Source organism: Tachysurus fulvidraco, chromosome 21 (genome assembly GCF_022655615.1).
Source record: "Tachysurus fulvidraco isolate hzauxx_2018 chromosome 21, HZAU_PFXX_2.0, whole genome shotgun sequence".
NCBI classification, from domain to species: domain Eukaryota; kingdom Metazoa; phylum Chordata; class Actinopteri; order Siluriformes; family Bagridae; genus Tachysurus; species Tachysurus fulvidraco.
Window position 1 is genome coordinate 10,389,347 of NC_062538.1, and position 128,546 is coordinate 10,517,892.

General features: G+C 38.4%; 5 protein-coding genes and 1 non-coding gene across 24 annotated transcripts; 3 read left to right on the forward strand and 3 right to left on the reverse strand.

The window, feature by feature from the left end:
- Positions 1 to 6,074: 6,074 nt before the first annotated feature.
- On the reverse strand, positions 6,075 to 75,687 carry rimbp2a (RIMS binding protein 2a). 14 transcript variants are annotated; one of them, XM_047805833.1, is made up of 24 exons: positions 75,471 to 75,686; positions 73,040 to 73,171; positions 58,244 to 58,372; positions 45,591 to 45,674; positions 37,507 to 37,596; positions 32,937 to 33,059; positions 30,876 to 30,980; positions 29,336 to 29,386; positions 28,195 to 28,378; positions 27,090 to 27,226; positions 26,704 to 26,783; positions 20,410 to 20,519; positions 18,035 to 18,835; positions 16,119 to 16,270; positions 14,718 to 15,527; positions 14,445 to 14,573; positions 13,264 to 13,410; positions 12,801 to 12,909; positions 11,231 to 11,277; positions 10,960 to 11,128; positions 10,245 to 10,345; positions 9,392 to 9,463; positions 7,893 to 8,036; positions 6,075 to 6,518 (listed from the first exon to the last, which is right to left on the reverse strand). In XM_047805833.1, the coding sequence occupies exons 2-24, from the start codon at positions 73,163 to 73,165 to the stop codon at positions 6,336 to 6,338; spliced, it is 4,083 nt and encodes a 1,360-aa protein (XP_047661789.1). In that variant the 5' UTR covers positions 73,166 to 73,171; positions 75,471 to 75,686; the 3' UTR covers positions 6,075 to 6,335. The 14 variants fall into 14 exon arrangements, with proteins under 14 accessions (XP_047661789.1, XP_047661786.1, XP_026995880.1 ...); XM_047805830.1 differs by having other exon boundaries at positions 11,231 to 11,400; positions 73,040 to 73,168; positions 75,471 to 75,685; XM_027140079.2 differs by having other exon boundaries at positions 11,231 to 11,400; positions 75,471 to 75,685.
- Positions 48,171 to 48,326, forward strand: LOC113638698. The gene has a single exon (XR_003439650.1). It is a non-coding gene; the product is annotated as a U1 spliceosomal RNA (small nuclear RNA).
- Positions 75,688 to 78,564: 2,877 nt separating the features above from the next.
- Positions 78,565 to 89,779, forward strand: odf2a (outer dense fiber of sperm tails 2a). Of its 2 annotated transcripts, XM_027140088.2 has the most exons (19): positions 78,565 to 78,695; positions 79,233 to 79,352; positions 79,467 to 79,571; positions 80,795 to 80,968; positions 81,289 to 81,476; positions 81,776 to 81,908; positions 82,047 to 82,175; positions 82,258 to 82,332; positions 82,481 to 82,552; positions 82,629 to 82,745; positions 83,079 to 83,264; positions 83,734 to 83,843; positions 83,940 to 84,075; positions 84,750 to 84,860; positions 84,974 to 85,237; positions 86,152 to 86,252; positions 86,630 to 86,792; positions 87,314 to 87,439; positions 88,235 to 89,779. In XM_027140088.2, exons 1-19 carry the CDS (start codon positions 78,693 to 78,695, stop codon positions 88,406 to 88,408), a joined length of 2,487 nt encoding a protein of 828 aa, XP_026995889.1. In that variant the 5' UTR covers positions 78,565 to 78,692; the 3' UTR covers positions 88,409 to 89,779. The 2 variants fall into 2 exon arrangements, with proteins under 2 accessions (XP_026995889.1, XP_026995888.1); XM_027140087.2 differs by lacking the exon at positions 78,565 to 78,695 and having other exon boundaries at positions 79,227 to 79,352.
- Positions 89,780 to 89,834: 55 nt separating this feature from the next.
- si:dkey-228b2.6 (uncharacterized protein LOC563918 homolog) lies at positions 89,835 to 91,111 on the reverse strand. Its single transcript, XM_047805896.1, has 3 exons — positions 90,986 to 91,111; positions 90,728 to 90,899; positions 89,835 to 90,122 (listed from the first exon to the last, which is right to left on the reverse strand). The coding sequence occupies exons 1-3, from the start codon at positions 91,039 to 91,041 to the stop codon at positions 89,835 to 89,837; spliced, it is 516 nt and encodes a 171-aa protein (XP_047661852.1). The 5' UTR covers positions 91,042 to 91,111.
- A 4,137-nt stretch (positions 91,112 to 95,248) lies between these two features.
- LOC113638547 (polyadenylate-binding protein 1-like) lies at positions 95,249 to 107,012 on the reverse strand. Of its 3 annotated transcripts, XM_027139835.2 has the most exons (18): positions 106,793 to 107,012; positions 106,064 to 106,252; positions 105,578 to 105,771; positions 105,338 to 105,453; positions 104,927 to 105,053; positions 104,659 to 104,754; positions 104,170 to 104,499; positions 103,889 to 103,976; positions 98,325 to 98,513; positions 97,840 to 98,033; positions 97,600 to 97,715; positions 97,188 to 97,314; positions 96,862 to 96,957; positions 96,373 to 96,702; positions 96,137 to 96,224; positions 95,724 to 95,857; positions 95,535 to 95,574; positions 95,250 to 95,359 (listed from the first exon to the last, which is right to left on the reverse strand). In XM_027139835.2, exons 2-18 carry the CDS (start codon positions 106,245 to 106,247, stop codon positions 95,337 to 95,339), a joined length of 2,472 nt encoding a protein of 823 aa, XP_026995636.2. In that variant the 5' UTR covers positions 106,248 to 106,252; positions 106,793 to 107,012; the 3' UTR covers positions 95,250 to 95,336. The 3 variants fall into 3 exon arrangements, with proteins under 3 accessions (XP_026995638.2, XP_026995636.2, XP_026995637.2); XM_027139837.2 differs by lacking the exon at positions 104,659 to 104,754 and having other exon boundaries at positions 95,249 to 95,359; XM_027139836.2 differs by lacking the exon at positions 96,862 to 96,957.
- An 8,647-nt stretch (positions 107,013 to 115,659) lies between these two features.
- LOC113638661 (T-box-containing protein TBX6L-like) lies at positions 115,660 to 119,477 on the forward strand. 3 transcript variants are annotated; one of them, XM_047805742.1, is made up of 9 exons: positions 115,660 to 116,252; positions 116,366 to 116,522; positions 116,660 to 116,762; positions 117,294 to 117,458; positions 117,571 to 117,717; positions 117,835 to 117,905; positions 118,008 to 118,099; positions 118,307 to 118,508; positions 118,727 to 119,477. In XM_047805742.1, the coding sequence occupies exons 1-9, from the start codon at positions 116,237 to 116,239 to the stop codon at positions 119,130 to 119,132; spliced, it is 1,359 nt and encodes a 452-aa protein (XP_047661698.1). In that variant the 5' UTR covers positions 115,660 to 116,236; the 3' UTR covers positions 119,133 to 119,477. The 3 variants fall into 3 exon arrangements, with proteins under 3 accessions (XP_047661698.1, XP_047661699.1, XP_026995847.2); XM_047805743.1 differs by having other exon boundaries at positions 115,661 to 116,252; positions 118,014 to 118,099; positions 118,724 to 119,477; XM_027140046.2 differs by having other exon boundaries at positions 115,663 to 116,252; positions 118,724 to 119,477.
- The last annotated feature ends 9,069 nt before the right edge of the window (positions 119,478 to 128,546 follow it).

Genomic DNA, 128,546 nt, shown 5'->3' on the forward strand with positions numbered 1-128,546 from the left:
GCAGTCAAACTTTTCACAATAATAATAATAATAATAATAATAATAATAATAATAATAATAATAATAATAATAATAATAGAAAGAAGAAGAAGAAAAAAATAAATAAAATATATAAATAATAAATAAATTATAAAAAGACATCCTTGATTTGATATAAATACACATATTCACACATAATATAATATAATATAATATAATATAATATAATATAATATAATATAATATAATATAATATAATATAATATAAACCCTGGATTAAACCAAGCACAAGTGCAATCTAAACCACACTTTTAATTTGCATTTAAATTTTTAATAAACACACACACACACACAAACACACACACACACACACACACACACACACACACACACACACACACACACACACACAATGTCCCTTTCACCCCAACTGTAGTAAATCAGCCAAAACATGTTTGACATAAAAAATGTGCGATTTTATCTTTGAGCTGGAGCTTCTGAAGCATAACTAATTAGATCATAACTAATTGAGAATTATGGCCACATCCACATCATGCACAATGAGACATTGTTTTCATACGAATAAAATCAATCTAGAGCTATTTTCTAATCCCAAACGCTTCTATCATGTAGCCCCGCCTTCAAACTTTAAGCCACACCCCCATCTGAGACAGAAAGTGATCTTTGGATTTCCTGTAATGTTACAATCAAGACTATTTATTGGCAATCTATCTGGTGTCTTAATTGTGATATTTTGATATTAAGCAGGGCGCACTGTATATTTTTATTTTATCCTAACAGAATATTTTAAACACCTTTTTTTTTACTTTCTTGAGTAGTAAATTAATTTGTTTTGGATTGTTAATGATTTTAATGAAAGAAAATACAATTCTTTAAAAACAAAAAGTCCTCATGGAAATGATGGAATGAGAAGGAAAAGTATTATAGCAAATGAATTTACTGTATGTAATACAATCTAGTTATTTATGGAGATTTGGTCTATGACACTTAACTGGTGAACTTCACACACTGAACAGGTCTCAACTGATGGACTACGGTTTTGTTGTGGTAAAGGGACATTGTGGTTGAAGGCATCATTTTTTTCTTCAACACTGTTTTATCAGCTGATTGTGTATAATTTTTTAGTGAATTTAAACACTTTAAAATAATATAAAACACACCACAACATTTCAGATTAAAGTCTTTTTTTGTAGACACACAGAGCTTCCAAAAGCCCAACAAAAAACCCAAACACTGTATAGTATAGCAGCACAGCTCTTAATCACATGACTACAATTTTTTTCAACAGAGATGAAGAGACACAGAATGAGACTTTGTGTGTGTGTGTGTGTGTGTGTGTGTGTGTGTGTGTGTGTGTGTGTGTGTGTGTGTGTGTGTGTGTGTGTGTGTGTGTGTGTGTGTGTGTGTGTGTGTGTGTGTGTGAGAGAGAGAGAGAGAGAGAGAGAGAGAGAGAGAGAGAGAGAGAGATGTTGTTATTGATATTATAGATATTGATGTTATTATTTTATACATAACCCTGTGAAAACATAAAAACTGCAAGACCATTTTTTTTCTTCTTTTCAGCAAGACCATTTTTTCTTCATTTTTTCTTCTTCTTGTTCAATAGGGATAAATACAAACACATTTATATATAATTCATATTAATCTTGAATTTTTGTATTATATTAATCTTTGTATAATATAAAACATTTTGTATTATGTTTCTTATGTTATGTCCACTGTTAAAAGCACTATACAAAATACATTTGAATTGAATTGAACATCTAGATGTAAAAAAATCAGGATTAGAAAGCTAAAATTCAAATCGACTATCTCATATTCATCTTTTGACCTTATATCCAAATGTCTTTGGTGCTTAGCAAAAAAAAAAAAAAATGGCCTTGCTGTTTCAATACTTTTGGAGGGGATTGTATCTATTCCTGTTGGTTATGCTCTAATACCCGATCTTTTTCATGACATCATACAAGAACCACTAAGTTTTAATAGGTTTTCTTTGTGTGGAAAGCCTTAAAAGTTCTATGTAGAACACTACAAGAAGGTTGCTCTTTTGGGTGTTTGAATGTAAAGTGTTGGATGTAAATTAAAATGCTTTAAAGAACCATAAGTGCGTACCAATAGCAGGAGTAGAAAGCGTTAAGTATAAAATACTGTGTAATAATTTGGCATATTAATCACACTTTTACCACCAATTTAATACATATAGTCTTTGGGGAAGGTTTCTTGTATGGTTTGTTGGGTCATGTCTGAAAATGTACAATATACCTACAGTACAGTAAACCTATTTAATACACTCTTCAGAAGGGTTTTTATCTTGTTGGGTATATTCATCAAAAAGGGTTTTACATAGGCCTACAGTACATTACTTAATACACAAAAAGGTTTCACAAGAGTAATTTGAACCATTCTGGTAGGAAAATTAGTTGTTGTTAAGCTCTACATAAAACACTTAATGATTCTCTTTATTTAGGATTTAAGTGTACAGTATACAGCATGTATAGTATGGTATAGTACATGCTTACACTAAATGTTTATTTAATACACTCAGAAAAGGGATCTGGGTGGATTTCTTGCCATTTTTAGATTATTAAAAGAGACATTTACTTTAAAAACAGGAAAGTCTTTGTTGTTGTATTAAGAAAGGGGATGTTTAAAGGTGTATTGGATAATTATGGTTTCTAAAGGAAACAGTTGTACAGTTCTAAACAGGAATTCAGCATTCCTTACATTTTTTTTAAAGAGCTCAGCTTTTAATTTGGCTTTAAATGTTTTGAATTTAATAACAGGTTAATAAAGGTGTGTGTGTGTGTGTGTGTGTGTGTGTGTGTGTGTGTGTGTGTGTGTGTGTGTGTGTGTGTGTGTGTGTGTGTGTGTGTGTGTGTGTGTGAGTGTGTGTGTGTGTGTGTGTGTGTGTGTGTGTGTGTGTGTGTGTGTGTGTGTGTGTGTGTGTGTGTGTGTGTGTGTGTGTGTGCTTAAATGAAATGAATATAGAATTAATAATGACTGAACATGTTTAACATTTCTAGATTCTATGTCACAGAAGGTTGGACTTCACTTATTAAGTTGCCAGTTTATTGTATCCACCACACTGGTCACTTTCACTTTTAGAGTGTATATTTTTAGACTGTAACCCTGTTGCTGTAAATATGCACAGTGTTAATACTCCTTTATGCCATGCACAACCATCACTGAGGTGATATTACTTAGATGGTGGTTTTATTTTCTGTGTGTGTGTGTTGCAGGTATAAGTGCTATATTTTTAAAAATCTATTATTTTACATTCTTAAAAATAAAGGTGCTAAAAAAGGCTGACTTGCAATGTGGGAACTTGAAGGAAAATCAGTGATTTGTTGTTGTTGTTTTGTAACATTGCAAATCACAACCCATTATCAAAATTAGTATTTTTAATTTTTTTTTGTTTTATAGTTGGTCTAAAAGTTAGCATGTCTTTATGTGATGACAAATTGACTCAAATGATAATTTCTGATGATGAAAATTTCCAAAATAAAATGTTCTGTAGTTCAAATAACATTTAAACAATAATGAGCTGAATTTTCAGATTGTTCAATGCTGTAGTGTTAAGCAATTAGTCTAGTTGTATTTGTTCTTGTTACTACAATAGAACAATATATTTTTCACCCTGCTGGTTTATAAAATTTGCTCAGATACAATGAAATTAGTTTTAATTCTTTGGGTCAATATTTAAAAATTCATTAATCAAAAAGGTCCTTTAGATGTGCTTTCACACACATTGGCCTGTCTGAATCAGAGTTTGATTGAAAACTGATTTGGTTTTGTTTCACACTGCATAGAATTACATGAAAGGAAAGCTAAAAAAATCTGATATGTGTGGAAGGCTGAAAAATTCATTAATGTCTCTTTCATTTATTGATCAGATCAATATAGCGATGGAAAAAAGGTACTCAAACTCTTTCTTGTGTGTAGAAATCACAGCTTGAAGATGGTGATATATAATAATACAAATAACTAGAAGTAGCAAAAATGAGATTGTATGCAGTGCTTTAAGTTTGCATCTCCAAAAAAATGCTTCAACCAAATATATAGCAGATGACTAGGCTTTTTAAGAAAAGTCAATCAATCAGTTGGTCAATTCAGGGATTTGCTTTCTCCCTGCACGAATTTAATAGGAAGCAGACACAAATCACCTCTTTCACATGCTCTCAGATCCGAATGTGATTACTGTGTCTTACCTGCTTAAAACACTCAGAGTGGCACAATACACTAGGGTTCTGTTTAAACACTGAATATGTGAGCACACCCAAGTGACCTGTGTGCAAGGTGTACCTGATAAACTGGCAGCTTTAATATGCAATACCGGCCAGTGGAAGCAAACAACTGATTTTTTTTTTATTTATAGCTAGCTGAAACAAAGCTGCTTTTATGTAAAAGACATATACTGTATCTCACAAATGTAAGTACACCCCTCACATTTTTGTAAATATTTTATTTTATCATTTAATGTGACCCTAACACTGAAGAAATCACACTTTGCTACAAGAAAATAGTAAGTGTACAGCATGTATAACAGTGTAAATTTGCTGTCCCCTCAAAATAACTCATACACAGCCATTAATGTACACAACAGTGAGTACACTCCTAAGTGAAAATGTCCAAATTGGGCCCAATTAGCCATTTTCTCTCTCCGGTGTCATGTGACTCATTAGTGTTACAAGGTCTCAGGTGTGAATGGGGAGCAGGTGCTAAATTTGGTGTTATCGCTCTCACTCTTTCATACTGGTCACTGAAAGTTCAACATGACAACTCTCTGAGGATCTGAAAAAAGAATTGTTGCTCTACATAAAGATGACATAGGCTATAAGAAGATTGCCCTGACCTGCAGCACGGTGGCCAAGACCGGACAGGTTCCACTCAGAACAGGTCTCGCCATGGTTGTGTTTAGGAAATAGACTGCTGCCGCACTGCCGCACGTGACGGAGGAAATTGCGCTCTTCGCCGTGCAGCACCATGCACAGCGCCGCTGACGCGCGGAGGAAAGCGCGCAGCACCAAGGTCAGTGCCGCTGACCTTGGGGGGGGGGCATTCCCGCTAAAAAAACAGTGGCCAATCAGGAGCGCCGCTGTGGCACTAACACTCCGGCGAGAGCTAGGTTCAACAGCTTGTATTCGGCTAATTTTAACGTTCTGTCTCTAGCCGAATATGCTATTTTTTGGAGATTCTCCATAGTTCATTCTGGATGCTGTATTGATACAGAGGTTGAAGGGCTGGGGGTAGCCTTTCAGTGCTCAGACCATACGCCGCACACTGCATCAAATTGGTCTGCATGGCTGTCGTCCCAGAAGGAAGAAACTTCTAATGATGATGCACAAGAAAGCCCACAAACAGTTTACTAAAGACAAGCAGACTAAGGACATGGATTAATGAAACCAAAGACAAATGTGTCTTGCCTACAGTCAAGCATGGTGGTGGGAGTGTCATGGTCTGGGGCCGCATGGGTGCTACCGGCACTGGGGAGCTACAGTTCATTGAAGGAACCATGAATGCCAACATGTACTGAAGCAGAGCATGATCTCCTCAATTCAGAGACTGGGCTGCTGGGCAATGTTCCAACACGACCCCAAACACACCTCTAAGATGAACACTGCCTTGCTAAAGAAGCTGAGGTTAAAGGTGATGGACTGGCCAAGCATTTCTCCAGACCTAAACCCTATTGAGCATCTGTGGGGCATCCTCAAATGGAAGGTGGAGGAGCACAAGGTCTCTAACATCCACCATCTCCGTGATGTCATTATGGAGGAGTGGAGGAGGACTCCAGTGGCAATCTGTGACACTCTGGTGAGCTCCATGCCCAAGAGGGTTAAGGCAGTGCTGGAAAATAATGGTGGCCACACAAAATATTGACAAAATATTGCCAATTTTGACATTTTCACTTAGGGATGTACTCATGTTTGTGGCCAGTGATTTGGACATTAATGGCTGTTATTTTGAGGGGACAGTAAATTTACACGATTATACAAGCTGTACACTTACTACTTTACATCGTAGCAAAGTGTGATTTCTTCAGTGTCACATTAAATGATATAATAAAATATTTACAAAAATCTCAGGGTTGTACTTACTTCTGTGAGATACTATACATTCCTACATGAAATGTATTCCACATTTGAATGTAACATCAAATAAATAATCTTTGAATGGGTCGTACTTTTATTCAGACTTTTTGTTTGGATGGCCACATGGAAAGTTGTTTCCTTATTTCTGGCCTGTATTACATGTTTTGGCACATAAATATGAAACATGGCTGTAGACTTGAAAACATGAACATGTTGCCCTTTTTTGATTGCGTATGACATCGGTTTTTACTTTGAGAACTTCTGGAGCAGTTTCTTCCCCTTGGATAGCAGTCCTTTCTTCTTTTTCAGGTCTCGTGGTCCCCTGGCAGGACTAAGGGGATGGGCAGAGCCCAGGGGGAGCACAGGACGCACAATCGGGGATGCCGGTCTTCCCAGGATGGGTGCTGGAACTGTGTTTTCCACTGGAACCTAATGAGAGAGCCATCAGGAGTGGGGGACAGGGAAGGGAATTAAACGTCATCTATCTTCACCAGTCAAGAGCCCACTTGAAAAAGTAACTGGTGCATTTCTGCGAGATGTACCATAATAAATATGTCTTAATGCCTCAGAATTAGCACTGATAAATTCTTCAATCTCATCGGAAGGAGTTCATTTTTTCTATAAAAGCAGCTGTTAGTGTAGTTGAGCTGCAATATTCATATTATTTATATTATTTCACTTGTTCTAATTCTGTATTGTTTCTATAGTAACAGCTCATTCACAGAGTCTTTTTTAAATCTGCATAATCTTTGGTAGCTTTGATTTCCTGTAGAGATATTTATTAAACCTTCTTGTCAGATTCTCCAATATCAGCACATCATAACCCTTTAAACCCTTGTGCTTCTTTGAAGAGTGACAAAAAAAGAGGAGTAATGACTGTTTATACCTGCTGTGGTTTAAGGGGAATAAAACATGAAGTAGGACATAGGAATTTAGGAATATTCATTTCAACTGCATTTGGAGTAAATGTGCTCCATTGTACTGTGGCTCAAATGATCATTTTGGTTCATCTAACACATACCAGAAACAAGAAACCTGTTTAGATCTCAAATGAGATTACTCTGCTGCTTTGTTAGCCAAGCAGGTGAGAAAAGGAAGTAGAATACAGCGACATTATTTCAGTAACATTTATGTCAATTAAAAAGATAAAAGGTTTCTTATGGAAAAAAAAAGGCACAACACAGAAATGAACAGACATCCACCGATACGGCATCAAGAGATTTTGCTTCAGCGTTGTGTTTATTTCTGTTGATTATGACATTACAGTAATGTAATGTGTAATGTGTTTTTTTTATATGTGCATGTTCTCAGAGCAGAGTTTGGATGAAGGTGTGATACACAAAAAAGAAACAAAGCCTCTTTAATGGAACACAACACAACACAACACAACACACGGGCCAATGTGTACTGCTCATATATAAAAAAGGTAATAAAGTTCATTTTTAAAAAGGCATGCTCATCTAATGTCCTGATCATTTTTAACAGGTTTCAAAGCACAAACCCAGATTTAGAGTCTTATTCTCTTTTTTCCCACTGCAGGAATGAGATTCAGTCTTTCATCATATCGTTGCCAATATCCCCCAGTGTATGCTCTAGCTGTGCTGTCTGTCTCAGTTCACGGTGGGCTTTGCTTCTTCCATTCCAAAAAAAGCAAGACCGGAAGCCACGACTGCACGTTCACCACCACACAAAACAAACAAGCACGAGAAGTTAAAAGAAAAAACACAGAGACGGCGAGTAGACAAAACTCAAACGGAGGATGGATGGACACAGGGCCTAGCGCTGAGAGCGGCGATGGTGTACCCGTTTAGGCTCCGGGCGTGGTGCTGGCACTGGCTCTTCCTGCTCATGGTGGGACGGAGTCTCTGTGAGATAGACCTCCACATCATCAGGCACTTCTTCTAGAAAGTTGGAGGGAACCAGGCCACGATGTCCATTAATCTCACCCTGTGAAAGCAAACAGAGCTGTGAGAACAACACAAGGCAAGACTGCATGCACCATTTAACTTATTATAGTGGTGATATTAGCTGTGAGCACTAAACTCCAATATCCATCAATAATTCAATAGACAAGCTATTAGTGTTGAACAACACATCATTTTACAAGGTTTCACCGATTGTTTAATTAAAACGAAGTGGGGCAAAACTAATGCAAGCCAGATGTAGCTGGGTTCATGATTTCTAAACGATTTTAAGAGTTTTAAATTTGAGTAAATTTATCTATTGGTTTCATGCCATCTTTTCTCTCAATACTAGACATGGTTATAAGGAAAGATTTAATCCTTTCATTCAAACCAGGGCCTGTATTCATAAAGATTCTAAAAATGATCTCAGAGAGCTCCTAATTTAGAATCTTAGCTTAAGAGTGATTCAGGACTCAGAGCAACTCTGACCCTAATGCTTGGTATAACACATTCTTTTGAAAAAAGGAATGCTTTTAAAACATGGTCTATTATAAGCCTTCACTTTATGTGTATCAGGCTATATCTTATATCTAAGAATTGTGTTCATGAACGATCATATTAGAGATGCGCTAACAATGTAATAACAAATGTAATATAAATGTAAATCTTCGACACAGCGCAGGAATGTCATAATGCCAAATTATATCATTTCTGCCACTACGACATTTCTGTGCTGTGTCGGAGATGTTATCTCTAATATGTTTAGTCACAAAAACAATCATCTACACAATCTTATCTGTGGCATTTTATTAACTCACTACCATTATTAAATATTGTACGCAATACTTATCTTCTCCCTCTTCACCTCTTCGCCAATTGCCATGCAAATACTTTTCACATTTCATCTGATAACCCTTTGGATTGGTTCATAAATATAAGCATAAACATGCTGCTTTGAATCTATATGAATTTATTGACCACTTTTAATTAAGTGTTAAAGAAATGTTTGATTTTCCCCCTGAAATAACCCTTAAAGATTCTATAACCTCTACACCAGTAGATGTCACATTCTACCACAAACATGAATTTCCTTTTCACAACCTCATTACCTTATATTATACTGATGTTTTTAGTAATTAATCACAAAGGCTTGCAAGTTCTCTAGTTCTTTATTGTGTCCAGATCCCCTGCTTGTTCACTGGACTACTCTTACTGTATCATCTGATCACCCTTTATCCTCTGGTTCTCTCCTCTTTGTTTGATGGCTGCTTTTTGTATATTGGTTCTGAAATTTCTTTACTCCAGAGTCCAGTATGTCAAATTTACAACATTTTACCACCCCAATCACTCTTAAAATCCCTTAGAAGGTTTCTTTCTTTCTGAGAGTCAATTACTTACATAGTAGAAACCGTCTTCATCTATCTCCCCAAATACTGCGATGATGTCACCAGCACAAAACGTTAGTTCTGCCTGTATCAGAGAGCATCAACAGTGTTAGCCAGTGAAAGATTGAGAATGCATTTGATTTGTGTGTTTGAGTGTGTGTATATGAGCTATACGAGCATGTGTGTGTTTGAGTGTGTGTATATGAGCTATATGAGCATGTGTGGGTTTGAGTGTGTGTATATGAGCTATACGAGCATGTGTGTGTTTGAGTGTGTGTATATGAGCTATATGAGCATGTGTGGGTTTGAGTGTGTGTATATGAGCTATACGAGCATGTGTGTGTTTGAGTGTGTGTATATGAGCTATATGAGCATGTGTGGGTTTGAGTGTGTGTATATGAGCTATACGAGCATGTGTGTGTTTGAGTGTGTGTATATGAGCTATATGAGCATGTGTGTGTTTGAGTGTGTGTATATGAGCTATATGAGCATGTGTGGGTTTGAGTGCGTGTATATGAGCTATATGAGCATGTGTGTGTTTGAGTGCGTGTATATGAGCTATATGAGCATGTGTGGGTTTGAGTGTGTGTATATGAGCTATATGAGCATGTGTGTGTTTGAGTGCGTGTATATGAGCTATATGAGCATGTGTGGGTTTGAGTGTGTGTATATGAGCTATATGAGCATGTGTGTGTTTGAGTGCGTGTATATGAGCTATATGAGCATGTGTGGGTTTGAGTGTGTGTATATGAGCTATATGAGCATGTGTGGGTTTGAGTGCGTGTATATGAGCTATATGAGCATGTGTGGGTTTGAGTGTGTGTATATGAGTATGCATGTGCTTTTGTGTGTGTTTGAGTCTACACCTCAACATCCGCATTTGGTGAACTCTCCCTGGGGTCATAGTCATAAAGCGCAACCATTCTTCTAGTAGCCACAGGATGCCGGCCACGTTTTCGACCGTCCTCTGCAGTAAAAAAGAAATGAGAGTATCTCTTATTCATGAAAATCATGTATATTAACAGGCCAATGTATATATTAATTCAGAACCATGTTGAGTTTGACTGGGAACTACTGGGCACAGCGTAGGTGTACAGTATACCTATTCTAGTTGGTCTAGAGGAACCAAATGAAACCATATAAACATGAAAGAACATGCAAAATACAGGAAGTAAGCAGAGTTCAGGAATTAACTCTTGACTCTGGAGCTGTGAGGCCCTAAACATCTTGCAAAGAGTAAAAATATATAAAATAAGAGAGGCATGAATACAACTGTTTTTACTGTAATCAATTTTAACAAAGAGAAGAAAAGCCTTCTGTTTCACAGTCTAGACTTTTAGTCCACATGCAATTCGCTCTGGGCAGTTAAAGGTGCTTGATTTTTTAGTGGCATGCCCCAGAAGTGGGCAATAATTTGAGATTACTGTCTGTGACTGTTACACAGAGATTACTGTCTGTGACTGTTGCATGAGTTTCCCATGTTGGTGTGGGTACTACTCATGAATTTACAGAAAATAAATGAGTGAACAGAAATTTATGCAAGAAAAAGAGTAAAACTACTGATGCCTGAAGATGCAGTACCTATTCTATCCACCGGGGTATTGAGGGGTAAAAAGCCCTGCTTCATGAGCTGATCCATAGTCTCGTCATCCTCGGCTTGTATCTCTGACACCATATTACAGGGAATGAGGCCAGACCGGCCACGGATCTCTCCCCGATAAAACCCATCAGTGTCTTTGTCCCCATACACCTGTTAGAGAGGTTGGAGAAGAACGGCAATACATATCTTGATTACAATGGCTGGATGATCAAATATCATCATCAGCTGTAGTTCTCTGCCTTGAAGACTCACCTTGATGATCTGTCCTTCTTTAAAAGGAAGCTCTTCATCAGCGGCATCTGGGTTTGGGGACATGGAGAGAGGGTCATATTCGAACAATGCTACAAAGATACGGAAGGGGTCTTCAGGCTCGGACTCATCATAGTACGGAGGAGACCGCCGTCCTCGGTCCCTGTAACCTCCTGAGAAATGATGCATAGAAGACTGAAAAATGTTGGCGAGGTCATATTTTCTTAATTCCATAATTCCTGTTTTAAGTCTACGTGCATATTAATCTACCTTCAGCAAATCAAATCAAACATGCATACATACATTCAGCCAGTTTAATAACTTTTGAATATGAGGTCAATATAGGTCATTTATATTTGTTCAATGACCACTGACCATGGATTTAGTGTCAACATCATCTTCATTTGCAATTCATTCAGTATTACTAAATCTTTGAGTGGGGTAATAGACAAACATGGCAATGCAATGAAATGGAAGAATACACACAGATGGCAACATATCACACAAGCTGCAAGCCAAATGTATTTCACTTGGAGTTTAAGAAATGCAAAAATAGAGAGAAAGAAAAGCACTTTAACCATGCAGTATACAGGACCTGAAGAAGACCTGTCTTAGTCCTGGATAACATTACACATTGAGATGTACACCATACATCTTGTACAACTTACAGGGCTGTGCCAAACAGAAACTGGCAAATGTGCCCTATGTGCATTACAGAAAGCTGATGTTATGCCATATGGAATGTAAGTTTTTTTTATCACCTACTGTATAAAACATACCATGATTGTATTTCCTTGTGTTACAATTTGGTGTAAGGCACTACCCTTAACTTTCTCCCTAATATCATGCACAGCCAAAGTAAAAGCCTGAAGTTGAGAAGGAAAAGGAAGGGTTTAGCAGGCAGCTCATGGCACGGTGGTGCATTCTCTGAGGGAAAAGCAAATGCTGTACTTGTAGTTAGGCCAACCATCTTATACCTAGTATGCATCCCTTAATGCAAGTCTTAATGCAAGCCTCCACCTTGGCAGTCCAGCGTTTCAACCTCATGCGTTTCAGAAACTTGCTCATGGCACTTTCTTGCTCTTCTGTCTCTCTGTGCTCGGTTAGAACACGGAGCTGCAACACATACCATAAGGAGGCCTGTGGCCACCATGCCTCTGTGAACACCATGTCCTGTGCCGCGCTACACGGCCATAGTAAACATCCTCCATGACTGGAGAACGGTTCCCCTCACTGTTACTCTCAGTGGTTATCTCTGAGGGAAACACCAACCAAAGAGCTGTTACCATGAACAGACCACACCATTTTGCATGGTCTTGCCTAGTAAGTCCAGCCAGATAAGCAAATAAGGCAAAGAGGACTTCACAAGTGATGTCAATATCCCTAAAAAAATTAGAAAACTTTAATTACTTGAGACTTTTTTGTCTTTCAAATGCCCTGTCAGATAGCAATGATGTAATCTAAGAGATTTGACCTTGGAATGTGAGCAAGGGTTGGAATTAGCTGAACATCTATGATAAAATGTTGAGCAGGATTGAAATGAGTTACGTGACAAACTTGGGGGTTCACTGACCAATAGAGGGGACCATGAGGGGTCTCTGCTGGGGTTGAGGACCTCTATGAGCTGGCCTCCGATTTGAGTCCCGATCCAGCCTTCCTGACGATGAAATGTTGCCTCCACCCTTGTAGCAAAAGACAGATATAAAAGACTCAACATTCAAACTTCAAAATGCTGGCTTCATCTTTGGCTTGATTTTTAGTTCATGCATTAATCAAATACACAATACAATTAATGGACAATGCCCACTACAAACAAACAATTATTTGTGCTTTAGCAGTTGCAAGAATGATTTACCTGTAACCGGGAGCTATGCACTTTTTATTGGATATTTAGTAGTCTTTCCACCCTAATCACTTTTACACCACCATCACTTTCACTTGACCATGATGGAAACAAATTTCTTTGTGTCAAATTTGTTTTTAAATTGAAAATGCAGCTGGTCCACTCCTATTGTCTCCATCGTATCAGGCCCCACCTTAAGTGCACTGTGTGAGCTGCGCCTTCGTCCATCCTCCAGTTGCATTTCAGAGTACAGCTCCTCCTCATCCTCCTCCATAATGTCAGATAGGTCTGAACCTCGGCTGCTTTCTGTCTGGTACTCTTCACTATGACTGTACTGGGACTGTGGCAATAAAACATCCATTCAGAGGACAGCACAAATACAGCTGAACTCTACCTAAAGATTTGGATATTCAGTTTTGACGAAGTCTCCATTTAAACGACAGCTGCTCTACTAGTGCGGAGCTCAGCAGCTGTTCATAGATTGAAAGATTGGGAACATTACATAAACACTTATTTAATGTCCAATGAAGCATGTTGTTGCTAGAAAATTGACCCTTCGCCATTGACACCCTCCCCCCACCTCACCCCAAACTTAAAACGTCAATTATTGACCAATTTAATTTCAGCAACTGGAGCTAAGCACAATATATTGTAGTATATTTGCATGGTATACTTGTGAATCACATATCTCAACATTTTAAAGAGGGGGCAATGGATGAAATGGTTTATACATTTGAAGGACAACACCACCAAGCTCTAAAAAATAATGATAGCAAGCAAGCAATTTTGAGCCTTTCTATGCTAGAGTTGATGCATTTATATAAACAGCATGTTTAGTCTAAACAATTTGCTAATTACTGTGAAATGGAAAATGGCAACAGCCTAATTACTATTTGCTAGCTAAAAACGGAAATATACTGTAGAACAAGATCAATTTGCACTTAATATATACAAATAAACCTTCCTAAATTTTCCTAAACCTTTCCTCTTCTTACTGTTTTTGGAATGTATTGTTTCAATCTTCTGCACTGAAAAAAGCCCTTCTGTCTGGCAGTAAAATGGCTACAGGGTTTGTCTCTGAAATGTGGAAAATGTTTCAGGTAGAACCATTTCAAATCATAGAGAAACCCTCTATTCCTATTCTAAAAGTGAACCCTTGTCATTGAAACCTCCATAGTCGCCTTAAAACTTTAAAAGGTTAAAAATGGAGGCAGAACCTAGCAAAGGGTCAACAAGGTATAATCAATGGCTAATCGTTTTTTATAAATCTTTTAAGCAAAACAATATGAACACACTAAATATATAATTAGACAAAATTGGCAATTACTGCTTTTTGCCTTAGAGCAACATCACATGATATTTGGGCTCCCGTACCTGCCTGCCCAGTTCTGAGCCCCTGAGGAAGTCATCCACAGATGCTCCTCTTCTGCGAGACTGATAGCTTTCCTCATCCTCTTCCTCATCTGAGTTCTGAGAGTGAAAGCCCTGACTTCGCCTCTCCATCTATATACAGCAAAATACTTTCAGAAACCTCAGTAACCATGTCTGATGCATTCCAACAGATTCTGTAGTGTGTCATGAATCCTAATGAGGCCCCAGTACAAATATTCCTAAGTAAAGAATTTTATTGTATCAGTCAGGACTCACCCGTCCACTTTCTACTGCCACTCTTTGGGCAGCTTCACGGGCGATGGCTTTGGCCATTGTATCCGGTATGAGCGTGCCTCTGGGCTGGGGGAGGATTCTCTGAGGAGAAGGTGAGCGGCGGTTAGGGCATGGCGGTGCCTCGAGAGTGTGTCCATGTGGCAGAGCTGGGGGAAGGCCAGATGGAGAACACACAGACTCCCATGGCTGTGCAGGACCCCCAGCAGGATGAAGCATGCCTGGTACCTGCTCTTTGGTTTCCAGTTCTCTGGCACTTGGTGGTCTCTGTGGCTGTGGAAGGGACAGCTGGGGAATGTGTGGTTGAGGCATTGGGATGGTGGGTTGAGGTATAGGGATTGTGGGCTGAGGTATTGGGATGTTTGGCTGGGGTTGGGAAAAGGGGTGAGCAGGTAGAGCCTGGAGATGAGGAGGAGATGGCTGAGTAGAATGGGGTACAGGATGGGGCTGAAGATGAGAAACTGGCTGATTTGGACAAATGGGAAGTGTTTGAAGATGGGAAATTGTATCATGGCCAGCATGAGGGGGCAACGGCTGCATTGGAGGCGGGAGGGCAGGGCGAGGAGTCAGGGGCTGGGGCACTTGGTGTGGTAGAGAAGACTGCATGTGGTGAGGTGGCAGGTGGGTTTGGGGTGGAGGCACGAGCAGGTTACTAGGAATGGCGGCGACATGCGAATCCTGACTTTCGCCTTGTGCTGATAAAGTCCTGACCACAACCTCACGGGCTTCCAAACACTGAATACAATTCAGATCCACTGTTGCAAAGTCAGCCAGTGGGTACAATACTTCAGCAACCTGAAACCAATAATAAGAACAAGTTATTGCACCTGGAGTCCCATTTTTTGAAGTATACTCTCAAATTTTAACAATGACAAATTGTTTGATTTCAGTCAGTCCTCATCTTTACTAGTATAATGGTAATAATCCAGAGGTTCACAAATATAATTTTCCCATGCTACTTCCAATTTAAGTTATCCATCTCATAAAGTTTATTTGTCTTTAGCTGGTGAGCTAGAGCAAGTGTGCTTAAAATACAAACCATTCTGCAGTGTGCATTGTTGTGAATACCCAGAACAAAGATTAAAATTCCATGATAAGTAATTCCTTATTTTCTCCAACAGATGGCACAAGAATGACCTAAAACAGCATTTCCCAGCGCTGAGCTGAGAGTCAGGCTAACTCTATTCAAACCAGTCAGAGTTTTGAGAAGCCAAAGAGTTAAAGTTTTGAGAGTTAAAGCTCTAAGCTCCAAGAAAATAGATCTCCAGGAGCCACCGGCCTAAATCGTGATTGAATCATTTTCTGAACTTCTCACTGATGGTTTGCAGTCTGGTTGAATTACATAAGCACAGCTCATGATGAATGTCCAGTAAATCATGCACTCACCCTCTGGCCCTTGGTGCACACTGCATAGCCAATGACGTTGGCACCATTAGAAGTCCCCATAGGCGTCAACAATGGAGGCTTCCAGTGGACCTGTAGAATCCCTGGAGCCTGTCCACACTGAACATGCACGTCCCTGGGTGGCAGAGGAGGGCCTGCAGGGGACAGATAATTAAATCCAGCTGGATTAGTGCAGTTTGGAACAGATTGTCCTCTTGGTTCAGGGCTCTTCCCACCCACAAGTTAATTGTTGGCATTTAATAATTGCTTGTAAACAAAATACATCTATATACAGTTTTTTTTTCATTAGTTAGTCCGCACACAATGTCTTGTAGTGATGCTTCCTCCTTTTTTGTGATCTATTGTTTGATTCTATGCTGAACAGATTTCTGTTAAATGCAAATGAAATTTAACAGCCTGTAAGTATATTAAGTGCTTTTGGGAGTGCTGTCTTGTCACATAAATATGGGAACCTCACAATCTACAATGCTATGTGATTGTTATTTAGAATAGATGGATTTGAGATTAATACAAATCTTTCAGCTTTGGTTATTGACATCCATTTAATTAGAACCTTTTAAATTGCCTGTAGTATGTTTTGATACTATTCAACAACCACTACTCAAAAGTCAAGAAAGGGGTTTTTCTATCTAACCCAGAACTCCAGCCCAAGTTCTCAGAGTGCACATTTTACAGTTTCACAACTCTTTAAGTCAGACAGTTGACGGCATGAGGGCCGCCTTCTGCATTTTCAACCTTTGTTTGGTCTGTATTGTGTGATGTCCCCAATTCATCAACATTTGTTTTTTCTACAATGTGGAAAATGTAAAGTTGGACAGGACAGACTCTACACATCTACACAAAGATGTCCCAACAATTTCAATATTTTAAAACAAATTAAAAACTTCAATAACTGATGGAACTGAATAACTAATCATCAAGATTCATTGAACAAGCTTGGTCTTCTAAGAGTGCTTTCACACCTATAGTTCGGTTCATTTGGTCCAGACCAAAAGCAAAAAATGATACACTGTAGCTTTTTAGCAGTTTTGGTTCCTTTTCACAACACACTGATCGTTCTGTTTCGCACCAGTTGAAACGAACCAAAATGCAGTCATGTGATAACATCCACATCACTCATTGGCCACATGTCTTTGAGCGTATTTCCTAAACTGCTCACCAAATTGGTCAGAATAAACGTGCGGGAAATTTCAACGAAACTCCGGAAGTAAACAAAAGAGGAAAATACAGGAAAATACAGCATACAGTAAACCATGGAGAGACGACTGCGTGCTGCAATTATGTTCGTGGTTGTAATCTACTACATCGCTTGTATTCAGCATTCTATGCTAAGTCTTCATTTTCAGAATGAAGCGCGGATGCGGCTTGAAAATATCATTTTAATGCACTGCAAACGGTGAAGACGCATCGCAAGACACTTCAGGAGGCAGCAACATTACTTTTGCGAAACTGTGACATGCTTAACTTCCGAAAATATTGCCAACGACCCACTACGGCAGCTGGTTTAGTCCAAAATGCGCAATACTTTTTGCAGTTAGGTCTATTCGATCTCGGACCGTGTTCTCACCACAAACGAACCGTACCAGAGTTCGTTTGAAAGCGTACCGAGACCACCTCTTCAAGGAGGTCTCGGTATGCTTGTTTGGTCCGCTTTTGGTGCGCACCAGAGTTCGATTGCTGCATTCTCACCTGCCCAAACGAACCGAACCAAACGGGCAATCGAACTCTGGTCGATTCAACCGAACTAAACAAGGCAGGTGTGAAAGCACCCTAAGCTACAAGTCACATGAAGTGATATATTCCAATAGTTGCTCATTTCTGTTGTACACTATATTTTTCACACCAGACTTTCAGTACCAAACAATACTATTAGGTAAATGTCAATGTTTGCATCTGACCTGCAGCCTGTGTGCAGAACTCGACCCCGGCCTCCTTTTTCTCTCGTTGTTCCAGTGGCATGTGCCAGGGCACCTGGTGTGGTTTGGCTGCCACCCTCACCTTGTACACGGTGGTGGCTTTCAGGTTGCTAAACCGCAGTCTATAACAGCATGGCTTTACTATGGCATACTCAACTCCATCCAAAAACACAGTATGTGAGTAGTTGCTGTTGCTGGGGAGCCAGGAGAGCTCTGCTGAGTCACGCATGATGTCATCCAAGCGCAGGCCTGTCGGGGCCACCGTGACGTTCCGTCCCACAAGCATGGTGCAGCGGAGCTCATCTGACAAGCCTCGGTCCGTCACGCTCTGCACTGACACACGGTATGTGCAGGCAGCCAGATCCATCTTCTCCACCAGAAGTTTGGTCCTGCCACTGAATGGCACAGTGCCACGCACCTCCCCATCCACTAAAACATTGTAGCCATTAATGTTGCCCCAACCAAGGGGCACTAGAGGTTGCTCCCAAGCAACGATTACACTCCTTGCCAGCTGTTTAATTAAATTGATTTTTCTCGGGTAAGGCACAATGTCATCAGCGATCTCATCAGCATCCAGAGTGCCAGTCCCATTGCTGCAGGGCCCGAGAGAGTTGATGCTTAAACTGTCCAGGGATATGCCTCCGTCTATTGCTGTCAGGCTTAAAGAGCCATGCTCCAGCTGACCCAGATCCTCTGCTCCATCTAACGATGGCTTTTCCTTGTCCTGGACAAACTCCACAAAGTTAGAAGGAACCAGGCCTCGCTGGCCATCCAGCAGCTCTCCTATAAGAATCATGAAAGATGAGGGCTGACTCAGGCTTTACACTTCACAACAGCAATATACAGTATGAATCATGCAAGACAACCACAGATTATGTAATATAAATGCTCTACTCCTGGCATATTGAGAGCAAAACTGTAAGTTTATATACTCAATGTACTAAGACCCCTGCATCAATAAGGGGGGTCCACCATCCAACAAGGTATATATACACAATATATCTTAAAGATAACATTAAATAACTCCTAAGTAGTTGATTTTGGTGAAAAATTCATGTTCCAGTCCTATTGTGTACTCTAAGGCCGTGATGTACTCAAGTTTTGAATTTGTAAAAACACATGAAAGCATTCAAAAAGCCCTAGCTGATTGACCAACAAGCAGGTTAACTTAGCTGTGTAATTTATTGCAGGCTGAAAGTCAAAAGTCTGTGAATGTTGATTAAGTATTAAATTGGGGTAACCAGTTTCTGCCATGTGGACATAAAATGATACCACTTAAAGGGTAAGTCAAAATATCTATAATATTTCTTAAAATGGTGAACAGTTCTAAATGAAGGTTAGTATACATATGTTATATTCTCTGCAAGTTCACACCTTTTTGCAAACAAATTTAATTTAAGCAGATATAATACTATATAGACCATGTTTACTACATAGATGTGGTATCTGTGACAATTTTATATTTCCAGTGAGTCTCTTTGAGATCTGATACCAGTACAGCCCAAATAATTACACATCAGGACCAAACTGATTCAGAAATGTATATTGTTTCCACCACTGACTTTGCTATGTGATGTCATTTAAACAATTATTCACTGAAAATCACCTACAACACACACACTGCATGCACAATTTTTTTGATTACACATTACAAATGGCCTCAGATCAAGTCATAAAGGATTTTAGCACTAGATGCATCTTTAAAAAAAAATGCACCACATGGGAAGCCCTCTGATAAATAAAACTGTCAATCAAAAACAGCTATAAACTCACAAAATGACAATAAGGTGACATTAGAGTGAGTTTCAGTGAGTTACAGTACTAACAAAAACAATGAAATACAAAAAAGTAAGAGATTTCTTTCCACTGATGGATAGAGTGACATTATTTTCAGCAACACATGGAGTTTAGTCAGTAGTTTTACAATATGCACTTGTAAAGTAAAAGGTGTACAATAACCCGTGGTCCACAGTTCAGATTGAATTCAGCGTTGTAAACCATAATCTAAAGATAGAACATTTAATTAGTGCAAAAAGGAAGCCATGATAAAAATCGAAGTAAATGACTCGGTGAAAAGACGCTTTGGGAGTGTTTTTTTTTCACCCGGCCATGTAGCTGCAGGGTGCTTGACAAATTAGCGGCCCTGCCAATTTGCAGTTTAATCTGCCAGGCCTTCAAGAAGCATTTATTAAATGCCTGCTGAAGAATGACATTAAACTCAACCCAAATTACTTATTTAATTATACGCATCCTTGGGAGTCTTAGATATTTATAGCTACAGCATACCTAAAATATGCCAAGGTACCAATGCACTGATTTGTTCAAAACAACCTGAAAGTTTAGAGAATGTGGTTCACCTTCATAAAATCCATCATCGTCCATGTCCCCATACACATAGAGATATTTCCCAGCAACAAGAGGCAGCTCAGCCTCAGGATGCTCATTTGGTCCATCGTAAGGATTGTAACTGTATAAAATGTAAGTGGAAGATGAAGAATTGAAAATGTTTTAAAGAAACAAACAACATAAACAAAAACACCTTGTGCAAAAAGCAGTAGTATATATTAATATTATTATATAATAATATTATTAATAATATTAAAATTTTCCCAAAGGACAGAAACTGATATTTTTAGTTCCCTTCTAAATTTAGAATTAAACTTCATAATTTAGAAAATTCCCTAACATTGTTTAAGTATTCATCCAATTCCTATCATTTGAACAGAGTGTGGCTTGAAAGTTTGTGAACCCTTTAGAAATATCTGCATAAATATGACACAAACCATCATCAGATTCTAAAAGTTAACAAAGGAAACAATTGAGCCAACAATATTATACTTCTTCATTTAATGATTGAGAAAAATTATCCAGCATTACATATCTATGACTTGCAAAAGTATGTGACCCTTTGCTTTCAGTATCTGTTGTAAGCAATAACTGTAAGTAAAGTTTCCAGTAACTTTTGATCAGTTCTGCACAACTGCTTAAAACAAATGTATCCCATTCTTCAGTACAGAAGAGCTTTAACACTGGGATTTAAGTACGTGTCATCACATGAACTGCTTGCTTCAGGTCCTTCCACAATTTTTCTTTTGGATTAAAGTCAGGACATTGACTTGGAAATTCAAAAACATTATCTTTGTTCCTCTTTAATCATACTTTGGGAGACAGACTTCAGTGCTTGTGTTTGCTCTCTTGGTGTATGACTCATTTTCTCCTTTGATTCAGTTCATGGACAGATGTCTTTCCATTTTCATTTAGAGATCACTGGCATGGGAGACTTCCGGTTGGGCCTCGAAGGGATGTAGACGTGTCTAACTGAGCTCTCCCACATGAACCTTAAAATTCGTCAACAAGACACTTTTTTCGTTGTTTGAAGCCATACAGACACTGTGTGCATGGGTAAAATGTGATCATTTTTGTTTTTTTTTATTTTGTTAATCGAGTTGAGCCGCTTATAAAGATGCCGGACCTGAGGAAAGCTAGTAAAGCTAACGAACCAGTGGAAAGCACGAGTTCAGGGCAGTCAGCTATATTGCAAGCAATAAGCTCATTAAGAAATGAACTGCTGGCGAAAATGGATGAGAAAGCAGAGATGCAAAATGAAGAAATACGCAAACAAATCAGCGGTTTGAGAGATGAACTGAAGGGTGCAATCTATCAGGCTAACATCAAAGCTAATGCGCTAGAGGAGCGCACCGCAGGCTTGGAAACTGCAGCTAACGCTCACTCCGATGCTATCACTAATCTGGAGCAACAGGTGACTGAACTGAAAAAAGAGGTGGTGAGTCTGGCAGCTAAGGCTGAGGATTTGGAAGCGAGATCACGGAGATGTAATTTACGCATCTTTGGGGTTAAAGAAGGACGCGAGGCAGGCGTTTCAGTGAGCACCTTCGTTGCAAACCTTTTACAAAAAGTGATGGGCCTGGACGAGCCGCCCGTTATTGATAGGGCTTACCGTACCTTGCAGCAAGCCCCGGGAAGTGGGCAGCCACCGAGAGCTTTTGTCGTCAAGCGCCACTACTATCAAGAGCAGGAAAGCATTCTACGAAAGGCTGTTACATCTCCAAAACTTGTATCTGAAAATGGCGGCATTATCAGAGTGTTCCCCCGATTACACGCAGAATGTGGCGTGACAGAGAGTGGCGTTCGGACAGGTGAGACAGTTATTACGGCAATGCGAGGGAATAAAATACGGGCTGTTGTATCCTGCAAAACTGAGGATTACGACTCGAGACGGCCAGCAGAAAAGCTTTACTGACCCAGAGAAGGCGGCTACCTTCATCAGGGGACTTATGAGTGATTAATATGGGAGTTTGTTTGGCTACATACCATGGTAATGTTATATTTGGTGGAAGTTTTGGCTTGAACCAACTGTTGTTGGGATCAATATTGCTGCAGTGTAATGCCATGGGACATTGGATCAGCTCAGTGACATGGGACAGTGGGTGTACTGATGGCTAGTTGCGATGTAATAACAATATACGGGGTATCACCAGGGTCGGCCTGGTTCATAAAGTGTCCTTGTATGCCGATGATTTGCTGATGTTTATATCAGATCCGGAGACTTCAATCCCAGAGTGCCTAGACACCATTTATCAATTTGGTAAAATCCTCTGGGTATAAGATCAACCTCACCAAAAGTGTTTTGTTCCCAATTAATGTTCTGGCTCGGAATCGATCCTTTGACCCATACCCATTCAGAACTACAGAGGGCCACATGACATACCTGGGAGTATGTGTCACAAGTAGATCTATTCCAAAATAACTTCAAATCAGCCTTAGGACAGATCAAGGAGAACCTTAATCGTTGGTCTACTCTGCCTCTGTCCCTGGCTGGATGTATTAATTCAATAAAGATGGTAACGTTACCTAAGATCTTGTATTTTTTCCAAACAGTCCCAATTTTCATACCCAAATCATTCTTTAAGGAACTTGATAGGCACATCAGTACATTTATATGGAACAAGACTATACCTTGCGTACGGAAAACAGTTCTCGAGAGACGTAAGGAGAATGCTGGACTAGCTCTACCAAATTTTTTATACTATTATTGGGCTGCAAACATTCACAAATTAGTAACATGGTATGGAGCTTCTATTGGTGGGAGTAATCCGAGTTGGGGTCTAATGGAACAACATTCATGCTCGTCCGTCTCTTTGGCCTCAATGCTATGTGCTCCACTGCCGGTGGCAGTGGGTGCACATACGGACAATCCTATTGTAAGAGGCAGTTTGCATATATGGACCCAATTTCGCAAACATTTTGGTCACACACAAGCTTTGGTGTCTGTGCCTCTGTCCTCAAACTTTCTTTTTAAGCCATCGCTTATAGATGCAGACTTTCTCACCTGGGCTAGAAAAGGCATAAACAGTGTGGGAGATCTTTTTGTAGATGGCACGTTCATTTCTTTTGACTACTTGGTTAATGAATTAAGTTTACCAGAAACACATTTCTTCAGGTATCTTAAGGTCCGTGATTTTGTGCGTTCCCAGTTTCGTTCATTCCCCTCAAAACCAAATATAGGCCCTCTTGATCATTGTCTGACAGTCAAGCCTCATCTCTCGGGTGGTGTCTCCCAGCTGTATATTGCTATTCAGGCCATGAAATGCCCATCTCTTCTGTCTCTTAAGGTTCAGTGGGAGGAAGATCTAAATACAGAATTGACGGATGAAATTTGGCAAGGAGCTATACATAAAATATACACATTGTCTATCTGTATTAGGCACAGATTGATACAATTCAAAGTATTTAATCGCCTGCACCTTTCTAGGACCAAATTGGCCAAAATATATCCTAATGTGGATCCCAACTGTACTCGTTGTCACCGAGCCCCTGCTTCTTTGGCTCACATGTTCTGGTCATGCCCAAGCATAGGCATATTCTGGTCTGAGATATTTAATACATTCACCTACATTTGTAAAAAGAATATCGATCCAGATCCTATCATTGCAATATTTGGGGTGGTACACACTAAAGTTGGGGTCTCAAGAGGCCAATCTCAATTAATAGCATTTTCTACACTGTTAGCCCGTCGATTAATTCTTACAAATTGGAAATCTCCCTCACCTCCAAAACACTCACGTTGCGTGTGCGAAATTATGTCCTTCCTCCAGCTTGAAAAGTTAAGAACTACAGTCCAAAGCCCAGCAGAAAGGTTCCAGAATGTGTGGCAACCTTTCTTGGATTATTATGAAAATGCATTTGATGCTAATTCTTTAGATTAAAAATTAGGTTCTCATCTCCCCTCTATTTATTTATTTATTTATTTGTCTGTCTGTCTGTCTGTCTGTCTGTCTGTCTGTCTGTCTGTCTATCTATCTATCTATCTATCTATCTATCTATCTATCTATCTATCTATCTATCTATCTATCTATCTATCTATTTAATTTTATTTATTTATTTGTTTGTTTTGTTTTTGTGTTTTGTGTGCATTCTCAGTGCTTGTACGAACTTTGGATGCAAATCTGTGGCGAAAGGGGTTATGTGAGATAATGTTTGTAAAGTATGAGGTTTGTGGATCAGGATGCCTTGTATGACATAATAGAATGTTGGTTTGTTTGTGTCATGTGCATTTAAAACAATCAAAACACTTTGAAATAAAATAGAGATCACTGGCATAATTCTGAATTCATAGTTCCATCAATGATGGCAAACTGCCCTGGCCCAGATGCAGCAATTCAGGTCCAAATCATGATTCTAAAAACCACCATGTTTCACAGAAGGTGAAGGTTCTTATGCTGGAATTCAGTATTTTCCTTTCTCCAAAAATAATGCTTCTCATTTAAAAAAAGTTCTATTTTGGTCTCCTGCCTCCACAAAGTATTTTTTCCAATAGTCCTCTGGCTTGTCCACATGATCTTGATCTTACAGCAAACTTCATGGCTAGCAGTGTTCTTTTTGGAGAGTAGTGGCTTTCTCCTTGCAACTCTGCCTTGCACACCAAAGGTTGTTCAGTGTTCACCTGATGTCAGACATTAACATAAGCCAAAGTACGAAAGGCCTTTAGATGCTTAAAAGTTACCATGGGCTTTTTTCTGACCCAACAGACTATTGCATGTCTTGCTTTTTGAAGTGCTCTATTGCCCCTTTCCCACCGAGGCAGTTTGAGTACAGGTTCGGAGCCAGAGCCTAATTTAGAACAAGTTCTTTCTTTTTCGACAGCCAAAGCACCGGCTCTGAACCAGGAAAAGTGGTTCTTAAATAGCACCAAAACATTGCTGGTCTAGATTTAAGAACCGCTTGCAACAGGGGCTGGAGGTGGGGCTACTGTTAGCACATTTGATAATGTACCTTACGTATACTAATATTTAATACACGTTTACTTTACCCCAATATGATCAGTTAACAGCACACATGATAGTAGGTAGCTACATGCTAAGGCTACCTTTTTTCTGTGTTAATGATAAAATAATGTTATGTACTTTCTCGAATTACAGCTCCATTTCACAAATTACACGGAGCTGCACGTGCACTACGTTGGATTCGTCACGTTTGCAAGCCAATGTATGTTCACAAAGCCATGAGCATTAACAGTAAAGCAACATCCGCCATTGTTGATGTTGAGTTTGCCGCTGCTGCGCTAACGTTGCTGGGAAACGTGACACGTATACAGTGAAGTCAGACTCGGCTTTGTGATGGCTCTCTAACCGATGGAAAGGCAAACCCATTCTTAGAAGGTTCGCCAGTGGAACCAACTTTGAACCAGCACCAGCTCTGAACCAGCATCCGGTTCTTTTTGGTGGAAAAGGGGTATCAGATGGTTGACACACATCTGGGAATGTACCAACGGTCTTAAATTTCCTCCATTCGTACAGAATCTATATTACAATTAGTTTAAACTTTTAAGAGAGGATTTTGTAACCTTTTCCAGCCAGATGAGCAACAATAACTCAAATCTCCCTTTTTTTTTTTTTGCCATAATCCACTTCCACAAACATGCGTCATGAACAGCAGACATTGATAGATCTCTGTTCTTTAAATAAAATAGGGCATTCACAGAGACCTAATTGTCAACCCGTTGAATGAAAGTGACAGATGGACTCTAATTTTACCTTGAAATTAAGTAATATCCTAGAGGTTCACATACATTTGCTTCTCACAGATATACTGGAATATTTTCCTGAATTAAAAAATGACCTAGTATAATATATTTGTCTGATTTGTTTGACTGGGTTCACTTTTGGGTCATATTTATGTAGAAATATAGAATTTTCTAAAGTGTTCCCAAACTTTCAATCAACACTGAGCCCTCATTCACAACTCAGTCAAGTACAACAAAAATCAGAGTAAATTATCAGGCACGGACAAAAACAGACAGAAATTAAGAAGGCGATAACAATAAGTACACAAAACAATAAAAGAAAATCAGTATAGAATCAATGGATCAGCAAAAACTGTAATTTATATATATATATATATATATAATTTTTTATTTGATTTTGATTTATATATTTGTATATATTTATAATTTATATTTAAATCATTTATTTGACTGCATGTAAATAACTTTTCTAACATTAACTATTGTGAATAAAACAGTCAGAACACCAATAAAAATGCACACGGAGGAAATTAAATAAGAATGCAGCAGATTATTATTATTGTTATAATTATTATTATTATTCAAAGGACATAAAAAACATCTGTACCTGTAGCGGGCTGTGCAGAGACGAACCTGTCCTGTGTATCTTGCCTTGGACCTTGGAGCAGGACTCACCTCATCCCCCATCTGTGATTAGAGATTATTATTTCTTATGAGGCACAAAGAAATGTCATATCCTGTAATATATCACATTTCATTACATGTGTATAAATTGAGCTGCTACTACAGCTTCTTACTGGAAATAAGAAATAGCAATACAGATAATGTGTTCCAAATTACGTGAACAGGCCACAGTCACCAGTGCTAACAGTAATAGTAGTAGTAGTAATAAGCCCATAAGAGACAATCTACAAAGCAAATTTCCAATGACAAAAACATCCTGGACTACAAGACTTTTACGGCGAAGGGGATTTGTAAAAAGTATGAACACACCTCTGAGGTGCTCATTGATTGAGGTCTTGCTGTTATGGCGATGTCAGTGTGCAACGGCGTCTCAGACGTGTCTCTGCTGACCTGCAGTGGCTGGAGGAGCTCAGAGATTAGCGGAGAACCTGCAGAACTCTCATCACCTGCACAACATAGAGTTACACAGCCAAACGCCAGCGCTTGTCAATCACCCCCGGGCCTCGACAGTCACCTGAGAGAGACGCGCTAGGTTCAATTTATATGAGAGAGAACGATTCATTAAGCTGCATGCTTCAGAACACACAGAGATAATGAACTCACAACTACAACTTAAAGAGGATCAAAATAAAAGTCAAGCTTTTATTCTGTCCAACAGAGGCAACAGACAATCTTAAATATTTGTCATTTTTGCCAGTTAGTTTTTTGCTATTTTTTTAAAATGTAAAAAAATTACAAATTTTAGCCAAGACATAGAATTTTCTCTCAGTGTTCACTGTCTTTAGCCATAGTAAAGCAGTATTGTTCTAATGTGCACAATAATTATATAACACATCGTTTAAACATGCATGGAATATAGCTCAGATATGCAGGGTCAAATATTAAACATACACAATTCACATATTTTTCATTTTCCTACATTCTCTAATCATGTGACTTTCATTCAAAATGTATTTCTTATAGATTTTTAAATGTTATACTTTTAATACTATATACTTGAATACTATAACAATATTTTTATTCCATTTGAACTTTTTTAATAATATTTTTTATTATGAAGAAACCCAAGACAAGACTGAAAATGTATTATGCAAATATTAATATCATAAGCCAAATGAAGTCAGAAGAAAGTTTATTACTAATTTATTACTAAATTTATTTAAAGCTAAGTGTAGAAAAAATAACAGATGTGAATACATTTTAAAATAGGGCTTAGCCTTCTCTTTCTTCTAATAACCTGCACAGATCATTATTTCCTCATTAGAAGGCAGTGTTCAAGTGTGATAAAATAAAAATCATGGCATAAACACTGTTAATGTTAATGACCGGGTTTAATCACTTTATAACGTCTTCTGTTATTACAGAAGGACAAACTCATCGTAAAAGTAACTGATTTTCAGGAGGCTCCGCCTACCTTTCCTAGAGCGACTCTGCAGCTCGTTGAGCAGGTTACAGATTGCTCTCCTTGACGTGGTGATTTCTGCCCGGTGCTCACAATCGGTTTGCAAACCCAAGTGAAATTTCTCCAGCTCTTTGGACAGAATGTTACACTTGTCACTCTGAATCTGGCATTTCTGTTCCAGGTCCTCGACTTTGACCTTTGTGGTTTTGGAGAAGAAATAAGTCATATTTTTAAAATGATTTATACAACAGTGTGTTTCTTTTGGTTCTTATGTGGTTCTTTATGGACATTAATCCTCACATAGTACGCACAGATATGAGACGTGTATTAAAAATCATAGCCTTATAGCCTATAGCATAAATATGCTAATGATCTAACCGCAAACACAGATAAGAAATGCACTTGCTAATCTGAAATGGAAAGATTTTCACCATTAACTCCTGAATGGATTATTTGTCTTAAGCAGTACACTCTACATGCAATAACCATTTATATAATCATTATAAGCATGAGATGATGATGACGAGCTGATAAAGAGCCCCAGTGATGTTTCTCATTATTTGTGTCATTTCCCGTCATCATCGTTATCATCGGTCTCTGCTACAGTTTAGCAAATCTGTCAAGAGAGTTATATGAGGTCGTATCTTATATAAGACCATTCAGAAGTGAGTAGAGATGCAAAGTAAATTGCCCTAAGGCTGCTTCCACATACACAGTATACTGTATGTGTGTATTAAAAGGGTTTTAGTCCACGTAGCAGCATGCATAAGAACACCCTCAGCCATGATCCATCACTCTAGCATTCACCTTGGAATGGCTTTTTGCTGTTTGTTTGTACTGTATAAATAACTATCTTAATCATTTATTTAATGAAATGCCTGTACAGTGCTGTCATTTCCATTGCATTTTTAACCCAATACACTAGTCAGCCATATTTCTTTCCCATTTTTTGTAAATGCAGCTAGTATTTTTTGCTAAACTTTCAGCACACAAAAGACCTTTATCTTGTTTCCTCGCCTGACTTTGCACCTGATGCCAATCACATAAATATTGTTTGCAAATCACTCCCGGCTCTCGCAGATATAATAGATGCGAGAGATCTTCTCATTTTAGGAAATTATTCAGAGGATGATCTAGAGGTTCCTGCTCTTACCTTTAGCAGACGGACCTTTTCTTCATGCTCTTTATCAGCCTCAGCTTGAGCCTGGAAACAAAACACAACAAGTACATCTTTTATCACACAGCGCTCTTAAATTCTTAAGTTAGAAGGTGTTTCCATAACAGCACTTCTGACTGCTCTGAATGTTTTGGCTGTGACATAGATCACAGGTTTATATGAATGCGCTTGGTCTTATACTTCATAGTTTCTATAGTAACAGCTCAATCGCAAAGACGTACGTATATGGTGGATATATAGCCTAGGACTTTTAATGCAGAGATTAGAACACTGTTTATAGCTTTAAGTGATAACAGGAACATGGACATTTCATGGACAGTCATGGACATTCCACGATGACATGAAGCATAATCTCATACAGAAAATAGGAGAGCAATATACTGTGGATTGTCTGTGTGACTATGAGATTTCAGATTTTAAATATGTATGTCTGTGTGTTTGTGTGTTTTATTCAGATTTTTTTTTATTTTTATTCAGGACATTAATGTTTAAGAATTCATGAAAATGGGCGTAACAAAAAAAAAACAAACAAACAAAAGAAAAACACACGTCCCATCAGCAAAAGACTGCAATTTAAATTTCCCTCAGATTCACAATAAATGGTAGAACAACACAACAACTTTGTCCATGCTGAGATGGAATATTCTCACACCTTAGAAGAAATCTGTCACCTTATTTACTGAACAAATCATATTATGTTACAAAGCTGGGTGTTACGGTTCAGCCCAGACTTTTGGCCATGTGCTTCTGTTATGTTCCGTGTCCTGCCCCGGCCTTATTTACTCCTCCCCATCTCCGCACCTGTTCCCTATGTGTCCATCTTCATGTCTATTTAACCGTGCCGTGTTGCCGATGTCAGCGTGGAATCATCGTCAGTGTTTGTCAGTGTATGTGGTTCTTCCTCGTCCTTTGTCCTGTGTAGTTTTCGTCATTGTTCCTGTTTCGTGTATTTTAAGTTATTAAACCTATTTATTTGAAGCTATCCTACATCTGGGTGTGTCTTCCTCCTCCCTGTGTGACACTGGGGTCAGAGCAGAGTGTCAGCCATGATACAGTGCTCCTGGAGTACAGAAGATTAAAGGCCCTCTTAAAGAGACCAATTGCAGATGTTTGATGGTGCTAAAGCTTCTGATCAGTAACCCACAGCGATCTTAAACCACAGAGTCCTCACAGCTCTTCCTGCTTCGGTGTCCACCAAATGTGAGCATCTGTGAGCTTGCATATGCAGAAAAAGGCAGTGCTTTTTGTGTGGTAGCTTTTCTTGTGATGCGGCTTGAGTAGCAGTTAGAAATAATGTTTTTTGGCTGGCTTCACATGTGTCAGTGGATGCACGTGTTAGACTTCATTCTCACTGGTATCTGTCATATTGAATGGGAGAGCTGGGTGGTGGGTGGGAATTAGCAAGTGGCCAAATATTGGAAGAAAAAACCCCCAGAAAAACTCAGATGCTGTTGGTTCTCATTAAGGAAAGTACTATCCTGTAATTGTGTGTGTGTGTGTCTGCTGATTTCTTTGCCTTTTGCAGAAGCTGGATCTCCTGCTGTGTGGAGCTGAGGTTCTCCAGGGCCTGTTCATGCTCTGCCTCCAGCTGCTGCCTCGCTTCTGCAGCCTCGCACATGCGCTGACACACACACAGAAAATATTAATAGGTTTTTCATGGTTTATATGGAAGCTGGCAGATTGAAAATTCATCAGTGTACACAGATGAATATTGTGGAAATGCAGTAAAGAAACAGTTCCACAACAAATAAACCTGCAATAACCTAAAAGATACTTGAAACTAACTTGTTTGGCACGGTGAATGTGCCACAATATTAAAATGTAACTATAGATGGATAAAAAGTACTAAAATCTCACTACTATACGACTGCAGCGCCACACACCAGTATAAACACCGTGAACGTGTTATTGCTTGCATATCATACAAACAACAAAATGCATACCAAGAATTGTTAATAACTTCTAAATTCAACTCCATTCAACTCCAAAAGCCAGCATTACTTCATAAAAGACTTATGCAAGCCTTAAGAATGAGTTACGAAGAAAGTGAACAGGAAGTGAAGTTGGAACAGGAAGCAAAGTCAGAATTAAGTCTGTGAAATGTGTTGTAAGGCTTAGAAACATAAAGCAGCTTAAAAGTTCTGACTTATTCAACTTTATTTCGTCCTCTCAGAGAGAAGTAAAGCTTCACTGACACACACACACACACACACACACACACACACACACACACACACACGGTTTTGCATAATTGCTGACTTTTATGACGTGTGATATAGGATCAAGTACATTTCAGCATACAGTATTTAATAAATAAGACACCAATAATGTACTCAATTGTATATTACAGAATATACAAAGCTTCTGGATTCATTTTATAATTGCCATAACATCTATTTTCCATAATTAATGAGAATCCAAGAGTGAGAGCCATTCAATTAACAGACCTGTTCTTCCTCCATATCGAAAAAACCTTCACCAAGAAGGTAATGGTGTGGTCATAAACAAACAATTCAGTAAACAAAATGAATGGCTTGTTTTTTCCTCTTAATCATTGTCCTGTCCCCTTTTATCATCCCTCCATCATTCGCTTTATTACATAATCAATAACGACTCATGTGAAAAGGACAAACACTTTTTTCCATGATCCTTCCAAGTCATTTTCCTCAATGAATGTGAGAGAAAAATACAAATCATCAACTACTTCTAATCATTTTTTATCTGAAAACCTTCTATCTGAAAGCAGTTGACTTTAGAGGTGAAAGGTTCTTTGGTAAGCAAGCACTTTACTTGAATTGAGATACATCAGGTCAACTGCGACTGATAAACTTAAAGCATTTCATTTCCGTCTTGACGACTAAAAAAAAATTTGCAGTGGACCTGTTGAGGAAAAAAAAAGATTTAATTGACCTCAAAAATATTGAGATATGGAAAATGTTTTGTCCTTCCTTATCAAATTGTCATGACTAATATATTCCGCACGTATGGTTTCGTAACAAAATAAACATAAAGTTAAAATAATATACAACTGTGTGTGATCATTTTCAAGATTAACAACAATAAGTAGAGAGGAAAAATGAAGATTAATGGATACATGACTGGATGCGTTGTGACACACTGATGGGTTTAATGTGCATTAAATTGTGTGTGTGTGTTTTTTTTTTTAGGAGTCACAGGAAACATGGAAAAAGTTCATTCATTCATTCATTTTCCCAGGCGTCATCGGGCATCAAGGCAGGATACACCCTGGACACACACAAGGCGGAGGCAGGAATCGAACCCCCAACCCTGGAGGTGTGAGTCGAACGTGCTAACCACTAAGCCACCGTGCCCCCCTGGAAAAAGTTGACTAAGAATTCTAGTAGTAAATAATATATAATATGTTTATATCATATTATAAATCATATGTTGTGCTGCTGTAACGAATAAGTTGCATTATAAAAACATCCTCGAGAATCAAAATAAGGACCTGAATGAATATGAGTGTCAAATGATGAAATGCTGTTCAGTCATTCCTGAAGGTTACCCACTTGGCATTATAACGGATAAACGAATGAACATTCTTAAGTTTCCTCACCTTTAGGGCCTGCTCAAGATTCTCCAGTTTGCCTCGGAGCTCATCTTTTTCCCGTCTTGCCGTGTCCCTCTGCTCGCTTACACTCGCCAACGTCGCTCTGAGCTGCTCATAGTCTGACTTTACCTTTACATGACACAGTGGCAGGGAAGAGAATGGAGAAAGAGCATTTACAGAGCTCTTGTATACACTGTAGTGTGCCCGCATGCGTTGTGGCTCATGCTGTTACGTTACTGTAGCAATGAATCAAAGAACTGACCGGTTAAATAAAATCTATAGTGGGGAAAAATCCACATAAACTGAGCTGATTCAGCAGCAGAGAATTTGCACTTTTCACCAAACATGGAAACTTACTGCTGTTCACACTGTCTGCGACACAAGCACTATTATTTCTAAACATCATTAATCTTCCTGACATGGTCATTTATTTGAATTTGCACTTCCTGAACTACACTCTTCATGGCTAGACCCATAATATTGAAGAATGAAGCTTCTGAATTTCTGACGATTTCTGAAAGCACACCAAATGCACCAAAGACTAAAGTGTAATTTTAGGAAAATGAATCCTATATACCACCATTTTTTTTAAAACTGTGATGTAGAATGACCAGGAATGTAACACCAACACTAACCCTAACCCTAACCCTAACCCTAACCCTAACCCTAACCCTAACCTAGTCAATCAGCGGTGAAATGATCGTTGTCTGGAGTTTTTAGTTTTGTGCGGAACTACGAGCCTCATGTAGCTATAATGTGTGTAGTGTGTAATCGTGTAGCTCGTGTAGCAATAATAAAAAATTGAAAATAAAAACTCATTATATTCCAAATCTCTTCTACGTACATGACATCACTGTCTTTTCTGTCATGCCACTAGTCAATTCCCACATCCCCTGATTGTATACAGTGTATTTGGTGACATTATGTAAAATGGTTAAAGTAAAAATATCTTCATTATAATTGTCTTTTTGTAACTGGAAAGGTTTAGTCACCTAAATGTACAGGTAAATATATACATACATATCGTTTTATATATGGCGTTAAACAGCTGAGAATCTTAGACATATTAAAATATCGATAACCCAAATAGTAGTATGTTATAGATCGGAAATAAAAGCATTTGTTTATGGAAAAATTACATTTAGATAGCTTAACTGATCATTTTAATATGATGTAACTATTCAATTCAATTCAACTCAACTTAATTTGTATAGCGTGACATTGTCTAAAAGCAGCTTTCGAGAACATAACAAATATAGTACAGAAGATTTATAATACAAAGATTAATATTCCACAAGAGATTAAGATTAATATTAGACATATTTAAATCTTTTTAAATCTTAATTCTTTGCATGTATCCTCAATGAACAAGCCTGAGATGACTGAGGTGACTGTGATAAGGAAAAACTCCCTTAGATGGAAGAGGAAGAAACCTTGAGTGGAACCAGAGTCAAAAAGGAACCTCGTCCTCATTTGGGCGACTGTGGAGGGTGTGATTAATAATTGTTATAAACAACAGAGCGTGTTATTATGAATAATAGTCCATTCAACAATTCAACAATTATATACAGTCTAGCAGTTGTGTATTCATTAGGCGGTTGATGTCCTCAAAGACCCCATGGTGTTGGCATCTCCTCTTTGAACTACATAACAAAAACATGAATCCTCTACAGGCTAGAAAACTATTAACATTACAAAGCAAGAACAGATCCGATAGACAACTCAGGCTGAAAAACGATCGTACATCCAAATGTACTGTATGTCTTACACTTACACCTTCTCCACACAAAGAGGTTGCAAAATTAAGCAGAGAGCTACAAACAATCCAAACATTCAAAGCTCCATCTTGTAGCCAAAGCAGATTTCTTATCAGTGTCACTAATCAATCTGCTAAATCTTCTGCCCAACTTCACATGCATGGGGCAAATCAGATAAGGCACACAGAACTGGAAGAAGATGGTTGGGTTTTTAACTCTGTCTATATCAATTTCTGTCTTTCTTTTCCCAAATATGGATGCAGACCACAACCACTGCTGTTTGGAAAAGGTGCAAGTACAGAATGTTTGTCTGGTTGTCTCTAAATGCTATAAAATTCTATATTAGCTTTGGCACTGGGTCTTAGACTTCAGATTAAACCTTAGATTGACATGTTGTAGAAGTCCTGTTTAGAAGCTCAGTAATCTGTGTTGTCTCTGGAGCAGAATCAGTCAGTAGGCAGACATGTGCCGTTTCATTTATCAGGATATATTTCACCAAAGCAGGACTGAAGAAACGAGTCGATTTGTATCTCACATCGATCCAAGCATCGGAGATGAGAAAATGCCTGCTCTGATGTCAGAGTGCATCTATCTTGGCCGTATTTACTCTCTCTGCCCCGTATCGTTAACACCTCACCCATATGCTGTAACAAGTCCTTGATCACGTAGGGGGGGAGGCAAGAGCAAACAAGAGGCAGGGTGGGCAAGAGTCACTATCTGATTGAGCAGCAGGCATTTTATCTCCGCCACTGCTCTGGGGTTCGGACAGATGGTTCCTTTTCACTGGGCAAAGAGAAGAACAGGATGGGGATTAAGCTGAGAGAAAGACGAGCAGCGGCCAGGCCACTTGGCAAAAAGCTCCAGCGATAACAACACCATTAGTGGCCGAAGCCCCAATCTGCTTCTCTCAGAGTGTTATCCGTTGTCGGTGGTGAGAAGACACTGGTTTCAGTTTGAATGCCATTAGAAGATATCCAAAATTAAAGCTAGGATGATGAAGGTAAATGCTAATCACCTAAGATCCACAGTAAGCCATTGAAATTCTTCAAGACAATCTTGCCTGCATACAGGAACAACCAGCTGCTTGAGAGCACTGTTGAAAGCAGTTCATTTACATTCTGCACAAGATGCAAAAATTGGACTTCTCATCCTCATACATATGCATTTGATGGAGAAACATACAAAAGAAAGTGCAGTAGAAAACAGAAGTGTAGCTGGTTACATATTCTGTATGTACGATGTAAACAAGCTCTGTGCTAGCTCTCATCACTAAAAGCAGGTGAAGTTAGCAGGTCTAAGTCAGGTCTAAAATATTAGCAATAACTTTGATGAAAAAACTTTATTAGAAATAATAAAATACAGCACTTTTATATTGTAGAAGTTCTAGAGCTGATTTCAAGTATGCCATTTAAATTTGGAATCTACTTGGAATTCATGCTGTTAACTCTCAATATAAAGCGATAAGCGTTGTTTCTGCCAGTGAAGGAAGGATGAAAAACCAAGACAAATCTGTCAGAGAGAAAGCAAAAAATATTAAGTATGTTTGGTGCATTTTTAAAAGTAAAGAATGCACTAGAGAGCTCAGGAACACCAAAAGACCTTGATACCACGAAAAACGACTGTGGTGGATGATAGGAAATTCTTTTCAGATGAACAAAAAACCATTTAGAACAATTGGCCAGATCAAGAATGTCCATCAGAATGTCAGCATTATTGTGCCAAAGTCATCAAATAAGAAAAACTTCACCAGAGTAAATACAAAAAGCTCACCACAGTTTAGATAAACCCTAAAAAGTTGTGGCAAAGCAGATAGCTGCCTCAGTGTGTTGGTGTGCTTTGTTCTGTTATTGGTCTGAAATCAGGAAAACCATATCAGAGTTTTGGCAAAAACAATTTTAGACTTGTACCCTAATGATGAGAAGAGAAGAGTATGGAGAAGGGAAAGAACTGTTCGTGATCCATGACATTTTTGAGCTTATATCATGGCCTCGTCATTTATGGCTGATAGTGGAACAGGTTCCTTTATATTTAAGATGATGTGAAAATGGATTCTTGCAGCAAGATGAATTCCGATATGTAAAAGGCAATATTATGTGCTCATATTTAGAGAAATGCTTTACAATTCATTGGACGCCACTCTCAGAACAGATTGACAATGCCCCAAAGCATACCTCAAAAGCTACCCATGGCAATATTGTGGCAAGAATTGGAAGATTCTTCAATGTTCTTCACCAAGCCTTAATCTGACTGAACATGAATTTTTATTGCTGAATGCAAAACTGAAGGGAAAAAACACCAAAAACCACAAGCAGGAGCAGAGCATCACCCAGACGTCTGGTGATGTCTTTTGGTTGCACATTTCAGGTGACTTCAAAGGATTAAAAGATTTATTTATGATTGTAAGTTGGTCCAATTACTTTTGGTCCCTTTAAATGGGGAAGTAGAAATAAAACATGCTGTAATTCCAATCCTTTTCAACCGATTGCAATGTAAGTACTAAATACTAATATCATTAAAGCTGAAGTCTGCTCTTTGATTTTTATTCACTATTTAATTTCAACTAATATACTGTGGGAGACAAAAAAGTTGTCAGTAAACAAATATTTATGGACCTATCTTCAGTTCAAGCGCTTCAAGACCTCACTCGTTAGTCTGTGCTTCATTTTACAAAAGACATTACAAACTTTCAGTTCATGTCAGGCCGAAGTTATTAGCAGTTATCGATCAGACCGTGGTGTCAAATTTTGTTAGATGGATGCGGTGGAAACCACATGAAACTTTATAAGAGCTGAGTAAAAAAATATGTTGATAACTCCTACCTCCTCGTACTGCTCCGCCTTCAGGCTGTGACTGAACAGCTGGATATTGAGGCGTTTCCTCTCTTGTTTTGCCCGCTGGAGCTCATGCTTCTGTCAGATAGAAACAGAAAGCAGATGATTAGCCATGTGCAGTTCTGTAAAACCAGGGTTGAAGAATTCAGCATGCATTTAGCACAAGACGCCAAGACAAAATGGGAATTACATGATTTTTTTCAATCTAATTCATAAATATCCTCTGATTCAGTCATTTGTATATAGTGCTAAAACTACACAGGGTTCTATAATGGGCCATCACTGAACCAAAAAAATGATGCCACTAAAATAAAAGCATCTGCACTGAAATACATGAAGTTATATCTCCTTATAATGTTATAGCTTTGCAATAAGTTTTTAGGAAAATTGTGAACAGAAAAATGAAACCCTAGTTGGAAATCTTAGTTACGAGCCAGATAACATTCACAAAACTGTCATTATTAGATCATGGATTTGTTATCCACAGTTCCTAATATTCTTATACGCAGAAATATGACACCTACTTTAAATAAGGGCTAAAAAAAACTTTACATAACTAAGTTACAACCATTTTATGAATTCAACATGAATCTGTTCAGTATGTCACAGCGTTCTACTAACACCTTATTAATACCATCACATCTGGTTGTAATAGTCGGGTGTCCACAAACCTTCAAAAAATAATATCATTCTTTTTCAAATCAGAAGTAGATGTGCCACACCCAAGGATCCCACTTTAAATTAAATCTAGTATAGTGACCATACATGTGACCTATTTTATTACAAACATTGTGACAGCAATGGATATTGCACTGTACACCACCTTATTAATGCTCTTAATAACCCTTAACAGGCCTAACTGTGATACAGGTGCAGACTTACTGGCTTATATGCTTACTGAAGCTAACATTTCCTCCAGGGCACAAATCCCTTTAGCCTGCACAAACTACAAATGAGCTTCATTTTGTCACCCTTCATTTAATGTGCCAAGAGAGAAAGAGAGCTATTAAAAGCAATGCACCACTCTCCGGCATCATGCACATCTCGTGCTGCTTGAAATCAGGAAAGGAATCATTAAAATATGACGAGGGAAAAATCAGCAGCATCCAGTCATGTAAATACTTTACCTGTTTAAAGTGATTAGGTCATTTAATATGCAGTGTGTATTGTTTAAGCATCTCTGTGATGCTTAAACACTTGTTAGAGCAGTGTGTTTGGGGTTAATGTTATGGGTTTGGGCTGAAAATAGTGTGGTGGAAATTTCTACTCTAAAGATGTTTGTAAGGCATGCTTTTCCCTTGTAGCTGTTGTGGCTAGAAACCGTCATTGCCAACGTTTTTTTTCTTAGATTATGACATGGGCAGATGGGACTGGAGACGAGTTGTCTGGAATTAGGCATAAACAGCTTCCAGTAAACCTTCTAGTCCTTCTAGCAGACCATGGCAGGTCCAGATTAGCTTGATCAGGAGATGAGCAGGCAGTGATTTTGAGCCAGTGATTGATGATGTTTTGCTTTTACATATCTTCTTTGTTTGAATTCTGTCTATAAAATCTTGATGTAATCAATGATCAGGGCCCTTCCTCGCTCATGCTACACGAGGAGTGTGGGGTCCTGCTGCGCAGCTGAACACAATAAATAACCTTTTTTACTCTTGCCCGTGCATACCAGTGTGATACTTTATACTTTAAATCTCTCAAACCTCAAAACTTCCACAACAATCACTTTGTGTTTCTTTTCTGGCACTAAAAGCTGGATATTTTACAAGAAAAATTACTATGATAATCAAACCTAACTATTCTATTTTCTCGCTTGTTTTTTGTAATCATATTGGAGTAAGAAAAATAATGATTTGGCTATAAATAAAAACACACAAAAAAGATGCCATAGAACATTTTTGCAGCCAGATCGATAAGTTGAATGTTAAAATTTCACCCAAATGCTCTGTAGGTCAAACCATATAAATAAAACTAAAGCATGATGTTTCGATCAGAAAATCTTTTAAACAGAAAAGGAAGTTTGTCTTTAAGATGATCAGAAAAAAATATGTGTTTACTCATAAAGCACCACTTCATACACCATGTAAACGAGAGTGCTTTTTAAAGATTGAAAAATACCTAAAACTAATTGAAAATTTATGGAAAAAATAAATGGGGAAAAAAGGTGCTAAAGTGCTAGGGGATTTTGAACGAATCATACAAGATTCTTTAACACCCCTACAATGGATTGTACCATTCCGACTCTGTGCTGGTGTAGACTCGCCTCAGGCTTGACTCCTTCATTACTTCATTTGTTCTAAAATGATTTTAGGAATGATTAAGAACCAAGACAAACTGTTAAAGATAGATTAGTATTGCAATTGAAATGGAAGACTGAACACGTATGCGTCTGTCATATAATATTATTCGGCTTTGACGTCGGCATTTTTCTGACAATCTGCTATAACTGAAGCTTTCATTCGCTAAACTGTAAAACAGAAGAAAAGCTCACAGTATTATGGAGTTTTTAAGGAGTGTGTGGCTTAACTTCGGACTTTTAAAGCCATTCAATGCCATTCAGCTCTGACTAAGTGTTCTGTCTCCTCCTGACTGCTTCACATGTCAAAGTGCATCAGCTGCCCTGCTTCTGTCTGGTATCCTTATGACCCTCAGTCTGAAATGGGCTTCTCTGTGTGTCAGCTGCAGCGTCAGCATTGACATGACAGCTTCAGTACATCAGGACACTAAACACGACATGGCCTGGGACACCTCTCCTCTGAGGATGTTTATTTGTGAGAATACAGCCGGGAACGTTCAGGACGTCATGTTCCATCACATCAGACCAGCAAATACTTAGAGAAATAGTTTAGGAATAAAAATCAAATGTACATAGATTTATACCTTTGTCCGAATGTGGTTGAGCTCCAAAACATGACTTCTTGTCTGACTTTTACTTGTTTATCTGACTTATTATTACTTATATAATTTTACACTGGAGCTAATGGAAGTCATTCGAAATGATTTTGTGCAAATTTCTGCCTCAAGCCGACATTCAGTTCTTTACTGACTTAAACAAACATAAAAAAAGCATTTAGCTGCATACTCAAAAGTTAAAGCAGCAAACATAATGGACATTCCGAATCACTAAATTGGGTTTAATGGCAGAACTGTTGCAGACGTTTATGTGAAACAGACATAGATGAAGGGTAAACAGGAAGAAAAGTCCTTTTGCAAAGTTACTGACATTTTAAATAAAATGAAAAGCGGTTTAATGTGGATACAAATATAAAGATTTATGGATAAAGGATGAAAAAGTGAGTCTATAAAAAGGTGTGTGTGTGTGTGTGTGTGTGTGTGTGTGTGTGTGTGTGTGTGTGTGTGTGTGTGTGTGTGTGTGTGTGAGAGAGAGAGAGAGAGAGAGAGAGAGAGAGAGAGAGAGAGAGAGAGAGAGAGAGAGGTAATTGAGACGGTAATTGAGACTGGTAATTGAGACGGTAATTGAGACTGGTAATTGAGAAGCTCAGCTCAGCCGTACACACAGTCAAAGAAATAAAGGTCTTCTCCTCACACAGAGTCAGGGCACACATAAGGTTCAGGTTTAAGCTGAAATTTTGAAGTTTTGCACTTCACAGTGAAAAGGGTACAGGAACAAAAGGGCAAGATGAACAAAAAGAGCATCTAACAGGGTTTAAAGGTCCTTAATATTCCTAAGTGAACCTGAACCACAATCTCTATCCATTTTACTCTAAAATGAAGTCGACGCACTTTTATTAAACTGTTGTAAAGTGTATTTTTTCCTCTCTAACTCATCCCCTAGTCATTAATATTCATAAAGCAGACTTCATTAATATTCATTAGCTTGCAAAGAACCACCAAGAACGGAGAAGCATTTTTAAAAAAAAGGTTTCTGGTTGAGAAATGAGGAGTCGGGAGATCGCTTAGAGGAAACAGCATCCTCAAAATGAGCTTTAACCAGAGATGATGGAGAGATTTATGTGAATGTGGAACAGAATTAGGATTTATTGTTCTGTTATTGCTCGCTTCTAGTGCGAGTCAGTATTTTCATTTCATAAATTGTATTGATTTAGAGTGTGTGTGTGTGTGTGTGTGTGTGTGTGTGTGTGTGTGTGTGTGTGTGTGTGTGTGTGTGTGTGTGTGTGTGTGTGTGTGTGTGTGTAACATGATCCACACCCCTCGAGTCAGTGAATCTAGACTAAAAGTCGTTCTCCAAGCTAATCAGATGAGTTCAGTCAGTTTATAGAGCTGATTCAGTCACAGCTTTTTAGCAAAACACAAACAGAGGAACTCAAGGATCCACACGTATATTGTGAAATAACACGAAAAAGAAATGATTATCAGATACTTTAATACTATTCAGGTTCTTTACTGCCTGTCTGTCTGTACATCTATCTGTCTATCCTATGCTCACTAGAGTGCTGTATGCATCATCCCAAATCACACACTAGTGCCCTAAACAATTATAATGTGCCTCCAGCTGTTACTTTATGTAATCTTCTATACAGATATTCGAGATTGATGGCTACCATTCAATTATGCTAAGTTACTCGGATGAATCTCTTGAATAATATAGCTCAAGTACGTGACAGAAATAGCATGTAGTGATGGAAATTCTGTATCTTCTGGCTGAAGGAAGTATATCACATGTTTCAGCAATATATCTAACTATACATGGGATGTGGTAGTGGGCTACTGATCAGAAGGTCACGGGTTCGAACCCCAGGTCTACCAAGCTGCCATTGCTGGGCCCCTGAGCAAGGCCCTCAGTTGTAAGTCACTCTGGATAAGGGTGTCTGATAAATGCCGTAAATGTATAAATATGGCCCAAAGAAAACATTCATGTGCTGTATGGACAAGAAACAAAGGTATTATTTGATTAAATGCCCTGCACCAGGATGAATGTATGTATATATATATATATATATATATATATATATATATATATATATATATATATATATATATATATATATATATATATATATATATATATATATTTAAAATAAACTTCAGAGGAAACACTTGATGAAATTCCATCCATTGTTAGAGAACAAAACAAAAAAATATTAGGAGAACTTCAACATTCACATAAAAGAGCTGACTCAAAGGTAGTTCGGATAAGCGGTAGAAAATGAATGAATGAATGAATGAATGAATTAGCTGACTCAAAGAGCCAAGTTATGTGTAAATGACACATTAAGAAAAGTGTGTAAAAAAAACTGAACTGAAAAACAGAAAAAAAATAATAATTCCATAATATAGGAGCTTTAATAACCTCAAACAAAGACAAAGTCAGTCTTGAGTGAGCAGCTGCATGGTTGGTCCCTTAGCGTGGTAAATCACTGCCTCATTATTCCTTCCTCTGAGATTTGTGCTTCATATAGGAGGCCAAGCATCATATTTCTGCAAGTTTGCATTATACTACCAACACAATATCTAATAATATAATGCAGCCTGTACATATGTATGCAGCTCAGCTCCTACGCTGTCGCTCAATCAGCATCTGAACCCAGAGGTCAGACTCAATTTTGGCTTAGGACAAATTTCTTTAGACACTTGGTGCTTTTCCTACTGAGCAGAAGGTTGGTAATTTACAGCTGTGTCCTTGAATAATGTCCATAAGCCTTTTGTGTCATGTTTAAAAGTTATTTCGAAAGTCACAGAGTAAATGTCAAATGCCACAGTAATAACGTACACCATATTATAGTCTTATATTGTATATAAAATGTAATCATAGTATAATAAGTATATAATACCTTAGATACTACTGAAATATGCCAAATTATCTGCCAATCTAAGACAATTTGCCACATATACCTATATTTAGTTTATAACAATCTTATAGTATGAAATATTAGATCATTTGACTTTGTGCAGATTGCAATTTTTTTTTTGCACTGACCTGGCAACCTTGCAGCTGGTTGTTACTCCATTACAATATATATGTAGTGTTTGGTATATGTCCGGTGGTTAATATGAAAATACTTTGTCCAGAGGCTGGTTGGTATTACATAACAATAAATTCCCAGAGTCCTCCCTGCCACAACAACCCCTGATATTCAGTTTGTCGTTTTAATCCATGCTGTCGTCCTGAACATGTACGCTTCTAAGCCACCTCTGAGTCATGATGGGGATTAAATAAAATGACAACAGCAAATCTGGGTCCTGGATATTTTAGGACATTACACTGAGTCCACTACAGAACAACTGAAAAGTCAGTTCTAGTTTAATACTTAATGTGTCTCTGCAGCTACAATTGACTTTATTTATTTATTTATTTTATTTAATTTTAACATTTATTTATAATAGCTGGGAGTAAACAAATCATATTTGTTCTACACTTAAAGTTCCCAGGCACTGCTTTGATTGTTGATCTCTATTCTTGGATGAATTGTAACATGATTCAACAGACAAAATGGTCACAAGTATTTACCCCTTAGGCTGAAATAAGCTCAACCTACAAGATGTGTCTTGTAGCCATCTTCTAATTTCTGACATGAACAATGTCCTCAATGCAGGCCATCTCAGAATTCTCAGTTTTTTACTTTTCACCAAGTCCTTGGTGGATTTACTGGTATGTTTCTGTCATGTTTCAAGGTCCAGTTCCACTTCAGCTTCAATTTTTTGACAGATATTCTCACATGTTCCTCAAGCACCTTCTGATACAATGTAGAATTCATAGTGGATCCTATGATGATGAGCTGGCCAGGTCCTGCTGCAGTAAAGCATCCCCAAACAATAACACTTCCACCTCCATAGTTCACAGTTGGTATGAGGTTCTTTTGCAGAGATGCTGTAGTTTGTTTATACCAAGCATGCCCTTTGTTATGGTCTCCAGATAAATCACTTTTAGACTCATCTGTCCAAAGAACATTATTCCAGAAGTCATGGACTTTGTCTCTGTGTTCTTTGGCAAACTTCAGTCTTGCCCTCCTATGATAATTTAAGTCTCTTTCTGATTGTAGATTCATGCACTTTGACATCAACTGTACTGCAAGAGCTTGTTGTAGGTCCTGTGATGATATTTTAGGGTTTTGGAGACTTCATTAAGTATCTTGCAGTCTGTTCTTGGGGTGAATTTGTTTGGATGTCCTGACCTGGTCCTGTTGGCAGTTGTTTTAAATCTTCTCCACTTGTAAATGATTTTTGGACAGTGGAGTGGCTGATTACAAATTCTTTTGAGATCATTTTATATCCCTTACCAGACTCATAAGCATCAACAATCTTCTTTCTGAAGGCCTCAGAGAGCTCTTTGGATCTGATGGTGATACCTCTCACTTCAACAATTAAGAGTAAACCAAAATAAATATCTGAGGTTTAAATAAAGCAAGCTCACTTCAAAATGCTCTGAAACAATGTTCTAATAATTTGCAAGTAATGTGATAGACCTGTAGGTCATTTTATCTGTCTAAATTACAAATAAATGTGGGGGTGTCCTTAGTTTCTCCTCAGAAGAAATTATTCTTTTTTTAAATATCATTTTACAGATCATTTAACAAAGACCTTTCTTTGGTTTTATTTGTTTCGTTATGTTACTTGAATCTCCAATATTGTTAAAATGAAGGTAAAATGCCCATATGTTTAAATATGTAAAATAAAATAAAAACCATGTTTTTTTCACACGACTTTACATGCAAGCTATTATGAGTTCCTGGAAAGTCACCTTAGGTGCTTGTACCCCTAAAAGAAGAAGAAGAAGAAGAAGAAGAAGAAGAAGAAGAAGAAGAAGAAGAAGAAGAACTGTCTCACTCATGTCACACCTCTTCTGCGTTTCCCTTAATCCACATATTTATCTTCTACCTCACTGTTATGTTCATGTTTTTGATATTGATCTTGTGTGTTTGTTGCGTTGCCTCCCATTACCTTGCTCATAGTGTTTTTCTGTTTCTGGTTTATACACTTTTTCTGGTTATACACATTTTGTTCTTTCTTTTGCAGCTTAAAACAAAAGTCTGCAGACTAAATCCCCAACACATCACAACTGTTCTGGTCTGTACGGTAGAGACCATGCCTGCACACAGACACTTAAGAAGAGTATTAGAAGTGTTGTACAGAGAAGTTGAGCTGATTAAACTTACTAAACTCTGGCATGCTGAGACCTTGTTCTTCACCTCTCTCTCAAGAAGCTGACATCTCTTCCTCCTCTCACTCACTTCTGTTTCCTGATGGAGAAAAAAAATTCCACAAAACACACAAGTCAGCTTCTTTAGTTTTCCCCTCAAGCAACATCCGAAAGCTCTGTCACTTTTTAAACAATTGACATGAACGGTCGGTAATTACAAACTTTTACGGCTTTTTCAAGTCAAGTCAAGAAGCTTTATTGTCATATCAACGAATGTACATTTCATATATAGCTGATGCAGTACATACTGTAGTAAGATGAAACAGCATTGCTCCAGGACTATGAAGCTACATAACAACACAGAGCTACATAGAGTAAAACAACACCAGCTGCTAAGGACTTAAAGTAAGTTGTCTTAGCCACATAAAGTCCATCGCTACATGAACAAATACACAAAATAGCGTAGACTAGTTTGCATTCTGTGTATTATACAGAACAGTGTGGAAAAATAAAGGAATCTGAACAAAGTGGCTCCTCATAGACATATATACACTCATCCTAGAACATGTTTGTTTTTCTGTTAATCGTCTGACGTTGATCGGACTGACTTCACTTGTCAGTTCGGATAAAAGCGTCATCTGATGGAATAAAATGAGAGAATAATTAAGACGTTTTCCATTTGCTACATTACCGTTTGACTACCCAGTGAAAGTGGTTCAGTGGGATTAATCCCTCCATTCAGCTTTACCTGAAAGGATCGATGCAGCAGTCCTTATCTGTCCACTCTACTCAAACAGATCTGGTTCAACTTTCAAGCTAATATTTGTAGTTGGCTGAGCTGAGTCTCTGCTTTAACAGTGTTGTATAGGTGCACTTAGTCTGAGAGTCTGTCTGTCATCTCTACTAAATCTATGCTGGATTTCTCTTCGCTGGGAAGTTCAAATGAGAGAAGATTTTATAAGCTTACGGTAGAACCCGACCAGCACTTTTTTGAGATTGTAAGAGTTTTTCTCTTAATAAAAGATTTGCTCCTATAAAACGCCACTGAAGCCATGCTAACGATGTCCCCAGGTTACATCCGCATGGCATACAACCTCTCACAACCTCTCAGTGGAATTATAAAAATACAGCACTAACCAGTATAGTAGCACCAGAAACCCTAGATATAGTACAAATATATTTATAAGGTTGGAGATGGTTCTCATGAAGGTTTTATTCACTGTGCAGTTCAGAACACCAAAAAAAAAAAAAAAAAAAAAAAAAAAAAAAACCGCATATTTGACACAATGAGTAGAAGTGCTGGCTGGTTATGTGGTGGATAAAGTCTTTAGTGCTCATGACACGGACAGCTTGACAGCAAGCATTAACCGTGTTCATCATGTGTGCGTGCATGTGTGTGCGTGCATGTATGCTGTTGCTATAGAAACCTCTTCAGGTGGAAACAATAGCCATGAGAGCAAACAGCTGGGCTGATGTTTACTTACAGTTTTCCTAGCTTACGGCTGCTGCCTGAAATCATGCATATTTACTCAAGCATAATGAGGGCTGCATGGAAATACTGACAGCTGCACGCTAAACATATCATCTTAAACAGGATGAGTCAGATGATCAGTCAGGAGTTAGGCTTTTTTTATATATTTCTATTTAATGCGATTGCTGTTGGTCGTTTTCTTATATGGGTGCCAATAAATCTGACATATTTGTGTACAAAATATAATAAATGTTATAGATAAATTTACATAGCTTATTGTATGGATTGTCTAGAATATTAGAATTATTGAATTTTAAACATTTTGTAATTTCAAATTTTACCCATCTTCTCACAGGGGTGCCAATACATCTGAATGTATGTGCATGCCTGTGAATGCGTCCGATGATCGTATTTGAAAAGTTAAGCGGCGAGATTTTTGGTCAGGGAGTGGTGCTGGCATCAGGATTAGTCAGAAATCTGTCTTCTACATTAGTGCTGTACTTTAGCGAAAGTCTCTACATGGAGACGTGGGATTTGGAAACAGAAATGCAGCATGCCACCCTTTCCCATCAGCTCCATCTGAGCTCAGCCAAGCGAGGATGAGTGCAACAGGAAAGGAGAAGGAGGAGGAAGAAGAGGACAAAGAAGAAGAAAAAGAAGGAGGGTTGAAATGAGGATGAGGGAGATCTAGAAAAGAGCTGCCATCAGTGCCAGCCGCCTCCGCTACTGTCTGAAGCATCACGCCCACACCAGGGGACATGAAAAAAAAGTAAACTCAATCTCAACAAGTCTCGCTCTCAGACAGTTTTGCTTCACTTCACGCTTTAACCTTAAAGTGCCCCTGAATTCTAAAGCAGTGTAAACCAGTCATGGATATAAAAGAATATAAATATTTTATTCAGACTTAATATTTAACAAACAAATATTGTAACCAGACACAAATAAGAGGCGTACATTTTTTTTTAGAAAGCTTGCCAGGAAGGGAATTTATGGTAGCAACAAAAAAGTCATCTGAGAAAGACAGAAGCTATTATTTTCCTTCTGATGCATCCTCCAACAAGAAGTACACAACAATAATGCTTGCGTGACAAAGATCATAATCATGAGGATAAACATGCGGCGCTGTTACTTACCTGGCAGGGGCAATACCATGATCAAGGAGGTGGTTTGCCCAAAGTGAGGCTCGGCCATTGCACTCGGGCTGTGCTGACCTTTGCGAATTCCCCAAATGCGGGAATCTCGACTGCATAATTTCTGATAGTGGGGGACTATCAGTCTCAGGCCGGCCACGACTGAGGTGCCCTTGAGCAAGGCACTGAACCCCCCCAACTGCTCCCCGGGCGCCGCAGCATAAATGGCTGCCCACTGCTCCGGGTGTGTGTTCGCGGTGTATGTGTTCACTGCTGTGTGTGTGCACTTTGGATGGGTCAAATGCAGAGAACGAATTCTGAGTATGGGTCACTTAGCCGTATGTCACATCACTTTCACTCTCACTCTTTACTACCTGACTAGTCGGAGTCACGATGGATTATGTTGGTTTGGATTTTGGGAAATTAAACCAACCTGAGTATGATGCTCATGGAAGTTCACGATATATAAAGTGCACTATTCTGACTAGCAGAAGCTCTGCGCTGGAGCTTAAAGTCAGATGCACATCTACCATGATGATGGAAAAACACTTACTGTGAATCTAATAAACCATTATTCAGGACTTTTTGGTGTAAACTATAAACAACCTTTTAGAGGATTTGGTAAAGATGCTGTTATTGTAAGTTAGTCAGTCACATCAGAGATGTGAGAAAGATCCACAGGGGGTCTGGTTGAGTTCATTTTTAACTTTGTGTGAAGCGAGCTGGAGTTAAGAAACTGTAGAAGTTCAGGAGTTGACTAAAGTCTATTGCCCTGTTTTGTTTTAGAGCACACCCACTTCCAGTTTAAATCTGAATACAGACCGAGATGCATAAATCTGGAGCAGTAAAAAGAGACAGATATACGACGGCGTGACTTAATGTTACACTGCTAGTACCTCTCCCTCGGTGTTACACACATCTACACAATAGCAGAAGAATCCCTGATTCAAGAAACCTCTGGTTCGATTTTCTATATATTTTTGATATGTATTCGATTTTATTTTCTTCTTTATATATATCTACTTGTACCTTTATTTTTATTCCTTTATTTTATTCTTTTGTTCTCTACAATTGGATTTTTTTTTTATATCAAGGACAGTCATAAAAAGTATTCCACTACACGTCGTACTGTGTATGATTGTGTATGTGAGAAAAAAAATTGGAATTTGAATTTGGAACCGACTCTCAGTGCCGGTCCCAAGCTTGGAAAACATTGGAGGGATCAATCAGGAAGAGCATGCAGTGAAAATAATAATAATAATGTGTTAAATGGAGTATGCAGTGGGGATAGTCTGCTGTGGCGATTCCAAACAGTCAACAGACAAATGTTTTTATCCTGTCAGAGATAATGATTTAAGCAATTTCAACGTCGCATTCTGAACTAGTATTAAAAGCAAAGCATACATGCAAAGCATGTTCTATAAAAGCCTACACTCTCCAGCCACTTTAAACAACTCGGAAAACAAGTGATCTCTGTTACTTTACCCATCGTGGGGTTTTTAGAGCCAGAAGGGCTGGTTTGAGTATTAGGGAAACTGTTGGACTGGGATTTTCACACAAATTTTCAAACAGTCTCTAGAGTTTACACAGAATGGTGTGAAAATGCAAGTGAAATGTCTATAGGATGAAATGCCTTGTTCCACCTCAGAGATCAGATCACAGGAGAATGATCAGACTGATCTGAGCTGGCAAGAAGTCTACAGTAACTTAATAATTATTAATCACTCTTTACCACCACACTGAGCAGAAAAGCATCTCAGCATGTAGAACACATCAAACTTTGAGGTGGATCAACTACAACTGCAGAAGATTTCTCTGGGTTTCACTCCTTTCACAGAAATCTGAGGCTATCATGGGTACAGATGCACCAAAACAAGACAGTATACACTCTAGAGACTGATGGATAACTGCATAAATGAGTAAGTGTTTCTAAAAAAAAAAAAGTGGCCAGTAAATGTATATATCCCACCCCATCTTACATTTACAGCATTTGGCAGACACCCTTATCCAGAGCGACTTACATTATCTCATTTTTGTATAACTGAGGGTTAAGGGCCTTGCTCAGGGGCCCAACAGTGGCAGCTTGGTGTACCTGTGATCGAACTCACAACTTTCCGATTGGTAGCCCAACACCATAACCACTAGGCTACCACATGCCCACATCTTGCTGTACCATAGCAGCTCTCAGCAGCAAGCATGGTTTGATGGTGTGATTTTGGCTGTGAGAGAAAACAGCTGGCATTTATTCATTTGGAACAGGGTTGAGTTTGTAGGTGAATTGTCAGATGAGTATTTTATTGACTCTGTTCCACAGACATCCGCTAGCTCGGACGGAGGGAGAAGGTGATTCTGTATTGAAACGGCACATTTCTCCAGTCTGTAGAGCAGAGAGTCTATAAATCCACACTCCTGCCTGTAGTAATCACACACATTACACATGCAATGCGGAGATATTAGGACAGAAAATGCTGAACTATTCCTTTAATCTCAGACTCATGACAGTGCATGACTCTGCATGACCTCGTCTAAATCCATCTGCTTCCTGTCTGTAAATCTTCTCTTTTTGTCTTTCTGCTCCTGTTGCTGTGACACCGTAGCTGTGTCAGAGGCATACATATGTTAACAAAAAACAAACAGCTGTGTGGCCCTTGAGTTGGACAAAATCCTGAGTAGTAAGCCTGATAAAAATGTATTTTTTTCTTCTTATTCTTCTTCTTATTATTATTGTACCATCCGTACAAAAACCAAATGTAAACACATCCTAAATTCAATCGATCAGCTGGGATATGTCTAATATCCAAAGGATACAAGGCTAATGTAGCTAACAAACAACGGAAATCTATAGCCACCAGTTTAACATCATAGATCCATCACTAAAATTCATGGGTAAACCGGAAATAAATTGAATTACTAAAGGAAGTTAATATTTTATTTTTGTTGGTAAAACTATAAAGCAGCTCCATCTGAAAAAAAAAAATCAGGATATGTGTTGTTTATTCTTTTGTGAAAGCTGCGAATATTTACACACACAGCTATTACGCACGGATTCTTACAATAAATGACACTGTTTTCTTTGAACATGGACAACAGGCCAAAGTCACAAAGAGGGAAAAAAAAGTCTTTACACTGAATGCTAATCTACCTCAGGCATAGGCAGAGGGCGTGGCTTAAGGTCTGAGGTGATTTGCATATCATTATTGTTATTTCTCTTATACAAAAGCAATTGTCAGAAGAAAAAAACAACAAAAAAAAAACCATCCATTTTCCATTTAAGGTTGTATTTAGTGTTGTGGAATGACCTGAAACAAATTTGTTCTTGTCATCACTTGCATTAGAACACTAGAAAGGTCCTAAAAACAAATTTGCCGTGTCACAGAGAAACTGTAATGTGTAAAGGCTTCTGAACTGAAGACTCTGGTGTGCTGGAAAACTTAGTTACACATTTACCTCTGTTTGGTAGAAAGTTCTGACCTTCCATTAATGCTAAATAAATGTCTCCTTAGAGAAAACTGAACCATATCAATGACTGTGCGTGCAATCCTTTTAATTCTTTAATTCTGTTAGTATAGAATTACTATATTAGAATAAGCACATTAATGTAACCCTGTGACAACATCTTTGGACCGATTCAAAACTGTGTGAGACGCTAAACTGAACATTATAAGAAAGAAGGAAACTTCAGACTCCAAACACATCCTCACCCAACAAGTGCTGCATACGTTTCATTTTGGCTGAGCTGATGATACACCTGAGGCTCCATCGCTTCACATAGATGAGGGTGTGATCTCCCATACAATAACCGCTTTATAAAAATGTAGAGCCGACAGAGCCGAAAGATGCGCTGAGACAAAATACGAGACCCTAATGTTACTCTCTCCTGGTGGTTTCCTATGTAACCATGGCAACCCAACAGATGCTGTGAAACGTTTCAGGTTACAAGGGTCCAGGAATTGATCCCCTGAGCAGATCGATGGGACGTGAGACACTATACTAAACACGAGCCACACGAGCCACAGTGAAGTGAGTGTTTACGGGTTTTAGATCATGCAAGCTAAAGTGGAAATTATATATACTATGTATAAATGTGTACGGATTAATTATACATAGGGGCAGAGCAACTTGAACATTTTTTCCTTATTCAGATCTGCTCACATTCTGCAGATCTGCCAATATGGATTTAAAAAAAAGAGAAGAGAGAGAATAAAAGAAGGTGGACAGATGAGAGAGGAAAAATTTCTACCTGTGTCGGTTTATTTTCCACAGCATCTTGCCTGATGGATGAGGATATTCCTTTCCTCTCCTCTCCTTCGTTGCTGCTTCCTCTGGGTGTGTTAATGTCAGTGTGTACTGGGCCTGCGTATCTCTCTCTCTCTCTCTCCCTCTCTCTCTTTCTCCCTCTCTCTCTGCAGAGCTCCCCCCACTGTGCATCATGGCCGCCCCTGCATCCTCCTCCCACCTCCCACCTCCCCTTATGTGTGTGCATATATATATATGTGTGTGTGTGTGTGTGTGTGTGTGTGTGTGTGTTTGTGTGTGTGTGTGTGTGTGTGTGTGTGTGTGTGTGTGTGTGTGAGAGAGAGAGAGAGAGAGAGAGAGAGAGAGAGAGAGAGAGAGAGAGAGAGAGAGAGAGAGAGAGAGAGAGAGAGAGAGAGAGAGGTGATAAAAAAAAGGTTTCTCAGTGGGTGGTGAAGTCATGGCCCTTCTCCTCCTGTGCCAAAAGCCACCACAGCTAACTAGGGTGCCTAATTAGTCCGATTAATGCCGCTCACACACTCACTATCTGTGCAAGATGCTGAAAAAGAAAGTAAAGGAGAGATGAGGAAAAGCTCTCTCTTTCTCTTTGGAAGCATCTGTTAGAGAACCTGAGCAAGAGGGAAATCCCACAAAGTCTGCAGTCTGCTCTGCATGACGAGGTGTAAAATGATGCCATAGGCGGATCTGGTCCAGCTGCAGAACTGCCACAGGAGGCGTCACACACGGGAAACGTGGTAGAAACGTGCTTCTGCTCTGGGACAGTGTGCAAATTGTTCATCCCTCAACAGTGAATATAAAAGGAACACGTGCACAATTGAAGCACATGTGAAAACCAATGAGCGTAGGATATCTGACAGACATCTACCCAGCCGAGATGACCAGAATAAAACTAAATAATTCTCTCTCTCCGCTGAAGGGAACGTTATCAGAATGTTCAGCAGTGTATCTGACAGGTTGCAAGAAGATTGCATTACAAACATACTGCATGGTTGCTGCAATGATCAGGAAGCTGGGATTAATGCTGGACTCAACATGACAAAACTGATTTAAAAAAAATTAGCAGAAAATTGTATACATTTTTAGTAACCTTTGTAAGGTTCTGTAAGAGTCTTCAATCTGTCAGGTTTTCTGAGTGTTTTCCTGCAATACTAAGGCAACATTTAGTTAATAGCCACGAGAAAAAAAAGCATTAAGAGAACTAACCATAATGTCAGTTCTGTTATCTAACTGGTCCACACTTAACAAATATTTACTAACACTGGGCCATGGGTTTGACAATGTTTCAGTAAAGCTGTGTGTAAATGTTTGCATAAACCAAATCAAACTAAACATTTCCACTGGATTTACAAAATTTGGGAAACGCTGATCACACTGAATGTAGCGATGCCCACAAGTTCCCAGATAAATGTGAGAAACAGAATGACAGACAGAAAGTGTTTTTTTTTTTATTCAAAATGAAAAATCAGAGTGAAAACAGAAGGGGAAATGATTCTGACTCACTACTATGGCAATAAAATAGTACAATATAATTATAGATATATGAAAATAGCAGCTGAGGCGTTATGTTTTGCAGCTATGCACAGAGAGAGTCACACAGCCTCCGTTTATATGGTGCCATTTCTTTAATATCATTTAAAAAGCCAGGTTTTTAAAAATTATTTTTGCCATTCTTAATCCTCAACCCAGTGACCTCGGATGAGGACGTGCGAGACTCCGAAGCACGTCGAGAAACAGCGCCTACAAAACGCTGTAAACATTTGCAGTTTACATTCATGTTCTTGTTTGGAAATGTACAAATTCGTGGAGTTTTCAGGAATTCCCAGTTTCTGGTGTAAACGCTCATACTAATGATTTACACAGAGATCCATTAACGAGGCTCAGTGTGTATAACACATTTCTTTGGCCAAACCAAACTAAATTCCAGCCAGATTCCTAAGTGATTTTTTTCTTCAGAATAGCGTGTTGTCACGGCACAGCTGATTTACATTAGGGACACCAGCTAAAACCCATAACAGGCAAAACTCACCTAGAGAAATGACGACTAAGTCTTCAATTAATGTAGCCAGATATTGCTGCATGCGGGCTGCCGTAGACGCACAATACCTTAATAACTACTTTGTAATTACAAATAAGACCAATCCTTCCATGAGGACAAAAGTAATGGCACCCCTGTAACTGGGGGAGCGGAGGCACAACTGCTGCGGTATAGATATAAGCTAGTTGTCTAGCACGCTTTCACATGGATTTAGTCTATAATATAACACACTGAGCATACGGTTTACTTTAAAAGTAGATTTGGGATGTTATCAAACTATCATAACTGGGACTTGGACTCGGTCATGACATGTCATCACTGCTCGTTGTTTCTGTTCCAACAGAAAAATATGAGGGTTTGTAAACAAGCCCTACTTATTTCTGCTTTCACGATTACATGCTCACATTCCTTTATATCCTGTCTAGTGCTTGTGAAATAAATTCGGCTAATTCATCCTCATTTGGCAAGAAGCAGGCAGAAATCAATTGAGGAAATGGCTTCCTAGAGTTACTGAGGTCACCACAGGATTCCCAGCGGCCATTCAGGCTCTTAAATATATGTGCTGTCATGGGATGTGGACAAAGTACCCTTGAGACACGGGCTTCAAATGCACCCTCGAATGTAATGTTAAAAGAAGATAGAGAAAAGAAAAAAAAAGATGTACGTAGATGTTTATCACTATGTGTTTATTATATCACTACAGGAATTTGTTGTTGTAAGAATTTGTGAAATTATTCTTTTGTGTCATCTCAATGCCACAAATGATCAGCACTCTCACAGACACTCAGTGTTAAGTAGCCTCTGATTGGTCAGAACGGCCAGAGTATTTTTTTTTAGGTTTTGGATATGTCAGAATTGCAAAGGCCAACTCTGCAATAACATTAGTAAACCTTTACACCACTGCGATGTTAAACTCTGAATTTCTGTATTATTTTTGTATTTTGTACAGCACAATCTAAAGTGTGTTATTCTGCTTATACCACAATGATTTAATTAACCGTTATTCCAATACTTAGCATTACTGAATGCGATGTAGTGTTTTTTAATGTCTGTGTTGTTAGTTCTTAGCATTCACAGGCACTCTCTCTCTCTCTCTCTCTCTCTCTCTCTCTCTCTCTCTCAGTTTGTCATTTTACATACATAAAATGTCACCTAACCTAAGCTGTTGCTATAGAAACAATAACCTATTGTTAATGTTACTGACCGAGCTACTGTCAGAAGCATGCTGTTATACAAACGTAATACACACCTCCTGACCAGATTCAAGAATTCAGTCACACTAGGATATAATTTTCTATAACACTGCCTCTGACAGTTATTCAGCTGCAAATCACAGGTTTATATCAACACAGTCGTTCGAATATGTTATTGTTTCTGTAGTCATTCACAGAGCCTTGTGCAGTGAACTATCTACATATATCTTATGGAATCTTATCAAACTTTGGGTTTCCTAATACAGGAATGGTTTATGTGCTGCGGTTTCTCAGTAACATGACAAGTTTCTGGTTTTTTTTGTCTTATTTGAGAGAGAAAAAAAGAGAGGCTGGTGACAGAATGACTGTTTATAGCTGCTATAATGTACACGATAACAGGAACTTACTTATACATGTTACTATAAATGAACAAAATGTTTTAGAAGCCAAAAAAATTCATTCATTAATTCAAAATTGTGTTTGTTGGCAACTTGCCATGATGTAAGGAATAAAACCTCGAGACCTGCATTTATGGAAACGCAGTCAACATCAGGGTTAGAAACACATCAGTATTTTAATATTTAGGTATAGATTTGTGATTCAAGCCAAGTTTCTATCCACATTTCTTGTATTCTGTTATAAACAAAGTGGGGAAAAAAATCTTACAAACTATTTTACAAAATTTAAGTACTAAGGTAGAATTTATGTAAAAAAAAAAAAAAAAAAAAAGATTATGTCGAAAATGTTATTGATAAATTGCATATCCATTAGCTATATAATTTAATGCGCTTAACCATCTTTCAAAAAGATATTAGATATAAATGTAACTACTGATTGTTTTATTCCTGACTTGGAAAACATGGTTAAGGAATTGTTTGTGTTAATAAAACGGGTTATTGAGGTTGTGTCAAATGTGTCCACGATAAAGGTCAGTAGAACGCAACTTTCTGTGAATAAGCACAGTTTCTAATTGTTGTTTCTTCTGAGTTCAGTCAGGAAGAAATGGATCGATGGAAGAAGCAGGGGGTCAGAGCCGGGATGGCCGGAGAGCTGGAACAGAGCTGCATTAAACGTCTCCTCTAGTCGATGCGATGGAGAGGATAATAAGGTTACAGGAGCAATCTGGGTCCGCTGGAAGAACACAGAGTCTAATACTGAGTCTAATTCTATCATGAAGGAGTGGCCCAGAGCTCAAATCACACTTTCAGCCCCGCATCTCTCACGTCTATCCACGTCCACACCCTACGCACCGCGCACTCCTGAAGCCCTCCACTCAGGCGTTTGTTTGGCTTTGCTAATTAAATAGACTGCTCCTCTCTCTCGCCACCCTTATTAGTCTCTATTAATTATCAGCTACTGTCATTATACTCATGACTGTTATTATCCTCCAACCAATTACACCGAGGCTTCAACCGCGCCCCACCATTTGCTCGGCGGTGGTATAGTCACGACGACAGAAAGGGCAGGAAGAGGCCCAAGGTCAGTCGTCAGCAATGAGTGACTCTCTCCACACTGTCTGTCATGACAGGTTGCCTGGCAACCAGCCGAAAGGATGCAGAGATGACACGTGATTCACAAGTGACTCCTTGCTGCATCTTATGAACAACAGTGTTTGATGAAGTGTGGATGCAAGCCAGCTTTTGCATGCTCATCATTTTCCATGCTCTATTTCAGACAAAGGATTTGTACACTGCACTCCCCGTTCATCCACCTCTTCCCTAAACATAATCCTGTGTTCCTATTGTCCATAAAATATAAAACAGGCTGTAAGGTGGCCAAGAAATCTTTAGGCCAATTTCAGGATCCAAGTACACAAATCTAATACAGACTTGAAAAGGAGAATCTTTTCTAACAGAGAAACACTTGTACGATTCTACATAGAGCTTTTAAAGGTTCACAAAGAGATGAAATGAAGAATCAGTGAATGTATCACAATAGACTCTGAGCTATAACATTTAACATGTAACACTGGTCCTTTCCTACGTCTGACCTCATGCTACACACAAACCAAGACACAGGGACAGTGCCACATTACAATGTCGCATCACTTTTCCCGCAGCGAATAAAGCTGTTGACCGCATGTACCACTGTGGTCAGTCGGTTTCCCATCACCCGTCTGCCCTGCCCTGATAGTGGGATGGTTGCCAGGGCAACCACTTACCACTTGGGACCTTGGAGAACCCTTTATCCTTCTCTTCCACTGTCATTTTGATTTACATTCCACAGCTTCAGGACAAATGAGGCAGAAAAGTGCACAGACCTCTAAAATTCAAGGGTCCCCAAAAATCTGATCCTTGAAAATATCAGAAGTCATAATGCAGGTCAAAAGTCAAAGCATGAACCCTTCTTGGAAGGGGGTCCACCATAACGTTAATCCGTTCTTTGTGTGAGTTTGATTAACTAAATGCATGATGTTAACATGAAGGACTTAACATATGAGGAAGACTGAAGATTAAGAAAGACACGAGGAAGACATGGTGGGAGAGTGATTTACGTATGAGGCATAATGACAGTTAAGCTCATTAAAGACTATAATTACTAAAGGACAACCAAAAGGAATTGCAGTGCAAAGCTCTTCTAACTCACTAGTGATTTGTAGAGCTGCTTCTGCTGCCTCAGTGTTGCCACCTCAAGCTTCAAGGTTCGGTTTGTCTCCTCCAGAAGGTGAAATCGGTTCCCACTGGACAGGTGAAGAGGCAGGACCTCGTGTTTCAGCTGCAGGAAAAGATGGAATAAATTGTAGAGAAGAAATGCATTGAATAAGTACACAGGATGTCAAGCATGAGTGCATCAATAAGAGCTAAATGAGCATGCGCCTGTAAGAAGCAGAAGGAGCTACAAATCCAATCCAGAGCCTGAGGCTCAGATGGGAGTTGTTCATAAAACCAAACAGCAGCAATCAGACAAAATCGATGTTCACAGGAAAAGTCGTGGGGATGAGCTTAATGTTATTGAGGAGTACCACATGTAGAGTCATGTCCGAGAGCTTCACTGCTGCTTATGGACTCTGCGACACTGAGACACTATGCTGCTGCCAGAAATAAAAGTGTGGGCGTGCTGTAGCTCTGCTTTGGGAAAGCTGCACTCACAAAAACCACTCCATTTTCCACCCATGTCCATTACTGATCATTTATTCATGACTATTATTCGGCTGTGTCAAAACGCTGCCAGGAGGCCTTCAGGAAAACAACGCTCACGCTTTCAGCTTCAGAAGGAACATAGGGAATAGAGCAAAACAAGAAAACACCATTTAAAAATAGAGGTTTTAGTAAATATAATAGAAAACAGACTCAAAGCAGCATTCCAATCATCATTAGGATATGAGTGGAAGGAGAAACGCCTACAAAAGAGGAGCCAAGACACCACAGAGCAAGAACATCCTCCTCTGACCAGAAAACAGGACCATAATGTTGAGATTCACGAGCTTGAAAATATATACATAGCAGTCTGCTAAGGTTCTACTAAGTAGAATTACTTCACTAATTACTAATTACATCAGTTGTATACTGTATTTACTAGTAAGTAAACACTAGTGACACCGGAGACTCCTTCTACAAATGTTAAAGGAAGGGTCTCCGTTGTTTGAAATCCAATGTTGACATATAAAATCACCGAAACAAACACGCCCCTAACCCAAATGGGTCCCACCCCTGTATTGATAGCTCCGCCCACACATACATACGTAACCCAGGCAACTAATGGAAAGAAATGTGTCTTTATCATAGCTGAAGGGAAGAACAATACGATTGCAGACAAACAAACAAGCAAAAATGACACACAAGCATAATCATGCAAAGGACAAAGGCATATATTAGTTCTGTGAAACAAAGCAAAACCAATGTTACTCACCCATCAAGAAGGAAAAAAGCGCCTCGGCGTCTTAAGTAAAGTTGGCCGCAAATTCAGAGATTGGAGTTTCCCGAGTCAATGACTCCTGAGATAAATGTTGTTACTACACAAATAACACCTCTTTTCTATCGTAGTAATGTAGAGAGGCAGCTACAAGCGAATTTTCCTCAAAATCAGCTTTCCTTCACGGTGGACAAAATACACAATTCTTTATGTGCTGACGGCCGAGAGACAGATTCCAAGGGACCGTCTGCAAAGTGCAAAACCCGAAAAGCAAATACTACAAAAACAGTCAATAACTTCACTTTACCAAATTCAGCACACACATCATTGATGTCATGATAGTTTTACTGCAACACTTATTTGTATTATTTTTAATATGAAAATATTAAACTCGAATCTGTGAATATGTGGCCAACTTTACTTAAGTCCCTCAGCGTCCCATCGCAGGCCTTCCCGCTCCTTCAGTTCTCTCCAGCGCTGGAAAGCTGATCCTATATTAACATGGGTCCTACTTCTTGCCTTATCGTAAGCCTTTCTTCGCTTTCTTTCTTTGTTTTTATCTGCAATGTCAATGTTTCAATCGCTTTCTGCTAATGTCACACATGCGCACTGAACACTCTCTCTGCCCATATTGACAAGAAACGCCCCTTTCTGCTCATTGGCTACACGTCTGTTTTGTTTTTAGTTTGTTTGGCGGCCTAACGCAGTTTTTTTGAAGTGTTTCTCAAACAACGGAGACCGCACCTTTATGTAAACATCATCCTACGGAAAACATTAACATGCATTTTTCCATGTCACCTAGAGCATCATTTCTAATCAGATGAATTGAAGTGTGTGAAACTTATGTGAAGTCCCTAGCAATGAGTTTCTATAGAAACAAGAACATATCTGAATGAGCGCATTCACACTTGCACTACTGCCAGAGCTGCTGTTATAGATAACACCTTCTACTGAATAAACAGCAGCATGCAAAGTTAATAATAAATAATAATAATACAACCTACTACTGCTGGAATAAGTGACCATATTGTAGTGACCATATATCTCAGTACTACCCTGGGGTTCCATTTTCTGGAGGTTTTATTGACAGCACAAAACGTCAGCAGACAATATTCTGGAACGGTGCCACACTATTTTCTTTCTTACAACAGAACTGATTTTTGTAAAGCATCTGAACTTTAAGAGTGGCTCTGTGTTAGTATAGTAAAGCGCTCAGCATGATGGGGTTTTTAGACTTAAGATCTAGAGTTTACTATCTGATCACTTCCTGCTGGAGACTGAACTCATCTTAACCACACCCTTGGTGTGTACTGAAGAAGAAAAAGAAGATGATGACGACTTTTTTGTCACATATGCATTACAGCACAGTGAAAATATTTTTGTTTGCACATCCCAGCTTTATATTGTAAGTTGGGGTCAGAGCGCAGAGTCAGCGATGGTACTGCACTCTTAGTGGCAACAGTGGCAGCTTGATGGTGCTGGGTCTTGACCCATGATCTTCTGAGCAACACTTGGGCTACCACTACCCCTATAGCTTTATTACATTTACAGCATTTGGTTGACACCCTTATCCAGAGCAACCTATATGTCTACATCAAGGCAGCTCAAGAGCCCTGCAGTGGCAGCGGTTGGATTTGAACCCCAGTAGTCTTAACTGTCATTGTAATTGTCTCAGCTGTAATTGTCCTTCTGCATTCAGCATTGCAATGAAAAGTCTATCCTCAGGTTGTCCTGTTCATTTCTTAAGCACCAAATGTTGATCTAATTCTAATGATCTAATTTAACATGCTTCCCCATGGCAGGAAAATAATGCACCACACTTAAATAGAAATTTTCCAGTCTCAGAACCCCTCAACTGAAGAGTCAACAGACAGGCCAGATTTCTTCAACGTCTTGGTGTGTGTGTGTATCCTACATAATCCCAGCAAACTCCTACACCATGCTACAAACACTCACGAGCCTGGCAGCCTGTTGGTTTTCCATAATCATGCAGCTCTAAATCACACCAACCAGCAAGGAGCCTCAGAACGAGCCAATGAAGCTAGCAGCTCCAACACGCAGCCAATAACACATTTAACAACTACCAAGTCACAACAAATCATGGTTAGAAAGTTTTATCTGTTTAGAAAATAAATCAATAGACTTATTAAGATTGCATTAATGTGACATTAAGACATTTGATGAGTTTATTTGACAGAAAACAAACATCTCATGCATCTCAGTGATAGACAGTTGTATGTCCTCTTGCTGATGGAAACGCTCTGGCAGTGTACAAAGACAAATTTACTTTCTCCATCACTTCATCACAGGTAGTGACATTCTTACACTGTATAGACCAGAGTTGGGAAAATAAAACAATCCTCTAGTCGCAAAACTGCCAAATCTCACAAATTCCACATGAATAAATTCCTCCCATTTTTCCTCACGCAATGGATGAATGGAACAGTGCAGAGGAAGACACTGACACACAGCCAAAACACTGACACACTCCAAACCATGTTTACTGCTTACAGACTGCTACCTGCCCTATGTGCCTCAAACTCAAATATACATTGGAAAGCTAGCATTAATCAGTTCCTCAAATATTTTGTAATGTTAAGATCAGAGAAATAATTGACAAATCAAGCAAACAGTGCAATATTCAGAGAAGCTTGTAATTTTTTTAAATGAACCTAGCCCGCCCCAACGTTCGTACTGTAGCTGCCAGAGAAAATAATTACATATGTTGTATTTCTTTGTGATGCACAGGAATGCTTTGTTTTGATTAAAGCACTAAAAATAGTAAAAATCATTTGGATTTTTAAAGATTTTGTCTTCTGTTGTTGCTGTACTTTTAGTCCAAAATGCACACAAATGTTTAAAGTTTACTGTAAGTTTACTGCAAAACAGCAGCAGTAGGCAATGCTCTGACAAAGGAAAGAAAAGACACGCTTTCTTGGAGGAGTCCATGGAAAGTACCAAGGTGGAAGATCACGTTATTACAATTTGCAAATGACCAACTGTCAGGACTCAGCCCAGACTTTGGCCAAGTGCTTTTGTTGATGTTCTTTGTTCACGTGTCTGCCTCGCCCTTGTCTCTTCCTCCCCGCCTCTGCACACCTGTTCCTCATGTGTTAATTGTTGTTAGTATTTAGTCGAGCCGCGTTGCCTTAAACAGCGCAGAATCCTCTCTTGTCTGATGTCATGTCTTGTTTAGTTTTCGTCCTTGCCTCTGTTTCATGTTTTGTTTTACTCTATCCTGCATTTGGGACTGTTTTTATCCCCGTGTCTCTAATACCAACCAGCGTATAGTGCTCTCATAATAGCCGCTTTCTGGACGGTGCACGTGTGATCACTCATCCTGAGGCAGCAGTCATCTGACAGCTTAGATACATCGATTAAAACATCCCGAATAATGTTACATATTTAATGGCAGACAATTAGTCAATAAATCAAACTCAATAGGCTGATTGATTGATCAGTTATAAAAATAGATGTTAGTAGCAGTCCTTATTTTGTTTACAGCACTAACATCTTCTATAGAGGAATTTTTAAAGGTACCCAGTTTTTAAAAGCTAATCCATTTAATATAACATAGGATATATGCTGTTTTGGCGTATAAGTCTTAGCAGATGCTAGAGAGAAGAAAAAAAGTGATTTATATTCCGAAAATACGTTTAATTACAGGAAAATATTTGTATATGGATCTAGTTCAGACTCATCAGTCGTGTTGGTAGTGAGCCATCATGAGAACAGACTGCAGTAACTGTGAAACATGGCTACAGTCCACACAAACACACACACGCAGACACACACAGACACACACACAAACATGTAATATGCCAGTCTTTATAATAACATTTGTACAAAAGGTGTGAACTCAACTAGGTAGAAATATCACTCAAGATCTACTGTTTTATATCAAACATCCCTTTCCAGAGCTTTTTTATTGATCAGAGTCCCTCCAGGATTTCACAGTGTTTTGTGATTTCTGCTGCCAAATATGTGTGATATGGTAAAGTGTTTTTTTTATTTTTACAAAATATGCAATGCCACTTGCCGAGTTTTTTGTCTTTATTTGTGCTTGAATTGGTAAAATTGCAAGCACAATATTCTTTTTTTCAACTCCTACCAGTGAAGACTGTGATAGCTGTACTCAAGTCTGATGTGTATTAAAGAAGGCTTTGGGTGAATATACATTGTGATGATGTCACGCAACACATCTTGGTCCAAAAAAAAAAAAATCTGTTAAAAAAATCTATAGTCATTTTGAAAAACTGCAATGTCACTGAGTTTGCTTGATTGTGGGTGAATTTCTGCGATTGCAGAAAAAATTGCTAAATCCTGGAGGAAATTGATACTTTGCAGGTCAAGGTGGCAAATCCTTTGTTTTTAGAAGGCGGAGGAAACCAAAGAACCTGGAGGAAACCCATACAAACCCGTGACAAACACGCCCCCAACCTCCTGGACAGTAATCCAAAGCTCGGGATCAAACCTTGGTCCCTGGAGCTGTGAGACGACAACACCACCCTCTGCAGCACAGTGCTGCCCATGCACCTTTTTAATGCATCTTTAATATTTTATACACAGCCTTGTTATAATTACAAATGTTGTGCACATTCAGAGCCTGTTCATATTCCACTGACAGTTCTAGCAGCAGCAGGTTATCCCGGGCATCTATTTGGGTGGAGGGAGGTGGATGGGTGGGGTTTGTCTCCTAATGACTCGAGAAGGCGAGAGCTGTGTAATGTACATCGACGCAAAAAGAATGAACAAGAATAAAAGGGTAGAAAAAATTAGATTTGAAATCAAATCAGCTACTTGTTACTATAACTGTTGGGTATATTTCAGCAGCTCGTTTTTTTTCTCTTAATTATGATTATCTTTTCTGGAATGTTTTTAGATAACAAGTAACCAGTCATACTGGAGAAAAACTAACCCTCAAGTCCAATGAAGACTGCACCCCCGCTCCTAAATCCTCCGTCACACACACACACACACACACACACACACACACACACACACACACACACACACACACACACACACACACACGCCAGTGTGAACGCGGGTGTGTGCCAGAGGCTAAGGAGGGGCAGGCGCATCATCATTAACAGTTCACTATATTGCTTTCTCTCTCTCTCTCTCTCTCTCTCTCTCTCTCTCTCTCTCTCTCTGTCACACACACACATTAGCAGTGCAACAGCTAGCTAGCACCTCATGCACATTCGAACACATGCTCACCGCCTCCACATTTAACAGTGTGTATCTGCTGTGTGTGTGTGTGTGTGTGTGTGTGTGTGTGTGTGTGTGTGTGTGTGTGTGTGTGTGTGTGTGTGTGTGTGTGTGTTTTACGGTACCTCCAAGGTTGTAGCTTCCCCTCTTCTTCTTCAAACCTCTCACACCTTCATCATCATCAGTTGCAGGCGTTGCGGCACCGTGGCAATGACGACACGTCTACGATCTGTGAGTGCGTGTGTGTGTCCAGACCACTGCTGTGAGCATCTCCAGGCTCTCAGGGAGCCAAAGCATGGAATTACTCACGCTTTCTCTCACACTCTCCAGCCGCTCAAGCACACACGCGCGTACACACACAGTAAGATGTGCGCATGCTCGCACTCACCGCCTGTCATACTGATTCTAGCCTTCACACACACACACACACACACACACACACACACACACACACACACACACACACACACACTTTCTATGTGTGTGTATACGCTGCCATGTGCAGCATATCTAGTATTTTACATTAAATAAACTTAAAATATTGTTTCCACACGCTTCAATTGGTCTTTGCGTTTATATATTTTTAACTAATGAAGTTTGAATGTTAGAAAATAATATGAAAACATTTTTAACGGTTATTTAATTAAAAAGTTTTATTTTCATCAGTTACATAAATGAAGTATGTTTCATACATGGTGTTCTGTCAAATAATTATATTCTGGTTTTATTTTCTGCTCTCAATATATATTTCATTTATATATCAATATATTTGCTGAAGGCTACGTTGACTAGCTAAAACACTAAAAGCTAAATTATTAAGCAACATTAGCTCAGTTAGCTAACTGGCTAAAACATAGTTACTGGAGCTAACGTGAGATGAATGTTTGTGAGGTTGCTTTGTCATTCAAAAAGTGTTTTTGTGAGCAGTCTAAAATAAACTGAAAGCATAGCATAGTTAATGTTTTTTTTAATCATTTGCAAAACAAAAGAGTGGAGGAGTAAACAGCAAATAGTCATAGGTTGTCTTTTCAAATAAAATAGCAGTTAAATGGAGGTTTCTACCATCCTGGCAGTCTCTCAACATCCAGCAAATGTCTCACCATAAGATCAGACCATCAGTTTCTCACCATAAGATCGGATACGATATGATAACATTACACTTTATTCATCCTGGAGGGAAATTTCTTGCCAACAGTTGCACTATTAACAGAAACAGAAGTAACAGACACAACTATTATGAAATATATTCCAACATTATACGCTATTGTTTGAATGTTATATTAGATGTTATTACATGTTTACAGGGTTCTCAAGTTTTGAAGACAGGCAAGTGACATCTCCAACCCCCAGCGACCCCCCCCACACACACACACACAAAACCCAAAAACCAGGATCACTGACCACATTTTAACCAAATATAAAGTATTTGTTCAATTTCCATTTATTAATTTGTGTTTGTGTGTGTGTGTGTGTGTGTGTGTGTGTGTGTGTGTGTGTGTGTGTGTGTGTGTGTGTGAGAGAGAGAGAGAGAGAGAGAGAGAGAGAGAGAGAGAGAGAGAGAGAGAGAGATTATGACTGGTGTTGTTTATTGTAAGTGTTTGTTGCCTTTTTGGACTCCTTAATCATTTGTAATGTTGCTCCCATTTAAAACAGTTCAGTTTTTCTTTCAATGGTTGTTGCGTTAAATCTTACCCAGATAGTGCTATTTTCTGATTTTTTTTTTTTTTGATTGGCTGATAAGTGGCAGGCTCGACTAAGAACTCCAGGGGAGACGCAATTCCTGCCTGGTTCCATAGAGACAGCGGTGCGGACTGATACATTTTGGGTGCTGCGGCTTATTAAATATTTGATAAATAGTCAAAAAGTTTTTCTGTGTGAGAAATACACTGTGTGGCTGGAGAGCGTGAGAAAAGGCCCAAATGCGTGACTGTCACTCTCAATGCATGACACTTGACAGCCCTGTGTTTATACATTTTAACACTGATTATGATCCCCCATCATTACCTGTAAATATGTGACCCTACATGTTTACATATACTACGACTAGTGGGTGTTCTTTAACCAGTGTTTTTGTTAATTTAAAACTAGTCCTACATCGACCTTGAGCGTGCAAGAGATTTGTAAATTTCATGTGTGTGTAGATGTGTAAAATCAAGCATGTGTGACTGGGTTTGTCAAGCCTGCCATTAAAACCCAGTCACACATGCTTGATTTTATTATTATTATTATTATTATTATTATTATTATTATTATTATTATTATTATTATTATTATTATTATTATTATTAATTAAAAGATAGTAATAAGAAGAAGCTGAGTGGGCTCTCACTACAATTAACAATAAGATAAGAACATGGGAAAATAATTGTGGCGAGAGCTTAGGGTATGGTAAAAGACAAGATTGTTGTTCCAAAACTGTATAAAAGGCTGGTTCATAACTGTGTTAATTCAGAACATCCGCAGAAGTCTTGACTTCATTGTGTCTCAGTAAAGTCTGATTTTCTGGTATCCTACACATCTTGTCTTTAAAAGTATTGATTTTTGATTAGCAAGCCTTTTCACAACACTACAAAACAGCATCTGAGGGAAACAAACATTTATCTGAAATACAAAGATAAAACAATATAAAAGCAAGCAGTATAAGGTCAGGTCTACAGGTATTTAATCAGTGACATAATGTTCATCATGTGCACCACCATAATGGATTTGAAATTATCCATTTAATGTGTTATTAAATGTATCCTTTCAGTTTTAATTCAAGGGGTTTAAAACAAAATTGCATTAAGCTTTTAAGACTTACAACCATTTTTTCAAAGTCCCTCCTTTAGCACAGACTCATTTGCGGTCATTGAGTTCCTGCACCCATGTACATCATTAAGTGTTGTGTTTCCTCCATTGAGAAGCCTTGTCAGGCCTTTACTGCTGCTACCTTTATTTGCTGCTTGTTTCTGTGTTTTTTGCCTTCAGTTTTTTCTTCACTAAATGATATGCATGCTCATTTAGATTGAGGCTAGGTGAGTGACTCGCCATTTAAGAACATTCTGGTTTTTTTTGCCTTAAGATTTCAGCTGCTTCTACATAAATGAATGTTGGCTTATTTAAAAATGTCTTGAAAATGTCCTATTATCCAGCATCAGGACCTAGCAAAGCTTACAAAATGATGTAAAACTGTGAAGAGCTTGCAACTTGGGATGCACTTTATGAGAAACCTAGCTGTTAATGCAATATTTTTGTTAAACCCCTTTGAATTAAAGCTGAAAGACAGTCCCATCAATCACACACACACACACACACACACACACGCACACACACACACACACACACACACACACACACACGCACGCACACACACACTTAGTAGCCTTTTACTGTCTCACCAGTCTCTCACTGTCTCTGCAGTGTCACACTGGCTCAGTAGTGTTGCAATGTCTTGCCAATCTTTCACCACCTCACCAGTCTCTATCGGTCTCACCAGACTCTCACCCTCTCACATATCAAAAAATACTGATTAATCAGAAACAGCAATGTAGCCTGAATGCAGATTAGCTACAACCAACAAAAGCAAATACATGATGGATTAATATATCTCTAATGCAAGTGGATTATGAAGCAATTTATGGATTTCCAATGCTAGTTAGTTAAGAAAAGTGTTGGTGCTAGGCTAGCTAGCTAACTTAAAAAATACCTTTAAGTAATTTAACGTACATTTGCCCCAGCGCTAATGCTAAAGAGTCTCCATGTTAGCTTTATGGAGCTATTAGCGATCTGAACAGTGCTCACCCCAACGGACTGTTTATTATTGCTGGAGATTTGAATTATTTGATCTTAAATCAGTAGTCCCCAAATTCCATCAGTATGTGGAATTTTCAATGAGAGAGGTGAACATGCTGGATCTGACCCACCTTTGCTACTCAGACCAGATGTCTGTTACACTCATTTCAGCATACAGACCACTCGCTACATCGGCATGTGCTTTGATGATGTGACTGTCTCCAATACCATCACCACATGGTCCAACCAGAAGCCATGGATGACTGCTAGGGTGTGAATGCTGCTGAAGTCTAGAGACTTAGCTTTTAGAGCAGGGAACAGGATGGCCCTAAGAACAGCAAGGGCCAAACTGTCCCAATTTATAATAGAAGAAATGCGCACACATGCCCAGACAATCCACAGCCACTTTCTAGTCAGCGGAAGCACCCGGTGCATGTTGTAGGGCACCCAGGCGAACACAAAATAAACAAAGACAGCTTCATCTGCCTGTGACAGGGACACCTCCCACCCAGATGCGCTGAACCACTTCTACTATGTTGAGGTGCAGAACAACATAGCGACATGGAAGAACCTCCTGAACACCTCCCTCTGCAACTGGATCCTGAACTTCCTAAATGAAAGACCTCAATCAGTCCAGATTAGAAACAGCATCTCCAGCACCACCACATTGAGCACTGAAGCCCTTCTGGGCTGCATGCTGAGCTCACTGCTGTTCACTTTGGTGACTTACGTCTGTGTAGCAATGCACAGTTCGAATCATATCATCAAGTTTACAGATGACACCACCGTGTTATGTCTCATCAGCAAGAATGACAAGTAAGCACAAAGAGAAGAAGTGCAACAGCTACAGTATCTGCCTGGTGTAAATCAAACAACCTGTTTTTGAGCGTTGATAAAAGTAAAGAGATGTTCAGCGACTTCAGGAGAGCACAGAGCGACCACTCTCCACTGAACATCGACAGATCCTCCGTAAAGATCGTCAAGAGCACCAAATTCCTTGGTGTTCATCTGGCAGAGAACTTCACCTGGTCACTCAACACCTGCTCCACTGTCAAGAAAGCCCAGCAGCATCTCTACTTCCTACAAGGTCTGAGGAAAGCCCATCTCCCTCCCCCCATCCTGACTGTGTTTTACAAAAAGACCATTGAGAGCATCCTGAGCAGCTGCATCACTGTCTGGTTTTGGTATTGCACCATCACGGACCGCAAGACTCTGCAGCGTATAGTGAGGACAGCTTAGAAGATCTTTGGAGCCTCTCTTTCCTCTATTACAGACATTTACACCACACACTGCATCTACAAAGAGACTCTCCAATGATTTTCTAAGCTGACCTCACTAACCGCAAGACCCTGCAGCAGACAGTGAGAACAGCTTAGAAGATCATTGGAGCCTCTCTTTCCTCTATTACAGACATTTACACCACACACTCCATCCACAAAGACAACAGCATTGTGGATGACTCCACACACCCCTCACATACACTCTTCACCCTCCTGCCATCTTGAAAAAGGTACCGAAGCATTCAGGCTCTCATGACCAGACTGTGTAACAGTTTCTTTCCACAAGCCATTAGACTCCTCAACAACTGAACTGAACTATACCGAGCACACACACACACACACACACACACACACACACACACACACACACACACACACACACACACACACACACACAATCAACTGTGTGGACTGCACTGATCTGCACCAAATACACGCTCATCCAATATACATGTCATCCACAGCACCAGCATATCAAACTGTAAACATGCTGTTTTTGCACACTGTTTTTGCTCTTTGCACACGCTGTCTTACACATTCAGTCAATTGCTGTTTTGTACAACTAATTAAAATAACTCATATAACTGTGCTATTATATTGTGTTCATCCCTGTATTTTTGCAAATGTACTGTATAACATACAGTATGTACACTGGCCAGTGCTGCTTCTGTGTATTGTCTTGTAGTGTTTTGTATTGTTTGTTTGCACTGTCTTTTGTCTTGCACTGTTTGCACTGGGTTGCACAGATGCACTTTATGTGGCTAGGACAAGTTACTGTAAGTCATTAGCTCTGTATTGTTTTCTGTACCTTTGTTTTTGTTCAATGTAGCAGCATGGTCCTGGAGAAACATTGTCTCATTTCACTATGTACTGCATCAGTTATATATATATGGTTGAAAATGAACATGTAACATTTTTCATTGCATTTTAACACTGCATTTGTATTTTCTGATATTAACTGATGCCCTGTCCAGTTTCCCGTATTTTGGCACAATTTTCCTTCTTGTAGGTTGCACTGATGCAGCACCAGTGCTTTCTACCAAGGTATATAGAAAGCAGTTTGAAATAAAGTCTATTAAAATATGTTCGCATGGGCTACCATTAGACAACTTTAACTATTAATTTATTTGTTGTTGAACCTGACTGATGGAATTTGCCTCAACTGGTCAAAGGTGGCCAAAATAGAAAAAGGGCAAAATAAGTTACAAAAAAAAAAAAAAAAAAAAAATTCAAAGATTAAATAGACCCACTAGAAATGCAATGCATTTTAATGACAGCATGATAATAATTAGATTAAAACACAGGTTTTTTCTTCCATTTCCCTCCTGCATGGGTCAGTACAGCAGATCAACAGTGAAAAATGTTTGCTGCATGGAACCACTTCACAGTGTAAACCAGGGATATTATAATCCTTTCAGATTTTAAAAAGAACTACATTTAAAATGTGATGTATCATGGTTTTTACTGTATACTGTGTTTTAATACCCTCAGATACTGACAGGTCGTATCCACCTGTGACTATATATTATATATATGGCAGAAGGACAAAATGGTGTAAATAAATGTCTAAATTGCATGTTCACATATATTCATAGATCCTGGCATTTTTAATAAGGTTAAAGGTAGGTGTATGTGTGTTCTTTTTGCATATAAAAAACATATTTAAACAATTTATTAATTTACAGAAATGTTTAATTGGTTCATTTGACATGTTCAAGTGGAATTTAAACTTTTAACACTCACACTTTAATAGTCGGAATCAAAATTACAAAATTTGCATATTCTACATTTCTTCTTTCTCTTCTTTTACCTTGTCCTGATTTTCTCCTTTCTCTAATTTATGCTACGTTTATCTGTGACCTATTGTACAAGGTGATGTCATATGGCCTGCTTATAATCAAGTTTATGAGAACTTAAAACAGAGAGAATGAAGGAAATGGATGTCAGAGCTGCTGGTGTTTATCTCACATCATATCAGAGATCTAAGTGACATTAAGAGGGATTAGTGAGACATGGCAGCAGGTACTGGGGCCATTAGTGTCTTTTTAATGCTGAAAAGGAACAGATTCTACAGGGATCATCTCATAGTCTTTGCCATTCTGTTGCCTAGCAACCATGATAGAGCCCCCACCCTCAGTCCCACCACACACACACACACACACACACACACACACACACACACACACACACACACACACACACACACACACACACACACACAGTGCAAACACATCAGTTTAAACTGCCAGGTTAATTCTCGGTGGAGACCTGATACAATGCTTACAGAGGTGAGTCATGATTGGACGGCAAACCGCAACCACACCTACTGTACCTCTTGGAACACAAGGTCTTTGATTGGACAGCAACATTACTCGCTACTCATCATCACACTTTGGTAGGGGGTGGTGTTTGACTGAGAACTGAATGTTATTGAGCACACTGGCACCACCTTGTGTTTGTTTCTGATGCATCAAGTGATGAAATCATGTTCGGTTCCATTTTTTCCCCACTGTCTATAAACCATGATCAGAAAATGCCATGTTTTACAATACCTCAAATTTGTAGATTTTTATACAAACAACAGTTTAACCAAAAAATTAAGTGTACCTAATGTCTCGCCTCCAAGTTACAAGACCATTGTTGCTAACAAGTAACGCAAACATTTCAGTTTAGCTTGACCAATTAAAAAAGTCAAATATCAGTAACAGCATTTTCACATAAACAGGTTAGTCCAAGAAGCCTGCATTAGAAAATAAAAATGCAAACCAAATTTAAGCAATAATACAACCCAAATGACTTCTAATATACACTAATACAGTATATTCCACTTTAGGTTAAACCCCCTACCTGACCTCAAGAACTACAGTTTACTATTAAACATACCAATCATCCCTTTTCAGAGCTGCTTTATTGATCAGTCCCTCCAAGATTTCACAGTCTTTTGTGTTTTCTGTGTCTAAATTGTGATTTCTAACAAAAAATGGCTAGTGTGTTACTCTCAGAATGTCATACAGTATTAGAAACCCTATCAGGAATAGAGTATGAGACACTAAAGAACTCCACAAAGCCAAATGATGAAACAACACTGGGATCATTTCCACACTCACATTTAGTTCACCATGTTACAGTAAACTGGAGGCTATAAGCTTCCATTACTTTAGACACCAAATACTCTGAAGTGGAATTCTGTACGTTTTATATTTGAGAGGTTAAACCAAATGAAATTAGGACAAGACAAAAAAAGGTGTGACTTGTACAGACTGACCTTCTCTCTGGCCCGGGTGTGACTGGCATTCCGAGCTGCAATGATTGCCAGCTGCCTTCGGATCCACAGCAACTCGGTCTGAGACTGTTTCAGCAGCTGCTCCACATCTGGTTTCTGTCCCCGCATCCTCTACTGTCCCCAGACAATAATAAAATGTGACTCAAAGAAATGTGAAATGAAATTTATAAACATGTATGTAAAGTAAAATAAAAGAACTTTGTATTCGTATGTTTCAAAATAAATAAAACATTACTAAAATTTAAAAAGTCTTGGGATATTGATTGCTAAGGTAATTTAGTCAATACAAGCATCAAGTCAAGTCAGGTTAAGTCAAGTCAAGAAGCGTTTATTGTAATTTCAACCATATATAGTTGATGCAGTACATAGTGAATGAAACGTTTCTCCAGCATCATGAAGCTACATAGAACAAAAACAGAGCTACAGAAAACAACATGTTACATGTTAACATGTAACAATTGTTCTGCATGTCAAATTACAGATTGACAATAAATTACAATAACAAATTAAGGAAAATGCATTTTAATTAAATAATTTGAGGTCCTTAATGTGACATTATTTTTGTGACATTAGTGATTATTATATGCAAAAACCTTAGTATTGTTTCTTTCAAGCTTGTCCCTTATTTAAGGAAAAAATGTTACAAAAACTTACAATACAAATACGCAACCCTTGTACTTTTGATCATTTGTGTTCTATTGGTCCACATCATGATGACATCACCAAAAAGTGTACTTACAGTAGAAGAGGAAGGCAAGATTTATGGCCCCATTGTGATTGAGCCTATAGGGTTGCTATAACTGCATAAATACTTGTTCACTTCCACTAACCAATCAAAAGTGAATCCACATTATGAAATAATTGGTGTGATAAAAGTTTCCTATAACATGTTCTACAGTCTTGTATTCCTCTTATATCTATTTTATCTATTTAACATGACATTTTGATCATACATATTTTATCTATTTAAAATTACAATTGACAATTGCATTTTAAGAGAGATTATATTTCTTATAACCGAACTGAGATGTTTCAGTGGGATGTTTATCATCCTGATCATCAGGGTTCATAACATAAAACTGCACTTGCTTGTTTACTGCAGAACGGTTACTGCAGTAGAGTTATCTGATCAATGGGCAATATTCTCTAAACAATTGACCATATTCAGGAACTGGCCTATAGCTGTTGGGGTAGCAATGTGATTACTTATAGCACTCGCTTTGCAGCTTTATGTCTACAATGAATCATAGCTGTGCAGATTTTCAGTATAACTGCACTTTTGCATGTGCAATGTTGCTTAATTATCACTTTAATTTATTATAGCAACTAAAAGCCTATCTTTTTTCTTTCTTTATATGTTAATTAAACAAAACATGGAACTTGTCATTTATGGAGAAAAGTGAACTCCTTTGTCCTGAAGAATTTCCAGTGTTAGAAAATGTAAGGTTCATTTGTTTTACCTCTGACAGTTACAAAGTGCTGACATAAGAGACCTCTTTCCATAAATGTTTTAAAAAATTATTCTCTACTCATTAAATAACATCAGATTTCTAATCAGAGTAAATCAGAATCCAGAATTCATCAGTGCACTTTTATAACATATCTCTAAATGAATCACATCAACAATTGTTGGACTGAATTATTTCTCATAAATGCTAGCAGTAAAGATGGCCAGTAGCACTGAGGTCTTTACTTTCTAATTCTATCTTTCTATTCATTAAGGACTCAGTTGACTGGAATGGGATTCCCCAAAGGACATGTGACATATTTGTTTGGTGCATTGTGAATTTTTTCTATGGATGAGGTGCATGAATAATAAAATAATATAATCTGAATTAACACCTAAGAGTCTTACGTCTGTAAAAGTGTGCTAATAACTGGCAATATGATCACGACAGAGATATATATATATATATATATATATACGTATATATATATATATACACGTATATATATATATATATATACGTATATATATATATATATACGTATATATATATATACGTGTATATATATATATATATATATATATATATATATATATATATATATATATATACGTATATATATATATATATATACGTATATATATATATATATATATATATATATATATATATATATACGTATATATATATATATACGTATATATATATATATATATATATATATATATATGTGTGTGGACTCTTAATAAACAGAACAAAAATCTAGATACCATAAAAAAGTAAAAATTTTATAATTCAGTGTATTTGATTGAAATCTGCAGCTTTTCCATATTCTTAAGAATAACTATTATTATTTCACATCATCACAAGGAATTAATACATGAACAGAAGACAAGGAATGAGAGATTTAACATTGTAAACTCTTTCACTTTACAGTTACCTGCTGAAGTGGAAAAAGTGCATACCTGAGGTGATAAACGTGCCGCTCCTTTGCTTCTGCTTCTTATCTGAGGCTGACTTTTTTAGTCCGACACCTTCTTTAACCTTAGTGAGGAGTATTGGTTGCTCATGAAGGTGCAGGTACAGACCATCACTGAGATTCTAGCTTTAAAGTGTAACTAGGTACAGAAAAGATGAAGGAAGATGAGCTTCAGGAGCTCATCTCTCCCTGTTTGATGTGTTTTTTTAAGACTGTGTGTATGTACATCTCTCTCTTCCTCTCTCTCTCTCTCTCTCTGTCTCTCTCTCTCTCTCTCTCTCTCTCTCTCTCTCTCTCTCTCTCTCTCTCTCTCTCTCTCTCTCTCTCTCTCTCTCTCTCTCTCTCTCTCTCTCTCTCTCTCTCGCTGTGTGGCCATATGTCAGAGTGGAGCGAAAAACTCACACAGTGATAAGATACAAATAAAGAGTAAATGCCAAAAATTCATAAAAGGAATAGAAAAAAGAGGATCTTTGATCTTATATTTTCTGGCAGGATTTATCAAGAAGGCTTAGAATGAAAAGTCCTGAAGCTTATATTTAATTACAATAAATAAATAAAAATTTATTTGGGAAATGTTGGAAATTTGCCTGTAAGTCTGCTGTGAATCTGGTCTAATTTTAGAGCAGACCCTCCCCACTGCTTCCATCATGCCGTGGATTGTTTCCATAGCATAGTTTATGGCTATTAATATTCTCTACTTATTTATGGAAAACAAGAACAAGTGCTGTGTGGGTTTCTTCTGGCTTCTTCAGTTTCCTCTCATAGTCCAAAGACATTAAATAGTGGACACTAAATTGTCCCTAGGTGTGCGTGAATGCATCAATGCATACATCCCATTCACTGTCTGTTCTCTTTCCTTCTTACAGAGTTCCTGGGATCAGCGCCAATCTTTAGATTGTATATCAGAAGATGAATGAATGGATGAATTAATGATGACACAAAGATTGTTGATTAAAAAGGTTTTTTCTTGCGAGGGTCAATGTGATGGTCAATACTCTGTAGAGACACTTCTGGCTGGTGTTACAGCTACAAATCTTCAATGTTTCTGTAAATTTGCACATTTGGATCCTGATATTTTGGCTCAGACTTCATAACAAACTTTACCAAGTTATCTTATTGATCTTGAAACAAATTCTTCATCAGATTGTAGTCTGGGATCTGAATGGGGTGTTTAAATGCATTCAAGTTCTTGGTTTTGAACCACTTCAGAGTGTCTTTGGCAGTATGCTTTCAAACAGTTGTTCTGTTTCAAAGGCTGCTGCAATATAAAGTCTCTTGCAGATTAGAACAGCATTTCTTTTTCTGGAACATCCTTCAACCAGCTTCTCAGTCCCAGCTGATTAAAAGTGTCCCTGAAGATTATGCTACCACCACCATAGTGTTCTCATAGTGATGAACAGTGTTGGCTGTTCATATGGCCCAGTATTTTTAGGGAGTGTCTGGGCCATGGTTGTTCTGTGAACAGCATTTTCCATCTGTGCTGTGGCTCTCTTCAGTTACCCTTGAATTCTTGGTTGCTTCGCAGATTAAAGCCTTCTTTTCTGAGTCATTGGTGGATGGCATTCTCTATCTCGGACTGATACTGATAAACTTTGTCCTTGCCTTGTTTGAATAGTTCACTGGTCATAATGCTATTTGTTTAGGTAACACACTCTAGAATCTTCCAGTAGCAGGTGTATTATACACCTATAACCCCAATACATATACATATAAACATATAATCTGAATTAACTCTATTATACATCCAGATTTTTTCTTTCTTTCTTTCTTTCTTTCTTTCTTTCTTTCTTTCTTTCTTTCTTTCTTTCTTTCTTTCTTTCTTTCTTTCTTTCTTTCTTTCTTTCTTTCTTTCTTTCTTTCTTTCTTTCTTTCTTTCTTTCCTTTTTAACAACATCCCACCCCTTTGGAGGACCATTAATACATTTTGTAATAAATAGATGCTTCATAATATCCCATCCCATAAAATGATGACATCTTACAAAACTCCTCTTATGGGAGAAAAGGGCCCTATCTTATATACACATGTCCAAATAAAAATGGATTGCCATAAGGACATCAAAAGTGCAAAAAGAAAAAGGAAACACAGAAGTGGAAAGTAATGAAGATTCCTTAACTGATTTATTGAGTCATTTCTTGAGTCATTGTGGGACAGAACAGATCTGCAGTCTAACCTGGATTCACATAAAACAAAAATTAAAAATTAAGGTCTGCAACTATGAGCCAAAAGTAGATATCAATGCAACTTTATCAATGTGGATAAGCTTTATATGTAGCTTTCATAGGAAAACATTGTAAACTCAAATGCCCAAATTGTCTTGTTGGTTTGACTTGCTAATATGTCCTTGATGATTTCTGGGTTTAAAAACCTGTTGCTCAACATGTGACATGTTTTTCTTGGAAACATTTGTTGTGATTAGTTTCTTCTTCACAATGTCTAAGGTAGATTTGCAATTTTGTACACTATTTAGCTACCCAGGTTCTTGTTGAATGTCTTTTCACTGAATTTTGAAACATGGTTGTGGACTTTGCCTTTTCAGCTTCAATAGCATTAGTGAGTACTCATGTATGGCAAGGAGCCTTGACATCATGTCTTTATACACCTTACATTGTGCACTGGGGCAATGTCATGATGGAACTAGTTTGGACCGTTTAGTTCCACTGAGTTGAAATTTTAATTTTTCAGCACACAAAAACATTCAAGTCAACTGTGTGCTTCCACCTTTGTGGCAACAGTTTGAGGAAGACCCACATGTGAGGTACACCTAATTATTGCCAAGTGTAGGGGCATATACCTGATTCCTACTCAAAAAGCAGTGGCAACATTGGTAACCACAGTAATTTGTCCTTTATTGTGATGTTTGTTTTGTTAGATGTGGACAAAGAGACGCTAATGGTTTTGGAGATAAGTCCTAACACGCCGCTTTAGTGTCCTTGTCAACCTGCGGCTTGGATCCAGTGTTAGGCTTGGTTGCTATGGCTACAGTTACTACCGGCAACGTAATATGGAACGTGACGCTATGGTAATGACTTCCACCAATAGGAGCGCGGTACGCTTTTGAATTAGCCAATCAATCCAAAGAGAGCTCGTTCTTACCGGAAGGGAAGGAAGCGTCTCGAGATAAGAGAAATAATTAGCCTGTTAGCTTATACACACATTATTCCTATACGATATTTTGGAGATTTCGAATGTTTGCTTTTTTATTTTCGGATGGTAAGAAAGTCATTTTATTGTGGTGTATATGTTTAGTTATTTCTCTATGAAACACAACCTTGGTGTTATTTTTTTTAAGTTCGAGTTAAGTAACTGTTTACATTAGCTAACTGCTTAGCCACTAGCGGATGATGTAGTGATGTATATTAGCGAGTTAGATACAGCTGGCGTTTGGTGTTATATGTGCTTATATGTGACACGGTCAGTTAGACAGCGGGCTAATTTATGCCTTTAAAACCGACTATTGTCACAAGTGAACAACTCCCAAGTGAATTAACAATAAAATAAAAACAATAGATATTTTGTATGCTATGTGTCAACAATAAAACTATTATAGATATCTATTTTTGCAATCACGACATTTGTAAAAGTCTTTTTTGGTTCGATTTGTGGCTCACTTTGTACAGAGAAACAGGCTATAGGAAAACTGCATTAGGATGAAAGATAATAGTCTTACGTTTGTTTTGCATGCGGTGGTTTGCAATATACAGTGATATATTATGGAGAGAGAAAAAATGATTTTTTTGTTTCATGCAGAAAAAAGCAATGAGAACCAGCTCATCCTCACCACCACTGCACGTGCATGTAAATGAAAGCACACCTGTACATGTGCATGTGAAGAAGGGCATGAAGAACAGCCCTATAAAGCCTGCAGAGGTAAGTTCTATCCTTGTTCTTAGAAATGGTTTAAATGAGTAATAGCAGCACCAGAGTTTAGTGTGAAGTCACGTTCAAATAATCAGCACATGTCATTTGCTCTTGTCGTTGCAGGTTAAGGTGAAAGGCTGTTTACGTCCCACTGCTAAAGTTAAGACAAGAGTCCCATGGATTCCTCCGGGCAAAACATCAACTCGAGAACTTTCATACAAATGGGAGGTTAGATGATGTTTATCATGTATGCGATATTTAAAGGAACAGTTTAACAAATAATCTGCTGCAAACGTAGTTGAACATGTCAGTCCATATCACGAATCGGTTCAACAGCAGATAAACTGATTCGATTCAGGAATTGATCCAAAAAGGGTCAAGGACACAGCAAGGTCAAATGTTTGAAATAGTGTTTCTTCAGTAGCTTCCTTTTTGTTTGATGTGTATTCTAAAGGTAATTGATAAGGGTGTAACAATGCATCATGACAAAAAATCTGTAAATGACTGTTTATAGTAATAGCCATATAATTTGTTACAGCACATATCCTTCTGTAAATTTCAGTTTATAGTTACAGCCATCTGTATAATTTGTTCATAGTACATACACATCTGTAAATTACTTCTATATTACCATTTTATTTAACTTATTTAATGTAAACACCGTATATCCCGCACTTGCTGTTATTGCACTCTGGTTAGACCTAAACTGCATTTCGTTCACTTGTACCTGTACATGTTTAATGACAATAAAGTTGAATCTAATCTAATCTAGAATGTAACCATTTATTGTGGGAATGTACAGTTGATAGTATTTATATAATCGTTCTATGAATCTAATGCAATTGCACTGAACATCAGAGGTTCTAGTTTGCATAACCCATAGAGTTAAAATATCCAGAATTCATGTTGGCCACATGGTTGCGTTCATTTGTTCAGACATTGTGTCATTACCAAAATCATCAAGGATTGCAAAATCCTTGTACAGAGATCAATAGCTCTGGGATCGCAATGACAAAAATGCATTATAAGTTAGAATCAGATAACTTATAAATGCTACCATGTTATATCCATTAAAAGGAGCTTTTCAGTAGCTTTCAGTGGGTACCAGGTCTGCACCGCTTCATTCTGCAGTGCCAGAGAAAGAGGCTGCAGGACTAGGACATCAGCCAGCATTGAACACTATTTCCAGATAAAATGGCGCCTTAACATCTCGGAGCTTATTATGTTTAGATTAATCAACTCCCCTAAATCAGAGACTGTTTATTGATATCATTTTTGTGGAGATTATCAATATATTTATTTATTATTTAAAGTATGAAATCATTGTTCATATTATTTCAGTTGTAATTCTTGTTTTTAAAACTTTGTAGCAAAAGTGACATAGAAGAGATAAGCAGTAGAGATGGTGTGCTGTTTCTTTAAACATTACTACTAAATTATTATTTGTTTAGGGACCAAGCCATCAATTGGAGATAACCCCCCTACCTGAGCCAGACGCAGCACGCTCTGCACTCCGTCTGGAAGACCTCTCCACTGATGAGGAGGAAGCTCTGCATGGACGCATCAACCAGTATGAGAGGAAGATCGATAGCCTGATGACTGAGGTCAGCTCACTAAAGAACGAGGTGAGTGCTAGAGACACAAGAAGTTGCACTTTCTATTGCAAAAGCAGATTGGCTCTAGCACCAGAAACGTGCTCCAGACCTGAGGAACCATGATATCGCAAACAATTTGAGTAGAAGATGACCATGAGCTTGAACTTGGGACAGAAAAATCACAGAGAAAAAGTAAACCCCATTATTGGCAATGCAGCAAACTAATAAGTTTTTCAAAACCAGATGTAAAAAACTGGTACTGTCTTTGTATACTCACTTTGATTACTTGCATCTGTTTGCTATGATTTATTTGCTCTTGGACTCAGTGCAGCACATAATTTTTTTTACAGGTGAAGCTGCGTAAGAAAGAACAGCAGCTAGAGCGCCAGTCTGAGAGGCTAAGTGTTTCACAGCGTGTCATAGCTGAGCAGGAGGAGGAGCTGGCCGAAGTCGCCAAGGAGCTAGAATTCACAGAACGAGAGAACACACTCCTTCGGGAGTCCATGGAGAAAATACTGGAAGAAAACAACTATGGCAGGTTCGACACTTAAAAGCTCTTAAATTATACCTTTAGAGCCATAAAATATATTAGGCAAAATAATGTAATCAGAGATTTATATTACACACCCAAACAACTCAGATTATTATAGCTGCTAAATCCTCGATTTTCCTGAGAGCCCTATTTTAATTTACAAATTGAAAATTTCAACATTACAGTCTTGTGGCATTGACTCTAACCATCTGTAGCTACATGTAGCAACTGCTGTTTCACTGGAAGCAATGAATAAATATGTGTTGAGAGATTTTCCCTGCTAGTTTCTATGTGCTCTTGGTCAGGTTGGAGAGAGAGAACCTGCAGCAGGAGAAGGATGTGCTGCTCAAGAAGCTATTGGAGGCAGAGCTTGACAGCACAGCAGCCGCCAAACAGGCCCTGGCACTCCGAGATGCTGTTAGCCGCATGTCAAGAACTGTGAGTGTGTCACCATTTACTCACTGTTACACACTAAGGACAAGTTTTTGCTTTTCACTTTTTATCTTTACATAGACAACAGATCCATAGCAAGATATTAAAGAACACTGTTTGGCATCTGATTGTTCTCTCCCCCAGGAGAAGCGGATGACTGGCTCAGACTCATTGCTGGCCCGGCAGAAGGATCTCCTCCTGCAGAAGTTGGAAACTTTCGAGAGAACAAACCGAACACTACGCCGCCTCCTGAGGGAGCAGCATGAGCATGAGGTGCTGTCTCATGAGCCTGAGATGAGTCTGTCATGTTGTGCCTGCATATTTCATTTTTTACGTTTTTTTTTTTTCTTGACAGATGGACTCGCTTCAATTGCTAGAGCAGAAAGACTCTCTTCTGAAGAGGCTCACAGAAGTTGAGGCAGAAAACTCGGTCTGTTTTTTCCATGGAATATCATTATTTTAATAATGTATTATATTATAGAATAACATTATATAATACATTATTCATTAGTATGTACATGGTCTAGTTAGTACATGTATGCTGAGAGTTTAACACAGAGAATATCTCTCCTCTGTAGCATCTACAGATGAAGCTACAGGATAAGGAGAAAGAAGTCGCAGACTTTACCTGCCTTTTAGAGAATGAGAAGGTACACTGAGCAAATCCACATCTAAATTTGTACAGTTAGACCTACAGTGTAATGTTATAAATACTCACCATCACAGGAACATGTGAAGACCACAAGTGAGCTGTCCAAGTCTCTGGAATCGACCCGAGCTCATCTGCAGGGCCAACTCCGCAACAAGGAAGCAGAAAATAACCGCCTGTCAGTCCAGATTAAGGTTGGTTGTTTTAGTTTTTGTTTTTGTTGCTTTCCTGTTAATAAAACAAATGCTGCTTTATCCCTGGCAATTGTCTTTCTAAAAATGCTACAAATCATCATCATCATCATCCCAACGTTGGGTCTTCGCTGCAATCACTTTATAATTATTCAGTCTGTCAAAACACTAAATCCTAATGTGTCTGATACTCTGAACAAAATGCTCTTTTTTATTTCTTTTCTTTTTTTAATCTTTTATCAAGATTTAGCACAATAAAAAACACATGCTGTCTAACCCCTTAGCCAGCATCAGTAACACACTGCCACGGTTTCTTTTCTTTGATCGGACCTGAAGAACCTGGAGCGAGCAGCTGGTCAGCAGCAGGGAGAGATGGAGTGTGTGCAGGCTCAGATGCGGGAGCTGAAGCAGCGCGCCGAGATGGATAAAGAGGCATTGAAGAAAGCAACACGGGCACTGAAACAGAGAGCAGAGCGTAGTGAGGACACTGCAGGACATCTCAGTGCTCAGCTGACCGAAATGGTAAGAACAGTGAAGTAGAAACCAGAGAAGACACCTGGTTGAGGGTCTCCACAATTTTGGTCTCCAAAGGTTCCTATGTATTGACACTGTACAAAAATATTGTGTGACATCATTTTTGTGCCAAAAACAACATTATAGAACCATTTGGCAGAAACAAATAACATATACATGTATATATTTATATAAATAATTCCACACACTGCAAAAATCATAGGACTGAAATCCATACATCCATTTATCCATTTTCTGTACCGCTTATCCTGCACACGTTCTTGTTGAACTTGAAGCCCGGCTCAGAAAAAGCTTTAAATTTGATATTGTTATAGGATTATCAAAGATAAAGATTAACAACTGTTAATTATGTGATAAACCACTCATAAAGCAAATCACTACAGTGTATATAAGATGCTGTAGATGAAAATGTGTGACAACCTGAAGCATAACTTTACTCTTTATGTGTGAACTGTAGGAAGCCCGGCTGGCAGATGCTGTTTCAACTGCAGAGAACTGGAGCAGTCGTCACGCAAAAGAGCTGAAGGAGAAAGGCCAGCTGGAGGTGGAGATCACACTGCTGAACAGGTAAACACTAAAATGTTTAGAACAGGTGTCTTTTGTTCAAAATGGAGATTCGGTGTACAGACCACCATAGTAGAGCATCCGTTCGGTTCCTTCCAGCCGGATCACAGATATGACAGAGCAGCTGCATGTGCTTGAGGAGAAAACCAGAGCAGAGAGAGATGGACTTCTGGACCGACTGCACAGTGTGACCACAGAGAGCACCACTGTTAGACTGGAGAACCAGAGCCTAAAGGTGGGGCCACACTCTAATGTGTTAGCTGTATTTTACAAGCAGAGTTACAAGGCGAATTTCACACTGGACACATTTGCTGTGGTCCGAATCTGTGTGTGATTGTTCCTGGTTCCTGCTGTTATTCCTGGTTTCAGACTAACTTGATCCTATTGAACCCAGATGTCTTTATGCCTTTTGTCTGTCTATCTATCTATCTATCTATCTATCTATCTATCTATCTATCTATCTATCTATCTATCTATCTATCTATCTATCTATCTATCTATCTATCTATCTATCTATCTATCTATCTATCTATCTATCTATCTATCTATCTATCTATCTATCTATCTATTTGTTAAGCTACAAATCTGACTTTGTAATCTGACTCAGTGAGGGTTACAATTGTGTGACATTAAAAGAGGGTAGGTAATTTCACAAGAGACATTGAGACATCATACCCTTACTGAATAGCACACAGATGTTAGTAGCCTTGATATCACTGAATTTGATTTCTCCTGTATTTGTAAATCAGCATCCCTCCGTTTTGCACACAAACGTTGCACTCGGAATATTACACATTTATTCTCAAAATCGTGTCATTTTTTTATTTTGAAACTGTGGCCCAAAAATGCTGTGTAGTATGTTGGCATTAGGTGTATTATCTTTTTATGATATTAAGCATATTTCTGCAGGCAACTCTGTCAGCACTGGAGGAGAAACTGTCTTTGTCCCGGTCTGAGGTCGAGCAGGTTAAAGCCTCAGTGAAGCAGTATGAAAGCTTAGTGGATAGCTACAAGATTCAGGTCTTTGCATCACATTACTACATATTCTCACACACATTTACACACACAGTGGGACTGGTGTTTAATTATAGAGCTTCATTATAAAGCCTATAACTCTGGGGATGTGTGTTCAGCTGCAGAAGACACGTGCCGAGGCAGATGAGTATAGTGTGCATGCACAGCAGGCAGAGCGGGAAGCACGGGCTCTGAGAGAAGAGTTGGATCAGGAGATTGAGCAGGCCCGAAAGCAGCTGATGGGTCGTCTGAGTGAGCTGGAGCCGTTACCCGATGCCCTGCGCCGCACTGAGCTCCAACTGCACGAAGCACATGAGAAAGAACGTGTACAGGAGAGGAGGAATGCTGAGCTTACTGCAGGTCTCACTGAGTTACGCCTTAAGGTGTGTGTGTGTGTTTTGAGTTAAGAAGATTTAAAACCACATGGAACCTAAACCCACTTTATATTAAGGTTTCTTTTACAGTAAAAGTGCTGGCTGGAGTGATTTTGTGCTGATATGAAAAAAGCAGCTTTTGTAATTACATAATAACAATACTGCTAACCCTATGCTCACACTAGCAAATGGCAAAACAACAGGCAACCATTCATTTTCTCTATATGTGCACAACAAAGAATCACTTTAAGAGACAGCACATTTCAATTGAGATTTTCCCATTTCTATGCAAATTAGGGATGACAAAATAAAGTGACACATTCAAATGACTGACTGGAATAAGTCCTCAGGCCAATTCTGTGGTGGGTGTGTGGTCTGTCTTTTTTCTTTTCAGTTTCCCAGACATCACTTTAGTTCCTACCTGCAGTTAGTTCCCATTTATTTATTGGCTTTTTATTTTTTTTGGATGGTTAGTTTTAGTGCCTGTACTGTTATGTGTATCTTTTAATTTCATCTTTTATGTCAAGCACTTTGAGAAGCAACTTTTAAAGGCGCTATACAAAATAAAGTTTATTAATTTTATTATTATTAATTATTTATTATTTACTGTTAGGTGCACAATAAAAAAAATTATTAGCCTTATAACCATACATCCAAGGTTTCTCTTATTCACATGCGTATAGTGACATTATGAAAAAAACGTTATGCTTCAAAGAAATGAACAGAGTTGATGTTGTGTGCTCAGTGTTCCTAGCTACATTCAGCTTGCTTTACTAAATTGCCAGTGGGGAAATCCATCCCAAAGCCATGACAATAGCATTCACAATAAGAAGTCAAATTAGTAATAAAGATAAGTAAGGCATGTGTGTGTGTCTGTGGGTAAATGAATCTGATGATGATGTTTTATCGATGTATTTGAGCAGGTTGAACAGCAGGGTGTTCAGGTGGAGAAGGTACAGCAGAGGAACACACTGCTGATGGAGGACAACAACCAGCTTAAGCACAAAGTGGACTCTCTCGAAAGGTCAGCCACTACAGCAATGTACACCGAACACAGCATGTGGCATCCTGTTACATAATGTGGAGCCTCATTTCCTAAAGCTGGATACAAAGGAATTTATTTGTAAATCTTTTACAGGGGAATTTACCTCAGAAATAGCAAATTTGATTAACAGTTTGTAAAACTGAAGAAAAAAAAAGTTGACATTCAATTAGGACAAAAATGAGGAAGAGAGAAGGTCTTAAATCTGAGAGTAAATTTGATTTGATTTGAGGTCTGTGCTGTAGAGGCTGAGCTGACTTACTCAGCGTTATTTTCAGTGTTGCCAAAAAACATTTGTAAAAATGGATGGGGATTTTTTGTTGTTGTTGTTGTTCAATTTGAAATGCTGATGTAAACAGGAAGTTGGAGGATGCCAGCTCTCAAAACGGAGATCTTCTGCAAATGCTAGCAAAGCGAGAGGAGACCATCCTTCACAACCAAGTGCGTTTGGAGGAGAAGTCTCGAGAGTGCAGCACTCTAAACCGGCAGCTAGAAGAGGCACTAGAGGACGCCAGACGACAGGTCTGTACATTTACAACAACACCTAAGACTCCAATAAACTTGTTAGTACATACAGCAGAACAGCATTCTGTATGTTAAACTAAGGCTGTGCAGGGAATTGTCCATACATCCTTGTGTATTTGTCTACAAATTATCAATCAATGGTAAAACACTGAGCACAAGGAAAAACCTGTTTAGATGGGAAGCACATTATACAGGACAGAGTGATAGGGTTTTAACATAGCTTTCACATTGCTAGTTTAGTCGACATTTTCTCAGAATTGTTGGTACAACTTAAAAAGCAAAGATCTTGCTCAACCATTGCATCATGCTGGCTACCATAGACACGAATACTTCTGCCATTTATAAGGTACAATTATGTTAATTGAATGTCTAGTCTTGTTTTTATTTATCCACAAAATGTATATACAGAAAAACAAATGGTCAATTATACAATTTCAGCCAATGAAATGACTTTTTTTTAGCTAGGTTCTGTGTATTTCTAATGTTTTCAGTCATCTAACATGTGGTCTGATTGACAGGTGTCCAATACAAAGGAGCGAGCTGCATCTAAAGAGCGAGCCTCTCAGACCAAAGTGATTGAGCTGGAGACCCAACTGAGCCGAACCACTTCAGAGCTCAATCAACTGCGGCGAACCAAAGACGAGGTAAGCGTTACGGTGGCCTTGGACAGTGTGTGGCTCAGCCATCATGTAGTCTGTACCAGTCCTAACCAGGATCATCTAACTAACCAGCTTTGCTTATAATAAGATTTATTCTTAAAAACCCACTTGTACTCTGTATGTTTTAACTCTGTTTGAAGGTGTAGAATTTTATTTGTTTTGGATTGTGTTTTTACTTTTGCACTGTTCTTGTTTGTTTTTACTGATGTACAGCACTTTGGCTGCAACGGCTGTTGTTTTAAAATGTGCTTTAAAAATTAATAAACTAAACTAAACTTATTCTTATCAATATTGCACATTAAATAAAGACTAATTATGAGGTTGTTGCTTGTAAAATTTAGGGGAAAGAACTTAATAAAATATGAGTTGCTTTGTGATGTACCTGTATGTAGCCACACTCTGTGTCACATCATGTATCAGCGAATGCCCCAAAGATAGACAAGTTACATTGGCAACAAAATCAATTTCACTAAGTCATAATATTCAAGTTTTCCATGCCACTCTGTCTTCCATGTTGGTGAAAAAAGATATATTTAGAAATATTTACACAAATACACAAATATACAAATGTACGTGCTATAGCACACACTATAGCAGCTTTTACAGCATGGCTTCTGGAAAAAAATATAATGCTGGGAACAAATAACTAAATAAATTAAAGAGGACAGTTTAGGGCTCGGCTTGTCCGAGTCTTTAGTACTAATCAGTGAGGGAGATTTATTAAACCATTGTTACTGCATTGTATTCATTCTTATGGCTCCATCGTTACCGTATGTTCAGGCAGAGAGGAGGCACCAGAGCCGTCTGCAGGACGTGAAGGATCGTCTGGAACAGTCGGACAGCACCAACCGCAGTCTGCAGAACTACGTGCAGTTCCTCAAAGCTTCATATGCTAGTGTGTTTGGGGACATGACTCTCAGCAGCAGCTCACTCAGAGCTCACCCAACTATCTGACAGCATGTACACTTAAAACTGAGGTGCTGCAGCACACACACACTAGTGTGTATTTCTTACACAGTACAGTGTGATGAGTTTACCTTCATCAGTTTTAATGTGGGTAAGAACCAAAGTACCACTCAACACTAATCTTACGATAATTATAATTATTCTTTATGTTTTAAATAGATCTCCATATTTGAGTCCTAGATTAATGACAGTGTTTTTTTCTGCATTGGTGCTTATAGAGCAGAAGTGAATGTTTCTCATAGACCTGAAAAACATTTTCGTCATACGTAATATATACGTCTATACCTTGTGTATACCTTGATGGAGAAGATTATGAAGTCATTCAGGGTAGATTTTTCCTCCATATTTATAACTAACATGAACTACAACTGAGTCAAAAGATGATTTCGTATAATGAAACTCTGAGTTGACTTAGTAATGCAGCAGTGCTTTAGTGTGTCCAGCTCTCACATCTTCCTCATCTGTGCGCTCTGAGCTCTGAACACACTTGTGATCCCTTAGATCACTAACTGGGCAGGCTGTCTTTGTCTCAACCGTGTTGAATACTGTAGCTACACTTTGTTTGCTGTCTCCCTTTTGCTTTTTTTTTGTTATAAGCTCACAAAAATTGACAATGGCCTCTTTTGCTAGATAGATTTTGTCCTATTAATCACTATTGTAACTGCAATATGAAGTGTCTCTGTGTGACACACACCTTGCTAACTTACTCATGGCTCATGCTGAGCATATCATTATAAAGTTACAAACGCTGTTTGTAGCTCAAGACCACAGTTATCTGAGGCAAGAGAGCAAAATTGGTTGTGCTCTCTATAGGGAAGGGACTCAGGTGCTCTCTCCCCTGTCAATCAGGGAAAATCTATCTAATCATAGGCATCTGTGAACTCATGTGTATTGAAGATAGATGTTAGCTTTCACTGTCCCTGAGCTTACTGGTGAATAGGAATTGACAAATGATGAAAATGCTGATGAAATGATTTTATTAATAATGAAAATATAGCAAATAACAAATTATCACCAGACTTAATAAACATATTAGCATTAAATATTACAGTAAAACATTTTAAATTTGGTGCACAGTGTAATTTTCCTTTAATGCAACTAAGCACCCGGTTCTGTAGTATTCATACTGAAGATCTCAACAGGTGCTAAAGATTTTTATTACACTGTTTCCTCTGTAATAACTGTGTTTGGAGATCTTATGGATGTGCACTTATATTGCTATAGACAGTAATTATTTATCTGCTGGTTGGTCATTATATCAATATAACCAGCTAAGGCATGTTACTGGATTTGTGTTTTATACATATGAAATGTTTACATTTTTATCAATCCAAGTAAAGTAAAACGTTTTAAACTGTTTAAATGTGTGAAATCTCTTCTATCGCACAGCTCAGCCTTGGGCCATGTGCCTTTCTCATTTCATCAAGCTGGTGGTATGTGATGATGATTCTTGTCTTTTGGGTGAGGATACAAGCTTCCTCATGCTCATCACCTTCAATGCAGTCTGTAAAACGATCACTTTTCTCTGTAGCTTTGTCACCCTGTGGGACCGCTCACTCAGCTCCTTTTCATATTTCTTCACCTTCAGTTGGGCTGAAAGCAATTTTAATTTGTACGACTTTTCAATCAGGTGGAGTTGTTTTTCACAACCACCACATATTTTGTGTTCTGAAGTTTCTAGGCTTGTAGCTGACGTTTCTTCCTATAATTATCAAAAGATAAATGTACTATTGTCAGATATAATGTCTAGGAACATCATGGTAGTTGCTACAAGATCTTTATTTTATTTTATTTTTTTAAACAATCTGTATTTTGTTCTTTCTTTACCATTGAAATGTTTTGGTCTATAATTGAAGTTTTTTTAATCAATTGTGGCACTGTTAACAAAAACATTTGAAACTGTGATATTGTGTTGTATTTTTAAGATAAAGACTTTTATCGTTTTAATTCTAAACACTTTGTTGGGCTGTAAATTACATGTTGCATTAGCATTCGTTGGCAGGGAAGCTGTCTTGTTATTATACTGAAAATTATAAGACATAGCTCTAGACATATATATTATATTTATTATTGAGTTTACTGGTAACTGATTGAACTCTCCAATCAAACTCTTCATTAAATATCCAAGCAAGTCTGTCTAGATCTAATGTCAAATAAAATCTACAATGTCTTATTGATGAAAAGTTCAAGAACAAAAGGATAAAACACTCTAATAACCAGAATATTATTTGACATATCTGTATAAAGGGTATAATCAAATATTCATTAAATAATCTGCCTGATGAAGAGATACACAGAACAACTCACCGTGGACTGAAACACAGAGGGGACAGCATAGGAGTCTAACTGTCCTGATGTCTGGAAGCAATCAGGGGTGAAATGGTCTGAACATAAAAGCGCAGACTCTGAAGGTCTCCATCCTGCAGCTGTCTGCATGCTGGAAATCCAGTGCTGGAGCTGTTCCTCTTCCTGTGGGAATCTGTAAAAGTAGTTTCCACATGCTCAGCATTTATACCCCGACATAATATTACTATGTGCAAAGTGGGTTTTCTTGTTAAGATCTACCTGTGCAGCGTCACACCGGGTCTCTCCATTTTCCCGCAGGCTTCACATGTACTCATGTTTCACCGGGTGTTTAAAGGCGATGCAATGAGAAGAAGCACAGAAACAGAGAAGCTTATAGCAGGAAAGTTCACACAGCTCGCTCTTAATCATCGTCCAGGTGTTAATGAGCAGAAAGTGTTCTTAATGGGCCATTACCCTCCATACAGCTGTTAATGCACGAGCTCATTTACATAGAAACCTCCCTCACTTTCTTCACTTAGGAAGGACAAAAGAAATCGACTATAGAATTATTACGTACAATTACAATTATTATTATCTTGTATTTTTCAAAATGCCAAAACAGAGACAGATTCGTAGGCACATTCATATATTTTAACATGTAAATATATTTTGTTTTTATTTTATATACCCGGATAAATCAACATCTCATTTATATTCACCAGTCTTCATGTGCTCTGAGATACAGGTTTATGTTTACTGAGGGTTTTTTTTTTTTCATTTAATAATCTGATACTAGTATCTGGGCACTACCATTTCCCAAGACCTGAAATGGGAGTGCAACATAAAAGACTCCATCATCAAAAAGGCCCAGCAAAGGATGTACTTTCTATGTCAGTTAAGGAAGTATGGTCTACCACAGGAACTGTTAATGCTGTTCTACACTGCAGTCATTGAATCTGTTCTGTACACATCCATCACCATGTGGTTTGGTGCAGCAACAAAACAGGACAGAAACAGACTGCAACGCACAGTAAAAAAGCAGAAAAAATAATTGGTGCCCACTGCCCAGGACTTGTACCATACAAGAACCAGAAACCAGGCTAGAAAAAAAATCACTGCTGACCCTTCACACCGTGGACACAACCTCTTTCGGCTCCTCCTTTCTGGCAAGCGGTACAGAGCTTTGTTTACCAAAACTGCCAGACACAGGAATTTCATCCATACAGGTTACATACACTACTGCTGCTGTACGTTGTACAAAAAAGTAACATAACATTGCACAATAGTGTTATTTACACTACCATGCACTTTATGTACATAACCGATCAGTCATATAATCTATTTATATTTTATACTCATACTGTCTATATTGTATCACATTGTCTTCATTGCCTTGTCTGTATTATCTTGTCTTGTATAGTATAATGTCATTTATGTCTGCACATAAATGAGTCACAAACAGCTGGAACCAAATTCCTTGTGTGTATCAACACACTTGGCTAATAACCCTGATTCTGATTACTTGATTTCATCTGTTTGCAGAAAGAAATTCATTTATAAATACACTGTAAGTATGTCTATGTAAGGAACAGGCATGTGTACTCTTATCATAATATATATTGATTATTAAGGAACTGCTGTAATTAATATACTATTTTCTGTATAAACGCTTTATGTTGGTCAGGGTTACAGTGGAGCAGACGTGAGAAAACAATCAGTGTCTCCAGGGCAATCATCTTAGCGCACCATTCACACATTCACACCTAAGGGCAATTTAGCATAGCCAATCTGCCTACCTACACGTATAGGAGGACATCGGAGGGATGGACCAAAGGGGCAGACTAACTTGGTGCACACTGTAACAGACTTTTTTTTTTGTAGTTTAACTTTACATCTCTAAAGGTTGCCATATCAAAACTGTGAGTAAAAAACTCTAAAAAATCCAAATGATATTAAGGGAAGATCATATAGAGTGCAAGTAGAATTTCATAAAGACATTCATTTTCAGATCTGTTTTTAGTGTTAATTAAAAATGAGGTAAATTTACTTTTTCTAAATGCTTATATAGCCTACGGAATTGAGTAATCAGGTCCAAATCTCAGTTGCTCACAGTGGGCATGATGAAACATTGCGTTAGAAAGTGCCGGCTTATGTAAAGAATCTAACTTGAAGTTTTCCATGTAAATTTCTATGATAGACTTTTATGATTCTTATAGGGCAGCCTGAGAAACAGGCCAAGACAGTGACAAGGATGTAACACACTGCTGTTTTATCAGTGGCAGGACATGAAGAAATGGTAAGGTTAAGCTTTCTGTGTAAATAGTACACAAACAAGACATGTTTGTACCAGAAATATGTAAAAAAATAAAAAATTAATAATAATGTGAAAGAAGTAAAATGTTTTGAACCTTTAATGTTTCTCCAAACCAGAGGAAACAAAGTGTTTGTTTGTGCCTGCTTTCCCCTAAATTATTATTTGGGTAAACTATAATGATGAGTTTCAGTTGGCTGTGTTGAGGACATAGATATGGTCCAGTGTGACCCACAGACCCCATGTGTTTTATATGATTAGAGAAAAAATGCGAACAAAGATCTGTGAGACATCAACAGGAAATGCTGAAGTTTCAGAACATGTGAAGGGTGTGAACATGCCTGCATGCAGACAATTACAGTGTGAAAACATGCAAAACACACACACTGTGAGATGTGAGACAGCAATGGCTAATAATATATAGTTAATGTTGTATAAAATACAGAGAATTGTAGTATTGTATAGTATGAAGTATACAAATGTTATATTCAATCTTAAATTCAAACTTGACCAATGTGAATTCTGAAGACCTTCTGAATTTTTCTCTTTCTAATAAAGTTCTACTGATTCTCACTTATATTTTGTGGTCTGGTGTCTTTTCTGCTTTTTATTATCTCTCTTTTTAAGTCATTTCCTCTTCAGTCACAATGCTGTATTCATCAGCTATTCAGATCTGCATGAAACTCAACCAAACTTCTTAGTAACTTATTGTTCACTTCACTGAATTATGTGATGTTGGTGATATCTGTGTATCTCAATTCTATATATTACATTTCTTCCACGAGTGAGGCATGATTGTGTCTGAATCCAGTTAAATAATGGACGTTCCTTATGTTGAGAATATATATATTTTTTGCTGATAATGGAAAAGAGATTTTTTTTTATTATTTGAATGAATAAATTCATTCATCTTCAGTAAATCATATATCCTGATGAGGGCTGTGGTTGATCTTGAGCCTGTACTGGGAACCCTGGGTGTGAGCTGGGCATACATTATTTACATTAAATCAATTGGGGGGGGGGAAATATAAGAAGGTTTGGTATATTTGTCTCCCTCTTGTGGCTGGTGGATTGTAAATTTCTTTGGTACCATTTTACAAGGGATCAGCAAATCTGATTGAAAACCTGTGCCTGTGAATCTGGGTAGGTCAGACCTAACAGCTGTATCATGTTTCCAGTGCTTTTCGAGATCGCAACTGTTTATTGACTATGGAGATTGCAGCAGCTGAATGTGTGATGCAGAAAGATTATACAGCACTAAAGTTTCACTTAGATCATGCTGAGCTTTGTATGCTGTTGTATTCACCTATGTCTTTAAAATTGCTTAAAAATAATCAGGGACAGTTTGGTCTATCTCTCTGAAGCAGGATAATCAGGTTAATCTACAACACTTTAAATCCTCTCAAGACTCTGCAACATTGTGAAAGTGGACTCAGATGCTGTACTAAAGTAATCCCTGTAAGATGTTTATCAGCGCTGTCTATGCTCCCTGTGTTCTGCGTTTGCTTAGCATTGTTGTGAGTAAACCTGAAGCCTATCCCAGGCGGGGGACGCTGGGGACAGAGAATTAACTGATCGCAGGCCACAATCACGCATCCGTTCACACACTACTATCTTTGGATTGTTGAGGAAACCAGAGAACCCAGAAGAAACCTCCAAAACACAATAAAAACATGGAGACTCAGCACACAAATGGAGGACACATGAATCGAGCCCCTGGGGATATAAGGAAAATTCACTAATAACTAAGACCCCCCAAAATGGTCATTTTTAATATTTGCTTGCAAGTATTTCATCGTTTTCATGCTCTTCTTCCTCTGCTGCCTTCCTGCTTTTTATCTCTAGCCATGATTACATATTATTCTGTAAGTTAATTAGCATTTATAGTAAGAGAGATAATGCTCTTATATTTTAGCCTTAGAGTGCGGTAACACAATCTGCTGCCACCATCAGGTGAAAAATGATATTGCAGCTAGTCTGAGAAACCACAGACTAGTTAACATCTGTCCAGCCACACTGTGGACATCCCTGACTTCAGGAGAATGTTCAGACATTTATCTTTCAATTGCCTATACAAGTTATTGGATTTTTATTTTCTCAGGTAATAATTAATGTTAATGAATTTAGCAAAATAAATTGTCTCTTAACATTTTTTAATTTAAACTCTTTTAATTAAAATGACAATAATCCAGACAACTTTAATAATATTAAACATTATGTACAATATTTATTTATAGAATATCTCTCTTCATTCTCTTCTTCTTCTTCTTCTTCTTCTTCTTCTTCTTCTTCTTCTTCTTCTTCTTCTTACTGCTGTCATTAAAGAACATCTTCATTGTTTCCTAAAAGAGAAATGCAGAGTGGTTTAGGCTACACAGCTTGCTTGTGTTTCACAGCTACATAGAGATGTAGTTTGATGTGATGAAACATTTTCATCTGAATATAAATTCAAAATACTGCTGTGTATCAAATTAGTGACTTATCAGCACATGAGCAGTTTTCATTAAAGATCCTCACCAGCTTGGGTCCAGCTTCCTAGAGCGTCCATTTTATCCATCTACAAACAAACAAACAAACACACACACTCATATATTATGTGTGTCAATGAAAGGGATAGGGACATGAAGATGTAAAGGACTAATTCTGTAATTGTGAATAGGTGTAATCAAGGGATTGGTGAGTGTGGTCTTGTTCATTTTTGCTCACCATTTCATCCAGAAGCTCAGGTTCTCCAATCATGTTAATGATGTTGTAATTGTTCTCACCCTCCAAATTCATACACTGGATCTTACCGGTCTGAGTTGGGTGGATTTTCTCCACAAGTGGCAGCATGTAATCATCTGCAGATAGAAAGAATAGACAAAGAGTGAATCGTAGCAGTCAGTCATGTAATATGAGTGAGGTTCAGGTGCCAGATTATTTTGTATGCATTATTACTGTGTTAAAAAGCAAGAGGAGTTGATAGCATGTGCTTGTAGATGTTTTTAGTCTACACGATGAAACACTTGGCAATTTGTAATGGTAAAGTAAAATAAATAAATCAAAATCCTGAGCTGCAGAGCTGGGTGAATATGAGCTATGCTGATGTGTTTGTTTGTGTGTACGAGTGTGAAACTCACGTGCCATCTGGATCTGGTCATCTACTGGAGAGGATTTCAGAATGTGGATCGGTTGACGTTTCCCAGCTGGTGGATATGTGGGTACATCCTGGGAGCAGAGGATATTATTATTATTATTATTATTATTATTAATATTATTATTATTATTATTATTATTATTATTATTATTATTATTATTATTATTATTATTAATGCAGAATGTTGTGTGTGTGTGTGTGTGTGTTATTTGTTCTTACTGTTGTGTCCTCTTCCTGCTGCACTTCACTCATTGAATCCACAGGTGTAGAGGAAGCTTCATCTGCAGCTGGAACTACAACTGGGACTGTGTCTACTACAGGAACTGTGTGGACAGCACGTGGCACATGACGGGTTGAAGATTTAATGGTGCCTTTTGTCTGACTTGGAAGGTAAGCTGTGTGCTCCTCTTTGTGCTGAACCATTTCCACATGGACCACCTTCCTGCCCCATATCCTGCCGTCCATCTCCTGTTTTGCCCTCATGGCATCCACAGATGACACAAAGTGCACAAATCCAAATCCTTGTGAGTGGCCATTCTCCTTCTTCACCTGTAAGAGACACATTAGAACATGCTTAACATACTAACCATGAGGAAAAATAAACACTCTGTCAGCTTTCCATACTACACACACTACAATGTCATTAAGGGGAAATGGACCCAGATTAGTAGGAAAAGAAAAAAGTAGGGCTCATTAGGTGTTAGTGACCTTTGCACTGATAATGGTGCCAAATTGTGCGAACTCTGTGCGCAGATGCTTATCATCCACCTGCCGATCAAGGTTCTTGATGATGAGTCCCACACCCTAAAGCAGACAAGTCAATCAACATCTGGTGTGTGTGTGTGTGTTTCTGTGTGTGTGTGTGTGTGTGTGTATGTGTGTGTGTGTGTGTGTGTGTGTGTGTGTGTGTGTGTGTGTGTGTGTGTGTGTGTGTGTGTATGTGTGTTTCTGAGGGTGTGTATTTGTGTGAGTGTGTGTATGTATGTGTATGTATGTATGTGTATGTATGTGTGTATATGTATGAGTGCGTTTACTTGTTCAGTCCTCTGATTGTGGTGGGTCTGTCTCTCTTCTTTAGTCTGCTCCGGGCCCACATGCACCTGCTTGCTGTTCATGTCCTCGGCCTTGCGCTCCTTACGGGGCTTAAAACGCTCAATGAACCTGAAAATAAACACAGCTCTTAGAGTCTTTATCTAAACACTGCTGTTAGTCTTCATGCCTTCAACAGCAAAAGTACAAGCTAAGGTTAATTTAAATGCCTTCATACCATCATGTAGAAATTTTGTTTTAACAATATTAATATTTATGCCATTTGGCAGATTCCATTATGCAGATTGACTTCATATTTACATCAAATGGATCAAGGTAAACAAAGACATTTGTTAAAAAAACTGGACATTTGATCCCATGCTGTTAGTAAAACTCAATAAATTACACTGGGCTTACACTTTACGGTTTTTTAGATATTTGCTGTTGAGCTCCATCATCGCTCTACTCGCTGCCTCCTCAGACTCAAACTGGACAAAGCCAAACCCTTTTGAGCCCTTGTTATTAGCAACAACCTTCAGGAGAGACAAGTCATGTCAACACACAGAATTCATGTCAAACAGAATTTACTATTTAAAAACAACATGATAATCATGCTACACAGAGGTCTTTGAGATCTAAAGAGTTCAAATCACGAACCTTGCATGACAGGACCTTCCCAAACACGGAGAAGGTTTCAAAAAGGGTCAAGTTGTCCATAGACTTGTCCAGGTTTTTTATGATCAATTTTCCTATGCAGCTGTTCCTCAGAGTCGGATCTCTCTGATACCACACGACACGCATGGGCCGCCCCATAAGGGGTTTAAAATTGTACATTTCCAGTGCTCGCTCAGCTGAGGGAATGGAAATAAATTACAGCAAATTCATTTCCATAACAAATTCTAGTTGTGTATAGTTATAGGAAAAAAAAATGTTTTGGAATTAATTCACTTAATCTCACATCTAAGTAAATAAATGTGGGTCATATAAGGCACACACACAGTAACTTGACCGTATTCAGGTAATAAAGCAGTAAGATAATAAAGAAACTACACAGCTAGCCTTACATAGGCTATAAGCTGTCATTAATTTGCAAAAATAGTGTAAAAACTGCGTTCTCCTGTGTTCTGTATGGTGTGTATTACCATCAGCTCGATGTTTGAAGTTGACAAAAGCATAGCCGAGGGAGGAGCCCGTCTTTTTGTCCTTGCAGAGGCGGATGGAGTGAATGAATCCTGCAGCGCTGAATTTCTCCTTAATCATGGGCTCCGTCACCTTAGGGTGCAGATCACCCACATACAGTGTAGGCATCATGGAATCGGAGTTCATTTCGACTAACGAAAAACAAATTAAATCAAATCAAATTAAATTTATTTATTTAGCTCTTTTAACAATTCCCATTGTCCCAAAGCAGCTTTACAGAAGTATGTAAACAGAAGAGAGAGACAAATAAATAAATAAATAAATAAATAAATAAATAAATAAACAAACTAGAATGTACATTTTCTGAAGAAAATGTGAATGGTGCTTGCATGTGGCAAATCTCGGCACTCGGTTGCTAGGGTGTTTTGTGGAGTGCCAGGGTGCCAAAACATTTGGATGCAAGTAGAGATGAACATGTGATGTCATACAAAAACCTGTGACGTCATCCAAAAACCTGTAACCCCTCACTGTGCTGAGTGTTTTGATATGTTACATGTCCATGCTGTGCTAATTTTTCATTTTGCTGTTGAGTGCCGTCAACAGAATACCTGGTGGAATGCCAATACTTTTGGAAAAAAGTGGCTACTGAGGGGATTGGACATTTCATGTGAATACTGCAGTCATTATGGGATTCTACTTATTATTATACTGCATAGAACAGTACATGCAATTCTTACTGTTGAATAAATGATAGACAGACAGACAGACAGATAGATAGATAGATAGATAGATAGATAGATAGATAGATAGATAGATAGATAGATAGATAGGTAGATAGATAGATAGATAGATAGATAGATAGATAGATAGATAGATAGATAGATAGATAGATAGATAGATGTGTGGTAATAGTGTGGTAATAGTGTGGTGATAGTATGGAGCTGATAGTTACATGTATTGAGAGTCTCCTTTACATTTACAGTCACTAGGAGAACACAGAAGAGAAGCCATGCCTGAGCTCTGCGCACGCTGCGTGTGTGAGAGCTTAGAAGGAGTCCTATCGAGCCTGGTTGGCTCGGGGGACTCCGGAGGCAGCTGATAGGTACCAGAGGGCCAAGCGAGCTTCAGCCCGTGTGGTTGCGGAGGCGAAAACTCGGGTCTGGGAGGAGTTCAGTGAGGCCATGGAGAAGGACTATCGGTTGGCCTCGAAGAAATTCTGGCAAACCGTCCGGCGCCTCAGGAGGGGGAAGCAGTGCCCTGCACACACTGTTTACAGTGGGGGTGGGAATCTGCTGACTTCGACGGGAGACATTCTCGGACGGTGGAAAGAGTACTTCGAGGATCTCCTCAACCCCACAACATGTCTTCCACTGAGGAAGCAGAGGCCGAGGGTTCGGTTGTGGACTAGTCGATCCCCCAAGCTGAGGTCACTGAGGTAGTTGAGAAGCTCCTCAGTGGCAAGGCACCGGGGGTGGATGAGATCCGCCCCGAGTACCTCAAGTCTCAGTATGTTGTGGGCTTGTCTCGGTTGACACGCTTCTGCAACATTGCGTGGCGGCTGGGGACAGTGCCTCTGGACTGGCAGACTGGAGTGGTGGTCCCTCTGTTTAAGAAGGGGGACTGGAGGGTGTGTTCCAACTACAGGGGGATCACACTCCTCAGCCTCCCCGGGAAAAGTCTGTGCCAGGGTACTGGAGAGGAGAATTCGGCCGATAGTCGAACCTCGGATTCAGGAGGAACATTGCGGGTTTCATCCTGGTCGTGGAACACTGGATCAACTCTATACCCTTTCCAGGTTGCTGGAGGGTTCATGGGAGTTTGCCCAACCTGTCCACATGTGTTTTGTGGATTTTATAGAAGCATTCGACTGTGTCCCTAGTGGTGACTTGAGGGGGGGTGCTCTGGAAGTATGTGGCCCTCTGCTAAGGGCTGTCCGGTACCTATATGACCGGAGCAGGAGTTTGGTTTGCATAGCCGGCAGTAAGTCAGATTTGTTCCCAGTGCATGTTGGACTCCGACAGGGCTGCTCTTTGTCAACGGTCATATTCATTATTTATATGGACAGGATTTCTAGGCGCAGTCGGGGACCACAGGATTTCATCTCTGCTTTTTGCAGATGTTGTTGTCCTGTTGGCTTCCTCAAATCAGGACTTTCAGTGTGCACTGGGACGGTTTGCAGCCGAGTGTGAAGCGGCGGGGATGAGAATCAGCACCTCCAAGTCTGTGGCCATGGTTCTCAGCCGGAAAAGAGTGGCTTGTCCCCTTCAGGTTGGCAGAGAGCTCCTGCCTCAAGTGGAGGAGTTTAAGTATCTTGGGGTCTTGTTCACGAGTGAGGGAAGGATGGAGCGGGAGATCGGATCGGTGTATCTTCTGCAGTGATGCGGTCGATATACCGGTCTGTTGTGGTGAAGAAAGAGCTGAGCCGGAAGGCGAAGCTCTCTATTTACCAGTCGATCTACGTTCCTAACCTCACCTATGGTCATGAGCTTTGGGTCATGACCGAAAGGACAAGATCCCAGATACAGGTGGCCGAAATGAGTTTCCTCTGTAGGGTGGCTGGGTGCTCCCTTAGAGATAGGGTGAGGAGCTCGGTCACTCGGGAGGAACTCAGAGTAGAGCCGCTGCTCCTCCACATCGAGAGGAGTCAGCTGAGGTGGCTCGGGCATCTGTTTTGGATGCCTCCTAGACGCTTCCCCGGGGAGGTGTTACAGGCATGTCCAACCGGGAGGAGGCCCCAGGGAAGACCTAGGACATGCTGGAGGGACTACGTCTCTCGGCTGGCCTGGGAACACCTCGGTATTCCCCCGGAAGAGCTGGAGGAAGTGTCTGGGGAGAGGGAAATCTGGGCATCCCTGCTTAGTCTGCTGCCCCCGCGACCCGGCCCCGGATAAGCGGTAGAAGATGGATGGATGGATGGATATATATTGCCTCACACATCGAGGGTTGGGGGTTTAATTCCTGCCTCCGCCTTGTGTGTGTGGAGTTTGCATGTTCTCTCCGTGCCTCGGGGTTTTCTCCAGGTACTCCGGTTTCCTCCCCCGGTCCAAAGACATGCATGGTAGGTTGATTGGCATGTCTGGAAAAATTGCCCGTAGTGTGAGTGATTGAGAGTGTGTGTGTGCCCTGCGATGGGTTGGCACTCCATCCAGGGTGTATTTTGCCTTGATGCCCGATGACGCCTGAGATAGGCACAGGCTCCCCGTGACCCGAGAAGTTTGGATAAGCGGTAGAAAATGAATGAATGAATATATATATCCCTATCAGTAATCCACCACGCTCAGTGATGGAGAAAAGCTTAAAAAAAACTCCATCTGGACTTCCAAGTGAATATGTAGTAAGCCTAAAAACACAATAACCTACTGTTTTAAACAGAAAGAGACAGTATAAGTACACTACAAATATTTTTCTCCATGGAAATTAGAGGAATCAGAACAATACAACAGAAGTTCTTAAACTTTTGAGTATGATATTATTAGGGGTCAAGTCCAGAAGGGGCGTAGACACCTATTGATATCGTTAGTTTTCTTCTTATTATTCTTCCTCTTCTGCAATTGAAGTCAATGGCAGCCCATAGAATCATACGTAGGAAAGTTATGAAATTTGGCACACATGTAGAGGCCAGTGTTTTAAGTTACTCTAGCAACTTTGGTGTGTCTAGCTCAAACCCTCTAAACACCAGTCCAAAACAAATTCTAGTACTTGAGGGGCAGGTTGGCACCCAATATGTATTGGGTGCTAATATCAGAATCAGAATCAGAATCAGCACCACAGTGACACACACACACACACACACACACACACACACACACACACACACACACACACACACACACACACAGAGACAGACATAGACATTTCGCAACGTTTTGTGACAGCGCCACCTAGTGGCCATGAGATTTTCACGTTAAGTTCAGTATTTTACGAATGCAATGCCATATCGGTACAAAACTTGGTATGGTTCATCAGCGACATATTCTGAGTGCATCTGATCAGCTTGACCCCGGAATGGCTGCTTGCAGCTATATTTTATTATTATTATTATTATTATTATTAGTAGTAGTAGTAGTAGTAGTAGTAGTAGTAGTAGTAGTAGTAGTAGTAGTAGTATACAGTAATTTCCTATTATTATTTATTATTACAATGAACTTTATATTTAGCAAACCAAATGCCAAAACAACACACACACACACACACACACACACACACACACACACACACACACACACACACACACACACACACACACACACAAACAGGCTGGCTAGCAATTTTCTTGAAACTGCACATGTGATTGAACTAGTAATGTTGAACCTTGCACTCACACACTCTCACACTCCCCCATTCATACCCACTCGAACACTCTCACAGTTACATGTATATATAAATAATTTGTTGTTTTGTTTTTCATCTTCAGTAAATCATGTATCCTGGTGAGGGCTGTGGTGAATCTGGAGCCTGTGCTGGGAACACTGGGTGTGAGCTGGGAATACATTATTTACATTAAAAGTATGTAGTATTAAAAGTATTAGTTACATGTATGTACTTCTGAGAGTCACTAACATTCATTCATTCATTTTCTACCGCTTATCCGAACTACCTTGGGTCACGGGGAGCCTGTGCCTATCTCAGGCGTCATCAGGCATCAAGGCAGGATACACCCTGGACGGAGTGCCAACCCATCGCAGGGCACACACTCTCATTCACTCACACACTCACACACTACAGATAATTTTCCAGAAATGCCAATCAATCTACCATGCATGTCTTTGGACCGGGGGAGGAAATCGGAGTACCCAGATGAAACCCCCGAGGCACAGGGAGAACATGCAAACTCCACACACACAAGGCGCTAACAGCTGGAACCAAATTCCTTGTGTCAAAACACTTGGCCAATAAACCTGATTCTGATTCTGATTATATCACTTGGGGAAACTATAAGAAGGTATTGTCTGTCTCCCTATTGTGGTTGTGATTTCTTTGGTGCCATTTTCCAAGGGATCAGCAAATCAGGCCAGACCTAACAGGGATACCAGGTTTCCAGTACTTTTAGAGATAGCAGCTGTTTATTTACTATGGAGATTGCAGCAGCTGAATGTGTGATGCAGAAAGAATACAGAAAGATTATTCATGTATCCAGAAGTTTTCAAATGTCAAATACAGCACTAAAGATTCACTTAGATCAGGGGTGTCAAACATACGGCCCGTGGGCCGGAACTGGCTCGCCAGGGAGTTCAGTCCAGCCCAGGGGATAAATCTGCAATATGAAAAAAAAAATCATTTTCATTTTTGGTCAGCAGATGGTAGTACTGAGTCTGAGTGGCATTGTAGTCAATAAGACCTGAGCTAAATGCTGTTACTACACAAATAACACCTCTTTTCTATCGTAGTAATGTAGAGAGGCAGCTACAACAACCGTGTTTTGTGTAGTAACAGTGTTTAGCTCAAGAGTTTGAGTTTGACACCCCTGAGTTAGATCAAGCTGAGCCTCAGCCTGAGCTGCAGAGCTGGGAGAATATCAGCCATGATGATGTGTGTGTGTTTGTGTGTATACAAGTGTGAAACTCACGCGCTATCTGGATCTGGTCATCTACTGGAGAGGATTCCTGCATGTAGCTCGTTAAATGTTTCCCAGTAGGTGGATATGTGGGTACATCCTGGAAACAGAGGATATTATTATTAGTATTATTATTGTTGTTGTTGTTGTTGTTGTTGTTGTTGTTGTTGCTGATGTTGTTGCTGTAATATTAACCATGCAGAATATTGTGTGTGTGTGTGTGTGTGTGTGTGTGTGTGTGTGTGTGTGTGTGTGTGTGTGTGTGTGTGTGTGTGTGGGTTATTTGTTCTTACTGTTGTGTCCTCTTCCTGCTGCACTTCACTCATTGATGCCACAGGTGTAGAGGAAGCTTCATCTGCAGCTGGAACTACAACTGGGACTGTGTCTACTACAGGAACTGTGTGGACAGCACGTGGCACATGACGGGTTGAAGATTTAATGGTGCCTTTTGTCTGACTTGGAAGGTAAGCTGTGCGCTCCTCTTTGTGCTGAACCATTTCCACATGGACCACCTTCCTGCCCCATATCCTGCCGTCCATCTCCTGTTTTGCCCTCATGGCATCCACAGATGACACAAAGTGCACAAATCCAAATCCTTGTGAGTGGCCATTCTCCTTCTTCACCTGTAAGAGACACATTAGAACATGCTTAACATACTAACCATGAGGAAAAATAAACACTCTGTCAGCTTACCATACTACACACACTACAATGTCATTAAGGGGAAATGGACCCAGATTAGTAGGAAAAGAAAAAAGTAGGGCTCATTAGGTGTTAGTGACCTTTGCACTGACGACGGTGCCAAATTGTGCGAACTCTGTGCGCAGATGCTTATCATCCACCTGCCAATCAAGGTTCTTGATGATGAGTCCCACACCCTAAAGCAGACAAGTCAATCAACATCTGGTGTGTGTGTGTGTGTGTGTGTGTGTGTGTGTGTGTGTGTGTGTGTGTGTGTGTGTGTGTTTCTGTGGGTGTGTATTTGTGTGAGTGTGTGTATGTGTATGTATGTATGTGTATGTATGTGTGTATATGTATGAGTGCGTTTACTTGTTCAGTCCTCTGATTGTGGTGGGTCTGTCTCTCTTCTTTAGTCTGCTTCTGGCCCACATGCACCTGCTTTCTGTTCATCTTCTCGGCCTTGCGCTCCTCAAGGGGCTTAAAACGCTCAATGAACCTGAACATAAACACAGCTCTTAGAGTCTTTATCTAAACACTGCTGTTAGTCTTCATGCCTTCAACAGCAAAAGTACAAGCTAAGGTTAATTTAAATGCCTTCGTACCATCATGTAGAAATTTTGTTTTAACAATATTAATATTTATGCCATTTGGAAGATGCCATTATGCAGATTGACTTCATATTTACATCAAATGGATGAAGGTAAACAAAAACATTTGTTAAAAAACTGGACATTTGAACCCATGCTGTTAGTAAAACTCAATAAATTACACTGGGCTTACACTTTATGGTTTTTTAGATATTTGCTGTTGAGCTCCATCATCGCTCTACTCGCTGCCTCCTCAGACTCAAACTGGACAAAGCCAAACCCTTTTGAGCCCTTGTTATTAGCAACAACCTTCAGGAGAGACAAGTCATGTCAACACACAGAATTCATGTCAAACAGACTTTACTATTTAAAAACAACATGATAATCATGCTACACAGAGGTCTTTCAGATCTAAACAGTTCAAATCACGAACCTTGCATGACAGGACCTTCCCAAACACGGAGAAGGTTTCAAAAAGGGTCAAGTTGTCCATAGACTTGTCCAGGTTTTTTATGATCAATTTTCCTATGCAGCTGTTCCTCAGAGCTGGATCTCTCTGATACCACACGACACGCATGGGCCGCTCCATAAGGGGTTTAAAATTGTACATTTCCAGTGCTCGCTCAGCTGAGGGAATGGAAATAAATTACAGCAAATTCATTTCCATAACAAATTCTAGTTGTGTATAGTTATAGGAAAAATTGTTTTGGAATTAATTCACTTAATCTCACATCTAAGTAAATAAATAAATGTGGGTCATATAAGGCACACACACAGTAACTTGATTGTATTCAGGTAATAAAGCAGTAAGATAATAAAGAAACCACACAGCTAGCCTTACATAGGCTATAAGCTGTCATTAATTTGCAAAAATAGTGTAAAAACTGCGTTCTCCTGTGTTCTGTATGGTGTGTATTACCATCAGCTCGATGTTTGAAGTTGACAAAAGCATAGCCGAGGGAGGAGCCCGTCTTTTTGTCCTTGCAGAGGCGGATGGAGTGAATGAATCCTGCAGCACCGAATTTCTCCTTAATCATGGGCTCCGTCACCTTAGGGTGCAGATCACCCACATACAGTGTAGGCATCATGGAATCGGAGTTCATTTCGACTAACGAAAAACAAAATCAAATTAGATTCAAATTCAGTTAATTTGTATAGCTCTTTTAACAATTCCCATTGTCTGAAAGCAGCTTTACAGAAGTGTGGAAACAAAACAAAAATAAATAAACAAACAAATACTGAGAAGAAGAAAATACAAGGATAAAAATAAATAAATGAATATGTACAATTAAATCATTTTAAAAATATTAACTTATAATTTCAAATATATATATATATATATATCCCTATCAGTATCCACCGCTCAGTGATGGAGAAAAGCTAAAAAAAACTCTATCTGGACTTCCAAGTGAACATGTAGAAAGCCTAAAAACACAATAACCTACTGTTTTAAACAGAAAGAGACAGTATAAGTACACTACAAATATTTTTATCCGTGGAAATTAGAGGAATCTGAACAATGCAACAGAAGTTCTTAAACTTTTGAGTATGATAATAAATTTAACAATAAAGGAATGATAAAGTCATGATATTAGTAATATTAATGTTAGAAAAATACAAACCAATCAATTATTACAAGGATACTGACCACGTATGTGTTGCAGAAAATACAAGATCAAATGCTGTTGTTAATTGCTGCTAACTGTTGATAATCGCTATTAACTGCTGATAAACGCTGTTAAACAGTACTAATCATTGTGACTGCTGCTAAAAACGATGCTAAACAGTACTAAGCATTGTAACTGCTGCTTTAAACGCTGCTAACTGCTGCTTGTGTTGGTGGTTGCCAAAAGATTGAACAGAATTCTCTTGTGAAGCTCTGGAATAGAACAGGAATGGAACAACAGTAGAAGTTCTTTTGCATGTAACTTCTCCAGCATTCCGTGTCTCCTATTATGCAAACTCCACACACACATGGAGTGGGAAATTAAACCCCAACCCTGGAGGTGTGAGGCAAATGTGCTAACACCCAACCACTGTGCCCCCATTATACCTATTATTATGTTGGCTTTGTAGAAGCCAACATTCTGTTATGCTACTGGAGTTATTTTTCTTAGCCAACTTTTTATTAATTGCTACACCTTCTAGGGCTTTCGAGCTACATGCACCAAATTTGGATGTCGTAAACATACTGTACCCTGGTCTGAAGTTTTACTTTTCTAAGCAATCGGAATACCGGCATTCCCGGTACGGAAGCTCAAATTGGCCTTTTTTTTCCCATAAACTCCCATTGTAAACTTTGGAGGTATATAACTCGGCAAGTTTTTGAGTGACCAAACTCAGCCAGCTCCTTTAGGACCTTACTCTGGATGAACTTTTAATTCGGGTATGGATGGAACTTTTGGTTTTCCCGTAGCCAATGAATGAAAATCCCCCAAACTCCCATACACTTGAATGGGGAATTCTTAAAATTCCTCTAAGCTCTCACACATGCAGCGTGCGCAGAGCTCAGGCACGGCTTCTCTCCTGTTCTCCTAGTCACTGTAGATGTAAAGGGGACTCTCATTACATGTAACTATCAACTCCACACTATCAATCCAATGATTCCAAAAGTATTGGCCCCCAGTCAATACATTTACCACACATCTATCTATCTATCTATCTATCTATCTATCTATCTATCTATCTATCTATCTATCTATCTATCTATCTATCTATCTATCTATCTATCTATCTATCTATCTATCATTCAACATTAAGAATAGCATGTACTGTTTCAATGCAGTATTATAATAAGTAGAATCACATAATGACTGCAGTATTGACATGAAATTTCCCTCAGTAGCCACTTTTATCCAAAAGTATTGGCAACCCTCCAGGTATTCTGGATTCTGGCACTGGACACCACGTGAAGTAACATGCCCCGCCCCCAAATAAGCAAAAACAAAAAATGCCAATGAGGGGAACTGCCTCATGTGTATTCTGCTCATGTCACATGATTTGGCTTGCAGCCCTGCCGCCAAAATAAGCAAAATCAAAACATTTCCACAAACTGACATGTGACATATTAAAACACACAGGACAATATTCGGATGACGTCACATTCTCATATCCGCTCGCCTCCAAATGTATTGGCACCCTAGCGGTCCACTAGCTTTCACAGGCTTTATGTCCACTTGCCTCTAAAAGTCACACATACGCTTATGTCCAGTCGCCTCCAGAAGGTGGAGTATTCACCGTTGTGAATACTTGCTTCATCAAAGCCAACATCATTGTCGTGGAACTTTACAAATCTAGTTATAATAATAATAATAATAATAATAATAATAATAATAATAATAATAATTATTATTATTATTATTATTATTATTATTATTATTATTATTATTATTATTATTATTAGTAGTAGTAGTAGTAGTAGTGGTGGTGGTGGTGGTAGTGGTGGTAGTAGTATACAGTAATTTCCTTCCTTCCTTATTATTTATTATTTTAATCAACTTTATATTTAGCAAACCAAATACCAAAACAAAAACCGCACACACACACACACACACACACACACACACACACACACACACACACACACACACACACACACACACACACACACACACCCAGGATGGCTAGCAACTGCACATGTGATTGAACTAATAATGTTGCACGCTTACACTCAAACACTCTCACACTTTCCCATTCATACTCACACTATCACACTCACACCCTCTCATACTCCCCCATTCATACTCACACTCTTACACTCACACACTCCACCATTAATACTCACACTCTCATATGCGCACTCACACTCCCCCACTCATACTCACAGTCTCACACTTACACTCTCACTCACACTCTCACATTCACCCATTCATACTCACACTTACACTCTCATACTCACAGTTGCATGTGCATGCAAAATCTATTTTGTGTTCTCTCTGCTGCTCTGATTTCTTGCAGCAAAGCATGTAGTTTAAGAACAGGCCTAGTTAACAATCCAGAGCCAGGGCCAGGGAGCAGACAAGCAGGCTAATCCGACCATCTGCTAGCTGCATTGAGTCGTCACCCAGTGTTCACAATATAGAGACTGTTTCCCGAGGTAAACAAAAAACTTTAAACACTCAGAAAATTTGTTTAGGTAAACTTATTAGCAAAAATTTTTATAGTGAATGCACAGCCAGCACCTTTGATCTAAAGCTAGGAGTGTTAAATATAAGGTCTCTTGCAGCTAAAGCTCTTATGGCTAATGAAATGATTACTGATCAGAAATTTAGTGTTAACAATGGGTCAAACCAAATGAGTTTGTCACATAAAACGTAGCTTGTCTGCCTGGTTATAATTATATACATCAGCCACGCATAACAGGCAGGGGAGGAGGTGTCGCAGTTATTCATGATGATAAGCTAGGCATCAAGCAAGAATCTACACATATGTTTAACTCATTCGAAGTACTTTATACTAACATATCATATGTAGCCACAAATAAATAAGTCGACTGAATCATTTCCTCTAATTGTTATTTACAGACTTATTCTGTAAGTAAATACATATTCTGCATTCCTCTGTGAATTTACAGATTTCATTTAAAAAATAGTTGTTTCTTTAGATAAAGCATTAATTGTTGGAGACTTTAATATTCATACTGATAAGTTAGAAGGTGCTCTGAAAATAGCAGTGTTTTCCATCTTAGATTCAGTAGGGGTTAACCAGAATGTAAAAGAACCCACTCATAATGGAGGTCACACTTTCGAAAATAAAGTCACAGTGCCTCAATCTGCTACTTCAGATAGATTTACCAACAGTCTCTCAGAATTATCGTCCATGATTGGATTGTCATCTGATTCCTCAGAACTTGATCAGGTGACTGCCTATGTAGAGTCAGTGTTTTGCTACACCCTAGATATTGTAGTGCCACTTAAAAGGAAAGTAATTAGAGAGAAAAAACATTGCACCCTGGAGCAATGACACAAATTTTAAAACAATCAGCTAGGAAATTAGAATGTAAATGGTGTCAAACTAAATTATCAGTATTTCAATTAGCACGAAAGGAAAGCCATCATAGCTACAAAAAATCTCTTGGTGTATTTCTCCAGCATAATTGAAGATAACAACTATAATCCTAAATGTTTATTTAATACTGTAGCAGAATTAACTACGAATAAAAACAGTTGAAAAGCACAAACCATCTATTTCAGCAGTAATCACTTCATAAATCATTTCAATGAAAAAATGTATAACATCAGGCAGAAAATTCTGTGTTTGTGTAACCTTCTGGCTCTAGCCTTTTACTTATGCTGTCATAGCTAGTCTTCCCGGAGTCCCTGTCTGCACTTTGCACATAATTCACATTGTCCAGCATTACAATCATACATAACAATTTCTCTCCCTCTCTCTCTCTCTCTCTCTCTCTCTCTCTCTCTCTCTCTCTCTCTCTCTCTCTCTCTCTCTCTCTCTCATTTACATTAATTCACATACATTTACATTATTTAGTGTCCAGTGTCACCCAAATGAGGATGGGTTCCCTTCTGAGCCTGGTTCCACTCAAGGTTTCTTCCTCCTATCATATCAGGGGGGTTTTCCTTGCCACTGGCTTGCTCATTAGGGATAGGGATAGACATATAGTATCATAAATCTTAAATTCATATTTTAAAATCAATTTTAAACTTTAAATCTATGTATTCATTTATTTTTTTTCTTCTTTTTCTTCTTATATATATTTATTTCTCTCTCTCTCTCTCTCTCTCTCTCGTTAAAAGTGCTAGACAAATAAAATTGAATGTAAATTTGAATCAAGGATCAAATATGAACTAAACTAATTCATAGTTTAGTTCTAACAATCAATTTTAACATTTCACTTCTGGGTAAACAATATTACTAATAAAACAAAAACACATTTTTATATCACACATATGTAAGAAATAATGTGAAATAAGAAAAAACTATGCTTCAAACCCTAAATACTTTCCCACAATACAAAAAAAATCCCCAAACATAAAGTGTTCAATTTTGGCCTTTTATTTTATTCACTTGCATTTTAATCAAATTACATTCATTCATTCATTCATTCAGTTATTCATTTATTCATTTATTTAATTATTTGTTTGTTTGTTTGTTATTATTTATTTGTTTGTTTGTTTATAAATGCATTTGTCTGAAATCTGTTTTTTATTTTTTATGTTTTCACCCCTTGCTGTTAATGTCCTGGCCACCAGAGTATGGTGCTGTTTCTCTGATAATAGGTTGACGGCAGTCTGTAAGAGTCGCTTATTACAGAATTAAAGCTTCTGTAAAGATTTGCCATTTAAGCTGAATTGAAATCCTATTTGAATTTCAGCTTGACCTGTTTTTAAAAATCTTATAGGAAATCTCATTATATTGGAATGTTATTCGAAATTACAGAGGGTGGTTTGGGGATATTTTACCCTACAAAATTCCTATATGAATTAAGTACAAGACGTAAATATCCTGAAGTATCACTTCTCTGATCCATTTGGGTTCCTGTTCAGATCTATATGGAATTGTATAAAGTTGTATATTTTCTTAATTAGATTACTTTGTAGAACTATTCTGTTGTTCCTGTTGGACAGTTACACTGTAATTTACATTTCCTGTGAACTTCCTGAGTCACTTTTCACCTTAATAAACAGGCATCATTAACAAGCTAACCTCTAAAACCTCATTATAGAAATCTAACTAAAGACAATTATCATTACTTAGAAGTAACCATTCTATAAACATCTTATTCTGTATTGTATTAATGTTCAATAATTAATGGAAAACATCAGTTTAAACAATTATTTAGGGATCGGAAATGGCTTCAAAGATATGATAAAAATTCTAATTTGAATCCTGTACAGCTTTTTTACTGTAATCCTTTAGGTTTTTTTGACAGGGGGCTTGTAGGTTGGAAGAGGGCAAAATAATTTGTGCTTTGAATGCATGCATGCCCTCAGGTGCAGTGTGAATTCCAGACCTGAGATTTCTGCCTCAACAGGACCTTCTGTCACTTATGTTCAAGCACTGAACAGACGGATTTCCAAAAAGTAGCAAGCAAACACAAGAACCTGATTTTCAAGAGTCAATTAAAGGGAGAATTATTTGGGTTATTACATTCTTACACAAATGCATTGCTCCACACTTTTAGTATGTTTGTAGTCTATTTGTACAATAATAGATCTATTATTAGAAACTATACTTTGTGCCCTACTATAGGATTAAATATAATCATGGTTTTGTAAAAAGAAATGAATAACAAATGTCTCTGACTAATGCACTCTTTACCTGGTTACTGGCACGGAAGCCTCCTCTTCCATTTTCAATACAGGAGTTTTTGATGTTCTTTTTTTTCCCAAATACTTTCCCAAATCTTCTTCTTTGTTTTGATAGCATCTTGTACTAATTGATGTTGTGTGTTTATGCATGTTCTCTAACAAATTCTCAATAAAACTGCTATGTTTGTTCTGCGATCACAATGCACATGGGTCAACTCTATTCAACCATTATATAAAAACAGTTATATTTTTGAATTTAATAAATATAATTATTTATCCTACTGTCTATATTTGGTGTAGATTAACAACATATCTTTTTTTTATTAAGCCTTTCTTTTTTTACTTTTTTATATATTGTCACAACCAGGACCTGGTGTTTGAAATGGCACTGTATAGAAGCTTCCTGTGGCATTTGTTTTTTAACATTTAATTATACTTTATAATGGTATACCATGGTATAAAAGTGGTATACCAAATATAGACACTTCATAATAACCTATTATGCTGGGATCACAAGATAATCAATTTGCATAGAGTAACAACTTTTTCTTTTATCTTTTTTATTTTGGCCATTTGGAGGTTTGAAAGATTCTGGTCTTATTGATGAGTTGGAACATATGATCTGATTCTCTGAGCTGATACTCTACAATTTCCTGCCTTCTACCTTTTAATCTGCATTTTATTTTAGCTGCAAAAAAGGTGGGGTCTGAGGATATACTGTACACCTTAAAGTGAACCATTTATGCTTAATGCTTCAGGGGTATGAGGACATGCTCTGACAGAGAACAGGCATGTCTTTGGGATGAGTTGGTGCTTGTGAAATCCTCCATTGAATGTTGTATTTGTATTGAGTCTTTGTATTGATGTCTAGTGTGTGTGAGAGCTTGAGTGCGAGTGTGTGTGTGAGAGGGAGAGACAGAGACAGAGAAGACTTGTATGTATGAGCTGTATGTTTTCTGTAGATATTGTAGCCTGTGTGATTTGGACATACTTTTATATTAGGAAGTGGTAAAATTATGAAGTGGAAATCAGTAAATAAGACCCTCACTCAAATACTGTTTGTAAGGTAAGTGAGTTCAAATCCTGTTCTGGATAAGGATGTGTGCCAAGTGCTATAAACATATTTCGATCATACATCTCATAATATCTTATATCATCTTCCATCCTCTTTGGCTTAAATGTTTCCACAAATACCTTGTGGAAACATTTAAGCCAAAGAGGATGGAAGATGACATTAAGGCTGTTAATGACATTAAGGAAAAATGACATTAAGGGTGTTATAGTTCAGAATGTTCAGTGTTAAGTCCTGTCCAGAGAAACAGACAGACATATCCACAAGACTCACTGAGACACAAAAACTCAAAGCAGGAACAAGATGCATTTTCTACTGTACAAAAGAAAAGTTCAACCCCAAAACATCATTAACAAAAACAAAGGGAAGCTTATGGCCAGAGACTTGTGTTTTAAATGTGCATGTGGAAATTCTCCCACAGTGGTATTTCAAAATGGCTTTGTGGAGATAATAATCCTTTTAAACATTAACAACAAGCAAAAGCAAGAGAACAAATAAACAAACAAATAAAAACAATTCATTTGCTAAAATTTGATGGCAGAACTTTAAAAATGATTGATAATAGGTGATAATATAGAGCTTGCATTTGGTTTTGTTATATTTTATTTTAGAAAGTGTTTTGATTGGTTAATGATGTTAATGAAGTCAACATAATGACGTTGAACTGGTGTCTGGAGGATTTCATTTTTTGTTAACTCAGACACCAGATAACCAACAGAAGGAAATAGGAGATTCAATCTTTTTCAGTTTGTCCTTCTAGGTAAACCTTTACAGGTTCTAAGGAGCCCTAAACCATAAAGAACCCTATAAAATGAACTCTGTAGTGTTTTTCTTTCAGAAAAGGAAGTTTGTGAAATCCATTGCAGTGTTGTCTACAGATTTATACTAAGCCTATATCTAAAATAATATAATATAAAAGAGGAAAAAGTGCAAACAAACTATATTATTATAATATCAAAATATGACCAATGTTCAATTATTCACACACAGCAAGTTTTTAATGTTAGCTGTTTTTTTTTTACGTTGTTTTTGTTTCTTTGTTCTTATGTACCTTTTATTTCAAATCTCCTGCAGCATCAGTGAGAATTTACAAACGCATTATTTAATTGTACAAGAATGTGTTGTGTGTTTCCCATCTAAGTTCAGTGTTGGTCTTCAGCTGTTTGTTTAATTGGCTTAGAGGGTTTGCTGAATGTGTGCGAATGTTCCTCCATCTCTGCACCATCTGAGCACTTAACATGTGTATGGGCCTCAGACAGGCCACCCTAGACCCCAACCCTGTCCTTGTGGGACATCACTGAGCTTCCTGTAGACTCCCCACCCCACCACCCACACACACACCACCACCTCCTCCTCCTGCTTTAACTGGCTGCTAACTGGCCGGAGCATAAGAACTTAAGGACTGTGTGCCGTCGTGGCTCCATGTGCTGATAGGATTAAGAGGCCCATCTCCCCATTGTCAAGGCCAGACAGGGCTCAATATACAAACTCAAGCAGAGCCGATGTGAGGAGAAGGGGATACAACTGTGTGTAAGGCATTAGCATGACTCAAATGATAGATAAAAGTCAGGTCCATGTTCAGGAAGAAGGAAGTCAAGAGCATAAAATGAGACGCATGATCTGTGTTAAAAGATAAATGCAAATATCATGTCTTGCAACTTTTTTAATAAAAAAATCTGAAATCTTCTGATGACAGACTTGCAAACTGGTATTATATTATAATTAAAATGCTGTATGATTATTTATCCTATATCATAACAGTTATTTTTAAGTGTTTTACTGCACTAATAGATTAATTGCTTCCTGCAATCATGTCTTTAAATTAGCAACATATCAGTACAGAAGGTAATTTCACCTCATTGCATTATTTTTGGTTTTATAAATTAGAACAAATGTCTAGAAACCAGTTCATCATATAGTGTTTTATCAAATATTTTATTGGTTTGCTGTGATATACATTTCTTTAAATGAATCCTTTTTTGATTGTAGAGATAAGAACTAAATTTAAAATTCAATTTTTATGAAGAAATTATTTTAAAAATATCAAAATTATATTTTGATTCAAAATAATGTAAATTTTAAAACATGAAGGTATTAGTCATAAAAGTTATACAGTACAGCTGATAGGTGACTGGTGAGGAACACTATTAAATTCTTTTTAAATCATATTCTGTATGGATTTGTAATGTCCTTCTATTTCTTTCCAGCTCACAAATCTCATTTTCTCACATCAACATCACAGTGGTATTGCTACAGGTTTATTTTATATCCTTATAGGTCAAAAACAGACTTAAGAGTGCAACATAAGGCATGTCTGAACGCATGGCTGGCCGACTTTCTCTCAGCTACATGATAATATCCTCATAAGGCTCCTTTTGATCCATGTCTCAACTCCTCCTGCTGCTCTAGTCCTAAACAACCACACACAGTGACCCCCGGTGCTAATAGAGCACTTCAAAGTATGCTAATAGACCCTCTCACTTTTGTCCACACACACACACACTCACACACACACACACACAGACCCTAAAAGGCCCCACCCACTCAGTCAATGTCTTTAAACTCAAGGTTGAGCCAAGCCAGAGGCATTTTGCCATTGTTTTTACCTGATGGTCAACTTACAACTGAGGTTCTGTGCAGACTTTTAAGATTTTTTATAGTTCTTCCCCCAACTGATTTATGGAGGTCTGCAGCTGAGGATCAATATCATATAAAGATATTTTAACAGCCAGTGCACTGAACATTCTTAAAAATGGAGCAGATTGCAGGTACGTTATGAGATTATTGCATATAATAAATAACCAGTATATTGTCAGATAACATTCATTATTGGTGTACAGTGCTATTTTAACATATAACATTGATATAATACCTATTACAGACTTGAGACATTCATCTACAGTGTCAGCATTGCCCTCGATGGCTCATCCTGCTGATTCCTACCAACAGGGGAATATGAGGATGAAACTGGAATATTCAGAGCTCTGGAAATCATTTCATGACATTGGGACTGAAATGGTTATCACTAAATCTGGCAGGTAATCACTTAAAAAAAAACTGAAAAAAGCTGAAAAAATCGATTATTAAATATTATAAATAATCTGAGAATCAACTTTGAAGGTTTTTTTTGAGATTGAACTGATTAACTTTGTTTACTCTACAATTGTAATTTTAGGAGGATGTTTCCATATTGCAATGTAAGTGTGTCTGGTCTTCTGCCATATGCCAAGTACTTCATCATGGTGGACATGGTCCCAGTGGACAATTCCAGGTACAAGGTAAGCAAAAAAAGCAGTCAAAGGTTAATCATTGTTGCAACTGCAACTAAGCTATACCCATAAACAGGTTAGCTCAGATAACTACATTTCTTTCTAAGTTGTTTTATAAAGACAAGATGCTTAAAACAGGAACAAAACAAGACAAAATCTACCCCCAAAAACCATTTGCGAGTGCAGACGGTGGTCCTCCTGTGGAGTGCCCATCACTGCAGTGTGAATATCAAAGGCTATTATCACTTCCTGTTTTTCTTCCCTCAGTTAGGGGTCCAGTCAAGTCTAATTCCCCTCCTCTCCCCCGTTAATGTCTTCCAGTAGAGCAATCAAGGTCTATATAAGGCAATCAGCTCACTTTACATAAGGTCACCCTCCCAGATGTGTGGGTGTGTGTGTATCCTAAAGCTTTATGTTATGTATGTAAAATATAGAGGCAGAAAATATATAGAAATAAAGTACAGAGGCAAAAATGAGCACTTTAAGCCGAAAATTATTGTTTTTTTTTTCTTCAAAACATGAGCATTTTCTCTACTACAGTGGAATAACGATCAGTGGGAGGTGGCAGGAAAGGCAGAGCCGCAGCCTCCGTGTAGAACATACATACATCCAGATTCTCCTGGTTTGGGTAGTCATTGGATGAAGCAGCCCATTTCTTTTCTCAAACTGAAGCTCACCAACAATCCACTGGACCAGAGAGGCCATGTAAGAATGTTGTATGAAGTACTATCATTATTTTGTTTATTTATTTATTTATTTTTGCCATTTAGATGGACTCATGTTCTATCTCCATTTCACCCACTTCCTCTATCTGTAGATCATTCTGCATTCGATGCATCGCTACCAGCCTCGCTTCCATGTGGTGCAGGCTGATGACCTTTATAGCATCCGATGGAGCGTCTTCCAAACCTTCACATTCCCTGAAACCACCTTCACAGCAGTCACGGTTTACCAGAACACCAAGGTCAGCTCTATCAATGATACACGGATCCCTGACCACACTCCTTGTTCTTGTATTTTTGTTCTTTGACACTTTTTATTAACTGGAACTTGTTGTCTTTTTTCTGTTTCTTACCCAAAGATCACAAAGCTGAAGATAGACCATAACCCCTTTGCAAAGGGATTCAGAGAAGAAGGAACCCATGGCAAAAGGTGATTTTAAAGGTTGAGAAAGAATGTGCAGTGTTGTAGGAAAAAAAATGTTGAGCATGAAAAAAGGTTAAAAGAAAGTAAATATGTTTCATTGTGTTGAAGGAACAGAGCTCAAAAAAGTCAACTGTGTTCAGAGAATTCAGCAAAAAAACTAAAGTCTTCAGAAAAGGAGCCAGAGCTCAGATGTTTCCAAGGTGATTCTCCAAATATCATATAGTTACTTATTATTTTTGATATTATTATACTTACTGTTTTCCCAGATATTCTTGGACTTGTGGGTGGTAGCAAGATCATTAAATTACAGTATTATATAGATATTTTGTTTTTCTGTGCATGTGCTTAATTTTGCTGGGTAAATGATCTTGCCTGGGGTTAATCTGTATTTCATTTGTCACCTACAGATGTACCAAGGCTTCCATATGACCCTCACAGAGAGGATTCAGAAACCCTGACGCTTTCCAAAGAAGTACCGATGGCCCAGGATGAGCACATGTCTCCATGGGGAGGAGAGCAGGAACCTGGCCAAAATCACAGTGAGGGAGCCATGGACTACACAAACTCAGAGCAGCTTGTTCCAGGACAGGCCAACTACCAATTGCACAGGTATCTGATATCCGACATTTATTGTTAAGTATGCAGCGTGGGCATTTTTACTCTTAGTCTAAATGTAATCAAGCTAATGTAGCTAACAGGTAACAGTGACTAACCCTAACCCCTTCACTACAGGGTTGTCAAGCTTATATATATATATATATATATATATATATATATATATATATATATATATATATTTATTTTTGTTCATGGTTTCCTTGCAGAAGTCAGGAGTTTGGTAGGATTTCCTCACTCACTTGCACAGATTCCCAAACTGACTGCCAGGGATATGATTCCCGATCTACTGACATGGCCACTGTTCCTGATCAGGAGCTTTCAAGTCCTCAGTCTTCTATGAGTCTGTGTTCTTCTCAGAGAAAAGCGCTAGATTTTTCCATGACCACCAGCATTGGAGGGTGCTCCAAATCCAGGTCAGGACTGCCACTGTACACTCAGTATAACATGGAGCAGCCTTTAGGTCATATAGCAGGGCAGTATTCAAGCTCCACCTACCCTCAACCACACCCACATCCACATCACCTGATGTCAGAGCGCAGCATCCATCCCTCTGGATATCACCACAACAACATGGCAGAGTGGAGTCAGTACTCTCTCTTCTCCTACTCTTGCTGAGCAACTGGCCAGAAAATAGAAAGACTAAACCAGCAGAAAGGCATTAACATGGCAAATGAATAGATGGAGAAGAACTTTTTCTTCTCATGCTTGATCCAGTCAGCGAAAACAGACAAATACAGATTATTACATGGCAGAATAAAGGCTTAGTTTAATGGGCTGAAGCATAATGTGGCTATGTGTGATTTTAAACGATTCATGTAGAATGATTTGCTTTGTGTATCTTAATGGAAATCTAAATGCATTAAACAAAGTGCAATTGACAAATTAATGTTAATACTGTAAATTGATACTGATATATTTTACCAGCTGAATAATTAAAGTTCTTTATCAGATCTTATGATACAGCTTGTGTATTGTTTTGTCTTTGCTGACCTTGAAAAATCATTTCAGTGTCATTGTGCTATTTGTTACTAAAAAAATCAACTCTAATATCTGTATATTCTTTACAGATTAGTTCAGTTTTTTAGATTTTAAAATCTCTTCTTATACAAAGCTTTGTCAAGGATTTTGCTGGATTATGTCGGTTCTCTTAAATCAACATAAAAGTGTAAAGGCAGTTTTTGTGAATATTTAAAAAAGTATATATGTATATATTAGCATATTAGCTGCATGTATGTTATGCATATGAGCATTGAGGGAAGTGTGTAACGTAGCAGCAAGGTGATATAAAGATGGGGAATAGGGGTAAAGGGTGAAAGAAAGCGGCTGGTGGTAATTAGATGTTTGGTGTTAGATCCTAAATGAGAGACAAACTTGGGATCCTTGTTTCAGTGGGTAATTGTTAGAAGTGTGTGGCTAGGTGTGGTTATAAACCAATCCACCAAAGGCCACCCAATAAGTTTAGATGTTCATGACAGTTACAGCCACACATGTCATTTATCTGCTGAGAGTAATGAAGTTAGGAAGGATATGTGGTGACCTAGTGGTTACGATGTTGGACTACTGACCAGAAGGTCATGAGTTCAAACCCCAGGCCACTGCTGGGCCCCTGAGCAAGGCCCTTAACCTTCAATTGCTCCGTTGTATAAAAAAATGAGATAATCTAAGTCGCCCTTTATAAGCGTGTCTGCCAAATGCTGCAAACTGCAAGTCTAAATCTTCATCTGGTGGCTTATTGTTTAAGGTTTTGTTTGGGCTTTACAATGAATTAGAATGTTCACACCCTGTCACCGTCATGCTGATACTGCTGGGTCCCTGAGCAAGAGCCTTAACCATCAACTGCTTGGTTTTATCCTTGGTTTCTATAAAGTTTTAGATAAATATAATAACCACACTTGCCTTAAAAACAGTGACAGAGTAATGTTTATAGTTAACAGTCTGAAATGGCAAACAAATCTGGTCAGGGCAAGCATGTACAATGGAAAACACACTTAACATTATTTTGTAGATTTCATATTTCAATTTATATTTTTTTTATTTTATTTTAAGATGATGATGTGGTGGAAGGGGCACAGATACTCAGAGATATATGGGGACCTTGCTAGTTTGCCAACATTTCCACAGCAGATGATAAAATATTTACTTCCAAACCTTTGTAAATGTGCAAGAATATAGAGAAAAGACTGGCATATATACCACCCACATTAAACACTGTTTCTGAAGAGATTCAGAGCATCATCATTGTACTGCAGCTACATTAGGATTGTTTTTTCAGTGCTTCCTTACAATGGAAATGTTTTTCTAAATTTTATTCCCGTTTAACAGTGTAATAGCTCTTGGTTTTGTTAGGATTAATACTTTAGTGCTGCTTTAATAATGGTATATTTTACACTTGAGGTAACTTTGATCATAAAGTCTGAACCACACATATAAAACACATTTATCAGCCAAGTAACATAGCTAAGGAAGAGGAGGTGTTTGAGGACAGAAGCCTGAATGATGTGTCGTGTCTTCTGCCAAATGGAAAATGGAGGTGAGAAACCTGTTGTTTACTTGATATCCTTAAAACAAGTTCAGTGCAGCCTGGCCATTTGGACTCCTACATACAGAAATTAGCCATAATATTAAAACCACCTGGTTAATATTTTCTAGGTCCCCATTGTGCCAGCAAAACACTTACTCCAGAAGGCATGGACTTCAGTGCAGAAACATACTGTGACATTACACCAAGATATTCCTAGCTGATTCTTTAATTCCTATAGCTTGTGAGGTGAGGGGCCTCCACAGATAGGACTTATTTGTTCAGCACATCCTGTAGATGCTTGATCAGATTGAGATCTAGAGAAATTGGCTTGAACAGCTTGAACTTTTTGTCATGCTCCTTAAACCATTTCTGTACAATTTTTGTAGTGTGGCCGTTTTTGGCATCTCTGTGTTGTAGATGCTCTAGGGTTATAACAATTAGGCTCTTGTCAAAGTCACTCAGATATTTATGCTTGACCATTTTTCCTGGTTTTAACTGAACTTGCAGCTAAATTTTTGATGCCAGAAGTAACTTTCACTATGCAATTTTCATGAAGAAATAAATCGATCGATAACACAATTTAAGAGAAAAGTGCAATTATCTAAACAGCGAGAAATCGAATTGGTTAGCTACATAGTGTATCTGACAGACTATTGAGCCAGTAGAGTTTCACCTCATTTTTTGTGTGGCTCTTTATTTCTCTCCTCTGACTACAACCTTACTGTTGACTCCATTTAAAACCACAAAAACCAAGACCACTCATCATTCTCACTATGAGTGTTGACTTTCTCAGTTAGCCAGAAATACAGCTAACTACAGTAGACTTAGAAAAATTATGCTCTCTCTTTCACCTATCCACAATTTTATAAAATTATGAAAAGTAGTTCATGTAAACAAATCTATATTTTCACATAATACAAACACAGTATCTATGCCAGAATTATCAGCTAATGTTTCTTTACCCTGATAGCTTTGAATGGATTGTTAGATAGTCTTTGTGATATTGACAATGACGTAAAAAACCTTTCCATTGCAAGCAACAGTGATAAGAATGCTGGTGATTCTCTGATAAAGGTTTACCATAAGACATTTTACCTCCTGTTAGGTGATAATAGCCCATTGGGCTTAAAGATTTTTTTCCAATGATTTTTATATTATAATTATAATTGTATTTCAGGAAAAGAAATAATAAAAATACCCCTCAGACCACCAAAAGATGTAAATATACGTTTCCTGCAAGAAGCATTTCATGATATTACTCCTGCTCACAGCTTCCTGCTGCACTGACAAGTTTGTCTGTGGCTGTGGTAAAGTGTAAAACAAGCATGAAACCATCATGAACATAATAAGTGCAACGTTGATGCAGTTCAGCTCAGAGCTTCTGCATCAACTCGACATGATCACTATACACAAACTCATGAGGATCTTCAGAGCTATTTTTGAGTATCACTTGTCTGTATCAAAGTCTGCCTGTTATATTTTTTATTGCACTGGTGTTAGTGCAAACTACTATACTGAGACACGCCAGTTTCAAATTTTAGGAGTAAACACACTTCTGACCTCTTCACATTGCCCTTCCGTTACTTTAATATATATAAAAGAAAAAACAATTTCTGACCTTTCTAACTTATACTGTACTGTTTATGGCCCTATTGCCTTCACCTTCAGCTAAATAATTTACATACTTACAAGAGATCCGAAGCCAACATGGTTAATGTTTAAAAACTACATGGCTGAGCCAACTGTCTTGTGTGAAAACACAGTTTAGATGTTGAGCTTGAAAGACATCATATTGAATGACAAGATTGTTCACAAAGAATTCTGAAAGATCAAATTGTTGAACAAACTGTTTTATAGGAATCTGAAACACAAGGACACATCAGTGAAGACATGTTTGAGGTTTGCTTCTCCATTTTATATCAGTACCAGTAACATTACAAAGCTAATCTAGCTGTTAAGCATCTTATATATCACATTTACCTCAAATGATACTTTGCTCACTAACAATATTTGTACAAAATGTTATCCAAAGGCCAGAATAAAGCTGAATAAATCACTGCAAAGATCAAACACTGAAACTTTAAGCCATCCCGTCTACCTGATTCTGATTTATTTATTACACATTTAAACATTCACATTTGTCCTACACTCAATAAGGCTCACATGACAACTTCTGTTTATACAGGTTGAGAGAACAGATATCAATTCTCTACCTGTGAGTCACACTTGCATAGGCCCATTTTTCCAATGACCAATCCCAGCATTATTCCCACTGACCAATCACAAGTCACAATTGTTGTGATTCCTTTCGAACACTAACTTTTATTTCACCAGCTAACTCCTTCCGTAACCATTTCCTTCATGTGTCTTTTTCCGGCTCACTACTATTGCTTAATTTTGTCTGAGTTCTTGATGGAAATTAGAGATTTTATAAGTATATGAAGAAAGTACATAAGAAGTAAGTTACAATTGATTATATATTTTCTACATTATTAACTCAGAAAAATCTGTCTCTAATATGCAAATTAACCTATGACATCATCTGCTGGCCTCGACTTTGTGAGCATGTATTATGTAAGATAAGAGAAAAGCCTGAGAAAAGCTAGCAACACTGAGTGACACCAAAACCATATGCTAATGGTAAAAGAGCTGGGTTTTTTTGTGGCTTTGTCCTTTTTCCATGTCTACAGATATCCGTCTGTCATAAGCCACATCAACAATTCTGTTTTAGACACTCCACATGTACTGCACTATGCTAACCTTAGTGACAGTGGAGAAGCTGGTATTTTTAGCGCCATTCGTGCGCCATTCATGCTGGTCTGCACCTGTTAGAGAGAGATATCCCACACACACTCATCTCACTGTCGTTTGTGAGCGATTCAACTCTTTGAGACAGTTCTTTTAGGTGAACACTCAGAGCTGATCACATACCTGAAAAGATCTCAGAGAAACGAGCACTTCCCTGATGGGTTAGAATCTTATATCTATATATCTTATAATGTATGCATTACAAGCTGTGTGTTAAGGTAGCATTGATAATTAGAATTTAGAGTTAAGAGTATGGCTTTTGAGGGAAAGGCATCAACTTTTATTGTATAGCTGAGTTGATTCCCCTGTCTCACCGTAAAGATCCAGAATTCCTGTCAGTACTCTGATCACCCTCCAAGAAAGTACAACCAAACTGCACACTCTCTGCTACGTTAATGGGGTCGGTCTGTAGTAAAGAAAGAGTAAGACAGTGGTTAGCTGTTGTGTAACTCGCCGAGTAGCCATGAAATCCTCTTTCTGTTGTCAGTTGCTACACAAACGTGTCCAAAATAGTTGAGGCACAATGCCATGTTGTGTCTTTGCCAGTTGGGGACATAAGCTGTGCTTGGACTTCCAAACAGCTTCTTCAAAACGACTTCATAAACTGAAGAAAACTGAAGATCAGCTCATACACAACAAGCAAACCTAGTACAGTCAGGCTACGCATAATTATATTTCTCCTATCCTGTTAGTTTATAGGATGTTTAATCGAGTATACGAAATTTGATTGTTGCTGCAAAATATAGAAACAGCCAACATAAATAATTACCTGAAAATGAAATGTTTTATCAAATTTTTAATTTTAAGGTATAAAATTTTACTGGCAACTGTCTATAGCTGCTATAACATAAGTGATAACAGGATAGCAGGGGTTCTGCAATAGTACGTGTAACTATAGATGAATGAAAATGTACATGTTTCTCTCGACCACATATTAAAAGCTTTTTTTGGGAAATTGCTGTGGTACATGAGGAAAAGAACAAATGCCATTATAGGAAAATAATCAACTTCAGGATGACTCTGCTTTATCTCCCACTCAATACTCTTAAAGCAACATAGTTATTTATTGAATAATTCCACAATGCTGCTAGTTCTAGTTCTATTAAATTACAATTACTTGAAATGGAAGTTTCACATTATTTAGAATCACATAGTTTAAAGATGTATTTATTTTTTAAATGCAGGGATATGTAGAGAATATATACAAATATGTAATCTATAATTTATTATCAAAATCATTTTATTTTAATTGTATCTTTTTTGTGTTGACTTTATAAGAATAAGCGTAGTCTAATAAATACACAGGAATTTATCTGCACTAGATATTTTCCCACATATTTTAATGAAATAATGTTAAACAATTAAATGGAAATGAAATGAAAATGCACAAATAAAGCTATACAACTAAAATACACACAGTAGTGATGTGTAATGCCTGTTTCCAGGAGGAGCTTATAGTTCAATTCAAGTTTCAATTCAAGTTTATTTGTATAGTGCTTTTTACAATCGACATTATCTCAAAGCTGCTTTATAGAACATAAACATAGAACAAAAGTTTAATATAAAGAACAATATAAAAGTTAATAGAATACAAAATTCAAGATCGATATTAGATATATTTAGTTCACAATGTGTATGTATTTATCCCCAGTGAGCAAGTCTGAAGTGACTCAGGCAGCAGTGGCAAGGAAAAACTCCCTTAGATGGTAAAGGAAGAAACCTTGCGAGGAACCAGACTCAAAGGGGAAACAATCCTCATATGGGTGACACTGGAGGGTGTGATTATATATATACAGTCTTATAAATGTTGTTTTGATGCAAAAGATCACATGGAGTTCACACCTCCTCTATAGTATCACAGAGTCCAACTGGAGCTGGTAGATCTGTAGATGTCTCAGGATTCTCACAGAGTCGGCCTCATCTCGGTGGAGGTCCAAAATCTTCATCGCACAGAAGACGATCGGAGCTGGTAAAATTTCTGGATGCTTCGGGATGGGTAGAAAGAGAGAAGCAGTGGAGAAGGATTAACATAGTTAATAATATATATTATTATGTTATTATTATATATTATAATGTTCATAATATTTGCAAGTCTGATGTAATAGTGCACAATATTATGGGATGTAGTATGTGTACGCCTGAATAAAGAGATGAGATTTTAATCTCCATTTAAACTGGGAAAGTGTGTCTGAGCCCCGAACACTATCAGGAAGACTATTCCAAAGTTTGGGAGGTAAATAAGAAAACCCTCTACCACTTTTAGTAGACTTAGATATTCTGGAAAGTACCAGAAGTCCTGAGTTTTGTGATCTCAGAGAGCATGAAGGATTGTAACGTGTTAGAAGACTAGTTAGATACATGGGAGCTAAACCATTAAGAGTGTTGTAGGTAAGTAGCAGCAGTTTGTAATCAATTCTAAACTTAATAGGTAGCAGTGTAGAGATGATAAAATTAGGGTTATATGATCACACTTTCTTGTCCTAGTGAGAACTCTGGCAGCTGCATTTTGGACTAACTATAGCCTATGCATTTAAGATGCAGGACAATCACTCGTGATGTTTTGTTTAGCCCAAATGAGTTTAGTAACTCTATAAACGTGAGTCCTAAAGCATTGTATGTATCGTCAACATGAATGTTAAAATCTCCTACAATTAATGCTTCATCAAAAATAACCAATAGGTCTGAAAGAAAATCTGCAAATTCTCTAAGAAAATGAGTGTAGGGCCCTGGGGGTCTATACACGGTTGCTAGAGAAAGAGACATCCGGGATTATTTCGTGTGCTTGTGCGAGAGAGTGCACATGCACACGAAATAGAGCACTTTAAAAGAATTAAATCTATACCGTGTTCTCTGAGTAATATTAAGGAAATTAATTAAGGATCTTCTCTTTCCCACCCTCAGATGCCACAGCTTCTGACCGGATCTCAGCATGTCTGGCAGAAATTTCATCATGGATGACTGCTCATCAGTTAAAGCTCAATCCTAGCAAAACTGAACTGCTGTTCATCCCAGGTGATTCATCCCCAGGTCACGATCTTGCTATATCCTTGCACAACGATCTGATCTTCCCTTCAGCCACAGCTCGCAACCTTGGGGTAACCATGGACAATCAACTGTCCTTTTCCTCTCATGTTGCAAATGTGACTCGCTCATGTCGGTTTCTTCTCTACAACATTAGAAGGATTCGGCCATTTTTGTCCACACAGGCTGCCCAGGTACTTGTTCAGTCTCTTGTCATTTCTAGACTGGATTACTGCAATGCACTGCTGGCAGGTCTACCTATGAACGCAATCCGTCCTCTGCAAATGATCCAAAATGCAGCTGCCCGGCTTGTTTTCAACCTGCCAAAGTTCTCGCATACCACCCCGCTACTGCGATCCCTCCACTGGCTTCCGGTAGCTGCACGCATCCGGTTCAAAACACTGATGCTGGCCTACAAAGCCAAAAATGGACCAGCCCCCTCTTACCTCAAAGCCCTCATCATTCCTCGCACTGCACCCCGTAACCTCCGATCTACCAGCACTGCTCGACTGGTTCCACCATCTCTCAGGGTAAGAGGCAAGTATACTACAAGACTCTTCTCTGTACTGGCACCAAGGTGGTGGAATGAACTTCCCATAGAGGTCCGGACAGCCGAGTCACTGGCTATTTTCAAGCGGCGGTTGAAGACCTACTTATTCAGGAAGCACTTCAACTAGCACTTCTTTCCTTATCCTTTGCATTTATAAAAAAAAAAAAAAAAAAAACCTTTGACACTTTTTCATTGTAACCTTGAACAAATGTTTTAAACTCATGGTATCTTAAGTATGTAACCTAGTGAACCAGCATTAATGTATTCAGTGTTAGAGATTTAAGCACTTATGTACGTCGCTCTGGATAAGGGCGTCTGCCAAATGCTGTAAATGTAAATGAAATCACTAAAGATAGTGGCAACACCACCTCCATTCTGACGAGTCTGATGAGGCTCATGTTTAAATATATATCCGCATGGGGTAGACTCATTTAGACTAATGTAATCATTTGGTTTAATCCAAGTTTCAGAAAGGCAGAGTGCAGTAAGGCTATTTTCAGTAAGATGATTTAATTTACTAGAAGTGCTTTGGGTGATCTAATGTCCAGAAGCCCAAACTTCAGGAACTACTTTTGTTTGTTTCTCTGGCATTTTTCTGGTCTAATTGCTGGAAGATTATTTAGAGAACTTCTCATGCATTTATTTTTTGATCTCAGTACTCGGGAACAGACACAGTTTCTATAGGATGAGCTATGTGTGCAATTGTATCAATGTGATGATGAGGTGAAGAATGGCTATTGAAATTCTAATTGTAGTTTACCAGTCACAAGCTACCAGTTTAGCATTTTGTACTTAGGTAATGGTGAAAGACAATAAAGAACATAATTTAAACCAATGCCTGAAGAAAAACTGGGCTTTCCTGTAAAAGTTTTTAAAAAAAAGAAAGAAAAACTGCCTTGGAGAAGTTTTTGTAGATAATCAGAACACGTTTCTTTTCTTAGCACTTCATTAACATTCTCTAATTACCTCTTTTCTCAGGGGACTGGTGGTAATTTAAAAAAAAAGCGAGAAGAAAAAGAAAAATCTAGAGTGATTGAGTAACCGTCCTCCTGTTCTACATTCAAAACTTTCGTCTTCCACCACAACAACACGTTGATGAAATGCAAGTCTCCTCTTGTATACCCACAGA

What these genes read in the sequence shown, in the direction of transcription:
- rimbp2a (XM_047805830.1), bottom strand. Translation starts at nt 73,165, where the DNA reads ATGCGGGGACAGAAACCAGATGTGGAGCAGCTGCTGAAACAGTCTCAG. An exon ending in AAAAGGTCCGTCTGCTAAAG is followed by an intron (nt 28,379 to 29,335) that starts GTAAGAGCAGGA and finishes AAAACCACAAAG; the next exon opens with GTCAAAGTCGAGGACCTGGA. An exon ending in CACCAAATGCGGATGTTGAG is followed by an intron (nt 9,464 to 10,244) that starts GTGTAGACTCAA and finishes TCTCTGATACAG; the next exon opens with GCAGAACTAACGTTTTGTGC.
- LOC113638547 (XM_027139835.2), bottom strand. Translation starts at nt 106,247, where the DNA reads ATGAACTCCGATTCCATGATGCCTACACTGTATGTGGGTGATCTGCAC. An exon ending in CTTCAAACATCGAGCTGATG is followed by an intron (nt 98,034 to 98,324) that starts GTAATACACACC and finishes CCATTCCCTCAG; the next exon opens with CTGAGCGAGCACTGGAAATG. An exon ending in GCACCATTATCAGTGCAAAG is followed by an intron (nt 96,703 to 96,861) that starts GTCACTAACACC and finishes TGTCTCTTACAG; the next exon opens with GTGAAGAAGGAGAATGGCCA.
- LOC113638661 (XM_027140046.2), top strand. An exon ending in GTTATCACTAAATCTGGCAG is followed by an intron (nt 116,523 to 116,659) that starts GTAATCACTTAA and finishes TTGTAATTTTAG; the next exon opens with GAGGATGTTTCCATATTGCA. An exon ending in TGGACAATTCCAGGTACAAG is followed by an intron (nt 116,763 to 117,293) that starts GTAAGCAAAAAA and finishes TCTCTACTACAG; the next exon opens with TGGAATAACGATCAGTGGGA.
- si:dkey-228b2.6 (XM_047805896.1), bottom strand. Translation starts at nt 91,041, where the DNA reads ATGAGTACATGTGAAGCCTGCGGGAAAATGGAGAGACCCGGTGTGACG. An exon ending in CCCGGTGTGACGCTGCACAG is followed by an intron (nt 90,900 to 90,985) that starts GTAGATCTTAAC and finishes CTACTTTTACAG; the next exon opens with ATTCCCACAGGAAGAGGAAC. An exon ending in CCTCTGTGTTTCAGTCCACG is followed by an intron (nt 90,123 to 90,727) that starts GTGAGTTGTTCT and finishes TGATAATTATAG; the next exon opens with GAAGAAACGTCAGCTACAAG.
- odf2a (XM_027140087.2), top strand. Translation starts at nt 79,227, where the DNA reads ATGCAGAAAAAAGCAATGAGAACCAGCTCATCCTCACCACCACTGCAC. An exon ending in AACTTTCATACAAATGGGAG is followed by an intron (nt 79,572 to 80,794) that starts GTTAGATGATGT and finishes TTATTTGTTTAG; the next exon opens with GGACCAAGCCATCAATTGGA. An exon ending in AAGTTGAGGCAGAAAACTCG is followed by an intron (nt 82,333 to 82,480) that starts GTCTGTTTTTTC and finishes TCTCCTCTGTAG; the next exon opens with CATCTACAGATGAAGCTACA.